The following is a 137,470-nucleotide window of genomic DNA, read 5'->3' as shown; positions in this document are numbered from 1 at the left end:
CATTTGTTAGCGCTATCGGGAGGTTTAGGGTTGGGTTTGGTGTAAGGGATATTTCCAACACAATAGAGCATTGAACTTTAGTGACACTCCCTGGATATTTGAATTCTGAACAGCCGCAATACGTACCTCGAGCAGCATAATAAAAATGTAGCAATATGTGCCTGTACCAACGTAATAAAAATGTGCCACTGGCACTACAACACGTTCAATACGTGCCCCTCTCTAGACATTTCACTTTGAAACTGCCATGAAATGTGCTGTAAGGTATTTAATTACAGTGTTGGAGAAATGTATATAGAGGCATGTATTTTCATGAGCCTGTGCTGCACAATTTTATGTTTAATTTAATGTGTTACTTGCCATTTCTTTGCAATTATTTGTGAAACTGGTCCCACTTTATATTAGGTGGCCTTAACTAATATGTGCTTACATAAAAAAATATATATATACACATGTACAATGTACTTATTGTGTTCATATTGTATTGCAAAACACTTCTGCCGGTATTGAGGTGGGATACGGGTAAGGAACTAAATTATGATTGTAATGTAAAAACTACATACTTATTGTATGTAGACAATAAGTGCATTGTACCAAATGATTGATTTAAATGCAAGTAGTTAAAGGGATAGTTGACCCAAAAATGAAAATTCTGTCATTAATTACTCGCCCTGATATTGTTTCAAAGCCGTATGACCTTCATTCATCTTCGGAACACAATTAAGATATTTTTGCTGAAATCCGAAAGCTTTCTGACCCTGCATAGACAGTAAGTGTCCTACCACAATCAAAGTCCAGAAAGGTACTAAGAAATTATCGGAAATATCTTAATTTGTTAACTAGACGAATTAAGGTCTTACGGGTTTGGAACGACATGGGTGAGTAATCAGTGACAGAATTTTCATTTTTGGGTGAACTATCCCAGACCATCTAATATAAAGTGGGACCGTGAAATTTACTAAGCAATTACTTAGAAAAAAATGTTTATACAAAGGTTTTTTTAGTATACATCAATGGCCAACATCCATTTTGTTTGCGAACTATTATTTTTTTATATTAATTTGTTAAGTATAACATAAATTAAGGTTATTTGTCAGTGATACTCTTTGTGTTCTTGAAACAGGAAGTTGAAAACCATCATAAAATAAAAATAGCCAGTGGTGTTTAGTGTATGATAATGTTGCTAGTTGGAAATAGGTTATCATTCTATAAAGAATCTGATTTCAATCTGCCCCTTAGTGTAGAATGAGTCATCAATATAGACCAATTTGGTGTTTGCAAAGAGTGATGACATTTTTTGTGGGCAGAGCTTATCTGGTGGCAGAAAATCATTTTATATCCCACACTTCTGTCTTTTTTTTTCTCAAAAATGACAAACTTGCTGTTGTTGAGTAAAACCGAGATCCGAACTAGGAGATATAAACTTGCATTTGCAAGAAAAAAAAAGTCAGAAATATGAGTTAAATAGGCAAATGATATGTAAAATGTTTGAAGTTTCATGCTGTAACTTTAGGGCTAATACAATATATGAAATGCAAATGTGAATATTATGTAGGCAAACTGTTTAAATCAAATTTATACTTTAAAAGTAGAGTAATCATAGCAGTTTTCATCTGTAGTCTGTCCGTTCAAACATTTGCATTTTGCTTCAAATGGCACCTTCGACAACATTATTCTATAAAGAAGATTTGCATTCCGATTCTGACATCCAAAGGCACAACAATACATTTTTTTCTTTTATGGCATAGATTTTACCCATTTACCTCCATTTTTTACCAGTGTTTTTCTGCCACAGCTGCAGATGACGTAACTGTGATGTATACTCCAAATTGGTCTATTTTCAGTCTGTTTTACTCTAAGAAAAAGTATATTTGCCATTTTGCCAATAGGAATACAGCTCAGGGTTTCATGAGGGAGCTACTAATTACATAATAAAAAATGTAAAATTAAAATAATAAATTTATTTTATAAAAAAATATTTTTAAAAATTAATTACATAAATGAATAAATAAAGTGCTTACTAAAAGAAAGACTTATTTTTATTTTTTTATTTTATTATGATTATTTTTTAACCTGCAATCAGTATGTCATGTAACCAGTACAAATGTGTTGATAAATTATTGAAATACAATTTAAAAACTCAGGGGGTAGTTCAATTAAATATTTATGTCAAAGGGGTTCAGCTGACCAAAAAGAAGTTTGGGACTCTCTGCACAACAGACTAAAAGCCCCCAAACTCAGAATGTGGTTTGCTTTTTCTGATGAAAAACATCCAGTTTAACAGAGTTACTCACTTTAATTTCATCAAAATGTTCAGGGAGATGGCATTGTGTCTTGAGACGTCAGTGGGTGAATCATGCTTTGTGGAAAAGTACAACAAAATGTTTTGTCGAAATTGAGAAGAGGTGGAGGTAGAAGTGTGCGTGTGTCAGTGTGAATGTTTTTAGATATGCTTACCCCAAGCGTGACTCTCCACCAGTGTAATGGTAGTGCATTAAAAAAAGACTCAGACAAATGTATATCTAATTATAGATATAAGCCTTCCTGTCAGCCTGCTCTCCCCCTAAATGAGGATGTTGTGAGGTTTCACTTTCAGACTTGCTCACATATTCTTTCTGTTGTAGTGTACATTACTCTTGTCACAGTCTAATGAATCTTTCAATTAGATTTGAATTGTTGGTTGTGGGCTGAAAATCTAAAACCATTCACAGCAAATTTAAAGATAATAATGCTTAATACTGAAAATTTACTAGTACTTTAAATGTGTAGTTTTGATTAGGTGATTATTCCGATCTCTAGAAAGGACTTGGGTCCTTTCTCTAATGTATATCCATGGAATTTTTTGCATGTTTTACCACCAACCAGGCAAAAAAAAAAAAAAAAAAAAAAAATCAAATCCTATTACATTATAAATTTAATAAAACACCTCTCTTCAACAAAAATGCATGATTTGAGGCATGATTCATGTCTGTTACATACTTAGTTAGGATGAGTTAAGTTTAATACTTTGTTTAAGACTCAGTATGAGTTGTAATAATACTGATTGGTTGTCTTAGCAAGCGCTGCTAATAGAAGTATGAAGCGGTATGACTGACAGCCACAGTGGCGCCAAATCAGCAGAGTCTGTTCCTGCTGATGTCATAAACAGACCTGTTTATTGCCAGGTGACAAGATGTGCTGAGGTGGAGTGTGGGGAAATGTTATTGTGACATTAAAAAAACGAGTGGAGAGATTGCACCTGACAATTTCCTGAACAGAGCGACCGTGCTCTCATATCTTTGTTTCCATTCTTTTATGTTTTCTTATGACATGTTCTAACTTTGGAGGTGAGATGATATTGACTCCGAATGACAGGAAATGAGAAGAAAAAAAAAACAAGGCATGACAAGACAATAAAAATATTTACATATTATATAATGTGTCTTTAACATTTTTTTTTTGCTCACCCAGGCTGCATTTATATCAAAAATACAATAAAAACTGTAAAAATGTGAAATATTGTTACAATTTAAAATAACTGTTTTGCATTTTAATATATTTTAAAATGTATTTTATTGCTGTGATGTAAAGCTGAATTTTCTGCATCATTATTCCAGTCTTTAGTGTCACACGATCCTTCGAAAATCACTCTAGTATGCTGATTTGCTGCTCAAGAAACATTTATTATCATTATCAGTGTTAAAAACAGTTGTGCTGCTTAAGATTTATGTGGAAACCAAGTTTAAAAGAACAGCATTTATTTGAAATAGAGATCTTTGTAACATTATAAATATATTTACTATCACTTTTGATCCATTTAATGCATCCTTGCTGAATAAAAGTATTAATTTCTTTCTTTTTCTTGAAAAATGTACTGTCCCCAATCTTTTGAATGGTGAACATCGCACATACATAACATTACAACATTTAGTGGACTGTAGGGCCCTATGAAATCCATTTTATTTTTTTCCAAATTCCGTATTTTTTCATTTGAACTTTTCTGAATTCCGTTTTCCATTTTTTTCTCAACTCATTTTTAATAGTTAAATTAAATTGTATTAATCAAAAAACATGTCTAATTTATTTAAATTACAAAATTTTTTTGACAAAACAATTTCATATCAATTTATTAAAAGTTTAACAAAAATCGCATGTTTAGGGTCCTATGAAATGTTTTATTTTTTTCTCACCATATGTTTTATTGTTATCAAATTCTGTTTTAGCATGTCTAATTATTTGAATGTATACTTAATTTATTCAGATTTATTCTTAAAATAGCCTTATGAAATTCTGTGTTGTGTTTTTAACATTTTCTGGTTATCAAATGAAGGCATGAAATGTTAATTTTATTTACACTGACCAAAATTATAAAAGCAACACTTTTGTTTTTGCCCTCATTTTTTATGAGCTGAACTCAAAGATCTGAGACTTTTTCTATGCACACAAAAGGCCTGTTTCTCTCAAATATTGTTTATAAATCTGTCTAAATCTGTGTTAGTGAGCACTTCTCCTTTGCCGAGATAATCCATCCACCTCACAGGTGTGGCATATCAAGATGCTGATTGGACAGTATGATTATTGCACAGGTGTGCCTTAGGCAGGCCACAATAAAAGGCCACTCTAAAATGTGCAGTTTTACTATAATGGGGGGGTCCGAAAACCAGTCAGTATCTGGTGTGACCACCATTTGCCTTACGCAGTGCAACACATCTCCTTCGCATAGAGTTGATCAGGTTGTTGATTGTGGCCTGTGGCCTGTGGCTTTCGTGTACAAAGAAAAAGTTCGAGCTCAGCTCATGAAAAATGGAGGCAAAAACAAAAGTGTTGGTGTTTATAATTTTGGTCAGTGTATCTTTTAATTATTGAAAATTAAGCAAACTTGCTGATTTACTGTTCAAATTAAAGCTTGAAAGAAATGTGTGATTATACCCTAAAAAACAATGTTTGTTTCATTTTAGTAGTAGTAGTAGACTATGTAAATTATACTGAACAATAATAATATATTTCTGGCACAATGTCTTCAAGTTAAACCAGACTTTTATTTTGACGGGTTTCTGTGAATACCTTTACAGTTCTGTGTGTAAATAAACGCTAGTTTTAGTCAAATGGAACAATCAAGTGCTCATGAAGTGACTCTCAGAGCAGTTCTGGGGATGTTGTTCATGCATTTATGTCCTCATTTAGTGACACGATAGACGTTAAAGTCACCGCACGCTTCAGCACAGACAAACGCAGACCATGCAGGATTCACATTTAAATGAATCAAATTATTTTTGCGGCTTAATATTTACAGATAGTAGTCCACCTTGCAGTTTGATTTAAGTGCTTTGACCTACTTTTGATTAATTCATCCAAACTTTGACAAATTCTGTGACATTCTGTGTTACTTAGTAAATTCTGTTTTTATGACTGGATTCTGCGATTCCGTCCGCGGAAGTAATAGGAACCTAGGAGTGTTTTAAACTATCGATTTAAAATAGCTACTCTGACTAGAGTCTATTATAGCACAAATAACTCCATTCCGTTTGTGAGAATCACCCTGAAAATGTCAAATAAACATGTTTATGAAAGAAATGCTTCAAAGGCTTTCAGAATGATACCTTATTTCTGGGGTCGACAACTCGTTACATTCAAACTATTTGCTATTGCATCATCTCTTCATATCTGAAGCATCAGCTGTTTTCTTTCCCCCTTCAACACCCTCTCATTCACTGTCATCCTCTTCTGTTTATTATGCAAATATTAGCCCAGTGACCTAAATCTTCCCATGGAGGGTAAAACTGCCCTAGTGAAGACGGCTGTTTGCCAGCCTGCTTGTTAGTGTTGGTTTGGTAAACACTCACTTCCAGATATGTTGAATCCGAGCGAACAGCTGTATTGAACTCCAAGCACATGCATTGAGATGTATTCGGTGTGTACGTGTGGGAGAGCGTGCATGTCTGCATCGACGTCTGTGTTACAAGATTATCATTTGGCTGAGACAAATTAGTTTGGAGTCCTTTTCTTATGCCTGACAGTTCGAGAATAAATCCGTGCTTGTAATTTGAGGCTGTTGACGGTAATGAATGTGGAAGTGCGACCTGCCGCGTTTACATACGTAGCATAATGTGTTCAGGTCTATGAATGGATGTGATGACTCATGCTAATTAGCATTTAGTCAAGATTGACCTTTGCATGAAATCATAGCGCTCTGGCGTTCACCACTCCAACACCGAATGCTACACAGAGCCACCGTCAGGCCAAAACTGATGCCATTATTATCCTTTAACTAATGGTCCAGTTGAGGCAAGAAGCAATGACAAATAATTGCTGAAATGTTCTGCGTAGGCCTCTACTTAATTCAAGTAAACTTATTTTGAAGTTCTGAAGTATTTAATAGCGGCTAGACTAGAAGTTCAGTGAGTTTGTAGTGGGTAGAACTGTACATTTATCACTTGTAGGTGGACAGTAGTGCTAAGCAGCACAACACTGGCATTTCTTGATAGTACTGTAATACTGATTCCCTTCATGCTATTAAATCCTAAAACAATAACAAGTTCTATGACTTTTTAGACTGTTGTGGTGTTTTGTATCTCTGTGAGCCATGACTTAATTAAGGCTTTTTACATTTTTAATCTTAATTTGAATGCCTTGGAGTGCCATATTTTATGGAATAACAGTTCTTAAAGGATTAGTTCACCCAAAAATTCATTCAAATTCAAAACTTACACTGTTGTTCCAAACCATCAATTTGGTGGAATGGACTTTCAGTGGAAGGACAGAAATCTCTCCTTTTCTGTTTTGAAGATTAACAAAAGGGAATTTGGAACAGCATGAAGCTGACAAGATGAAAACAGAATTATCTTTTTGGAAAAAATATCCCTTTCAAGTAAGGGATCTCCATCCCTGCTCCTGGGGAGCTACTGTACCGCAGACTTCTATTCCATCTCTGCTTCAACACATGTGCCTGTCTTTATTAAGTAATTCTGAACACCTTGATTAGCTGGTTCAGGTGTGTTTGATTGGAGTTAAAGCTGAACTCTGCAGGATGGTAGCTCTCCAAACTTCAACTCCAACCTTGATTAAACACACCTGAATCAGTTAATTAAACGGATTCACTCAAAAATTAAAATTCTGTTATTAATTACTCATGCTCTTGTTCCAAACCCATAACTGACACGTTCAAGGCACAGAAAGGTAGTAAGGACATCGATAAAGTAGTCCATGTGACATCAGTGGTTTAACCGTAATGTTTTGAAGCTCCGAGAATACTTTTAGTGCACAAAGAAAACAAAAATAATGAATTTATTCAACAATTTCTTCTCTTTGGTGTCAGTCATCGACACACGTTCACGACAGTACCACAATGCATGCGTGTGGTGCTGCTGACACTGGAGCTGCCGTTGTGCACAAAAAGTGTTCTCGTAACTTCATAAAGTTATGGTTGAACCACTGATGTCACATGGACTATTTTCAACCCAGGCTCATGAAAATACGTGTCTCTATATACATTTCTGCAACAATATAATTACGTACCTTACTGCACGTTTTGTAGCAGTTTCAAAGTGAAATGTCCAGTGGCACTACAACACACGTTCAGTTTGTGAATGTGGCACGTTTTTATTACGATGCTACAGGCACACATTGCTGCATTTTTATTACATTGCTTGAGGAACGTATTGCGGCTGTACAGAATTCAAATATCCAGAGAGTGTCGCTAAAGTTTAATACTCTATCGTGTTGGAAATATCCCCTACACCAAACCCAACCCTAAACCTCCCTGATAGCTGCTACGTTTGCACTACCCTTCAAATTGCGCAAATCGAAATTGCGAATTGAAAAAAGTCTTAATGGAAACACGTCAATTGTGCAAAAACTCATATATATCGCAAAAAAGTTTTTACACTCGCATGAGGTGGTTTTTAGGCAATTCGAAAAATTTATATTTTGTAGAACTGCAATGGAAACATTTTTTTTGCGCATTTACAGGTCACATGGCATATGTAAAAAGTCATGATCATTCTTCAATGTACTATAACTTTCAAGAAACACTTCATACATGGCCACTCTCAAATATAAGGGGCTTTCCCTGCCATTAATGCTTAGACCACTTACACTGTGTCTATGTTACGGCTCTGACACGGCCACCGGAGCTGATCGCGGCCACTCTAGTCAGTGTTGCTTCTGTAAAGATACATCCATATGCCTCCTTCAAATAAATAGAGCCAAAATCCATGAAAATCCCACCAAATCTGCTGCCATTACTTATCGTGAGAGGAAAAAGTCACATAACATCGGTAAATGGAAACGCCATCATTTCGCAATACTTTTTTTATCGACATTTATAAAATATCGTCAAAGTTTTGTACAAATCTGTAATGGAAACACACCTAGTGATATAAAATGCATTTGTTGATGCAGCCGTGCTATTTTAACTTCCTTATTTGAGCTGTTTTGTCGAACCGTAGTTTCATACCAGGCTTTGTAGTGGAGCTCTTTATCGCTTAAGTGAACCTACTGAATTAAAAAACTCATGCATATGAAGCTGTATATGTGACGACAACATTCAAAAGTATCAGTTTTCAGATCACGCAGAATGTTAAAATTGTTTTGAAGTCATAACATAGTATTCAGCAAGTAATTGTGTGATAATTAGGCTTTATTAATCAAAACTCTGTACCTGTAAATCATACTTTGTGTGAAAAGGAATAAAAGTTGTTGGAGTTTTACTGCCTCTAGTTTTCATTTCAACTGGAAACTGCAGTGATTCGTACCTATAGGTATTTTTTAAGTTTTGCTGAAATGTATATAGAGGCATGTATTTCCAGCGAGCCTGGGTAGACTATTTTAACAATGTCCTTTCTACCTTTCTGGGCCTTGAACGTGTCAGTTGCATTGCTGTCTATGCAGGATCAGAAGGTTCTTGGATTTCATCAAAAATATCTTAATTTGTGTTCCAAAGATGAACAAAGGTCTTACAGGTTTTAAACGACATGAGGGTCAGTAATAGTCAAGATGTTTACCAGGAAATCCTTACTTGTCAACCTTTATAATATTTCTGGTTAAGGTAGTTGAAGTTGAGGTTGAAGGTAGGTCTAGTAGCACACCATTCACCATTCTGGTTGCTCACATTTGTCTATTCATCGAGGGAGGATGGCTTTTTGGTTAGATTGAGGAGCAAGTCCAGCAGAAAAGCCCAACCTCTATTAGCTGAAATATTTATATTTGAGCAACATTTCCATTCAGTTTGAAGCTGAGCCGTCCATAATTCATACTGCATCCATTATTTTTTGGGTCAGTTGTGTCATCCCATACAGTTGCCTACGGCTGCAGACCAAAAGAAACTAGCCCATTGATGTCCAGTCACCCACAAAAAAAGGTCATGCAAGATGCTAGTGCACACTTTAAGGCTTTTCATGCATGTGAAATCATTGCTAGCATTGTACCAGCATTATCAACAGATGAGAACAGAGATGGCAGGGTTTGATTAATGCAGGGTTTTGTGACCTTGGATTCTTCTGGTTTTATCCATGGCAAGGGCTTTTGTGATACCTTTGAGTCTGCACCTGTCCCCATGTGATGTATTTCATCTCTGACGCCTGAGATGGCATTTGGTTTGTGCGTTTGTGGGGGTGGTGAGCGACACAAAGAAAAGTCTTCAAATGATCCCACTCAATGAATGATACTCAGCACAGGACTGACGCCACATTCGTCTGAAAATAACCCTCACAAACATGCTGTAACATGCTGTCATCCCACAGAGAAATCCATAGGCATATTAATCACATCCCTCTCTCTCCCTCCCTGCTACTAAACCTATTTTCGTCCTTTTATTCAGGGCCACTGAAAGAGGTGGCGTTATTCACGCCATCTCCATCACTTGCCCCTCCGCCTCCCCTTACGCTTACAAAGCTCCTCTGATCACCCCCCCTAAAATGTGAGCAGATAGTATGATCCAGCTACACTCTTGCTCGTCCCTCTCGCTGTTCTCACTCTCTCCTTATAAGGGCAAAATGCATTGAGAAAGAGCGGGAGAAGGGGCCGTACCAGCTCTTAGCAGTTGGCAGGGGACCGCCGCTCTGTGGTGAGAGAGAACAAGCAGAGGCGGGGAGGGAATCAATGGTTCTGAAAGGACAGCGCCTTGATGTTCTCTATGAGAACATACAGTACACACTCACAGCTACATCTGAATACGTCAAACGGGAAGGATGCTGTTAATAGTGTGACTGAACGATTAGTGACTATGAACTTTCTGTTTCTTTGATGTTGAAGGTGAGCATCACTTCAGCTATTCTCATGCAAAAAAATGTCTTGGACATGATTGACAGTCTCAAGCGGTATCTAGAGACTTGGAGGTGACTAAGGCCAACCAACACTTTGAACACCTAAGCAACCACCAACACGACCATAACCTAGCATATTCTAAAAACACCCTAGCAACTGCCCAGAACACCCATAGCAACTACCTAGCAATGCCCTCTCAAAACTGCCTAGCAAAATCCTAGCTTAATGTCCTAGCAATATCACTTACCCAGAACAGTCTAAAACTGCCCTAGAAACCATCTAACAATGCCCTATAAATGCCCTAGTAACCAGCCAGAACACCCTAAAAATGCCCTAACAGCCATGCAGAACACCCAGAGTAACCACCTACTGAATACTTCCAGCACCCTTTAAAAACCCTAGCAATGGTCACATAGAACACACTAAAAATGCCCTAGCAACCAGACCTAACACCCTTAACAGTTGTCTAATAATATTCTAGCAATCACACAGAACACTATAAATTCTCTAGCAACCACCTAGCATCGGCCTATAGACGCTTTAGCAACTACTTATCAACCAACCAGAACAACCTAAAAACTGCCTAACGTTATTGTAGCAATCAGCCAGAAAACTCTAAAAATGCCCTAACAACTACCCATCAACTCCCTAGCAACTACCAGCAACACCCTTAAAAATCAATGCAATAGAAAACACCTAGAACCAGTCATTTCACTTGGCGACCATCTTGAAACGCCTCTTGGGCATGCAGTCTCTTTGAATGAGGAAACATCAGATTCTCCAAAACTGTTGACCAAGCTTACGATTAAACTTCATATTTGGCATCAATGAAATCTGACAACTGTACCATAAATGTTGTTTCATTTGCTCAAATAGCATTTAAAAAAAGCTTATTTTTCAAGCTAGACCAGCCAGTGCACAGCGCAGTCCTGAACACACATCTCAGAATGCTAACTGTTGCTATGGCATCCGGGACTTCTAACGGCAGCTACAGTGACACACTGACTTTACAGATTAGCGATTGCCTCATTTTTTTCCAAAGGCGGGGCTTTGCGGCCAAAAACTATACGAGTGACACTTTTTGGGTATGCTATAGTCTTTGCTAGGACACACTACAAATGTCCTAGTAACCACAAAGCAATGCCCTGTAAATATCCTAGCAACTAGCCAGAACACCTCAGCAACCTAACAATATCCTAACAATCACCTAGAACACACTAAAAATACCCTAGCAACTGCCCAGAACACATAGCAACCACATAGCAATGTCCTGTAAATGCCCTAGCAATCATCTCATATCAACAACCTAGCAACCAGCCATCACAGCCTAACAACTGCTGGGCAATATCCTACCAATATCTTACAGCACTCTAATATGCCCTAGCAACTAACTAACAATGCCCTATAATATGCTGACTACTACCTAGCAACTAGCCAGAACACCAACTGCCTAGCAATATTTAAGCAACCATCCAGAACACCCTAAAAAAATGCCCTAACAGCCACCCTGAACACCCTAGCAACTACTTGCAACACCCTTAAAAACCAATACAACAGCAACCACCTAGAACACACAACTTCCCAGAACACCCTATTGCCCTGTAAAAGTCCTAGCAACCAGCCAGAACACCTTAACAGCTGCCTAGCAATATCTTAACAATCACCTAGAACAGTGGTTCTCAACTCCAGTGCTCGGGGCCCACTGCTCTGCACATTTTGTATGTTTCTGAATCTGACACACTTAGTTCAGTTCATGGATCTTTCACCTAACGAGCTGATGATCTGAATCAGGTGCGTTAAATGAGGGACACATATGAAATGTGCAGAGCAGTGGGCCTGAGGACTGGAGTTGAGAAGCACTGACCTAAAACACTATACAAAATACACTTTAGCAACCACATAGCAATGCCTGTAAATGCACTAGCAATCATCTCAAATCAACAATCTAGCAACCAGCCATAACACCCTAACAATATCTTATCAATAACTTACAGCACTCTAAAAATACCCTTGCAACTGCCCACAACATTCTTCCGACCACCTAATTGCACCCTATTATATGCTAGCTACTGCCTAGCAACTAGCTAAAACACCAACTGCCTAGCAATATCCTAGCAACCATCCAGAACAACTTAAAAATGCCCTAACAGCCATGCAGAACACCTGAGCAACCACCAAAAAATACTTACAACACCCTTCAAAATACCCTAGCAATGGTATAGCAACCACATAGAACACACTAAAAATGTCTTAACAACCACCCTGAACACCCTAGCAACCACCTAGCAACTCCCTAGCAACTACCTGCAACACCCTTAAAAATCAATACAATTGCAACCACCTACAACACACAACTTCCCAGAACACTCTAGTAACCATATAGCAATGCCCTGTAAATGTCCTAACAACCAGCCAGAACACCTCAACAACTACCTAGCAATATTCTAACAATCACCTAGAACACACTAAAAATGCCATGGCAACTGCCCAGAACACTCTAGAAACCACATAGCAATGTCCTGTCAATGCCCTAGCAATCATCTCAAATCAATGATCTAGCAACCAGCCATAACACCCTAATAACTGCCTAGCAATATCTTACCAATAACTTACAACACCCTAAAAATACCCAAGCAACTGCCCACAACAGTATTGCAACCACCTAACTATGCTCTTTAATATTCTATAATAATATGTCCAGAACACGCTAAAAATGCCCTAACAGCCATGCAGAACACCTGAGCAACTACCTATCAAATACTTACAACACCCTTCAAAATACCCTGGCAATGTTATAGCAACCACATAGAACACACTAAAATGCCCCAACTACCTCCCCAAACACCCTAGAAAGCACCTAACGCCCTATGAGTACTCTAGCAACTACTTATCAATCAGCCAGAGCAACCTAAATATACCCTAGCAACCACCTATCAACTTCCTAGCAACTACTTGCGACACCCTTAAAAATTAATGCAAAAGCAACCACTTAAAACACAATAAAAATTCCCTAGCAACATCTCAGAATACCCTAGTAACCACATTCAAACCACACAGTGCTCTGTAAATGTCCTAGCAACCATTCAAAACACATTACAAATGCAATATCCTAACAATCACCCACCCAGAACAGTCAAAAAATGCCCTAACAACCACCTAACAATGCCCTGTAAATGCAACAAACAGCCAGAACACCTTAAATATGTCCTAACCACCCTGCAGAATACCTGAGCAACCATCTATCAAATACTTACAATATCATAGCAACCACATAGAACAGACTAAAATGCCCTAGCAACCAGTCGTACCACCCTAGCAACACTCTAAAAATTCCCTAGCAACACCCTATACATACTCTAGCAACTATTAGCAACCAACCAGAACACCCTAAAAACTGCCTAGCGTTATTGTAGCAATCAGCCAAAACACTCTTAAAATGCCCTAACAACCACCCAAAACACCCTAGCAACCACCTTTCAACTCCCTAGAAACTACCTCCAACACCCTTAAAAATCAATTCAATAGCAGCCAACTAGAACACACTACAAAATATCATAATGCCTAGCAACTACCTAGCAACCAGCCATAACACCCTACAACTGCCTGGCAGTATCTTAGCAGTATCTTAGCAATATAAATATTCTAGCAACTACTTAGCAACCAACCAGAACACCCTAGCAAACACCTATCAACTCCCTAGCAATTACTGCAACACTCTCAAATTAATGCATTATCCTACCAATAACCTACAACGCAACCTAAAAATGCCCTAGCAACTGCCCACGTTATTCTTGCAAACACCTACCAACGCTTTATAATATGCTAGCTGCTACCTACCAACTAGCCAGAACACCAACTGCCTCACAATACCCTAGCAACCAGCCAGAACAGCCTAACATTACCTAGCAAAGATCTAGAACACCCTCTCACTTACATAGCAACGCCCTATCAACCCTTTTTTTTTTATTCTGTTCAAAACAACATACTGGTCACATCATCTTCACATATACTGAGACATTGATCCAAAGCATTAGAATAAAGTGCATATTGGTGTTCAGGTTGGGTGAATGTGGACATGCACAGAGTGTGCTGAGTGTGTACAGGTATTCTCACATATGTAATCATAATTGTACTGCTCCAAGGGCAAATGTTTGAAACTGTCTTTGTCTTTGTGTGCGTCACATGCTTTTACAGTTGGCCGGATAAATGCCCGTGTGGCAGTACAGTACATTTTGTTGTGACATTTCAGATTGTCCGTCTCAAATCAGACCTCACTGTACCGCTACGTCTTCCCACGCAACACTGCCGAGATCAGACACACATTAGTGAGGATAATGAGGGCTGCCCTCACTTTAACACCTGTGTGCTGTCAAAATCTGCTCTCAGATCACAAACGACACACATTCAGCCTCACAGAGAACACAAATATTGAGCAGTTCAATTTGGAAGAATGACACAGCATATTGTTACATGCTAGTAAACTCTCATATAATGCTCGAAGGGGTTGTTCATCCAAAAAGGAGTATTCTGTCATTGTTTATTCAGCCTCAAGTAATTTCGAACCTGTATGTTTGTCTTTCTTTTGTCAAACACAAAAGGATTTATTTATAGCAGAATATCCAAGATGAAAGTAAAGCAACATTTTCAGGGCACACAAAGCAAGCATATGAATTCAGATGACTTGGAATATAAAATAGGGTTGTATGGGCACTTTTTTTGATGCTCTATGTTTTTATGTCTTTTATTGAATGTTACAGTTCTTGGTCCCCATCCACGTTCATTTTTTGGAAAATAAAACAAGCAAAAAATAACTCCTTTTTTTTTAATAGTAGACTTAAGTGTACTATATCATTGGAATCACTGGCTTGAAACAAACCCAGTGGTTATCATTGAAAGTCATACAATTCCATCTCCATTATGAAAATGTTTCCGCCATTTTTAATTTTGCGCAAAAACTACTTTTGCAAACTAATCCTATGTTTTTACCCAACTGCAACCAAACCAGTTCAGAAAAGTTCTCTGGGGTCTTTTTAGCAAAAGTTGTCATAACCAAGTTGAAGTTCCATTGTTGGTTGAAACAGGACGCAAAAACATTCAAAGTGGTTGGAAACAGCTATAACTCTTAATTGGAATGAGAAATTTTCACCAAACTTTGAAAACTTTGAATGAGCTCAATCTTTGGCCATATTACAAAAATTGGAGAGTTTGACCACTTGTGGTGGCATTATAACAGGAAAAAAAACATGAAAATGGCTGTAAATATGCACCAATTAGTCGACTTGAAATTCGGCATGCAGTGTTATTGTCCAAGGTGCCATCAATATCTGTGAGGGCTGGTGAATCTTGAAAAACATGGCCGCCATCCACAAATCAAATTTGAGCACCTGTTCGAAGAGGTTAATGGAGGCTGATCGGAACACAACTCAATAGGGCCCATTTGACTCATTGCAGTAGAGGTCTGTGAGAAATTTTAAAGAAATCAGTGAAAGAAAACTACCGTGTTTTACGTCTTTTATCCACCAGTTTCCAAGGGGCACTACTGTAAAAAAGAATGTGGGTACAACTTCCGGTGAGGTGGCGGTAGTAGTATACCAGTGGTATTTTGTGTGCAAATTAGCGAGAGGCTAAGTGTTTTTCGGATCATTGTTTTCTTTGTAAAGTTGCAAACCTTTATGAGGGATGTCGTTACGTTGCTCAGGGACAACATGTGCTGTTTGAAGCTGTCCTCCCACATCGTTAGCAAGTCTGGATCGCTAAATCTTAATCTTGAATGACTGTTATGAGACATTTGAACCGATGCTTTACATCATATAGATATTTGTACTAGCATTTAATGCCACAGATTTTATGGGTAAATGAATTTATCGGAGACAGAAATTCAACAAACACACACACTGTTAGACTTTTATTTGTGCACGTAACCTGAGTCGATCTGTAGAATGTGTGGTGAATGTTTCGTCTGACGGAGTTTCTTTTACAGGCTTTTGGCTGCTTTATTTTTTACTAACCACCAGATCGCGGTGTTTTCGACACACTCTAAGCTTTGAATCTTTTCCCGAAACGGTGAGAGGAAAATGTCAGTGCTTCACAAGGCTTTATTTGCCCATCACTACTTTCAGCTGTTGAATGTATGAGTGTCACATCCCGTTTGTCTACTTTGAACCGGAAAACGCTCACACTTTTGACGCAAGGCCTCATGGGGCATAGGAAACTTGTGGATATCACACAATGTTTTACACATACACACAATATTCATATCATGTTTTAGATCTTTTCATTCTGCTTTTCATTCTGATCTTTTCAACAACTTTGCCTCTAAAACCACTACTGTCAAGCAATTATTATGGAAAAAGCTGCTTTTTCGAACTCGCCCTACACTGTTAGACATTTCAAAGGTTTTTTACAGTAACTTACTGGCAACACTGTTACTGTAATTAGAATTTACAGTAGCAAACCGTATTTAATTTACAGTTGCAAACTGTAGCTGTTTTACAGCCAAATACTATTAAAAAGATCAAATTCAACAGTATACTACTGTAATTCATTCATTTTAATATAGATTTCAGTTGATTTTATAAATTTATATATAATTTATTTAAATTTATTTTATTTTTACTCTACATAGGTACTACTGACATTCAATTAAAGGCAGGCGTACACGGTGCGATTTTTGAGGTTGTACGAGCTCGCATGCGATTTTTTTGGTTATCGGAGGAAATCGTCTCTTCTCGTATGGTCGGGGCTCGTATGGTGTGTGAGAAATTACGAGACGAGCAGAGTGCCTTACGAACACTTCCCGACCTCACAATCATTTTTAAACATGTCAGAAAACTTCGGGAGCTGTCGGATTGAAAGCGTGACGTGTGTGCTGTTGAACGAGCCGATTTGTTGAGCAAACTGGAAATTTAGCTATAGTGGTGTCCAACTAGCCCCCTCGACGTGCATAATACTACGTTAAAACATACATTACAATACTGTACAGTGCTGTAGCATTGCAGTTCCAATGTCTTTAATGCATATGCTTGTTAGCACTGCTGTAGAGGTGAAGTTTTGTCAAGTTTGCAACCAGTGTACACACGCAAGGGTGATCAGACGGTTCCTGCATGTGTATCAAAGAGTCACAGCTCATATTTTTTATATGCAGTTATGAGATAGACAGAGAGCAGTTGAATTTAACAGTACATACACAGTATATTATACACAGCCTTTCTCTCAGATTTCATGGGCAAACAATCTGATCACCCTAAATATACAGAGACACACTGCATGATTTAACATTTTACTGTTAAATTTTACCGAAAAGGATCTCTTTCTCGGAGTCCATGTTTTTGGCGCGGAACTTCGTGAATGTGATTGCCTCGGAAATCAGCAGGTTTTAAAATCGTGCCGTGTACCACTGCGTCCGTAAACAGTCACTCGTGACGTGTGCGTGGCCATACGGTCTTCCAACTGTCCTAATTCGCACCGTGTATGGCCGCCCTAAAACAGACACAATAATCACAAAATATCAAATACTTTATTTAAAACAATGCATGTATAACACTTAAAAATACAGTCTTAAACTGCTCAATGAAGTTGAAAAAACTGCATCTTCACCATTTCCCCTGTCTTAGGACGTTTTGCAGTGCATTATGTTGTATCCTCACAAAGAATATAGGCAACAGAAACATAATGGAGAAAAAGACATGCAACCAAAGAATACACAGCCATCTGCAAAACCCAGGTCTGCTCCAAAACGTGGCCACCACCTTTGCTCACCATCCACTTTGTCAGTGACAGAAATGCCTTCTCTGAAAAACAAGTAGAAGAAATGGCACACTTTTAAAAGGAAAACCCCACACAGAATACACAATCATCTCAAAACCACAGTTGTTCTCTTACCATGAACTATCAGTCTCAGAGTGGTTAGCGTGCTCATGTCTTTCTTGATGCTTCATTGCAGTTGCCTTTAAAACACAAACACAACAAAATGCAGTAAATCTTAAATTCCATTAATAATTATAACAAACTAATTCTAAAACTAGAAAGGCAGCTAACAGTTAGCCATATAACTTGTCTAACCTAGCTAACATAGGATTTTTTTTTTTTTCAATAGGCTACTGGCCAACATTATACAAACACCTGAACAAAATTTCACATTAGTTAACCTAATGTTAATATAGGATAAGTGTTGCTTGTTGAAAATTATTTTAATTCAGTAACTTAATTTAATAAGCTGACAAACGCTGTTTGAAACGACAGCGTAGTTTACTATAGTAAAGTTTGTAACCGCCATGTTGACGAGTAAATATTACTAGGTTAATCTGGTGTGCAAAAATCTGACAAACACTCAGGCAAACGTATATATATATATATATATATATATATATATATATTTTTTTTTTTTTTTTTACCTTACTTGCTGGTCTTAATCTCTCGTAAATTGCATCGACACACAGCGCGGTTGTTCTCCGGAACTCTTCCGCTCTCGCGGGTTCATCCCCGGGCAAACGCCGCGACGCTGCCCGCTGCTTCAGCGTCTTCCTCGGACACGAGTGGAGCAGCGCAGCGCGACTCGACAAAAGAAGACAATATAGAACACATTAAATATACAATATACAGTGGATGCTTACAGTAAAGTAATGCCCCGGTATATTTCTGACTTACAGATGTACGTCAAGCAATGGTGCGGTGTCTGACATGAAGGACAAACGGATTTTCCAGTCATTACAAGCGATGCAACACATCCGGTGTAGTCAGTCCCAAGCTGTTGCGGCGTTGTAGATGCAGTGTAGGGCAAATCTTGTCAATCCAAATATAATAAATGAGGAAAATAAAACGACCTCAATAGAACGCCGCCAATGAGAACGTTACAACAAATACAGTAGTATACAGCAATTTAAAAAAATACAGTAAGTCTCTGTATTTGGGGTCTGACGTCACAGAAAATTCCCATGCAATGGTTATTACAGTTATTTACTGCAAAGGGAATTTGCAGTATTATACTGGGTGATATACAGTTAATAACTGTAGAAATTACATACGTCTAACAGTGTAGACGGTTTGTCCGTTTTTAACCCTTTAACCATTTAGAAAATTATAATAAAAATAGTAGTACATGCTTCTTAGTAATAAATAAATAAATGACTGTAATAATAATGATAAATATATACATATTTTTTCTCTACAGAATGATGTCATACATAATGAAGATTAGTTGTGTAAATATATATTAAGTTATAATTATTAAATAATTATTAAAAAATAATGACATTATACTAAGTACAAGTAAAACATAGCAATATTTTTTCATTCTTTTTGTATTATTATTTTTTTCATTATTACATGTATATTTGTATTGATCAATCTGAACACGCAATTGGAGCATCATATCAACCACCCTTTTACACAAGTGGGACATGTTCCTATTAACCCATCATTGCAAGGTCAAGTTTAAGGTTAGAGATAGAATTATGGCTTTTGATTGATGGAACAAGTGTAAATCCATTTCAGCTCTTAAAACTTCCATTGCGAATCATCTTTAGTATGATTTTCATTATAAATGATTTTATGATTTTAATGATATGGTCACCCAAAGGATTTACCCTTTTGTTGCCCTTTCTTTCACACAGTTTAATTCTTGTAGCACTATTGTGACTGCCTTGTGAATAGTGTATTTAATGATTCTAGTAGTAGATTCTGCTGTCTGCAGCTTAGAGGTATTGAGTTTCTTTGCTGTATTGACTGTACTGAAGCTGGCCTGTGAGAATGCAGCTGGGATTAATGTTACTGCACCAATATCATCTCCTCTCTGCCCACAGCATCTCAGACTGCTGCTGCTGAGGCTTTGTGTGAGAGCCTGTCTGTAGTTAACAGCGAGAGTCTGTCTTTTGTGTCCTAATATGAAGATTAAGTGTTGCATAGTGTATTTGTGTGTTTATCTCATGCTAACACATTCCTAATCCTCTCTGTCTATAACTGAAAATAGAGTTCAGTAATTGTTTACTCTAAGAAGGTTATGATAACTGACAAGCAGGAGTTAGGGGTTGTGGTACATTAAAAAAATGGTGCAGGATTTATTCTGAAACCATTTTCACTCAGTAATGGCTGGTAAATTTAACAGATGTTTACAGAGAAACACCAAGTAACACAATGAATTAAATGTAACATTTAGAACTGCAAATATTTTACTGTAGCAAGTCAGCCCCGGGCCCATGTGCAAAAAATTTTTTGCAACTTGTTGATGTTGCTTAGATACATAATGCTAAGAGAGATTTCACAAGCTGTTTTATTTACGGTATAAGTTAATGCTTGGAAATAATATTTAACGTTTTCAAGTCTATTCATTATTTGTGGCATGCAAGTCTCAGCCTATAAATTTTGTCAATTTTATGATAAAATACAAACAATAAATGTGTTTTATAGTTTGTAGTGAGATAACTATATTCGCCTCAGATCAAGCAGCATGTGAATCAATGATTTTTTCCTCTTTAATATTTGCAGCACGAAATAAACATGAAAAAATATTTGAATGCATGCATAAAAAATCGATCAATCAGAGTTTTTTTTTTTACAAAAGCACAACATTTTGTTGATATTGTAAGTGCACACATATAAAAGTGGACCTTTTGCAGCTCTTAATGATGTATTACTCTTACCTTTATGAGCAAAAATAATGCCATATTTTTGGGTTCCACTGTTATTAAGAAAAAAAAAGCAAGTGATCGACATGTCCTACAAAAGCGAGTTTTAGCTTCCAGTCTTCGCACAAACGATTGGATATATGCGCCTAACCACGCACATTTATCTAGGTAAAATGTTTAAATTAATATTGTGAAATGCATCAAGTGTTTAGATTTTATTTTAGGCAAGTCGTGTTGATTTGAGAAGGCTAAATTGGTCAAACATATGCTCAACTCATTGCCGCTGGCCGCTTGGTCGTTACTTTAAAAAACAAAAGCTTGAATTTAACAAACATAAAATGTTCCAAACGTATTTCTAAATTAACTTCATAATGAAACAAAATGAAATCTAGCCACTTTGCCAGTAAAAACCAAAACTGAACTATTTTAATGGCAGCAACAGCAGCTGTGTGATGAATACCGGCAGTTATCGGACAAGGGCAGGGCTCAATCATTTCAATTAAAAGTTCCCCCTCGACTCGACAGGCCCCCAATCTGCCCAGGCCCATATGCAGCTGCATACCCTGCATACCCAGACTCTACGCCCATGCCTATGACATATACTATCTTACTAAGTAGTTCTTGAAAGCAACAGTCTTTCAGTGTTGCCACCTAGTAGACCTACCAGCTAGTGCAAGCAAACAACACACCCAAACATGTGATGGAAGAAAATTTGGGCTGTGTTGTGTGCGAGACACAGCAGCAAATGGACAAATGAAGTATACGTTCAGCTTTAGAATGCCATTTGTGCCTATGAGTATGTCTGAGACAGTATTAACCCAGTTGGAGAAGATTTTCACACATTTGTTACAGTATGGATAAGAGAAGAATATAAAGAACTTGGGTGAGGCCGGGAGTGAATTGGCGCCGTGGGTGTGACAGTGTTTGCTGGTTTTTAACTTGCTTGCCAAGTGTTTGTTTGTGGGTAGTTGTAAAATGGAGAGCTTGGAAGTTTGTTTGTGCAAGTTGGTTTCTGAGTAATCTTGAACTGAACTGAGTGAGAATGTGTTGGGTGTTTTTATTGTGGTGAGGTAAAGGAACGAAAGCTCTGGGGGATCTCAGCTATAATGATGCACTGCAGATGCAAATCTGTTTAGTCACAGGTTCCACTGAGGAGGCCTGCCAGAGGAGATCTGGGATTTAAACCTCAACCAACTCTATTAATGTGCATTATCTTTTGGTACGGCTCAAAAACGTCGGTGTGTGAGTGTGGGGTGGGGCTGTGAAGACCTGGGAGTTCCTTATCTTGACAAAACATCTGCTCTACTAATCTCTATTAACCTGTGGGCTCTCCAATTTACCCACATCTTTCTGGGCTTGCTTCGAGCCTCCAGTAAGAGTCCTGAATTTTAGTGAGAACCTCTAGGGAGACCAGTCTCAGGGAAGAAGTATCAAGGGGATGAAATAATAGAGCATTTGGAGATAAGCATTGCGTTACCTTCAGGTACTGCCAGGAAGAGGCATAGTCATACACTCATGAAGTAAGTGTGGATTACTGTCAGTACTTGAGAAGTGTGGGTGTCATGGGGGTACTGAGTTAGTGATGCTTGTTTAGGCAAACAGCACTATTGTTACAGTATTTTTCACAGCTGAAGAAATAGTTCACCCAAAAATAAAAATTTGCTGTTTATTTACTCACCCTCCGGCCATTTAAGAAGTAGGTGACTTTTTTTTTCCTCAGTAGAACAGTAAAAAAGATTTTCGACTGTAACTGTGAACCTTGGTGATTCATAAAATGCAAGTCAGCGGCATTTAAAAGGTATATAAAAGAACAGAAAATGCTCTCTAGAATCTCCACCCCACCCACTACATTATAAAGAGACGCTGAAGTTGTGGCTAAAATCGGTCACTTGTTTACAGAGCTAAAGTCATTGCACACTTCCGTCCAAAATTTTCGCACATTAAAAAATAAATACGACCTCACATTGTGTCAATGACTTTTAGACACTGCCTCCGAAACTTTCGTCCATCATAAAAAAATTTGGATCAGGTTCGATTTTCTGCATTTTACGCATCCGTAGCAAGCATTTTGAGAGGTGTTTTGACAGTCCAGAACTGCGTCTGACAAGTTCATCCACTTCGTCTCGTGGCACAAAGCACTGTAAAGCTCCTCGTATACTGAGTTCACAGAAATTAGTGGTCTTATTTATAATATGTGGCTCCAGTAACGCTACCAAAGCATCAGAGTTTACTGACATTCTGAAGTAAACTTTGAATCGCCTGGGATAATTCCGCAACTCCATAAGGAGGTGCACACACAAAAAGTATTCTCTCCTTCTTCTCTGTATTTTATAATTGGATGGACCCAATATGTCCTTTCCTTTGCTCTTTTTAAGAAGAGCATGAACGACAAAATCATCCTCACTGCTTGAAGATTCCATTTTGTATTGTTTTGAGAATTTTTTCACAACGGATGAATTAATACGCATCAGACTCAGTGTGCAAGGTTTCTGTGCGTGATGAATTTTTAGAATGACAAGTACAAAAAACGCATACGAAAATTTTTGTCTCAGTGTGCAGTGACCTTTAGTATTTTCTGTACGGCATATAGCATGTAATGCTCTACATAGAGATAGGGAACAATTCAGACAGTACAAATATGCCGTACATTGGAGCGAAAGAAGTCACGCAAACTGTCGCAGCATGCAAATAGTCTGCTCCGGTCCAAAGACATGATAGCACAGAGCGGATCAAATGCGGTGAAACGGTGCAGACCACAAAACGTATTGGACCCATTTGAATTTGACCCATAATGCTATATTTTCAGAGGTTGCATTAGACTTTAACATTGTCCGTCATTTTGACGGACAGTATAGTAAGAATTTCATCATAATCTACTATTACCCGTCATTTTAATTTTTATATTTTAATTATAATAACACATTTAATTTTTATTTTTGTTCACATTTTCACTTTTAATTATGAACCTACAGGACAATATAGGCTTATGCATTTATTTTGAAGAAAACAGATGAACAGATGAGCCTGCGTAACTTTTCATATATTGTCATTTTTATGAACCAATATCGAGTTGTAAATCCCTCCCATCCAATAAATCGCAATATGGTAAGCTTTGTGTTACTTTTGATATGAAACAAAGTCTCAGACCTCAAATTCTGTCCAATTCATTAGGAAGTGCAAGCAATAAATACCGTTTTGGCGCTCTTTAATGTGGCATGATAGATCGTTTTAGCTTCTGTGTACTCGCCTGTGCGTAATCAAGCGCGTAGCAAAACATTCGTGACAGTTTCATTTTTGTTCTGGGTCTCGTGCTCTGCTGCTAAACTGGAGCGCACTCGCCACCAGCTAGACAGGGGTGGGAATTACAGTTAGAAGTTACAGTAGATCGCCCTCAGTATAATGTGTCAAAGTGACGGATGGCCTTCAGATTTTTCCGTCACTGATAAAAATTTTTTTCGGTATTTCCTCTGTATTTTATATCAATATGGATGAGATTGTGGCTGTCATGCGCTGTCAAATAAGGCTTTACTGAGCTCAACAGCTGTGGCCCAAACTGTGATATAAATGAAATGCTACTGGCTATTTAAAAAGGCTGTGGGGCTGCTTGATATGTCCTGGCCTGACTTCCTGTTTCAGTTAAAATTACATCCATCCATAGAATACTGCTGCATGTTTCAAAGCACTTCAGGGGACCCTTTAAATGAGGTTAGTACAACCATGCACAACACCATAGCAACCACCTGAACACACTAAAATGCCTCATCAACACCCTAGCTACCACCTAGAATACCATAGCAACCATCTAACCAATCACACCACATAACAACAACCTAGCAGCAAAAAGTAAAATTGTTTTTGATCAAATTTCTACTTACTGAAATGATACCGTGTTCTCATGATTAAAGAGTGCTCGTCTACCAACAGCAAGTATTTCAGTTATTTGCAATCTGCAATCATTCAAGATGTTTATTTAGGACATATCTGTCATGGGAGAAACGTGATGGAAAGGCATGATGTTCACAGTCGGAGCTGGCACGGTTTCATTCCCACGCGTGGAGAAAGAGGGGGAGATAGACATTTGTACAGTGACTCATAGTGAGCTTTCATACATCATATCAGCTATAGCTGCCATAGGGTTGAACACCCACCCACTGAACTGTTTCGAATGCAGAAAGCCTGAGTAAACCTCTGATCATCACTGTTATAAAAATATGCACCTTGACACAATGTAAATGAGAGGCGGGGAGATGAAGTTAAAGGGAGGAATATGAAGACAGGCGAATAATAATAAGTGACTCTCTTTTTCTGAATTGTGAGACATTGCTCTGTGTGTACAGCATTTTGTGTTCACTCTCCTTCTTTCTCTAGAGAGAGAAAAATGCAGTCTAACAATGGAAATGTGCCGCACCGCCTACACATTTACACTAGGAAGCAAACTGTGTGTGTGCGCGTATTCAGTTTTGTGTGGATGCACTTCATTGGTCACATCTGCAGAACCCTGCTTGAAGATGGAAGATGAGTTTGATGAGTTCGTTTTATGTTGCTGTAGTACACATGATGTGTATTTATATGTGCATAGGGAATATGTGTATGAAGGTAATTTGTGTGTGCCCATGTGTGTGAATGTATGTTAGTTAACCGGCTGGAAAAGGCCCATGGTGACTTTAGGAAGAGCAGCTGCTCCCATATGGAAACAAACTCAGTTTTGTGCTCCACTTCATCACTGCTGTGATTAGAGCGGGCCTGACCTGAACAGTATAGTTAACTGGAGCACTGGGTCAACAACAATGTGTTTATCTGTTGAATCATTTTGGCTGCTCCTTTCTCCATCTGGCAACACAAAATAAACACCCATGCCTCCTGACAATATCTTGAGGTCTTATGAAGCAAAATAATCGGTCTGCGCAAGAAATATGTATTTATATATTCCATATTTTCGGTCTATCAGTGATTATTATTTATTTATTTTTTTACTCTTTCTACTCTTTCTGCAAGTTACTTTGTTACACCCAGTGAGCCATTAAATAATTTCTATCATGACAACTCTCGAATTGCTACTGCTGTTGGTTATTGCTTTTTTTTATTGCTGCTGCTGCAAATACTGATACAGTGCTATGAGTATTTAAGACATAACAATCCATAGCAGATCTATACAGGTGGAGCTGGGGAGGTGGAGGGTTTCAGAGGAACTCTGAAAGCGTGCTGCGTGCTGCGAAATGCTCTAGTGAATGCTAACCAGCCACTTAAATGTAAAACAGCAAGCTTAATGGCTGCGAACATAAAACCAATCAGCTTGTGCTGAGTAGTTTAACGCTGTGAATATCATCAGTTTGCGTTAAAGGAGAAGTCTACTTCCAAAACAAAGATTCACATATAATGTACTCACCTCCTTGTCATCCAAGATGTTTATGTCTTTCTTTCTTCAGTTGTAGAGATTTATGTTCTTTGAGAAAAACATTTCTGCATTTTTCTCCACATAATGGACTGATATGGTGCCTAACTGTCTTGAGCCAGAATACACAGAGTTCACCAAGAGCAAGGCAAGACGAGCATTTGAAATTAAAAAGAAAACAATGAAATGAAAACAACCAATCTTTTCGCTAGATAAGACTCTTCTTCCTCGGCTGGGATCGTTTGAAGATGCATTTAAACTGCATTTTGGAAGTTTAAAATCGGGGCAACATATCAGTCCATTATATGGAGAAAAATGTAGAAACGTTTTCCTCAAAAAACATAAAAAACGTGAACATGTTGGATGACAAGGGGGTGAGTACATTATACATGTGAATCTTCGGTTTGGAAGTGGACTTTTCCTTTAACGACTCATCAGCGTGCACCATCTAGAGCAGGGGTGCTCAACCCTCGTCCTGGAGATTGACTTTCCTGCAGTGTTCAGCTCCAACCCTGACCAAACACACCTGAACCAGCTAATTAGGATCTCAAGGAGCACTTCATAATTACAGACAGGTGTGTTTGATCAGGGTTGGAACTAAACTCTGCAGGAAAGTCGATCTCCAGGAACAGGGTTGGGCACCCCTGATCTAGAGTTTCATAACAGAACTTGGGATCAATTCAACCAATTCATAAAAAAAAAACACTAATTTAACAAGTGACTGGCTGCATTCCAATATGCAGACTTTCCTAATATATAGGTAAAAAATGGTATGTGAAAGTGTAATTTACAAAACAGTAGACAAAAACTACCTGTAACCAATTCATACTGTACACATTCATACTACATAGAACATACATTATAACAATCATTAAGTAATTGCTTATTCAAAAGAAGTATCTACTTGGAGAGTATGCAATTTCGGACACAGCCGCTGTCTTCATATGTGAATCACTGAATCATTCACTCAACTGATTAGTTAAAGGAGACTTATTATACGCCTTCTTACAAGATGTAATATAAGTCTCAGGTGTCCCCAAAATGTGTCTGTGAAGTTTCAGTTCAAAATACCCCGCAGATCATTTATTATGTAAAGTTGAAAATGCCTATTTTGAGTGGAAGCAGAAACACTCTGTTTTCATGCACGTGTCTTTAAATGCAAACCTCAGATACTCTGCTAAAAAAAACTTCTGTTTGGTTTTGATTATCTTGTCTTTTGTGCTGAAATCTTGCATTTTAAACCATATTAGCTTAAACTTCTGATATACTTTTTCTGAGCGCACACTTCCGAAGCGAACGCACAGAAAGCGGTTGTCACATGCCGTGTGCGTACTAAACTAGGTTCTCTTGTATATCTTATTGCACTTAAACTGTCAAATACACACAAGTTTAAGTTAAAAGCACACAGGAGTTACAAAAACAGTCAGTTATGTCTGTAAAGGTAAACAGCTGGGAAAGAAATCTCGTTTATATTAGATCTGTGTGGCAGCAGCGTAATATACAGTAAATAAATCAATAAATGCACTGCTTTTTTGTCTCCTCAAAGGCTGGGACTCTAAATAGTGTTTTGTGCTTGTCTATGCAGCCAATGACAGAACAGTTAGCATGCTTTGCACAAACTTTCACCATGGCGTCAGAACTGGTACAGCGTTGTCGCTTGTGAAATCTAAATGACGTGAGTGGAGATGTGCAGATTTAGGGGCAGAAATATTATAATAAGATCCCTTTTCTGATTCACAAGGGGAGAGAAATCTGAGTGGCTCATTTACAGGCTTGCAGAGAATGGCTTACAAAAACAAAGTAACGTTTTTTACATATTCTGGGTTGGTAGATGCACCGGGAAACCGTTTATGCACATAAACATGGAAAAAGTCTGATTTTTATGACATGTTATCTTTAAAAAACTCTAATTCAAAAAACAAATCAAATGATAGTCTTTATGAGTGGATCAGTGAATCATTCACTTACTCGATTCATTCAAGAAAAAAACGTATGTGAATATATATGTGAGTGCACAAGGATTTAACGTTACATTATCGGTGTACGTGTTGATTTACATGTAGGATGATGATGTCTGTTTCTTTTATCACTTTTTAGGGCGCCAGCGGCCTGTAATCCTGTCTACATAAATATGTAGTGACATTATATATATAAAAATAATTTTATCTGGAGTTTCATGACACAGTTGCTGTGTGAGAGTGGAGTGCCGTGTGTTTTTCAACACAGTACTCACAACCTCTTTTTTCTCTTTCACTTCTCTCTGGGGAAAAACGGCTCTCCCCTGCCGTGCTAGAATCGGCCCGGCCTATGAAAAACCCGAGTCATGATGACTGTGGGAGGTCTTTTATACAGCTGGAAGCGATGAGAATATTGTGTTTGATGTTGCTTCGCAATAACATACCCATTTGAAGCACGTTAGATGCATCTCTCCATCAGATCTGATGGGTACAGAGAGGTATAAAAACACAGAGGATAAAACGAGGGAACTGAGAAGCGATATCAGGAAGACTGCACACACTCTACGTCCTCTATGTTCTCTCCATTAAGTGTGTTCAACTGTAATGAGAAAACACACAAATATGCAAAAATACATTTCAGAAACCAGTTCCCCTAGGACAATTGTATTGTTCATAACTTAACTCACAGTTACAGAGTGCTTCATTTAGATACCAACTTTGTCTGAGATGTTTCTCCTGAAATTCATGAGGGGAAATAAAAATAGAATTCTTCAAGTAGGGGAACTTATCCTCTGTTCCCCTATGTTTTTAAAGGAAAAAATCATAAGTGTCTAGTTTTAAAGGATTGTCACTCTTTAATTGTTTGAAAATAGGCCAGAATATTACTATTTTGTGCTTGTCTCCCATCAGGGCGTTTAACTTTCCTCTTTATAGAGAATTAAAAAGTACTTTAGAAACCAAGAAGATCCCTCTTGCACTTTACCTCAGAACCTAAACTCATCCTAAAATGAATTTTGTATCCGTAATTTCTTTATCAAATAATCACTGCTCTCAATACTGTTGTCATCACCATCACCATCACAAAAGAGGCACAATTTGAAGATCACAAATGTCATTCATTTATTTTACATGCTGATCTGAGAGTGGTTTATTAGATGTCACTGCCATGTCAATGCCAGACTGGTATTTATACATAAAATCTAAATTTAAATGAATTATCTGTCACATGATGTTTTTGACATGCTGTGATTTCTTCTGACACTACATGAGGAGACGTATGAGATTACAAGGTCGTTTTCTACAGTAAAAGGAGAAACATCCTCTTTTCTTTCATCTGCACATGATAGTTTGACTTTAATTATCTCTACTAATATCACACACAGCACTAAATTCAGCTTCTATTAAATGAGTCCTAATAATACGGTCATTTATATCTATCAAGTTAATTAAGCCTGACTGCATAAAACTGATGTGGAGTTGATATAGACATACACACACCGCTGGTCTGTCCTGAAGGAGGGGGTATACGATTCTTAAAGGTCAGAGCTTAAAAGCCAAGTGTAATGTGTCCTCCTGACCCTGAAGTAGTCAGTTAGTGAATGAGAGTGGATGAATGGAGGGGCGTAGGTCTTTATGGCTTGGTTAGATCAATACTGTCTTTTTTACCTCACTACTCTTGTTTGACCAGCCTGAGTTCCTTTTCACTTGTTTATCTTATCTGTTTCATCAGTCTCTTCTGTCACCTCAGTATTTATTCTCTGGTTGTTGTTAGTGATCACCTCCATTAAGTCCTCTCGGTTGTTGTCGTTCTTTTCTCTGGACAGCTGTCCTTGGCTTACTGGAAGGAGGTGTGGGACAAGGAAAAGAGAGTGAGAAATGACCCCCAACCACAAAATGTTTGTTCATTCATTCATTTATTCATTCATTCATTCATTCATTCATTCATTCATTCAATCAATCACTCACCCACCCACTCACTCACTCACAGCTTGACCTCAATAATACTGTGATATTAAAATCACAAATGTATAATTGCCCCAGATGACCTACAATTAGAAAATTATTTTATTTTAATGTTTTTTTTATGAAATAGTTTTTACTGTACAAAAGCTCGAAAAATATGTACCACAATGAAAAATGTGCATGAATGTCCCAGAATGGGAGATTCAAGAAAAACATTAATAAATAAAATAGAATAACATAAAATAAAAAATAATAAAATAAAATGAATGAAATAGCTGGACACTGCGTAAATTTTATTTTATTTTTCTTTCTTTTTTTTAACTTTTTAATTTTTTTATTATTTTTTTAGTACCACACTTAAAATGTATATGAATGTCCCAGGGTAGGAGACAAAACAAAAGGTTTTACATTGTTCAACACTGTATTTTGTATTGTTTTGCATTGTATAAGTAAATGAATGAATGAAATATGTGCACATTGTATGAATTTTTTATTTTATTTTATTTTATTTTAATAGTTTTTATAAAATAGCTTTTACTGTACAAAAGCTCCATAAATATTTACCACACTGAAAAATGTACATGAATGTCCCAGATAATAAATAATTAAAAAAAAAAAAAATAAAATTAAATTCAATAGAATGAATGAATGAATAAAAATAGAAATAATAAAATTAAATAATAATAAAATTAAATAAAAGAAGAAAGAAATAGCTGCACATTGCATGAATTTAATTTAATTTAATTTAATTTAATTTAATTTTATTTTATTTTATTTTATTTTATTTTATTTTATTTTATTTTATTTTATTTTATTTTTCGTACCACATTTAAAATGTATATACATGTCCCAGAGTGGGAGACAAAACAAAACAAAAAAGGTTTTACATTTGTTTGACCTTGTATTTTGTATTGTTTTGCATAAATAAATTAATAAACAGGATCTGCACATTGTATGCATTTTATTTTATTTTATTTTAATAGTTTTTATAAAAATAGCATTTGCTGTACAATAGCTAAATAAAAATTAAATTAAATTAAATAATGAATGAATGAATGAATGAATAAAATAAATAAATAAAAATATAAATAGTAAAATTAAATTAAAAGAAAGAAGTAACGCATTGTTAGATTTTATTTTTATTTTATTTTATTTTATTTTATTTTATTTTTAGCTGTACACTTTTAAAATATATATGAATATATACGAATGTGGGAGATTCAAGTGAAAATGGTAATTGACCAAAACAAAATAAAAAAGGTTGTATATTGTTTGACATTATATTGTTTTGAATTGTATAATAATAATAATAATAATAATAATAATAAATTTAAAAAATAATAAAATTAAATAAAAAAAGAAATAGTTGCACATTAATTTTTTATGTTATTTTATTTTATTGTATTTTATATATTTTTAGTATTTATTTTTATATTTTTTAGTACCACCACACTGTATTTTTTTTTTTAAGCATACAAAAAATGTGAATGTATGAATTTGAATGTTTTGCAGCACTAAGCATATTCACATTAATTGTGTGGAAGCATAAATCCAGAGTCTTTGTCCCAGATGTCATATGCTCTTTTCTCCTGCCTCAGTGTCTTGTGAAGGCATCTGCATTTAACCCTCTTCAGAGGCTTATTATTCTATTATAATCCGCTGTTTTGCCCTAACAACGCTCTGACACCCCTGAGGCTGTGAATGTAAATGTGAGCGTGTGTGTGTGAAACGAAGGGGTGCAGCCCAGGCCCCCACACACAATGCTCCATATGGAGACCCGATGGAGAGGAGGGAAAAGAAAGACGCAGATGACCAGAGAGTGACACACTCAATGATTCACACAGGGAGCAGCTCCTCAAGGCATGCTATTTTGTGGCGAAGAGGTCTGCTCCGAGATGAAGAAGGCCTGGAATGAGCCCAAACACACAGACACACACACTACTAATAATCCACAGCCTGCTTTTCACTGATAGTGTTTGAAGAGACCTATTACAAAGACACACTCTTCTGCAGGCCGCCGGGCAGCAGTCCTGGCACCGCTCCACCTGTGTGTCTGCATGCCGGGCTCTGAGCTCCAGTCGGGGAGGGAAAGAGGGAGGGTTATAAGACAGCTGCCCCCTCTGCCAGGGCCAGCCTCTTCCTACCGGGTGTCAGTCATGGCAACATCCCTCGCTCACTTTCATTCTGAGCTTCTCCACGTGGCGCATTCACTCTTCAGCATACACGTCACCTAGAGTTATCACCAAGGCAACTGTGGTGTAGTGCACGAGCCTCATTGAGCTGGTTTGTTCTGTGCACGGCCCACGCCCTGAGCCCACACTCAATGCTCACCACAATCAATCAGCCTGTGAGTTTTAGCTCTCACAGTACACTCATAGTTCAGCACAGCTGCAGATTCGGACCATCAGGATCAGCAGAATAGTGTGTGCACTACAGTGATGCCCATTCAGGGTTGAATGAACAACTGAGACTCTATAGAAAGATATTTACCCAGATGTGTTTAATTCTTCCTTCTGTTTGAGTTTTCTAGGCCATGTCATGTGACTGAAAAATTACATCCTGATTGGCTGATGATATCAGAAGCGTGATGTCAAAGGAAAATATAAGAACATTTCATGCTATTAAGAGCCCTTCTGCTATAATACAATAAAATATTTGTGATACTATATAGGGTACAACAGGGCTAAAGGCACAAAATGTGCTTTTCACTGTGTCCAAATGTTTGTAGTGAACATTTATTGAGTAACAGATTTTGTGTGAAAATAAATCATGCATGTTGTTTATTTTGTTAAAAAATCTTATCAAGGTATGAGGTGGCAAGGGGGGGTATTGTATTGATACAGATACTTAAAATGATGTCTAAGTTAATACTTGTTCAAAAAAGGTTGTACTATTTTCTGCTTATTTTGAAAAATAAAATAATTAGGTTAAAAAAATGTTTTTCAAAAAATGTACTGTCATTACAAAATGCTAATATAGAAACAATATTTTATAATACAAAAATAAAATCATTTTAAAAAGTAAAGATTCTGAAAGTATTAAAGGAGATCCCATAATAATTTAATATAGATTTACAGTAGTAACAACAAATGATATTTTTTATTATATGATAAGATTAATATCATGTTTTAAATATGATGGTTTCATTCTGAACATGGTGATTATCTCTAAGATGAACACCCAACATAATATATGATATTCACCATCTGAATCTAACCATGTCATGTCAACAAATGGAAAAGTCAGCCATCTATTAATTATCATGTTAATTGTTGTGTTTTTTTGCCCCAACAGCAGAGGTGTTTTTTACCCCAAATACCATAATTTTACATATTCTTTCGTTATTTAAAATATTTTCGTTATTTAAATATTCAACAATTTTGGCGATTCTCATTTGCTACTTAAAACTACAACATTTAAAAAAAACCCATCAAATATTAGATCAAGTAAGCACAGAATCAACTTTGCGCTGCTGCCTGCGATCGCGTCAAGCATCAGCCAAATTTGCACGTGCATTTTAAAAAGCGGATGTTTTAGAAAGTGCTACACCACATTTTTCTGCCATCCAGTGGTTTAGAGAAAAATAGTATCAAAGGCGGTTTTTACCTCAGGTGGCTTTAGCCCTGTTGTATCCTATTTGTTATTCCTACAAATAGTAGGGTTTGGTAAAAAAAAATTTTTTGATTTCTCATATTTAATAGATTCTCATTTTTACAAAACGATATTGATTCTTAAATCCCATTAATTGATTAGTCTAGCCTGTTTTATGTAAATAAAGGGAACACTGTAGCGCTTCTCCCATCCATTAAATCACGAAAAGCTTTTTTACTTTTGATATAAAACAAAGTCTCAGATTTAAAATTCTGTCCATTTTATTACAATATTTAAACAATAAATACCGTTGTGTAAAAATGGCACTATTTAAAATGGCATGATAGATCGCTGTAGCGCCTCAGTTCAAGGGAAGACGGCAGACGTGAACTGATCTTCCCCTCTGCTTTGACACCGTTTCAGCACGAAATAAACATGGCAAAATCCGTATCCTGCCTCAAGTAATCACTCAATCAATGTTTCAGCCGCGGAAGGAGGTCAGTGTAACAGCTTGCGAACAATGTGTCACGTAACGTCGCATTTACCTCAGAAAAAAACACATTCGGTGACCATAAACTCCATAAGCAGTATGTAACATATTCAATATAATTTAACCCTTCTTTAGTATTTATATTTGAATAAATCTGTCAATTTGTTTTTGAATTTTTTTAAAAATTTAAATGTTTATATGTCAAAAAAACCCGAATTGGAGTAGAAATATAATTGTTATTGTAAAGTTAAAACTTCACTGAGTGTACACCTAATTTAAATGTTCGTATACAAATTAGTTAATTATAACCTTAAGTATTATAGTCATGTAACAGTGACTCTAATATATTTTATAGCTTTAGTTGACAGTTTTTTCTAGAGAAATTTTCCATGTACTCTACCTGATATCCAAAATAATCAATACTGAATCGAATCGGAAGCTTGTGAGTGAAAACTGAATCAAATTGTGAAATTTGTGTCAAAACACAGCCCTAATTTAAAATTCAAATACACTACCAGTCAAAACTTTTTGAACAGTAAGATTTTTAACATTTTTAAAGGATTCTCTTCTGCTCACCAAGCCTGCATTTATTTGATCCAAAGTACAGCAAAAGCAGTAATATTGTGAAATATTTTTACTATTTAAAATAACTGCTTTCTATGTGAATATATTTTAAAATGTAATTTATTCCTGTGATTAAATCTACATTTTCAGCATCATTACTAATGATGTAATGATGCTAAAAAAATCAGCTTTGAAATCACAGGAATAAATTAAATTTTAAAATGTATTCAAATAGAAAAAAATTGTTTTGAAAACTGGAGTAATGATGCTGAAAATTCAGCTTTCCCACAAATAAATTACATTTTAAAATATATTCAAATTTAAAAAAAATATAAAAAATAAAAAATTACTGTATTTTTGATCAAATAAATGCATGAAGCATGAAGACACACCACTTCAGTGACAGCAGTACTTATCAAATTTCATGCTGACCCAATTTTTAATTTATTTGTACAGTAATTATGTATCCCAAGACTTATATTTCAGGTAGGCTATACTACAAAGACAGTTCATGTTTTAATCTGTTTATCTCTCCATTTATTTACCTAGTTTACCTTATTTATTTGTATTATGTACTTGCTTGCTTGCACATCCTGTTTATTTGATCAAGAAATGTCATGCTTGATTTCATCCTAATAAACTCAATAAGCACATAAACTAACATTAATAAACTGATCTTTAGCTCCCTCTAGTGTTCAGTCTCCGAAATATCATCTTTCTCTGCTCCCGTTTTTGATCATGAGCCAAAAAATACATTTGTGCTAACATATGGGTGAACCAACCATAGACAAATATGCCCATGTTGAGTAATTTCATATGTGCTCTTTATAGCTTCTGTATTACTGAGATATTTTAGTCAGACGAGGTATGAAGTGTGGTTCATACAGGCTCGTGCCACTGGATGGCAGTCTATTCAAATCATCTCATTTGATTTGCCCTCAGAGTAAGTGACTTAAACATATCAAGCATGTAAAAGGCAAAAATTAAGCATGAAAATCGAATGTTTGCTGTGCATTCTCATACAGCAGAGCCAGCTAAATCTGTGTTGTTGAGTGTTCATGTATTTGTTTCATGTCGTTAATATATATACGAGTGTGTGTGTGCATGTGTTGCATGTTTGCCCACAGGCTTCTGTGTCATGCTTAATGAAGCCACATAGCGAGTATTCTGTTGCTATGGCAACCCTCAGTCACTAAGGCCAAAGTGTTTTCGTGGAGCCACGGGTGGAGAGACAGCCACTCCATCACTCAGAAGGCAGACACAGTCTATCATCTCCAAACATGATAATGATGATGATGATGTAATCATCATGGGCAGAATATCACTGTCCTACAGTGCTCATGCAGAGCTGATCTGACACATAAGCACACGCATGAAAACACAGTAAAAGTGGAATCGGTGGAGCAGAAACACACAGGTGTGACTATGCTTCAACACCTCACATTTGTGTTACGCCCACTTGGAGAAATGCCAGTCGTAGGACAGGAGATGGTTTAGAGGACACACACAACTGTCCCTCTGCCTTTCTCATTTTTATTTTTATCGCCACATATTTATTTTTGCATTTAGATTTCATCGCGGGTGTGTTTTGCCATATTGCTTCAGCAGAACTGACTTTCAGCTTCCCAGGAATATTTTAGGCCACTGGTACATTGTAGTGCCAGTTTTCATTGGAATAGAGATATGATCTTAGAAATCCTGTTCCCAAACCTGTTCCTTTGGTTGTTAAATTGATTGTAGTGCATCATTAAACTTTAATTGGGTGTTTCAAAAAGTAATTGGGTGTCTTATGTATTACATTTTTGTATATCTTGATATATATGTACGATAATTGAGTGTAAATATTTGATCTTCTAAATTTAGTGTAAATATTTGTTTAAACTAGAGTGGTTATAGTTGCAGTGTTTGTTCACTGTCTCTCACTGTTACTTTATCCCACAGTATCTAAAAGTGTGTCCTTCCTAAATACATTATAATTATATGTGCTTATTTAATTTGTTTTAAGTGCTACTTTTTTATTTTTGGCATTTTGGTTTTGTAGTAGTTTTACCAGTCTACTCTGTTAAAAAATAAAAAATAAATCAATACAATACAATACAATAAAAATACAGGAATGGAAAATGTAGTCTGCTAGTAAGTTTCTGCCAGGACTTTACCTATTAAAGGAGAAGTCCACTTCCAGAACAACAATTCACAAATAATTTACCCCCCTTGTCATCCACGATGTTCATGTCTTTCTGTCTTAAGTCGTGTTTTTGAAGAAAGCATTTCAGGATTTTTCTCCATATAATGGACTTCATTGGTGCCCCGATTTTGAAATTCCAAAATGTAGTTTAAATGCGGCTTCAAACGATCCCAAACTTCAAACTTGATTCGAAGATGTGATTCGCAGTAGTGATGGGAAGTTCGGATCATTTTACCGAATCTGACCTTTGAGTCTCGTTCAGCAAAATGAACGAATGTTTTTTCGAGTCATTTCGTTCATTTTAGCTAAATCAGCATCACGTAACAGCCCCATTAGATGAACGAACGAGTTGAAAACCCCAAAGACTCGAAACAGGTAAACTAATTCCAGTACAGAACCTAATAAGATGTTATGCATGCACAACTGAGCGAATCACACACTGAGACGACTTGTTTCTTCCTGAGTCTCATTTAAGATAAGTTCAAAATGAATGAATCATTCAAGAACGACCTGTGGATGCTTATTCAAGAGCCTGTGCTACACGAGCTTTTGTGCTTAAAAAGAATACAAAAAATGACCAGTCGTTTTGCTAGATAAGACCCTTCTTCCTCGGCTGGGATCGTTTAGAGCCTTTTGATGCTGCATTTAAACTGCATTTTGGAAGTTCAAAATCGGGGCACCAGTGAAGTCCATTATATGGAGAAAAATCCTGAAATTCTTTCCTCAAAAACCATAATTTCTTTTCGACTGAAGACAGAAAGACATGAACATCTTGGATGACAAGGGGGTGAGTAAATTATTTGTAAATTGTTGTTCTGGAAGTGGACTTCTCCTTTAATCATCAGAGCAGCGCTAATAACTAAATAATTAGTGTGTGTGCAAACTGTATGTGTGTGTGTGTGTGTCTGTAAAGGAGAGAGTGTAGGAGAAATTGAGTATGTGCTTTCCGTACATAATAAGGAATTTTTTCAGGAAACAAGATATTTCGCCCTCCAAAGGGCACTTTGGAGTGAAAACAATCATGGCCGCCATATTGAAGGGTCGTTCCAAACCAAACTGCTCTAAACTGGCCACTTCAAAGGGCCCTTCGGAATGAAGGAATTCGAAGGGTACAACTGTTGGACACTTCGGGCCCCCATGATTCTTTGCGCTGATTCTTTCCATGATGACGGTGCCTCCGTGTGGTCAGGGGATGATGATGCAGAAGGGCACTTCAACCCTTCGAAGCTCTCACTCTGGAGGGTAAACCCTTTGAAGGGATTAGGGCACAGGGATGAGCCCTTCCAATAGAACGTAGGGTTAGTCATGGGAAGAACTTGTTGTGTTGTTGGATGTAATGTCCTTTCTTTTTATTGTTTTCCGACCTGAAAACACAATGAAGGGAGTCATGATGTGTCCGATGTAGCCAAGCGGATTGGTTGCGCGCCGCTACTAACGCCTGGAGGAGAGCAGAGCACTATTATCATCAGTTATTAAAAGAGAAGGCATTATTGGTTTCAGTTTTGTCACATACTAACATACAAAGTAATATTGTTTGTGTGCACTGTATAACAAGGCATGATAAGGTTGCGTGATTGTTTTGTACACAATATTAAACATTCCTGAAACTTCCACCATCACAATGATATGAATAATATAAAAAAAAAATAAACTAATCAGTTACACTTGCACAATTACATTTGCAGAAAGCACATACTTTGTGGTCATATGGTCAAATGAGCCTAAAATGCAAAATAATAAGCCTGATTAGGGATAGAAAAGTATAAAATTTGTAAAGGTGCACTCACAGTTGTAAAAATGAGAAAATAACATTAAATACAGTTTTATTTATCATATGTCCTCATATTTTATTTATTTTTTTAATGTGTTTTTGTAAAGTCATAGTCATATTTGAAAAAATTTGAATAGACGTCACAGTGACGTCACTTGCAGCCGTGCGTGCATAGTGGTTGCAGAAAAACACTGGTAGCAAGTGGATGTAAACGGGTAAAATCCATGGAATAAGAGAAAAATATTTCTGTGCCTTTTGATGTCAAAATCGGAATGCAAATAATTTTTTATACAATACTGTAGTCAAAGATGCCATATGAAGCTAAACGCACATGTTTAAACAGACAGGCTATGAATAAAATCTGCTATGATTACTCTACTTTTAAAGCATAAACTTAATTTAAAAAATAAGTTACATAATATTCACATATGATGTTCATAGGGGATGTATTGTATTAGCCCTACAGTTACAGCATGAAATATTTAAATATTTAAACCTATTACTGTTAACATTTTTACATAACATTTTGTTTATTTTATCTCACAATTCTGACTTTTTTTCCTCACAAATGCAAGTTTATATCTCCTAATTTGGACTTTATAACTCCGATGGGTCATCGGATGCTAAGTTCACTTTTACATGTTGTTTGAACATTAATGTGTGTTGGCAGTGTATGTACAAATCTACCCTATAATGATAAAAATCCATGCAGCGGTTTTTAATTAATCTGTAAAAATAATATCCCCTTTTTCAAATCAAGCCATTCTCAGATGCCTGTCGGTGTGGCATCACACCCACAGAGGCCGCTCCCACGATAGTTGATTGACATGAGCATCTTACCTCAGATCAGTTGTAACAGTCAGACCTCCATGTTTTGATGCCGGAGCAGGGATGTAAGTTAGACAAGAACTGAGCGATTGAGGTGTTGTGTTGCTGGATGCAATAATAAACTTAGTGGTCATCATTTACTCCTGACATCTGAGCTGCTGAAGATGCAGTGGATTACATTTGTTTGTGAAGGGAATGCGCCTCCCTATCTACATATATCCGTATTTGTTCACGTGAATTATTCGTGATCCAGCTTCACTTACAGCAGAAGTGAGTATAAGGGTTTTTTATGAATCTTTGTGATCGCCTAATAATGTGCTAGTTAGCAAGTTTAGCAGCTAAACGCAGGTAAATGCGGCTAAAGTAAACAGGTTCGTCACTCCACAGAGAGAAGAGAGGGGTGGGGCGAGCAGAGCTCATTTGCATTTAAAGCAGCCTCGACCAGAATGGGATGATTTCTGCAGAGCTGATTTTTAAAAAGGGTGTTGTTTTACACTACCATTTTAGTATAAGTATATTATAGACTTTTCATTAAGACCCTAAAGAATCATATCAACTTATCAAAAATGGGCATCCGATGACCCCTTTAACAAAACTAGTGAGTTTGTTCATTCCGAGGGAAAAAAGCCAGAAGTGTGGGATATAAACTCTGAGCTGAGGGCAAAAGAGAATGACGAGTTGTTTTTCCTCTAGATTTGTGGGATATAATCTCGGAATTGTGAAAATTAAGTCAGAATTTTAAAATATAAAATCAAGTTTACCTTTTTTTATTCTTTTATTCCATGGCTCCATAGACTGCCACTTAAACCACCCACAAAAAAGCTTCATCCCTGTTTCGGATCTGTAAGACTATCCCACTATCTAACGTTGATTTCGTTGAATAACAGTGCTTAACATCGCTGGGTGACAAGCTCTTGTAATATGCGAATAACATTTTGAAAATTACATCTGATCAATATAATCTGTACTCTTTTTAAATCTAAGTATTTTGTACCGTATCCTTATAATTCTCTAGCCGTAAAGGCTATCTCTCCCAGGTTTTCTGCAACCATGCTGCGTGCGCATCCCGAATGTTTACAAACAGATAATTCGTCTATAAACTCAGATATTCAGTTAACATATATACTCATAAGTTTTCACACACCAAAGTTTCTGTTTGTTAAAAATGTTAGAATTCATTAAAAGCTCCCTGTGCATGTTTTTTTTCTTTTGTCTATTTGACAGTCTTTGTGTGATGTGTGCAGTCTGCAGTGTAGATGTCGAGGGCAGTGTGTGTGTGTGTTGTTGAGAATCATGCATTGTTCACTCAAGTGTAACTGGTGATTCTGGTTGATTTGGGCTCTTTTCCTCCTCCTCTACACATCATCAATCACTCCAACCCTCTAAAACACACACACACACATACACTTGACCATTCAGTCTATAAATAGGACTAGTGAGAATCAGTAATACAGGACATTTCTCTTCCTCCCTCCCATCTGTCTTTTCAGGTCTCTTTTTCCCCATTTTTCTCTTTTCTTCCTCACCCTCTTCTTTTTCATGTCTGTCTGTTTCTATTTTTTACCGCTTTCCCTTCATCCCTCTATACTCCCACCCCCACGGTTTGTCGATCAATAGCTGAGTATTATTGATCCGGATATCGGATAAAAATTCTCTCATGTGGATGGTCCCGGTCACATCACAGCTTTGTGAAGTGGGGTCATAACTACAGCGTGTAACCCTGACAACTCAACCACAATGTTCTCTTTGCTCAGCCGCAGACAAAAAGTCCAAACGTGGTTTCCAAAAAACAAAGAAATACACATTTGAAGAGCATTATTGAGTGTCGTTCACTTCAGAAGTGCTGGTGAATGTGTTTCCAAGCCTACATTCCTCTAAAAGAGGAGAGCATGATGCTTGGGTAATTAATGGATGTTGAGTCACATCCTCAGGAAGGCTTGTGCGTCTGGATGCGTCGTGACATCCGCTCGGCACATCACATATCCCACATATTCCCCTCGACGTAAGATGCACTTCACATCGATCGCTGTACGGGCTGGTCTTTAAAGGTTAAGCATGGGAGAAGGGTGAGAAGATGGGAGCTCTTCTTGAGATTAGAGTTGTTGTGTTCTTCCATCATTTGGATCTGCAGTGCACTTAACCTCAGTATCTGTAATTAGTCTTCTGGAAGTCCCTGTGGATAAAAGTCTGTTCAAAAACAAGGTGGTGAAGTAACCATCAGGATAGTGATAAAGGGAGATGCTGTGTTTCACTGGATATATAAACAACAATGAAAATTACTGTTATGTGTTGTGTTGTCTCAGCAAGTAACAATGTATAATTGAGGACGGAGTATAGAAACACAGTATCTTTGATTTCTTTTTTTTTTTTTTTTTTTGTATGAACTAATAATTTTTATTATATATGCCTTTCATATTATACCATTCAAAAGTTTTGGGACAGTGCAATTTTTTAATGTTTTAAAAGACTGTTTTGCTCACCCAGACTGCATTTATTTGATCAAAAATACAGCAAAAATAGTAATATTGTGAAATATTATTTCAATTTAAAATAGCTCTTTTCTATTTGCATATATTTTAAAATGTAATTTATACCAGTGATGCAAAGCCGAATTTTCAGCATCATTACTTCAGTCTTCAGTGTCTCATGATCCTTCAGAAATTATTGTAATATTTGGTTCTCAAGAAACATTTATTATTATTATCAATGTTAAAAACAGTTGTGCTTCTTATTTTGACTGATTGATTGATTGATTGAACAGTCCTTCTTTCCTCAGGATAATTTTAAAAGAACAGCATTTATTTGAAACAGTTTTTTTTTTGGTAGCTTTTGATTAATTTACATAATTCTTTGCATTTCTTGACCAAAAAAAAAACAAACAAACAAACAAACACACACACACACAACTTACTAACCCTATACTTTTTAATGCTGTTGGAAATATATTTTAAAAATCTGTTTTACAGAAATGTAATTAAAAAAAAAAATAATAATAAATTACACTCTGAAAAAAATAAAAAAAAAACTCTAGAAACATTGTGAAAAAAAAAAATGTAATAAAATATAATAAGTTAATTGTAATAAAAATATCCCAAATTGAAATAAGACCCAAGGTTTGAAAAATACAAGTTCTTATGTTGTTGGGTTTTTTTTTTTTGGATAAAATATAATGTATTATTTCTATTATTTATTTATTTATTTATTTATTTGATTAATTTGATCAATTAACTGCATCCTTGTAATAAAAGTATTAATTAAAAAATAAAATAATAATAATCTTTCAGGCCCTATACTTTTTAATGCTATTGGAAATATAATTTTATTAAAAAAAAAAAATTAAAAAAAATAATAATAATAATAGTAATAATAATAACAATAAACTAATTAAACATTGTTTAAACACTAGAAACATTGTGGTAATGAAAATGTAAAGGAAAATTGTCAAAATAAAAGAAAGAAAAAAAGAAAATGTTGTTAATTGTAATAAAAAATATCCCAAATTGAAAAAATGTTCAAAGGTATGCAAAATATAACTTCTTATGGTTTATTTTGTTGATTTTGGGATCAAATGTAATGTAATTTTTATTTATTTATTTATTTATTTATTTTTTTTATTAAATTTATTTATTTATTTATTTACCTGTGCTACTTTTTTAATAATTTGATGAACAGAAAGTTCAAAAGAAGAAAAAAAGATAGAAAAACATTTATTTAAAACAGATTTTTTTTTGGTCACTTTTGATCAATTTACTGCATCCTTGTATTAAAAGTATTAATTTCTTGACAAATTTTTTTATTTTTTAATATTGTTGAAAATATATTTTCTAAAAAACATAATGATGATGATGATAAAAAAAACAGTAAAAATACTGTGTTGCAGAATTAAAAAAAAATAATAATAAATTAGGAGAAAATGTAAAAAACTACAAACATTGTGGTAAAGGGAACGTAAAAAATGTGAACGTGAAACATGAAACATAACTTACTAACCCTATACTTTTTAATGTTGTTGGAAATATATAAAAAAAAATCTGTTTTACAGAAATGTAATTTTTAAAAATAATAATAATAAATTACACTCTGTGAAAAAAAAAAAAAAAAAACACTAGAAACATTGTGGTAAAGATAATCTAAATGGAAATTATCCAAAAAAAATTAATAAAATATAATAAGTTAATTGTAATAAAAATATCCCAAATTGAAAAAAGTCCCAAGGTATGCAAAATATAATTTTGTTGATTTTGGGATAAAATATAATTTTTTGTCATTTTTTGTTTTCTATTATCATTGTTGTTGTAGTTGTTACTTTGATTTTTGGAGTAATACAACACAGACATGTCTGTGTGAAACAAGCCTATAGGGCTTCATAAAAACAAACAAGAACAGTAACACAAGTGCTGGCTAAAAAATTGTCCTAATTTTTTATCATCAATGCTCATTTCCTTTCATAATCCTACATTTCGTACTCATTTGTCCACATTACCATCAATACTGTACTCCTTACACCACCCCTGACACCCGCACACACAAACACTGTTGTGTGGGACACCTGTGTGTTGTTGGCCGCCTGAGGGGCTTTGATACACGCTGGGCTTTAATCTCCACACTGGGCTCTTGTGCCTTTGAAGTGCTAATCTGAGGCACCTTCCCTTCCTCCTCACAACATGGACACACATCCACGGTCAGCCTGTGGTCAGGCCTGGCCCGAGCCAGCTGGCCTGTGTGCAAACCCACATACATGCACACAAATACAGAAACACACACCTGTTATTGGAGCAATGATGAAAACACCTGTAGCGCCTCTAGAGGGATGCCGGATCCCCTCCTGTGGTTTATTTTGTTTCTGTTATTACTTAGAAAGTAGCATGGTGATACTATGATTTTTGGACATGTACCAAGGTAATGTGTCTTCTTTTAAATACAAAAAAATACACACGCGTACACTTCATAGTGTTTTTGTCCAGAAAGAACAGGAATAAGAAATATTTTACTTTAGTAACAGCAAATGTGAGGTCAGGAAAGATCAGATGCTTAATAGAGCCAGCATGGGAAAATAAGAGAGAGGCGTGGGAATGAGAGTGAGAGAGGCTATTTATAGTAACATGTATATGATAAAAACAGAAAAAGTAGACGTTTAATAGATAGATGACTCTCTGTTTGTTTTGTTCTTTCTCTCTTTCCATCCCTCCCTCTTTATTCTCACCAGCCTCTCTGCAGATGAAAGAAGAGGAGGAACCTGCAAGGTGGTTGTCACAGGCCTTTTCTTTGCCCTGGAGGACCTGTGCGGTTGCTATAGAAACTAGGTCAGGGCTGCCGCATCCAGGGAGGCAGAATGTGTGAGTGTGTGACAGGTGTATGAAGAGGTGCTGAGAAAAGGAGGGGTCGAGGTAAAACGGAAGGAAGACTGACAAGGATGTTGAGATGAAAAAGCAGGTTCCTGTACCGTCACTTAGCTCAACTCAGCCTGTGTGTTTAAAGGAGTAGTTCACTTCCAGAACAAAGATTTACAGAAAATGTAGTCACCCCCTTGTCATCCAAGATGTTCATGTCTTTCTTTCTTCAGTTGTAAAGAAATTGTTTTGGATTTTTTTCCATTTATAGTGGACTTCAATGGTGCCCCGAGTTTGAACTTCCAAAATGTAGTTTAGTAAAATGTAGAAGCGCATGTAGAATGTAGAATGTAGAAGTCTTATCTAGCGAAACGATCGGTTATTTTCATAAAAATAGTAAAATTTATATACTTTTTCATGTCATACGCTCGTCTTGTCTTGCTCTGCCTTAACTTTTTTCCAGTTCATGACAGTTAGGGTATGTCGAAAAACTCCCATCTCATGTTCTCCCTCAACTTCGAAATCGTCCTATATCGCTGTTTTACCTTTTTTGTTAAAGGTGTTTGATCTGCTTTGCATGTTCACTTTGCAAAGACTGGGTCGGTACTTCTGCAGTGATGTAGGATGATTTTGAAATGATTTTTGAAGTTGAGGGAGAAAATACGATTGGAGTTTTTTGACATACCCTAACTGTTTTGAGCCAGAATACACAGTGTTCAGGGAGAGAAAGACAAGACGAGCGTTTAAAAAGTATTTCAGTTGTGTTTTTTTAAAAATAACATTCCTCCTCGGCTGGGATCGTTTACAACCTCATTTGGGATTGTATGAAGCTGCATTTAAACTGCATTTTGGTTCAAACTTGGGGCACCATATCAGTCCATTATATGGAGAAAAATTCTGAAATGTTTTCCTCAAAAAACATAATTTCTTTACGACTGAAGAAAGAAATACATAAACATCTTGGATGACAAGGGGGTGAGTACATTATTTGTAAATTTATGTTCTGGAAGTGGACTTCTCCTGTAAATTAAATCCCACAACCTGCAAACTAAATGTCCAAATTGTTCTGAATAGACAGCAAAGCAACTGACACATTCAGGGCCCAGAAAGGTAGTAAGGACATTATTAAAAAAGTCCATGTGACATTATTGGTTAAACTTTAATTTTAAAACAAGACTTTACATACGTTCACAAGAGTACCACAACGCATGTGTGAAGAAGTTGCGCGATATACAGAAAACAATCTTCGTAAACACAAAAAAGCTGAATCACTGATGTCACATGGACTATTCTACCTTTCAGGGTCTTGAACATGTCAGTTACTTTTGGATTTCATCAAAAATACCTTAACTTGTGTTCGGAAGATGAATGAAGGCCTTACAGGTTTGGAATGATGTGAGGGTGAATAATTAATGACAGAATTTTCGTTTTTCGATGTACTATTCCTTTTAAAAATCTGTAGTCCAACAGCGCTGGTGATTTTCCACTTGTCTGTTTTTGCACGTTTCAGACAGACTGTCAGTTTGTGCATTAGTGATAAGGATTTTTTTTAATTTTTCCTCTTTTGTCATTTATAAGTGAATCATTCGATTGTTTATTTCACTGTAACACTCACAAGTGTTTGTGAGTGAGTCATTGAATGACTTTGAATGACTGAATGTCATTGAATGACTCACTTAACTCTTTTGTTTAAAAATACTGATTCATTAAAGGGCACCCCCAGGTATTAAGACTTCTATGGCTTAATATAATGGAAATTATATCACTTACTAAAATATGTAGTAGAAAACCCATGAAAGATTTATGTTAGTGAAAAATTCACATTTTTGTATATATTTTGGACTGTGTGTGCGCCATTATTTTGATGATGTGAAATGGTTGCACTAGGTAAGTTACTACTGCCACACTCTACAAAAATGCAGGGTTAAAAACAACACAACTTGGGTTACTTGGCAACCCAGCGCTGGGTAAATATTGGACAGAACACATGTTGGGTTATTTTGACCCAGCTGGTTAAGGTGGAGAAATGTTTTACCCAACATGCTGCGTTGTTTTATTTAAGTCAGCTATTGTTTAAAAATGATTATATTGCTGGCTTAAAATGGGCTGGAAATTTAAAAAACACACTCAGAATTATAGAGGCAACAGCAATAATCAAAAGATGAACATTTATTAAGCAAGAACACCCATGGACAAAATATAGAACAAAATGAATTTATTTGGGTAAATACAGCATAGTTTACAATATTTCATATTAACATTATAATAACATAACATAATAACAACTTTGGTTAAAATATCTTAGTGGCAGTGTAAAAAGCACTCTTTTTACCTTGTAAAAATCAGCCCAGTTCAGAGTGAGCCATTCTGTTGCATTTTCCTTTAAATGCTAATGAGCTCTGATCACATTTATCCACGTTTAGCCGCAAAACTTGCTAACTACCTTATTATTAAGAAAGGCGATTTGCAAAGATGCTTATACTCACTTCTGCTGTAGGTGAAGCTGCATCATGAATAATTTGCGTGAACATAGCCACATTTATGTAGATCGCCGGGCACATTTCCTTCTAAAACGAAAGTAACATTAATCCTCTGCCTCTTCAGTGCTCAGATGTTGGGAGTAAATGACGACTGCTATTATCATTATCATATTCATCCAACAACAGAACACCTCAGTCGCTTAGTCAGGGTGGGTCTCTTTTCTTAATACCCGTGGTTCCCTTTAAAGAACACAACAAAGCATTTTTTAGAGTGTACCTGTTGCTATTTTTACACCCACACAACTTGGAAAATAAAATACTGATACAATGACCACATCAATGTGTTTGAAAAGTAAGTTACTTTTCAATTAATTAATTAATTTAAATAATGTATTTTTTTAGTCCATTCCAAGCCAGCAGAGAAAAAAAAAAATACTGTTTTTTTTTCCTTTAAATGCACCACCTATTTATAGAACTGATGGCATGAATAAAACGTAACCTTGCCTAAACTCTGAACAATAAACACAGAAGATATCTGATCATTTGTATAATAACTGATTCCTACTATAGTAGCTGATTCCTACTACTAAGTTGCTTTTCATATATTCCTACTAGATGTGCAGTATCTGACTGGCATTTCTGTTCATAAATAAACTGTCAGTTTAGTAAAACTGGTAAACATTTACATTTAAAGCTTTTAGCAGATGCTCTTATCCAGACCGACTAACAAAACATAATGTGAAATCGCCCTTAATGGTTGTGTGTGTTCAGAGGCTGTTCTTCAGAGTCAAACATCTGAGATATGGTTTGTGTCAGGGTGTAGATTGCTGATGGCAGATGTGCACTGAACAGGCAACGGATGAGCCAACGGCCACCAAAACATCAAACATCAATGTCACTGCCGGAGACTGCCTGTCTACATGACAAACGGAGAAGAACTGCCTTTGTGTCCTTGGATCACGCTGACGCAAATGTTAACAGAAGAGCAGACTGTTTGGACTACACACCTTTACCTCAGGTTTCTCTGTTGTTTTTTAGTCGGCAGAAATGGACTGATACTTTGTGAGTCATGGAGATTTTTCTTGTTAACAACGGAAGGGCCTCAGCAAGACCTCAGACCATTAACCCCAGTGACTCAGACATCAGGTCTTTTCTTAGATACCTTGAGAGATGCTTGAGATGACTAAAAGACTTGTTAACTCTGTGTTAAGTCTGAATGTCAGCACGGACTCTCAGAGCTTGTTCGTCAGTGTGAATCAGGTCATGGGTTTTGGCATATATGCCCCTGGTAACACGTATTATCATCAGACAGACAGCTTACAGGTTGCAGCCGTCCACCTCACACAGTGAACTTCATAAATCTCTCCAGCCAGAGCCGAGGAAGATGTGTTTGCATGGAGCATCAGGAAATGAAACGTGGTGTTCTGGTCCACAACTCAAGACCACATTTGGTGATTCTTTCCAGTATGTTATTTCTAAACACAATTATCCCAAGGCATCTAATTTTCTTATGCGCATAGATTAAGCTGTAACATTGCATGACTATTAGGGATGCGCTATTTTTAAACTTCTGGGTGATATTGATAAGCTGATCATTATTTCCATATTAAGTCTGAATAAGTAAGGGATAATCAACGGTTTGCCGTGCATTAAAGGATTTTAAATGCATGACGTTGAGGCCCGACACGAAGCTGAGGGCGTTTGCCTCCGCAAAGTGCATTTAAAATGCGAGGGAGTCCGTTGATTATACTGCTTATTCCATGATCATTTGCCAAGTTATAGACAAGTTAAAAGTAGTATTGCCTTTTGCAGCACAATATTTGACAGAATGGGTAAAAAGACGGTTATTTTCGTCAGTTATTACACACAGCTCTAGCATTCTGCCCACTTTAAATCAGACACAGAGATGAAATAGTGCAGTAAGATCACATTTATTTGAGTGAATTATAGCATTTGCTTAAGTAAATTATCGATCGACTGAGAGAAAGAGAGAGATGACAGTTGTGTGTTTGTTTGTGTGTGTACCTGCATGCTGTGCATCTGCGCCTCTCTCTACAAACAACGAATTCATTGAAAAACAGCTGTTTTACCACCTCGTTACTGAGGAATATAATGTAGCGATCTACTATCTAGGCAATTTTATTAATGAGAATTGCGGGGAAGCAGTGACAATAAGTTTATGTATATGCGCAGTGCAATGCGATCTGTGTGTGTGTGTGTGTGTGCGCGCGTTTGCGTGCATCAATTAAAGGAGAAGTCCACTTCCAGAACAACAATCTACAAATAATTTACTCACCCCCTTGTCATCCAAGATGTTTATGTCTTTCTGTCTTCAGTCGTAAAGAAATTATGTTTTTTGAGGAAAGAATTTCAGGATTTTTCTCCATATAATGGACTTCATTGGTGCTCCGATTTTGAACTTCCAAAATGTAGTTTAAATGCAGCTTCAAAGGACTCTAAACGATCCCAGCCGAGAAAGAGGGGTCTTATCTAGCGAAACGATCAGTCTTTTTTTTTTTTCGAAAAATAAAAATTTGTGTACTTTTTAAGCACAAATGCTTGTGTAGCACAAGCTCTGGGATGCTTGTTCACGACCCTACATACTATTGAATCACGTCGAAAGGTCAGTCAAACGCTGTTTTCAAATAAAAAGGTACAACAATGTCAGATGATTCTTATGTTGTAGGAGAAAATAAGATGGAGTTTATCGCTATACTGTACCTTTTTGAGCCAGAGTACACAGACGATGAACTTAGACGTGATACGTAGCGTTGTGGACGTGCATCCCAGAGCCATTTGTGCTTAAAAAGTATACAAATTTTTATTTTTCTAAAAAAATGACTGATCGTTTCACTAGATAAGACCCTTCTTCCTTGGCTGGGATCATTTAGAGCCCTTTGAAGCTGCATTTAAACTGCATTCTGAAAGTTTAAAATCAGGGCACCAATGTCCATTATATGGAGAAAAATTCTTTCCTCAGAAACCATAATTTTTTTTACGGATGAAGACAGAAATACATGAACATCGTGGATGACAAGGGGGTGAGTAAATTATTTGTAAATTGTAAATTGGAAGCGGAGTTCTCCTTGAAAGCAGCGCATTAATATAGAACAGTGATTAAACTGACTTGGAACTACCTGTGCTTTAAACGGTTTTACTGCATACCTGCCAGCCAATCAGAATCCAGTATCCAGACATTCCATGGAATAAAATTCTTTATTCTACAGCACTGTTGAATGCTTGAATCTGATTGGCTGACGAACGTTCTAAGATGTGCAATTATTATCATGGAAACAAATGCCAAAAGTAGTTCTGGGCAGGTCTTGACCGCATTACATGTCCATATCAATTCAAATGTCATATCATACCAATGCAAAACCCGCAAAAACAACATTGGCCGAGCAAATAAATATAGTAAACATTAGAAACATAAAAATGGCAAATTATTTCCATGTTTTTGCCACAAAATTACATTTTATTTTGTACAAAAAGCATATTCTATTTTTCCCGCTTTCTCTCCCTTGCAAACACACACACATCGAGGTGCATTATTTTGTAATATTTCAACAGCCCGTCTTCAATAATTCCTTACATCATTTTTTATCCAAATAAACTAAATAAAACAAATCCCTAAAAATAAAACGAAAAGTTGAAAGTAAAAGTAAAATATCTTATCCTATTAGTGTTTATGATAATCATTAGTGTTTAATTCAGTAATCATTAGATGATGGCAAATGTGATGTAAATGTAAAAATAAAAAAAAATTGTAAATATTTATTTTTCGTGTCTGAGGAGGAGGGGGCAGGATAAACAATATTTTGAATTTGGACTGCAGTACCAATTTTAAGTGCGTCAATATTATATACTGTACCTGTAAGAAATCCACCTGGAAAAACAGCATAGCAACTACGTAGTATTGTGGCAGCGTTTTGCACATCAGGCTCACGTCATTCACATATACTTCTGAGAATGTAAAAAACTAGTTCATACTTTTTCAGTAGATTTTGCAAAAGATTTCTTTCCCAGTTTTAGTAAAGGATCCAGCATGAGCCTCTTTAACCATCATGATGCAGACTCATCTTCTGTGTTAACCTTTATGTCACATGATAAACAAAATGGCAAATCATGACCTCAGCAAAGAGGGTCAGAGGCAGACATTTGCCCTAATTTGATTAAAAGGCCTCTGATATAAAAAGGAAATAAAATGTCTCTCTGCTTTAAAGGTCAGGATGTGTGGGGAAGGGGAATTGAGGTCAGGTAATTCTGCAACAGCGCCACGTTAGCCTGATTGGATGCTGTGTAGCTCCACAATACCTTTCCCATTGATCCAGCCACGTCATCCCTCTCTAAATGTACGCGCTGTCCCTTCTTTGCTTAATTATTACCACTGTTGATTAGCTGGCTACAAAGATTTCCAGCTCTACAGACTCTAATTAATTTGTTTTCCCTACAATGGTGGGCTGTTGGCAGATGATGGAGGGAGAGAGGGTGGGGAGGGCGCCCTTTGAGACAAGCGGAAAGGTCGTTTAAACTGTTAAACTGTTTTTTTTTTCCCCATCATGCCAAATAATGGATGAAAATTAAATAGGGCTGTGTGTGAAAAAAACAAAGCTGAGGTGGCAATGTGCTATAGGTTTGGGAATGATGTATTATCAGGTGTTTACATTACAGTGTTTACAGCACTTCCATGAATAGCAGCACCTCGGGACACAGGGACAGACTCCGAACTGCAAAAAGAGGGTGTTTAAAAACAGGGTTTCACTGAACCATTTTCAGTTTCCTAAAGCACTTTTTAGTAAATAGTATTTAAAAAAACATTTTTTCATAATGTCTTAAGAACATTTTAATAATCTAAAGAAACTTTTTTTCCGCTAAAAAGAACCTGCAAAGTTTCCATGGATGTTAAAGGTTCTTCATGGACGTATAGATGCCAGAAACTTGACTTTATTAAATGACATTAGCAAGGCAGTTTAGATACAGTTAAGGTCAAAAGTTTACATCCCCCTTTTAGAATAATTAAAAATGTTAAGTTTTTTACCAAACTAAGAGGGATCATACAAAACCCATGTTATTGTTTATTTAGTACTGACCTGAATAAGATATTTCACATAAAAGATGTCAACATATAGTCCACAAGAGAAAATAATAGTTGAATTTATAAAAATGACCTGGTTCAAAAGTTTGCATCCCCTTGATTTTTAATACCGTGTTGTTACCTGAATGATCCACAGCTGTGTTTTTTTGTTTAGTGATAGTTGTTCATGAGTCCCTTGTTTGTCCTGAACAGTTAAACTGCCCGCTGTTCTTCAGAAAAAATCCTTCAGGTCCCACAAATTCTTTGGTTTTCCAGCATTTTTGTGAAAACTTTTGAACAGAGAATATTTTCTTATTTTGCCTAAATATCATATTTTTTCATTCAGTACTGCCCTTCAGAGGCTACAAAACATAGTTGCACGTTTTCCAGAAGACAAAATAAGTTAAATTTACCCTGATCTTAAAATTCTAAAAGTTTTCACTTCTCTCAATGCATCATGTTCCTTCTGAAGTTTCATTGAGCATTTGAACCTTCTGTAATAGTTGCATATGAGTCCCTCATACAGTCATTGTTGGAAAAGGTTCAAATACACAAAACTGCTGAAAAACCAAAGAATTTGGGGGGCCTGAATGATTTTTTCTGAAATGGACAATGAAAATAAGTCGGCTGTGAATCTCATCAAGAACATAAAATTAATCTGTTTCATGCAAGAATGGAGCTTGCAGTTGACCAGGTCATGGAGGCTAAAGGTCAAGTTCGAGCTCACTTTTCAAATCCATATTTATGGGCATTATTGCCATAAACGTATATTATATTAAAGTTAATGTTGGAGGCGTATATAAACAGAAGCTTACCTCAGTACCATGACAGTTCTTCTTGGCATCCGTCCACAATCTCATCTCATGCCTTATTTCTGTCCGCTCATTACTAATTTCATTTATTAAGTAGTTTGGCGGGACTTTAGTGCTTGAGTCAAGTCTCAAGCTCTTGAACAGCAAGCCAAATCTGTTTACTATCACTCAAGGATTATATGAATATTACAAACTGGAACCGACATCAAATTACTGCTAGCACGGGTTTATAAAGTCTATATTACTTACAACAGTTGCCTAAAATAATATCTAAATAGATATTTAGCTGGCTAACATTAAACACTAGTCTGTGTGGCCTACCCTTATAAAAAAGTAAGTAAAAAAAATCTAAATTCTGTCATTAATTACTCGCCCTCATGTCATTCCAAACCCATTAGACCTTCGGTTAGTTTCAGAATACAAATTAAGATAATTTTGATAAAATCCAAGATCCAAGATCACAACTGACACGTTTAAGGCCCTGAAAGGTTGTAAGGACATCGCTAAAATCAGTAGTTCAACCGTGAAAAGCTTCTAAATCCACAAAAGAAGGATTGGACATCACAGTTCACATTATCATATGTGGTCTTGTAATTCTGATCAGCTTCTGAAATAGCATGTGTTCAGCAGTAGGGTGGATGGCAGGGCAAAACAATGCACTTTCAATTGACTGTGACAGCAGCCCACAGTGAGAACCAACTGTTAACCAAATGCTCCCCATCTCTGGGAAAATGCAAGAGACTGTACTGTAAACCAGATACCTGCTGTTTTCCTCTCAAAATGCCATTTCATACTGACACCTGCCAGCAAAGTGCTGGACGCCCTATTTCCTCATCTGTGGAAGAGAGTCTGGAGTGGGAGGACACTGGGAGGGACGTGCATGACATGTCTGCTGATATTCTTTGAGAGTGACCCAGAATATGCGTGAAGGTGAGTCCAGCAAACAATTACACCCTTCCTGATGTGATGCTAAATGGCCAAGGAGATCCAAAGGCAATGTGACGCACAGGAAGGACAGGACGAGACTATACAAAAAGAAGTAAGGGAAAAATTTAAGGACAGTAATAGATTGTTGTGTCTCAGAAGAAAACTACTTGTCAATCAAGCAGTTGTTCAGGTGTCAATATAGTAATTAGAATTGAACACTGGGTATTGGATTGTAAAACAACACAAGGTTAGGTCACCTAGTATTGTATTAGTTTTTCTCAGTTGCTTTGGCTCAGTTCCTTAGATCTCAGAACACTTTGTTTCTTCTTCACACCAGATTTGAATTTCGTATTCATTTAAAGGAGAAGTTCACTTCCAGAATGTAAATTTCCTGATAATTTACTCACCTCAAGTCTTCCAAGATGTTCATGTCTTTCTTTCTTCATTCGAAAAGAATTTGAGCTTTTTAAGGAAAATATTCCAGGATTTTTCTTTATATAGTGGACTTCAGTGGGGATCAACAAGTTGAAGGTCCAAATTGTAGTTTCAATGCAGCTTCAAAGAGCTCTACACGATCCCAGCCGAAGAATAAGGGTCTTATCTAGTGAAACGATCTGTCGTTTTCTAAGAAAAATACAAATTTATATACTTCTTAACCACAAATGCTCATCTTGCACTAGCTCACACATTACGTAATCACACACACGCGAAGTATCCGGAAGCACCGCCCTAGTGTTTACAAAGTGAACGTGCAAAGAAAGTGAAACACCCTGTACAAAAAAAGATAAAACAACGATATTGGGCGATTTTGAAGTTGGAGGAGAAAATGAGATGGAGTTTTTCACCCTATCCTACCTTTTTGAACGGAACTACACAGACGAAGAACTAACAACGTGTGATTTTCCAACGTGATTACGTAAACGTAAAGACATGGATGTGCATCGCAGAGCTAGTGCGAGATGAGCATTTGTGGTGAAAAAGTATATACATTTTTATGACAGATTGTTTCGCTAGATAACACCCTTATTCCTCGACTGGAAGTGTGTAGAGCCCTTTGAAGCTGCACTGAAAATGCAATTTGCATCTTCAACCCACTAATGCCTATTTAAGTCCACTATATGGAGAAAAATCCTGCAATGTTTTCCTCATAAACCTTAATTTCTTTTTCGAAAGAAAAAAAGAAATCATGAACATCGTGGATGATATGGGGGTGGGTAAATTATCAGGAAATTTTTATTCTGGAAGTGAACTTCTTTAAGCAAATTGCATGTTTTTGGCACATGTGTGCACAAGAGTAAGTACAACTGTCTACAGTTTGTACAATAACTGCACATTTGTACAAAAACTGAAGTTACTACTCTTCACAACTTTGTTAGCCATCAAATGCACATTTATTCACTTATCAAAATCAGTTGTACATACATGCATATTCTATAAATATATGGCATGAAATGTTTGTGATGTCTGCTAAATTTTGAACATGCAAATGTTAATTTTCCGTTTACATGTAACACATTGCTACAAAAATAAATGCACTGTAAATATACAAATGTTTTTTTCTGTGTACCAGTAAACTTTCACCTCCTTCTTAAACGATTTGGTCAAGTTACTATATTTTGCAGGCATGCAATAGAGTTATGATTACAATCTAGAAATTGTTAAGATGGTTTCAAAGTTGACCCAGTGCAATTGAGAAAAACTGTAATAATAGTCTCCAGATCTAAAATTGCATCTCCAGCACATACTTTATCAAATGTTTATGTGGTTTCATTTTTCACCAACAAAAATACTTTTGCCCTTATTTTTTCTTATGCCCACTGCTTAGCAGACAGACAGACAGACAAACGGATGATAGACAGATGATAGACGTGATAGAAAAATCATCTGTCTTTCTTTCACATGTACAGCATGTACACACGTAATGCAAACGATTAAAGCACCTGTTCGAGTAAAGATAAACACGCACATTTCCTCTGCTGGCACGCAGTGTTACACGCAGGAAGGTACAACAAGCGCTGGTTTGTAAGGTATGCGGCAACGAGCTGTTTTGACTGACAGTCGAGACCATCCAGTTAAAAACGAATCATTTTTGACAGTCGCCCTAATCTCTGCAATTGGCCAATCAGAGGATGGATTAGGCGGTCCTTATGCAAATGTGTTGGCAAGGGAAACGAAACCGCTCCATTCATCCTCCTCATCACAGAGAAGAAACAAATAGGTGGCGTTTCTCTGTTGAAGTACAGTTTACTCCTCCAACCGCGAGAGTACAAGTCACTTTGAGCGATAAATAAAACACCGGATATTTCTCTCACGATATTTGGGTGAGTAATATTGTATCTGTATTGAAATAGCCTAGTTATCTACCTGTCTGTCATTTTTATGTCAATTCATAACGTGCGCATTGCTCCTTAAATGTTCGCCGAATACAACATACATATTTTATATTTCAGTTAGTAACATTTGATAAATTGATCCGCATACTAAAACATGCATTTACTTTTTTCTTTGCTATAAAAACAGACAAATGTTTTCCAATAATGTGCCACTACAACTTTTACTTAAAAGCTTTGCCTTGTTGTTTAATTTTACTCATGCATTGATACATCGTGCATTCATGTAGACGTAAATAAAGTAAGATTAAACAAAACGGAATTTACATTCGAGCGCCGCATTTGTATTAAAGCCAATAATAAACTCATAATTGTTCATTTGTACTTATATTCAAATGAGTGTTAAGTTGGCTTGTGGTTTATATACTGACGACTTTGTCTGTTGCATTTATTAGCTTGTGCTGTTGACACAAGCTTGAGGCGTTAAGGTTTGTTTATGAACAGCGCGGTGCCAGAAAAGTTCATGCGTGGATGTGACTCAGTGTTGTGTCTGCGCAACGCATGTATGAGTGGGACAACATGGCTGTGTCTCAAAACCTAGGCATTTTTGGCCATCGGAAGTGCTTCTAGCATTTTGGGCATCATAGGGGACTGCAGCATTTCTGTGAATCATTCATAGGTACATATAGCATTTTTGGGCACCATGGACTTAAACAGCATTTTTGGGCATTATAGGTGCTTGCAGCAGTTTTGGGAATCATGCCTGCAGCATTTTGGACGTTTTTGTTGGTAGCATTTTTTTGGCATTATTGACTTGTGCCAGCATGCTGTGGACATCATATGCGCATACAGCATATTTCATTGCTCTGGGGGTGATGTTTGGGCATCACAGGTTCATACATTATATTTTAGGAATATTCCATAGCTCATTTGTGGGCACCATAGATGCATACAGCATTTTTGGCCATCATTCATAGGTGCACAGAGCATTTTTTTGGGAATCATGGACTTGTGCATAATTTTTGGACATTATATGTGCTTGTAGCATTTTTAGGCATCATATACGTGTGCAACCTTTTTCTTTCGGCAGCATTTTTTGGCATCATTATATGATGGCATCATAGGTGCGTTCAACATTTTTTAGGCATATTTCACAGTTTTAGAGATCATTTTTGGGCATCATGGATGCATGCAGCATTTTTGGGCATCATAGGCACATGCCACATTTTTTGGCATCATAAGATGCATGCAGAATTGTTTAGGCACCATAGGCCACTGCAGCATTTTTGAGCATTATAAGTGCACAGCATAATTTAGGCATATTTCATAGCTCTTTTTTTTCCATCATGGATGCATGGCATCATAAATGGCATTATACACAATAGATGTGTACAGCATATTTTAAGCTTATTTTTAAGAATGATTTTGTGCATATCATGGATGTGTGCAGCTTTTTTTTTTTTTTGAATGAATCATACACGCATGCAAAATTGTTTAGGCATCGTAGGGCGTTGCAGAATTTTTTAGCATCATAAGCTCATGATGCCTTTTAGTCATAATAGGCTTTTAGAGAATTTTTAGGCATCAGTCACCAAAGAAGCTGCCTAGGTAAACAGCTTAAATTTTAAAACAGTTTCATTTCTTTCTTTGTGAATTTGTATATAATATATCAACAATCTGCATATAAATGCTCGACTTTAATAAATAATTGACTGCTCTTTGAGTGCCCTGTTCACTGGTCACCAAGTACTCACCACTGAACTGTCACTAAAATGATCAGCAGCGAGTTGCGAGAGCATTGGCGTGTTGGCACCACGTCTGTTTGCATGCATGGTGCCATTTGGATGGGCCTGCGAGCGGCCATGAGGCTTCAATGAGCTCAGTATGTCTCACGGCCACCGCTCATTAAGCTCAAATAATGAATGGATGCAAAAGTGATTATGTATGCTTAGATGAAACATGGCAGAGGGCAGAGAGATGTGGGATGGTTTCAATGGTGAGAAGGGTGGAGGGCTACGGCCTCATTACTTCATCTGACCATGACACACTTCAATTGCTGAAGTGCAGGGTGATTGTAAAATCTGGACTCAGTTGGAAATGCTTGAAAAGTTGTCCTGATGTGTTGGGGCATAGCAGCAGCTTTGTTCTTTAATCCCCTTTTTTAAAGAGGACATTTTATTGAACCTTTTGACAAATGAGTATATTACATATGTGTTTTTGTTGAGTATCATATTTGATACATCAGGCTTTTATAGTCTACGTAGTATGATATAAGAGAATATGGAGCTCATATTCAAACATATAAAATGTGCAGTAATGCCATGGAAAACCATTTTTAGTTCCCCAAAGAACATTTCAGTCAATGGTTCATAAAATATATTTTTTTTCTAGGTGTGAAGAACATTTTAAAAATTTAAAAAAAACTTTTGAAAACAGTGGAAAGGTTCTATGGATGGTTCTTCATGGAACCATAGATTCCAAAAAAGAACCTTTTTTTTTAAAGGGACAGTTCACCCAAAAATGAAAATTACCCCATGATTTACTTACCCTCAAGCCATCCTAGATGTATGTGACTTTCTTCTTTCAGACAAATACAGTCTGAGTTATACTGAAAAATGTCCTGGCTCTTCCAAGCTTTATAATGGCATTGAATGGCTGTTGAGATTTCCAATAAGTCCAATAAAGTGCATCTGTCCATCATAAAAAGTACTCCACATGGTTAATAGAGGCCTTCTGAAGTGAAATAATTGTATTATCCGTTATATCTAGCTTCCGCTAACTGTTGTGCAACATTTTTAATATAACTCAGATTGTATTTGTCTGAAAGAATAAAGTCATATACACACATGGCTTGAGGTTGAGTAAATCATGAGCAGTTTTCATTTTTGGGTGAACTATTCTTTTAATAGTGAATGTTTTTCAAAAGCCTGATGTACGATACTTTGATACATTTTCAGGATTAAAAAACGATATAAAGATAATCAAGTAAACCTTGCTTAAGTCCAGTAAGTATTCATCTTGAAATATACTAACAATAAAAGTTATTTGTACTTTTACTTATGGGTCATTCCTGGGATTCTGTAATATTTCAGTCCCCTGGAATTTCTAAAGTGGTTCACCAAAATTAATTGTTCAAAAGCTTTTCACAATACTTTGGTATGCCTATTGTAATGAATACAAATGATTATTGCATTTAAAAATTTTAGCATAAAATAATGTCTAATGTATCTTACTTAAACCAAGCATTTTGCATGTCTCTGAGGTACTTCACTGAGTTTGTACATTATTAACAAAATGTGCATAGTGTCTGTGATTTTTGGCAATATTGTAAGCATTTATTTGTGTTCCTTTATTTTGAAATATATTTTCTTATATATATATATATATATATTTATTTATTTATTTTTTTTTTTTTTTTTTTTTTTTTTTGCAAGATATTTTATAAAAACAAACTTTAACATTATGTCACTCAGTCTGAACTCAACCCTGTCATTTACCAGAAATGGCATCATTCAGATCTCTCTCTAATAGTGGTGCAGAAAATGGTTGGTAGTATTAGACTTTTTATTCATAATTTTGAGTCTTTTTTTGAGATTTTTATAGTCAGGAAGGATACTGTCAAGCTTAACAAATCAACCCCGTCACATAAAATTAAGATGGAAAATGATTATTTTTCAACATTTTATTTTAATCCATAAGTTTTTACAATGTACTTGTTTTATAGCTGCCATATATGGTCAACCATAAAACCTTGTTGTAAGGGGGTTGTAAGCTTGCAACAGGGTTCAGTTATTTACTTAATTTAATAATAATTTTAATGAAAAAAAAAAATATTCACCCATATTTTCCAGCAGAAAGACAGTGGACAATATGCGAGAGAAACTAAACCAAAATGAAAACTGAAGGCAATGTATACCTTCAAATGTGTTACAGTCTTCAACCCCGTCACACCTTGTCACATTAATATTTTTGAAAAAAAATATATAGGGAAGACAAATAAAAATGAAAGCATTTCTTTTTGATTACTATCTGACATGTTAAGGACTAAAACAATAAAATAGTGGTTTTATTTAAACTTTTTATTTATTTTATTTTTTTTTTTATTTTTTTTTTTTACAAAAATAAAGAGACCATAGACACATAATTTGTATATTTTAGCTTCAGTCCTGTTAAAATGTGAATAATATGATAAATGTAAAATTTTTTATCTTAAAATTATCAGGGACTTATGAGGTGTTTGTTTTATAACAAGTTCTGTGTAAAATCCTTTTAAACTAATTCAATTTTGTCCGTTACGGGGTTGAGAAAAAAAGGTGTCTCTGAAAAAATCTGAAAATGATAAAAGGTCGTTAATGCCTGAGGTGGGAAATTTTTTTTTTCCTGAGGTTTGACATGTGCCTAATTATGTGGGGTATTTAGAATATGTGTCCTCAGACCACAACGGCAATCTTAAGTAGCATGGGTATATTTGTAGCAGTAGCCAAAAATACATAGTATGGGGCATACATAGTATGGTCGATTTATCCTTTATGCAAAAAGATCATGTTCCATGAAGATATTTTGTAAATTTCCTACCGTAAATATATCAAAACGTAATTTTTGATTAGTAATATGCATTGCTAAGAACTTGATTTTGAATACTTTAAAGGTGATTTTCTCAATATTTTGGTTTTTTTTTGCACCCTCAGATTCCAGATTTTCAAATAGTTGTATCTCGGCCAAATTTTGTCCTATCCTAACAAACGCACATCAGTGAAAACTTGTTTATTCAGCTTTTTGAGATGATGTATAAATCTCAATTTCAAAACATTGACATTTATGACCAGGGCCACATATGTAGTTGAAACAATGTATTTTCCAAGTTAAAATGTTATTGAATCCCAGAAATGACCCTTATAAAAATCAGTTAAGATTTCACATCAAAAAGACACAAAAATTACACTAAAAGTCCTTTTACTTAAAAAAAGCATAAACTATCAATTACAACAGAAGGCTTGTAGAAGATTGTGTAGTTTTCCAAGTTTTGATCATGTTAATAATTTAGAGATCTTAGAAATTTGGAGAAAATCAAGTAGGCTTTACAGGATAATGAACTAAAAGGTAGGGGTACTAGACAGTGGATGGGTCAAAGGGTCAACACACACACGTCCAGCCATCCCCTTGATTTTGTCCCCAACAGGAGCGCTGGGCAGTGTCGCACTACACTCACACGCATGGCCGACTGACTGATTACCCACGCCACATGCTCTGGTTTTCATAGAGATGGATGGCAGATTTAAAATGGCTGAGCTCTGAAAGCCACACACAGTTGTCAGCTTTTTGGTGGGACCGATCTAATGGCCTCCGGGCAGCACGATATGGAAAAACAAAGGAATGCCTGGATGGAAGAACGAATGAGGACTATTGCGTTTTGTTCCCTTCTCCGAAAGGATCCTGTTAATATTGCGCATGTTCGTCATGTCAAACAGAAGCGCTCTGGCTTGTTTCCTTTCTGTTAATCTTTTTTTGCTGGCGTTGTTGTTGCTGTTGTTCTTTGCTCTGCTTCCTGTTCTGAATTTGAATGAGAGGCAAGTACAGTGTCATAACGGGGGGATGCTGTCAGATACATTTAGCAGCTGGAGTTATCGGATGACGCCCCGGGGTGTTAGAAACAAATTGTTCAATGCGCTTACCCAACATGTTACAGCATATAGATAAGGCAGGATATGAAAAAACCATGATAAAGCTGATTTTGAGAAGTAAGACTGACTGTTCTATGGCAAACATAGTGTTGGCATAGAATGACGCCCACTGTGCTTCCAATCTATAGATAGTATGGTGCATCACATCCTTTAGGATCTGCTTGTCAGTTTCCAGCCTATTGATTTGAACACAAATTGATTTTACATTGAACTGACAATAGAAAATAAGCATATACGTAACATTTGCACATCCTAAGAGAAGATTTTTCAATTTTTGAGGTTTACACTTAAAGTTTACAATTGATTTGCACAGTTTTTTCACAGGAACCGTATCTGATGCGAACAAATTTTATTCACCAGCCATTGCAGTGCACTACATCGGCTGTCCAGACTGGTCACCACATTTCATAATCCCATTTATTTCTCCCCCAAGTACCATCCTTGAGAGGGCACAGTTCAAATACAGCCTGCCAAGCCACTTAAATCAAATGCAGCACAATAAAATGAACACAGAAAGACTGTGCACCTGTGTGACACGCCGTTCTGCATACTAAATACTGATTTTGCTCAAGTTGTATTATTCCAGCATCTGGAACAGCCGTTTAATGGTACAATATTTTATTCTGCTTCACAGAGATGGATGGCATGAGCTTATTGAAATCAACTGTTCACAGTGTTGTTGTTTTGTCCTCTAGCATTGGCAGAACCTTTAACCTTTGTATCCTAAAACACAAACATGGTAATGATTTTATAAGATTTTGTTTAGCTGGTTAGATTTCCATCTGACAACCATCTTTTGTATGATTATTAAATAATACAAGGAAAGGAACTTAAAGGGATAGTTAACCCAAAAATAAAAATTCTGTCATTAGTTACTCACCCTCATGTCGTAAGACCTTCGTTCATCTTCAGAACACAAATTAAGATATTTTTGATTAAATCTAAAAGCTTTCTGATCCTGCATAGACAGCAATGCAAATGAAATGTTCAAGGGCCAGAAAGGTAGTAAGGACATTTTTAAAATAGTCCATGTAACATCAGTGGTTCAGTCATAATGTTATGAAGCTACTAGAATAGTTTTTGTGCGCAAAGGAAATAAAAACTTTATTGAACAATTTCTTCGCTGTGTCAGTCTTTGATGCACGTGAACAATTTCCTTGCTACCTTTATGAGCCTTAAACGTGATAGTTGCGTTTCTGTCTATTAGTGGTTATTTCGTTAACAAAAACTATAAGGAAAAATGTTAGTTGATGAGCTTTTCTCTCATGACTAAAACTAGACGATGAAGAGGCGCCAGTAAGGTCAATAAACGATAACTGTGGCAATATCAACATGCAATATTGTTGAGATTAAAAGATGAGTAAAATGTATTTCAAAAAATAAAAACTATAATAAAATTTCTTTTTATTTTCCTTAGAAAAAAAAAAGGAGTCAAAATATTATTGCGGGCTGCTGTACACGCCTCTGTTACGCAAGCTTTCATGTGTGCGGTTGCCAGATATCAAGAGTTCAAATCTCTGTTAAAAAATACAGTTTGAGAAAGTATACCGTTTTGCTTATTTTTTTCATTCTGGCAACCATGCGCACGTGCTCGCTCTTCATTACCAAAGTGCAGATGAAGGTCTGAAAACACCAACAAAGTTTAGTGATCTCCATGTAAGATGCTCAGCTTAAATGAAAGTATCTTTCAGCCAGTCTGTATTCTGTCATGAGATCTTAACTATATTGATTGCTATTGTGGCTGCTGACTAAATGCACTTAACCACTGTATTTTTAATGTAGAAACATTACTGTAATTTGGAATAGTTAGAATTGCTATTAGGAATGTCATTGTTATAATATTTTATAGTGCATGTCTAAGTCTTTGGTTTATATGATTTATATATTTATATATTAATAGCCTATAATAAATTAGCACACTAGCTTAAAGGGATAGTTCACCCAAAAATTAAAATTAGACCATTATTTACTCACCCTCCATGTATCTTAGGTGTATATGACTTCCTTCTTTCAGATGAATCCAGTTGGAGTGATATTAAAAATGATCCTGGCTCTTCCAAGCTCTATCATGGCAATCGGTGGGTGTTTCTCTTCATCAGTCTAAAACAAGTCCAAAAAAGTGTATCCATCCATAATAAAAAGTGCCTCACATGGCTCTAGCAGGTGAATAAAGGCCTCTTGTAGTCAATCTATGCTTTTTTGTAAGAAAAATATCTATATCTAAAACGTAAAAATCACTTTAATCTAGCTTGCGCTAACAGTTGTACACGGAAGCCGCTCCGGGTGAATGACATAATATGTAGTATCTCGTGAAAACCAACGTTTGTTTACAGGAGCAAAGGAAGCAAAGTTTCCTGACTTTAGCAAAGGAAAACCAGTCTCCAATTGGTTTATATCTAAAATCCTCACGCATGCGCATGTCATATTATGTCGTTTCGCCCAGAGCTGCTTCGGTGTACGACCAGTTGAGGCAAGCTAGATTAAAGTGATCATTACATTTTAGATATAGATTTTTTTTTTACAAAAATGCATCGATTCACTACAGGAGGCCTTTATTTACCCCCCGGAGCCACGTGAAGCATGTTTTATTAGGGATGAATGCACTTTATTGGACTTGTTTTGGACTGATAAAGAGAAACACTCACCTATTGCCATTCTAAAGTTTGGAAGTGGCAGGATAATTTTTAATATAACTTTGATTGGATTCGTCTGAAAGAAGGAAGTCATATACACCTAGGATGCCTGGAGGGTGAGTAAATAATGAGCTAATTTTCATTTTTGGGTGAACTATCCCTTTAATGGTGAAAGTGCAATTCCTGTAATGTAAAAATACATTTCTCAAATGACAACAATAATTGTAATTATAATTTGTCAGTTTAACCACTATACAGCATGATGAAAAGTTATTATTGACAACCAGAACTAGACTAAAATGCTCAGACCTTTAGTTGACTAAAACTTGACTAAACAAAAACAGGACAAGGTTGCCTAAATATGATGATAACTAAAAAGTACATTTGACACAGGACTAAGACTAACTTAAAAGACTAAGACTGAGACTAAATTAAAGAATGGCTGACAAAATGAACTACTGTCTATGCACAGTCAGAAAGCTCTTGGATTTCATCAAAAATACCTTGATGGGTTCCTTATGGGTTTGGAACAACATGAGGGTGAGTAATCAATGACAGAATTTTCAATTTGAACTAACCCAACAATGAAAATTTGGTTATCATTTACTCATTTGACGGTAGCCATTTACTTCCGTAGCATTTGTATTAGGGGTTGAAGTCACTCACCCTGCTTGCCTTAGCAATACCACTTATTGGTATTACTTTGGACCCTTTTTTAACTCATTGCACAGAATTATTTCCAAATCAGAACATAATACAGTTTGTTTTTGAGGAAGCATTAGGTAGTTCCACTGTAATCTGTGGAGTGGAACTATAGTGCTTTTAGGTTCCTCAAAACACAGCATTATGCTTCTTTGTATTTCCAGCCATCAGCCACAACAGTGTTGCATTAGCAGATACAAATGACAGTACTTAGTTCATACAATATTTTGAGCGGTAGAGAGCAGGTGCAGTGACCTTCATTGGGTTGCCCTCTTCTCCTGAGAGAGGAGAATATGTTTCTTCAGCACTGGAGTGGGGAAACATCACTATAGAAACACCAAAGGGTCTAATTTAACATGATGCTGTGGGACTCGTTTAAAGCCGGTAAACATGACTAGTTGTTTATCCCGGAGAAAAAAAAAATGTTATTGCTTAGGGGTTGCTCTCTCAGCTCAGGAGACGGGATTCTCAGCTATGTTACATTTTAGTATCAGCTCTGTCTGAGATGTTTCTCTTGAAAGACCTTAATGTAAAAGGAATAAAAATACACAAATTAGACTTTTTTTGGCACTTTGAAGAGCTAAAATTGCTGTGGATATTTTTGGATTTTTTATTAATGAGAAATGCTTGAGGTTATATTGAGATTTCTGAACTTTGTTGCTGAACAGAGTATTTGCTTTTGAAAAAGAAGAAGACATTTTCCCAAAGAGATAGTTCATCAAAAATTAAAAATGAATTTATTCACCCTCCTGTCATTCCAAAGTTGTATGACTTTCTTTTTTTTCTGTAGAACATAAAGCAAGATACTTTGAGGAATGTTTTTGTCTCAAACACAGAAACAAAATATCAAAAATATGCATCTATAAAAATCATTATATTATTGCTGTTTAGGCATTTGATGCTTTTAGAAGATCCTAGTGCCCCAGCTTGAGAGCATAGCTACAGTATTGCAGTTGCTAAGTGATTTGTTTGTCTTTGCCCCATATTCCACATGGGACCCAGCCGCCCCTTGTCTACTGCAACTACCTTAAATTACTGCCCTGAACCATCTGCCACCATGGCCTGTGTTGTGCATTAGTGGCTGTGAGAAAAAAGTACAGTTAGGGGCAGAGAGGTTTGTTGTTACTGACAGATACAAGGGAAAATAAAGGGACTATGTATTTTCCCCACTGATCTGTTCATGTATAATTGAAGAATCTCCTTTATGTTGGCTCTTTTGCTCACAAAAGCTGCTTTGGCAGATGATGATGATGATGACTGACAGTTTTGGATTTGCCCCTTTGACTCCAGATAAGCATGGCTGACCTTTAGCGTGCATATCTCCAAACAACTGCATTATTTATGCCCACTATTGGTTGTTATGCCACATGAGTCAGTGGAGAATTTTATGACTCACCTGTAATTGAACTGCAGTCATGAGAAGGTGGCATAAAAAGCTTCGTGAGTGACGTAAACATCTATAAAACTTTCGTAGATTGAGAGAGTGGTCATAACATTCCCCGCAACTGCTGATCATGATTTGGCATTTTCCAGCAAAAATGAAAAATCTTTCACTAATTACTCACCATCACCGTCGTTCCAAACCTGTAAGACCTTCGTTCGGCTATGTAACACAAATTAAGATATTTTTGATGAAATCTGAGAGATTTCTGACCATGCATAGACTGCAACACAACTACCACATTGTTGTTTTTGTTTTCTTTGCACACAAAAATTATTCTTGTAGCTTCATAACATTGCGGTTGAACCACTGATGTCCCATGGACTATTTTAACGATGTCCTTACTACTTTTCTGGGCCTTGAACATCAATGCAGGCAATTGCAACCCAACCCTGAATAGAAAACAGTCAGTCAAATTTAAGATTAACTGATTTTGCAGAAGAAAGCAAAAATAAACCAAAGAGAACATCCATCCATGGCATAGCTTCTAACCAGTTGTTATTTGCTGAATTTTGTGACACAAGGGTTGTGAAAGCTTCCTGGTCTGTTACCAGGACAACCAATTATTCACCAGTGGTATCATCCCAGGGTTTTGATAAAGCACACTTGTAACATGCCACTTTTGTCTACCATAAAAGGGCCGGAACATTGTTGTGAAAAGGCTAGCGTCCTTACAGGGTACTTAAAACACCCTTTCTATTCAGGTCAGTGACGCTCAATCGGATATGTGTTTGTGTGCTGGACTGGTGCATATGTGTGTGTGTGTGTGTGTGTCCTGTTTCACCTTTATATGCTATTAACACATTTTAGTAATCTCCCTTTAGAATATAGAAATTTTGGTTTTAAGTTGTTTTTACCCATATTAGTTGATAAAACATGGTTTCTATGCAACATAGGCCCATTGGAAATACGTGCCTCTATATACATTTCTGGAAAACTGAAAAAAAAAACGTATAAAAAAACCTATATGTACGAATCACTGCAGTTTCCAGTTGAAATGAACACTAGAGGCAGTAAAACTGCCTCACACAAAGTATGATTTACACACAGATTTGTTTAATAAAGCCATATTATGTTATGACTTCAAAACATATTTGACATCCTGCGTGATTTTAAAATTGATACTTTTGAACACTGTCATCACATACAGTGCTGCTTGAAGTTTGTGAACCCTTTAGAACTTTCTATATTTCTGCACAAGTATGACCAAAAAGTTCATCAGATTTTCACACAAGTTCTGAAAACTGACAAAAAGAACTCAATCAAACAAATGAGATGAAAATATGTACTTTGTCATTTATTTATTATGAAAAATTATCCAGCGTTAAATATTTGTGAGTTGCAAATGTATGAGTCTCTAGGATTAGCAGCTAATTGAAGGTGAAAATTAGAGTCTATCTGTTCAGAAGTGTTTTCAGTCAATAGGATGACAATTAGGTGTCATTTTATGCCTTGTTTTATTTAAAGAACAGGGATCTATTAAAATCTGATCATGTTTGTGAAAGTGAATCATGGCACAAACAAAGAAGATCTCTGAGGACCTCAGAAAAATAGTTGTTGTTACTCATCAGGCTGGAAAAGGCTACAAAACCATCTCTAAAGAGTTTGGACTTCACAAATCCACAGTCAGACAGATTGTGTACAATAGGAGGAAATTCTAGACCACAGTTACCCTCCCCAGAAGTGGTCGACCAACAAAGATCACTCCAAACCGAAATGTATAATAGTTTCCGAGGTTGCAAAGAACCCCAGGATAACTTCTGAGCAACTGAAGGCCTTTCTCACATTAGTTAATGTTGATTAACTAATGAGTCCATCATCAGGAGAACAATGAACAACTATGATGTACATGGCAGAGTTGCAAGGAGAAAGCCACAACTCTCCAAAAAACACTACTGCCTGTCTGCAGTTTAAGAAAGATCATGTGGACAAGTCTGGCGGCTATTGGAGAAATGTTTTGTGGACGGATGAGACCAAAATATAATTTTTGGTTTAAATGAGAAGTGTTATGTTTGGAGAAAGAAAAACACTGCATTCCAGCATAAAAAGAACCTTATCCCATCTGTGAAACATGGTGGTGGTAGTATCATGGTTTGGGCCTGTTTTGCTGCATCTGAGCCAGGACGACTTGCCATCATTGATGGAACAATAAATTCTGAATTATACCAGCAAATTCTAAAGGAAGATATCAGGACATCTGTCCATGAACTAAAATCTAGCAAGACAACAAACAGAAGTGCACAAATCATTCTACCAAAAAATGGTTAAACAAGAACAAAGGTAATGTTTTGGAACGGCTGAGTCAAAGTCCGGACCTTAATCCAGTAAAAATGTTGTGGAAGGGCCTGAAGCAAGCAGTTCTTAGGAGGAAACCCACCAATATCACAAGGTTCAAGTGTTTCTGTACTAAAGAATGGGCTAAAATTTCTACAAGCTGTTGTGCAGGACTCAATCAGCAGTTACAAAAAAATGTTACCTGCAGTTATTGCTTTAAGAAGGGGTCACAACAGATACTGAAAGCAAAGATTCACATACTTTTGCACCTCACAAATATTTAACACTGGATCCTTTTTCTCAATAACTAAATGACAAAGTATATATTTTTGTCTTGTTTGTTTGATTGGATTCTCTTTGTCATATTTAAGGACTTGTGAAAATCAAATGATGTTTTGTGTTATATTTAAGCAGAAATATAGAAAATTCTTTCAAGCAGCACTGTACACAGATAGATATGCATGAGTTTTCTGCATTGCACTTGAGTGATGAAGTGCTTTAAAATTTTTAATCTTTTAATATTAACTTCTTGTTTATTTAATTGTTGTATAAAATCAATATTACATTTGTAGTCATGCTGATTTTTGAAGGAAAAAACAGCACTCTTCGTGTGATATTGATTAACTATATGAAATGATATAAATATATAAATTTTCTGCCCCCATATCTTGAATTTTGTGATCATTCTAAATGTATTTTAATAGATGGAATCATGCAGTGAAAGATTGCACTCTAAATGCATACTTATTAGACTTCATCAGGTAATGTAACATTATGCGTACATTCTCTGTAGGTGTTTTCGTTTGCTTTTTGCACTATACTCGATAGTATCAAAATCGCACATCATTAAAACAACAATCACGATATTATCGTAGACGATATATATCGCACACCCCTATTTCCAACACAATAGAGCAATAAGCTTTAGCGACACTCCCTGGATATTTGAATTCTTAACAACCGCGATATGTACCTCAAGCAGCGTAACGAAAATGCAGCAATACGTACCTGTGCAAATGTTATAAAAACGTACCACGGTCACGCATTGAACGTGTTTTAGTGTCACTCTCTGGAGATTTCACTTTGAAATTGCCACAAAATGTGCAGTAAGGTACGTAATTACGGGTGTTACAGAAATGTATATAGAGGCACGTATTTTCATGAGCCTGGGTTGTTCTCTTTACATTATTATCTTTAATAATGTATGTAAATATACCAGTATAACAATATCAATTTCATGATTTCTGATGCATTCTTGAAAATGTCATTTTTAATCAGTTACCTAAGGAATAATGCGAAGATAAAGGCAATTGGAGCAATGATGGAACGATGCCACAAGAATTATTGCAGGAATGAGGAAAGCAGCCATTTATCCTTGCGTTGAGATTGACAGGATTAGATGAACATGCTCCTCCCCAACCTTCATTTGGAGCTCCATTTGTTTAAATGACAGTTACTTCATTGCGTTTGATCTATTATGTCTGACTATGCAGATAAAACCCAGTTTCTGTCCCTGTGAGGTTCATGGCCCCTGTTACATTGAGCTGTCACAGGGAGTTAAGAGAGAGAGAGTTAAAGCCAATAGTGACTGGAATTGGTGGAAACTCTCAGACAGGCATGAGCTCAGGCAAGAAACTCAGAGAGACGCCATGGTAGTTTTATTGGAACGAAAGGTCAGCGGTCTTGAAAAAACAGTTTATCCAAAAATGACAATTTGCTGAAAATTAACTCATCCTCAGGCCATCCAAGATGTAGATGAGTTTGTTTCTTCATAAGAACAGATCAGTCTAAACAGCTGATAAAAACATCACAATAATAAGTAACCCACATGTGTGTTTAAAGGAGAAGTCCACTTTCAGAACAAAAATGTATCAGTAATGTACTCCCCAACTTTGTCATCCAAGATGTTCATGTCTTTCTTTCTTCAGTCATAAAGAAATTATGTTTTTTGAGCAAAACATTTCAGGATTTTTCTCCATATAATGGACATGGTGCCCCAAGTTTGAACTTCCAAAATGCAGTTTAAATGCTTCAAACGATCACAAATGCGGTTGTAAATGATCCCAGCCGAGCAAGAAGAGTCTTACCGATCTGTTATTTTCATTTAAAAAAATACAATTTAAATACTTTTTTAACTCAAACGCTCGTCTAGTCTTACTCTGCCTGAACTCTGTGTATTCTAGTTCAAGACAGTTAGGGTATATCGAAAAACTCCAGTCGTATTTTCTCCCTCAACTTCAAAATCATCCTACAACGCTGTTGAAGTTCCGACCCAGTCTTTGCAAAGTGAACATGCAAAGAAGATCAAACACCCTCAACAAAAAAGGTAAAACAGCGATATAGGACGATTTTAAAGTTGAGGGAATCATAAGATGGGAGTTTTTCGACATACCCTAACTGTCATGAACCGGAAAAAAACTGTTCAGGCAGAGTGACGATGACGATGGTTTGTATATAAGTTGTATTATTTTTTTGATAATAACCGATCGTTTCGGTAGATAAGACCCTCCTTCCTCGGCTGGGATTGTTTACAACCGCATTTGGGATCATTTGAAGCCGCATTTAAACTGCATTTTGGAAGTTCAAACTCAGGGCTATACACATTATCCAAACATCATTTGCCAAGCCATGTTATTTTTAATTTGCTTCAGGAAATAAAAGACAACTTGGAACCCTCAACTAGGATTCACACAATACCAGGTCAATCAAAACTTCTAGCAAACCTTCATTGTTTGGCCTCTTTTTTTATAATGTACTGTGGCATCTTTATTTCTTTATTCTTTATTTGTGACTACGCTAATTTGCACTGCACTCAGTATATTGCGTTGGTCGATATGTAAATGAGATGCTGAGTGTGTGTTCTTTAATTTGTGCATTGTTAGTAAATCACCCACAGAAATTTACCCTCCCATCTGCGCTGTTTTGGAATTACGCTCCCACGCTAATTTGACTGTGTCGTTTTAACGTTAAACTGTCCCTTCTGAGTTTATGAGTTTATAATTCATAGTAGTTATTATAGTCTCTCACATCAAAATCCACTGACATATTTATTTAGAGCAGTTTTTGTTTGTAAACAGTACTTGATCTGTGCATATTTCTCTCCTGATTCAGATGAGGCAAACTTTTTCACTGGGGAAAACAGTATTAGGGATAGAGATCTGTTACAAAAACACGTCTTTTTTTCTTCACAAGATGTAAATTCATGGACTGAAGTCATTTGGATTACTTGTGGATTATTGTGATGTTTTTATCAGCTATTTGGACGATTCTGCGGCACCAATTTACTGCAGAGGATCCATTGTTGAGCAAGTGATGTAATGCAAAATTTCTCCAAATCTGTTTTGATGAAAAAAACAACCTGATCTTATGATGAAAACGTACCTGTGGAAACTTTTTCGCAAGATGCGAAATACGTGACGCTGTGTACGGTTCGTGACATACTCGATGTTAAATGTCCACTGAATGGCGCTAAAAGAGTGTTCGTTTTTTTTCCCCAGAACAGATGAATGTACATATGGTACGTACATGTGACATTAGTTTTGTACGTGTCCCCGCAGTTCTGACTTGTCCATTGAGTGGCGCTATAACTCTAACGCTTTGTGACGTTTTAAAATAACGTACCATCTGCACCACACCTAAACCTACCTGACAGTATGAATAAGAGCGAATGTGACGTTAAAACGCAATCGCAAGCATGCCATGTTGGCTTGTTTTTCAAGCTCTCATCTTTTAGCTCTTTCATCGTGAGTCATGTTTTTCACCGTATTCATACCCAAGGATTCCAGATCCTAAGTCCAATTCCACGTTGGCTGAGCTACTGAGCAAGCTTGTTGCGCCCAGAAAGTGAAACATATGGAGCTGTAATCATAACTGTGTACAAAAACGATTACAAATGCTCACTGTTTTACCGCCTCTAGTCTTCATTTCTATAGGATACTGCAGTGATATGTACTTATTGGTACGTATTTCGCATCTTGTGAAAAAGTTCCCACAGGTATGTTTCATCATCAGGTAGGACAAAACATCCAAGGTACATCTTGGATGGCCTGAGGGTGAGTAAATTCTCAGCAAATTTTAATTTTGGGTGAGCTATTCCTTTAAGGCGAATGCTAAAAAGGCTAAAAATTTACCAGACTAATGCTAGGTCTAGCAGGTAAACCACTGCTGCCAAACTGGTGAACTACTATCTTGCGAGGCTGGTTGTCTTGTTACCTCCACTGTGATTTGACAAGTTCTATGTGTTTCCCAGGGTTTAAATCTAGAAATCTCTAAACTACTCTTTCATCTCTCAGTTCCTTCTGCTATTTCCGCATGTCAATCTCGAAAGAGTTTTCAGAGGGTCACTGAGGTGAATAAAGTCTGTAAGAGACTCAAATTGAGTCATCTCTTCTTTTCTCGTTCAATCTCTGACCGTTGCCAGTACAATGTCGACGCCTTGAAAAAAAAAATCATTTTCCCACCTGGGATCCATTTAAGTGCCAGACCTGTATGTCTTTGTACGTGTGTGTATTTGTGTTTGTGTCTATGTGTGTGCACTGTGGCGGAATTAATCCACTGCCAATATCCTGGTGTCCGGCACATCTCGGCTCCCAGGGTTCTCATCTCATTTGGTGGCTCTTAAAAGGAACACTCACAGATTGATGTGGCTGGAATATCAAAGACATCAGCAGTGACCACACAGGCAATCACTGTCCATCGATCAATTTGAGTGACAATGGAGAACTGATGAAAGAGAGAAAGTGATTGGAGAGGCCATGAAACAAGGCCACAAAAGACATACGCTCCGTTTTCTTGCTGACGGGAAGGTAACAGCTATACGTGACTCTGTAAAAAATCACTGAAAGAACATGAAGCGGAATTAATGTGCATGACCTCTTGGTCTCGTCACAGGAAGTTTGTGAGAGCAATTAATTTTTTATAGTCTTTAAAGTCAACATAAAGTCAAATTAGACTATATTCACTTTATTAATACACACCTTGCCTTGTGCAAATAATTCTAAAGAAACCAGACACTTTCCCTGATACGTTGATGTATACAGCAAAAGTTTGCATACACCTTGCAGAATGTGCAAAATGTTAATTATTTTACCAAAAAAAAGTGTGATCATACAAAATGCATGTTATTTTTTTATTTATTACTGACCTGAATAAGATATTTCACATAAAAGACATTTACATATAGTCCACAAGAGAAAATAATTGTTGAATTTTTAAAAATGACCCCGTTCAAAAGTTTACATACACTTGGTGGTTGGTGGTTTTTCAGCATTTTTGTGTATTTGAACCCTTTCCAACAATGACTGTATGATTTTGAGATCCATCTTTTCACACTGAGGACAACTGAGGGACTCATATGCAGCTATTACAGAAGGTTCAAACGCTCACTGATGCTTCAGAAGGAAACACAATGCATTAAGAGCCAGGGGTGAAAACTTTTGAACAGAATGAATATGTGTACATTTTTATTATTTTGCCTAAATATAAAATTTTTTTTCATTTAGTACTGCCCTTCAGAAGGTACAGAAGATACTTACATGTTTCCCAAAAGACAAAATAATTTAAATTTACCCTGATCTTCAAATTCAAGAATTTTTTTTTGAAATTGTTGGAAAGGGTTCAAATACACAAAAACACAGAATTTGTGGGACCTGAAGGATTTTTCTGAAGAACAGCAGGCAGTTCAACTGTTCAGGACAAACAAGGGACTCATGAACAACTATCACTAAACAAAAAAAAAAAAAAATAAATAAATAAGGCTGTGGATCATGCAAGGTGTATGTAAACTTTTGACTTCAACTGTATATGAATCTAACATCCTCATGTTTAAGTTAAGTGTGCTTCCAGTTAAATGTTTCCTGAAAGGCGTTTAATGTTTGCTTTGAAAGGGCAGTTGTTACAAAGCTATCAGAGCAATCATCTACCTGTTTGGTAGCCTAAAGCTAACCGTGTAGCCCTGTCTGGCAGCCCTTCAGAAGTTTATTTTTCACTGACAAGCTAGCAACCTCTATGGCCGTTGCATGTGTTCAAGCAACTTAAAACATGAAGCATTAATCTGCAAAGCCTCACAGATAAGCATCGCTTTGCTCAACAGAAGCGGCGTAGTGACGGCAGCACCTTTACAATGTCTCCCACATTTCTTCCTTCAGCACCGCTAGACTAATCCTCAAGCAGCCGTCATAATCCTATAGGAGCCAGAAAAAAGCAAGCATTCGTTGATAAGCAGAAACGTCCTCTCAGGAGGCAAATGAAGCAGGAATTGACTCATCGGACTGAAACTCAGGAGAGATTTTATTCCACAGCAAACTACTGGGAAAAGAAGAGTTTCCATTGTAACTCTAAGAACTAATTAAACCATCAGTTCTCAACACAAGTTAATCAGATGATTAAAGTTTTTTGGTGTACTTTGTATTTTTTCCATTCATTTTTTTAGACTGCCCAAATTTCTTATCAGTTAAGGTGCTTTTGGAAGCTTAGCTTTCTGCAATATTTGCTCTCCTGACAGGAATAAAATTGGGCCTTGTCCATGGCTCAGGATGGGGCTGCTCTGTCCAACCTTCACCTCGGACACCAAACACAGCCGGTCTTTGGCCCTCTTAAAAACCCCCTCCGCTCCTACTTTCTCTTTAACTCTTCCCTCACCTTCCAGACCTCAAAGGCCTTTTTTAAACCTGGAATTGAAATGGGTTTTTGTTGAATTTGTCAAAAGTGTACAATGTTAAATACACGTGTAATCAGAGTCTAACACATTTGAGACCACTTGCAGAGGTAGTCGAAAAAACATTTAACCAGATTGCTTTCATAGTGTACATCAGGGGCTGCCAAACTTGGTTCTGGAGGGCCACTGTCCTGCAGATTTTAGCACCAACTTGCTTCAGCACACCTGCCTAGACGTTTCTAGTGTGCCTTGATTGATTAGCTGGTTCAGGTGTGCTTAATTGGGACTGAACCTGAACTCTGCAGGACAGTGGCCCACCAGGAGCAGGACTGGACACCCCTGGTGTACATGCTCATGTCGAATATGTTTGAACTGCCACATAAGACCACCTAATCACCACCCGCTTATCTAACATCCATGCTACAAAAACAAAAACAATAGAAACATCACAGAATTTGTAATGGTTTTACTGGTTATAATAGGAAATGCATTGGTTTTAATGGAAACTGTAATGGACCCTGTTGGTCTCTACTGGTAATTGGTCACCTTCTATTGGTGGCTTGTTAAAACCACTAAATCCTAATGGAATATGTCCCAAAACACACTGCAGAAAACCATTTTTAATGGCTAAAAGTGGTAAATGGTTTGTAATGTTTTTAATAGTATTTGTAGTGGAAACTATTAGAATTCTATGATGGTTTCACAGCAGGGATGTGAGCATTATGGGATGTATTTTGAGAAAAGTACACCAAAGCAATCAGTTCCAACTCTGCTATATTAAGCCAACTTTAAATCAGTTACCATTCGTATCCTTTCCCAATCACTCGTGAACAGCACAATGGTTTCATCTATTCAGTTGTATTCATGTGCCAAACTCCTGTGAAAGTGTTGTTGTTTGATGAAATTAGAATTGAACTTTCCTTAGCTGTATCATTCTCTTTCATTGGTTGTAAGTCATCACCAATGTCATTTTTAGTCAAAACACATTTGATAACACACACTATGTGATCTCTGCTCCTTACCACCCTCTGCTACATCTCATTCTGTGCCCTTGAGGGCCTCAATGTGTGATGTGAAGACAGATGTTGAATGAGAGACACATGCTGGTAGACCTGATCTGTTGGTCTGAATTGAATTGCAGACATGGGTAAAAAGAAAAGGTCAAGAACATACTACAAAACAAAAAGTCGCCAACCTGCACATATTTAAAGGGATAGTTCACCCAAAAATGAAAATTCTGTGATTAATTACTCACCCTCGTCGTTCCAAACCCGTAAGACCTTCATTCATCTTTGGAACACAAATTAAGATATTTTTGATGAGCTCCGAGAGCTTTTTGATCCTGCATAGACAGTAAGACAACTTGTTCAAGGCCGCATACGTAGCTGAACCACTGATGTCACATGGACTATTTTAATGATGTCCTTACTACCTTTCTGGGCCTTGAACATATCAGCTGTGTTGCTGACAAAAACATCTTAATTTGCGTTCTGAAGATGAACAAAGGTCTTACAGGTTCGGAACGACATAAGTGTGAGTAAATAATGACAGAATTTTCATTTTTGGGTGAACTGTCCCTTTAAAAACTGTCAGTTTCATTTTTTTACAAGTTACAAGATATTTTTTTCTCCCTGACTCTAGTTACGATCCCATAATAAGCTGCAACTTAAACTCACGCACATAGCAATGAAAGATTTGATTCTTGCCAATGTGTCATCAAACTAAATTTTTTGAACCTTTTTTGCAGTGATTTGTAGTGGTCAGGGTTATCTTTAACTAAAACTAACACTAAACCCAAAACCATAACAAAACATCATTAAGTGAAATTAAAAATAACATGAACTGAAATAAAACACAAAAAAGCTAATTTTATTTCAGCTAGTTTAACCTGAATTACTAAAATAACAAAAAGTAAAATTCAGTAATAACTATACAGACATTTTGTAAAAAAAAAAAAAAAAAAAAAAAAAAATGAATAAAAACTAAAAAATAATACTGGACCAGTTTCTACATTTGATTGAATTTAGACTGACAGGTTTAGGTTTGGTTAAATTATACAATATTGGCATAGTTCAAATGAAGATCGTGATTAATTGGAAAATCAATATTTTATCCATTTTTCGTACTGAGTTGAACAATTTATTTTTACAAAGTCTGCAGTTTCTCAAAGTGTGTCTCACACATGTACACACTAGAAGAATTAAATGGGTAGATCCTGCTAAGCGATCCTAAAGACGAAAAGGGAACAAGCTTCAGTCCTGTAGTGTACAATATGTTTTGCTTAAACAACAAGCCAAAATCAGTGGGATAAAGTGTCTTTATATACAGTCAAACCAAAATTTATTCAGACACCTTTAACATTTCTTACATTATAACAGTTTATTCGCTATAGTTTAGAAAATGGTAACAAAACATGACAAGAACTGTGTCAGAACAAATTCATCCTGATAATGTCAGATAACTTTGATAGAAAGTAATGGATTACAATCAACCAAAAATTCAGACAACTGTTATTATGACAGTATTTACACAACTATCGATACTTTGTTGACCAATTACCAAGCAATGCTTAATTTTGTTCAGTCTGTGGTGTAAAAAGGTCGCATTAGCAATTAAAGGTAAAAAACATGGTCAGGTCAAAGTGTCTGAATCATTTTTGGTCCCAAATATTTATCAATTTTACTGGTAGTCCACTGTATGAAGAATATTTGGGTATAATATGTCACAGTTTACTTTATTTTTCTATCCTCACTTACATAAATAAATTGTGATGTCCTGCACCCACTAGTAAAAAAAATAGTAAAAAATTATATCTGGTGTCTGAACAGTTTTTGGTTTGACTGTATATAGTGCCTGAAAAAGGTTTCGTGTGCGTCTGAAAGTTCAAATAAAAATGAGATATGAATCCTTGTAGGATAAATAATCCACAAAGTGTTTTCAACGTGATGTTATAACTCCCAGGTAACCACACAACTCGCTCACAGGTTCCAAAGCAATATGGGTGTAGATTAACTTTCATAAGCCCCTCCACCAGCATTGCTTTCCAATTCGAGCCTTTGCAGTTTCATGGAGGGCTCTGGAGTAATGATTGACAGATTTTGTTTCCTCTTGCACGGCAGCTCTTTGAGCAGTCACTCATTACAAACGAGTTAACAAAGGTCGGCCTGTGGGCATGAGTGCTTGCAGAGTTTGATGGAAGCCTTTCTGATTGAAAACAATAGTGGATTGTCTCAGCAGCCCCAAAGAATCAGCTTTCCAGAGCCTTGAGGCAAATGTTGTCAGTCATACAGTTCATTAACCACTTAGATCTTTAATTAAACCCCCCTGTCTAAAGTTAACTAATCAGAAAGACGCCAAGATTAGCCAAGCCGCCAGACCACAGAATTCCAAAAAAGGTCAGCGACAGAGAGCGAGCGAAATAGAGCAAGAGAAAACGAGAGGAGATGAATGCTCACCTCTGATTAGTCATCATGATCCCACTAAAATGACCTTCCGTCAGGGGGAGAAAATAGCGCCGTGGGCGATCGGCTCTCAGAACGTCTCAGATGAGTTCCTCTGCAGAGCTGCTGCTGCTGTATTCCGTCGTCATGTGCCCCTCGTCAACTATTTAGACCTGTTCAATATTTAATGAACTTTAATAATCCGAGAGCGGAGATAATGACTCATTAACGCAGCGCCTCATTTGTCATTTGCACACCCAAATATATCCATTTTCAAAGCTCAGGGCAATTTGGATTTGGTTTAATATATCTCAGATTCTGCCAGAGGAAGACATGTTATAAGCCATAATGTCATGACAAAGTGTAAAACCCCAAAAGGATAGCAGGCAACAGCTGCTAACAGAAGACAGAGAAATGGAAACTGTGACTAGTTCTAATCACTCTGTACTCTAAACAGCCTTAACCACCTTATTTTGCAATATGGAAGCAAGATATTTTGTGTGAATGTGCAAGACTTCAGATTCAATTGCCACTGTTCGTAAATAATTACAAGAATAATGTCTGATTCATATAACAGAGTGACCACCCACTGTTTCATTGGCCTTGTTTCAAAAGTATTATTTTCCTGTTCATTTGCTCCATAGAGATAAAAAATTTTTTTACGTTTGTTATATACAGTGCACAGCATAAATGAGTACACCCCCTCTAAAACTTAATTTAGAAATAAAAATAAATTTAATGATTACTCTTTACTTAGATGACATGTTAGGGTTCTTTGGAGATATAATGTTCCAACAAGCCTGTTTGTCAGTTACCAAAGAAGAATGTCAAAATTATTCAGGAAAATTTTCTTATCGAAGTGATAAAATGTTGTGTTGCAAAAATGAGTACACCCTCCTTTTTGTGTAGGTTTAAGGCTACTTTTGATCAACTTTTAAAGACAAGTAATTTCCTGACAATTAAAAGTGTTCTATAGCCTACTGAATCATACTCAGACTTAATGCTGTCAGCAATAAAACCACTTGGAAGAGAACTGCCAGCTGACTTATTTCTTAGCATAAAAAGGGACAATGGTACAAGAGGAATACCGAATTATTGTTTCAAGTGTGAAAATATAGCAGAAGTAGCACCGACATTCAAAAACAATGGACTTGTGACAAGACTCCTGAAATAATCAGGTCTTCACTTTAAGTTTTCATTTAGTGATGAGTGAATTTTTGCTACAAAAAGAGCTGGAGAAATACCATGCAAGTGTCTCAGAGCCGGTAAAAGCTATGAAAAGAGTGACACTTTATCTCACGGAGTATGAAGCAGCCTAGCTGCAGATGTGACTTGCATGGTCGTTGTCACCACTACAATGTAGGCAAAGCACAATAAACTCATTTAACCTCTTCCAAGGCCCATATTTACAAAATATAGACAAGTCAATCATTTCCAATCCAAAAGCATACAAAATGTTCTGGTGTTGCTAGAAGAGGAGTACAGTGAGAAGTGCCTGGTACCCACAGTGACGTTCAGTGGTAGTAAAGCTCTTATATAGGGATGTATGAGTACTAAAGGTGTGAGGGAGTTGTACTTTATCAGTGCTGTCATGAATTCATACACCACTGTGTAATCTAATACAAAAAAATGAAGATGCTACCCTCCCCTTATTCTGTGCATTATTGGGCTTTTTTCCAGCATGACAATGAAGATATTTATTCTCCCAAGGTGAAAATCCTTCAGTGGACATGCATTTCACTCAGTCTTGACACTTTTGAGCAGCTGTGGTGGATTCAGTAGAGACGAGATGAGCAAAACTCCCCATGAAAGACCAGGGCATTTAAGGAGGTCGTCCTCCAGGAACTAAACAGGACAGATGTGTCATTTTGTCATGAACATGTACACTCAGTGCCAAGAAGAGTCAGAGCAGTATACTTAAAGTTCTGGAGAACATACTGAGTACTAAAATATTATACATTTGCTGAATTCAGTCTAGGGTGTACTTATTTCTGCAATCCTTCATTTAAACAAAATTGGCTCATTTACTTATTTTACAGAAAATATTGGCATATATTTTGTTGTTTTTTTTAAGTATATGTTTAATACATTTCAATTTTGCCATTTTTCCATGAATTATATTAGTGATCATTAAGAAAATACATCTTTCATATTTATTTAGAGGGGGTGTACTCTTTTATGCTGTGCACTGTACATATTTGTTACACTGAATGATGACGGAATATTGTTTCACCCATATTTTGACCTTTTTTCCCACAAAATTCATGGTCATGTAGTTCTTCACCTGAATTTATTTACAGTTTAACAAAAATGGTGAAATAGGACTGACTGATGGCTTTAACAGAAACATACACCATTGATTATTAACCTCAGAGCTCAATGTTAAGTCTGAGAAAATGAATTGGAGCTCGTCTTTAGAGACCTTGCAATACCATTTTAATTAACAAAAGTCTTTGTTAATGATAATAGTTTCTGTTAGTGATGCAATTTTGCTCTTTACTCTCTGTGTTTCTGATACTTGAGGCAGAAGTAATGAGAAAGGTGTGAAATGGTGCAATTCACAGCTGCAGTTATATTGCATTACTTCTTCAAATTAATTTTGTCAAGAGACCTGCTTTCCAAAATACATTTCTGTTTTTGATTGCTGCTGCTGATCTGTAAAGTGTGAATGTAATTTAATGGCTCTTTGCCCACCTTGTCCACAGAGAGGTGTAGAAAGATGGGGAAACACAACAGCAAGCTCGCTCCTGAGGTGCTAGATGACTTGACCAAGAGTACAGAGTTCAACGAAGCTGAGCTGAAGCAGTGGTATAAAGGATTCCTAAAGGACTGTCCATCTGGCATCCTCAACCTGGAAGAGTTTCAGCAACTCTACGTCAAGGTAAGGGAAGTCAAAGGGATGCTTTGCACATTAGATGTGCCTGCTCTATTAGTGTGACCCTGAGGTACTTGAAGGAAATTAAAAACGTAATGAAAAATAATCTCAAGGCTTTAGTTCACACCAGATATGAAAATTCTGTCGTGATAAAGTCACACTCAAACTGTTCCAAATCAGTATGACTTTCTTTCTTCTAACGTGGAACACAAGAATATTGACTCATGTTTTCCACAAAATTAGATCATACTGAGACTGTAAAAATGCAAAAATTGTGATTATCATTTTTGGGAAAACTATTCCTTAAAGGAGTAGTTTACTTCCAGAGCAAAAATGTACAGATAATGTACTCACCCCGTTGTCATCCAAGATCTTCGTGTCTTTCTTTCTTCAGTCGTAAAGAAATTATATTTTTTGAGGAAAACATTTCAGGATTTCTCTCCATATAGAGAACTTTTATAGTGCCCACAAGTTTGAACTTCCAAAATGCAGCTTCAAAGGGCTTAAAAACTTTGCAGAAGTACCGACTCAGTGTTTACAAAGTGACGTGCAAAGAAGGTGAAAGGCCCTTTACAAAAAAAGGTAAAACAGTGATGTAGGACAATTTTGAAGTTGGTGGAGAAAATGAGATGGGAGATTTTCGACATACCCCAACTGTGTTGACCCGGATTACACAGAGCTAGATGAGCATTTGAGGTTAAAAAGTATATATATATATATATTTTTAGAAAATAGATAATTTTGCTAGATAAGACCCTTATTGTTTGGCTGGGATCTTTTAGATTTCTTTGAAGCTGCATTAAAACTACATTTTGGAAGTTCAAACTTGAAATTTTTTGTTCTGGAAGTGAACTACTCCTTTAAGTAGGGCTATGTTATGGAAGCCTGATTCCGCCACTGAATACAAAATAAAAAAGGTAATTGCACCTTTCTAATCTCACAGTTCTGACTTTTTTCTCAAAACTGAAAGGTATAAACTCGCAATTTTGAGTTAGTAAGTCAGAATTGTGAGATATAAACTTGCAATTCTGAGAATAGTTTTTTCCCCTCAAAAGTGGACTTTATAACTCGCAATTGTGAGTTTATATCTCACAACAGAAAAAAGTCAGAATTGCGAGATATGATGTTTTATTAACAAGGTTCGGGAGGAGCGCATCAGATACCTAGCCTAATTAACACAACAGGATCTCACTCAAATTAATCAACATTATAAATTTAAATACAGCTGACTTACCTCTATCCTTTTGACAGTTTATCAGCATCCCTCCACCACCCCATCTCCTCACTCCGAGTTCTCACCACACCTAGGGGGGTTCTCTGGGTTCGGGCCATTCCCGAGCTCTGAGCTCTTCCCCGGACAGCACGCCAAATATGCATTACTATACTCCGGCTAATTATATGTAGGCGTGAACTCGTGAAACTCACAATTGCGAGAAAAATGCAAATTGCAAGTTATTAAGTCAGAATTGTGAGATATAAATTTGCAGTTCTGATAACATAGGTTTTTTTCCCCCTCAAAATTGGACTTTATGACTCGCAATTGCGAGTTTATATCTCACAAAAGAAAAAAAGAATTGCAAGGAAAATGTGCAAATGATAGTTTGTCTCGCAATTCTGACTTTTTTTTTTCTAACAATTGTGAGTTTATATCTCCAAACAGAAAAAAGTCAGAATTGGGAGATATAAACTTGCAGTTGCGAGAAAGATGTGCAATTCTGACTCTATTTCTTTCAATTGTGAGTTTATATCAAGCAATTTTGAGAAAAACAGAATTGCGAGTTTACAGTCATGTGAAAAAGTTAGGACACCCTATTGAATTCCATGGTTTTCTGTATCAGGACATCATTAAAAAAAAACTGGTCCCTGGCTGGTCTTAAAATTTTGAAAAAAAAAAAAAAAAAAAACCTGAACAACAACACATGACAAATTGCATGTCTCATTATTTACTGAACAAAAATAAAGCCAAAATGGACACCCTTACTGTTAACATTGGAATTAAGTAGGGGAAAAAAAACAGTCAAGCACTGCTAATCAAATACCTTTGCTAATTGGCAGTTTGCTGGTCTGGAGCCTTCAGGTGTGTGTTAACACAATGCCAAGAAGGTAAGACATCAGCAATCATTTTAGAGAAGCAATTGTTGCTGCCATTAATAAAAGAGTAATACGGCCATTTTTCTAAACAATTTGAAGTTTATTCACAAGTGGAAGACATTTAAAACAGACACTTCTCCTTCCAGGAGTGGACGTCCCAGAAAATTCACCCCAAGATCAGACCGTGTAAAGCTCAGAGAAATGGCAGACAACCCAAGAGCTACATCTCAGACTCTACAGGCCTCAGTTAACATGTTAAATGATAAAGTTCATGACAATACCATTAGAAAAATATGGGACAAAAATGGCATGTTTGGAAGGCTTGGCAGAAGCCTTCTATCTTAAAAAAAAAACAAAACATTGCAGCACAGTTTAGGTCTGCAAAGTTGCATCTGAACAAAACACAAGTCTTCTAGAATAATGTTCTTTGAACAGACGAGACCGAAGTGGAGATGTTTGGCCATAATGCACAGCGCCAAGTTTGGTGAAAACCTAAAGAGCATATCAGCACAAACACCTCATACCAAAAGACAAGCATGCTGGAGGAGGGCTAATAGTTTTGGGCACCTCACAGTCATTGAGTTGGCCATGAACTCCTCTGTATATCAAAGTATTCTAGAGTAAAATGAGAGGGCATCTGTCCGACATCTAAAGTTGGGCCAAAATTGGGTCATGCAACAGGATAATGATCCCAAGCACACCAGCAAATCTACAACAGAATGGCTGAAAAGAAAAGAATCAAGGTGTTGCAATAGCCCAGTCCAAGTCCAGAGCTCATCCTGACTCATATGCTGTGGTGAGAGCTGTGCATAAGCAAATGCCCACAAACCTCAATAAACTGGAGCAACGTTGAAAAGAAGAGTGGTCCAAATTCCTCCAGAACGATGTGAGAGACTGATAAAGTCACACAGAAAATGAGTGCTTCAAGTTACTGCTGCTAAAAGTGGATCTACAGGCAAATGACTCATAGGGTGTCCTAACTTTGTCAAACATGGCCTTTCCCTCTTGGCTGTATTTTTCTTAAATAAATAATGACACAGTGTGATATGTCATGTGATGATGCTTATCTGAGGATTTATTTTCCAAATTTTAAGACGTGCAAAGGACCAGATCATTTTTTATTATGTCCTGATACAGAAAACCATTAAAATTCAGTAGGGTGCCCTAACTTTTTCACATGACTGTATATCTTAATAACATGCAATTGTGACTTATTAAGTCAGAATTGTGAGATATAAACTTGCAATTCTGGGAACATTTTTTTCCCTTAAAATTGGACTTTATAACTCGCAATTGTGAGTTTATATCTCACAACAGAAATTGTGCAATATAAAGAGAATTTTTTTATCCTCAAAATTGGACTTTATGGCACGGTTTCACAGATGGGGCTTAGCTTAAGCCAGGACTAGGCCTTAGATAAATTAAGATATTTAAGCAGCTTTTATTAAAAATTTGTCTTGGAAGGAAATGTTTCAGGTTTGCATCTTGAGACAGCACAATGACACTGACATGTTTTCATGATATGTCAGAGCAAAATATTTTAAGTTCATCTCAAACATCCATTTTAGTCTGGGACTAGCCCTCAGCCTGGTCTGTGAAACTGGGGATATAACTTGCAGTTGTAAGTTTATATCTCACAACAGAAAAAGTCAGAATTGCAAGATATAAACTCGCAATTGCTAGAAAAATGCGCAAATGCAAGTTTTTATTTCACAGTTCTGACTTTATTTCGTGCAGTTGTGAGTTTATATCATGCAATTCTGAGAACAAAAAAGTCTAAACTGTGAGATAAAAAGTCGCAATAATTTTTTTTTTAGTGGTAGAAATGGGCTTCCATACAATGTAGTTACTAAACAGTGTACTAAAAGCCAGTTGCTGCGTCTTGTGTCTTTCAGTTCTTTCCTTATGGCGACGCTTCAAAATTCGCCCAGCATGCCTTTCGGACATTTGACAAAAACGGTGATGGTACCATTGACTTCAGAGAGTTCATCTGCGCACTGTCCATCACTTCCAGGGGAAGTTTTGAGCAGAAACTCAACTGGGCCTTCAACATGTACGACCTCGACGGAGATGGCAAGATCACACGCATGGAGATGCTGGAGATCATTGAGGTGAGGGATTTAGAGAAAGCGCTGCATCACAAATATGTTTTTGATTTAAAAGTGTGCTCACCCTATTTTGTCTGGATGTCTCTGATGTCTAGGCAATCTACAAGATGGTTGGTACGGTGATCATGATGCGTATGAACGAGGACGGGCTGACCCCGCAGCAGCGCGTGGACAAAATCTTCAGCAAGATGGACAAGGACCACAATGACGAGATCACGCTGGAGGAGTTCAAAGAGGCGGCCAAGAGCGACCCCTCCATTGTTCTTTTACTGCAGTGTGACATGCAGAAGTAAGGAAGGAGAGGAGGAAGATGAGTAAAGGGGGCTGGGGGGTGTAGGGAGGGGAGGAGAACCATGTACAGACTTCTAGAAAGATGTAGGTAATAGATAATGAGGGAAAATGTACATAGTTAGACTGGGAATGCTAAGGGAATGGTTATGGCTGTTTGGAATGATTAGTGAAAGTAAATGCAAGAGAGTCTTTTCCACCCTGGATCACTTGTTACACATTCTGTCGGCTTTCCAGCCTCTAGAGAGATTTAGAAAGTTTGAATACAAGACATTGCTTTCCTCAAAAAGGTCACTTTTGAGCCAACAGACAGGCATCAAGCTCTCTTTTAGGATTAAAAGCGAATTTTAACAACCTAATAGTTATAAATGATTTAATAATAATGTAATTCTGATCCATTTTAATGAATTTTAAAATTAATCCAAAATGTTGTTACAGATAAAAAAAAAAGGATTTTATTATTTTTAGGTCTGAAATTATATATTAGGGATAAACAATATATTGAAACACAATTTTCACTCAGAAAATTTCTGCACTCTAAAAAATGTCACCCAGCACTGGGTGAAATATGGGAAAAATACAGTGATTGGGTTGTTTTGACTCAGCGGTTGGGTTAAATGTTTAGCTTAACCTTCTGGGTAGTTTAATTTAACTCAACTATTGTTTAAAAATTACTATATGGCTGGCTTAAAATAAACTCAAAATGGGTTGTAAATTACAAATCAAAAACATAATTATTAAAGGCATCAGCAACAATCAAAAGGTGAGTAGTTATTATTAAGCAATTCTGCCTTTTTTTCTTGCAATTGCGATTTTATATCTTACAACAGAAAAAAACTCAGAATTGCAAGATATAAACTCGCAATAGCGAGAAAAATGCGCAAATGTGAGTTTATCTTGCAGTTCTGACTTCATTTCTCGCATTTGTGAGTTTATGTCACGCAGTTCTGAGAAAAACAGTCAGAATTGCGAGTTTATATCTTAATTAGGGCTGGCAAACGATTAATCGCTATTAATCGCATACATAATAAAAGTTTGAGTTTGCCTAATATATGTGTATGTACTGTATGTAATTATTATAAATACGTGTAATTATTAAAAATAAGTGTAAGCATATATAAATACAAGCACATTCATGTATATATTTAAGAAATATATGCAAGTATATATATTATAATTTTTATAGGATTTATATTATATATAAATAAAAATATTTTGCACATAAATAACATATTTCTCTTAAATATATACATTAATTCGTGTGTATTTATATATACATAATAATTACACACAGTACACACACACACACACACATATATTAGGCAAACTCAGACTTTTTTGTGTGTGATTAATCGCGATTAATCGTTTGCCAGCCCTAATCTTAATAACATGCAATTGCGAGTTAAGTCAGAATTGTGAGATATAAACTCACAATTCTGAGAACGTAGTTTTTTCCCCTTAAAATTAGACTTTATAACTCGCAACTGCAAGTTTATATCTCACAACAGAAAAACATTAGAATTGCGAGATGTAAACTCTGACTTTTTTTCTCGCAAATTGCGAATTTATATTTTAATAACACACACTTAAAATTGTTAAGTCAGAATTGTGAGATATAAACTCGCAATTCTGAGAATATAGTTTTTTTACCCCCAAAATTGGACTTTACAACTCGCAATTGCGAGTTTGTATCTTACGACAGGAGAAAAGTCAGAATTGCGAGATATATACTTGCAACTGCAAGAAAAATATGAGTTTGTGTCTCACAATTCTGACTTTTTTTCTCGCAATTGCAAGTTTATGTCTCACAACAGAAAAAAGGTCAGAACTGCGAGACACAAACTCGCAATTGCACACTTTTTTGCAATTGTGAGGTTATATCACGCAATTTTGAGAAAGAAGTCAGAGCTGTAAGATAAATAAAATGGTTCTTCAATTTAAAAAATGGTTCTTATTTATTTATTATTAGTGCTGGGTAACGATTAATTGCATGCAAAATGAAAGTTTTTGTGTACATATTATATATGTGTGTATATGTGTGTACACACATGCATGTATATATTTAAGAAAAATGATATGTTTATATATGTTTATATGTTTAAGCAATAGTTGAGTTAAATAAAACTATCCACAAGGCTGAGTTAAACATTTAACCCAATCGCTGGGACAAAACAACCTAATCACTGAGTGTGTCCATATGTCACCCAGCGCTGGGTTGTTTTTAACCCAACATTTTTTAGAGTGTAGAACATTTACAAATAATTACAAAGAAATGGCAAAAAAAGATGATTAAACCTGAAATTTTGAAGTAGAAAGACTGAAATTGTATTTTCATGTAAAACATACTATAATAATAATCTGGATATTGTATGTATAATTACCCAATATTTGGAGATTTAATAGTTCTGTCATCTAACACTCACTTAATCTTTAATAACAATCTTTGGCAAATCTCAAAATGAATATTCATTTTTCATACTATACATTTTTAAATATTTTTAATTTATATAGACAGAATAGAAATTAATTTATTATTCATTTATCTACAGAAGCAACACAAGAAAAAGGGCTTCCGTAATTTATCGGTTATTGCCCATAACAATAATTATCTGCTTATTAGTCTTGGACAAATGTGTATACCGTGCATCATTTTATTTATGTATTTATTTATTTTGCCCAGATTGAAAATGTCAGAACTGTAACATGCCCGATTACAGACTACAGAATGCATTGTAGAAAACAGAGAGTTCAGAGCAGGACTGAATCCTTTGACATTTGTGAGTGCCTTTATATGCAGCGCTCTACCCTATTAGATTCCACTCTAGCAACTGATCAGTAGAGTTTAAACACATTGCCATAATCTGACGATCCAATCACCAAGCATAGCCTTCTAATTGTGTTTTTGGCCAAGATAAAACTAAAAGTTAAAAGGTGATATTTCGTAACGGGTCATGCCAGAAAATGAGGAATAGCGTTTATTAGCTAGAGAACTGTCAACATATGTACATGATGACATTTTGTACATAATGCCTATACACATGCTTAATATGTACGTATGTATGTAAATGTTTCTCTACCTTAGAACTGCTTTCATAATCTGACACAGCTGCAATGATTTGTGTGCTAACACAAAAAAACCTTACTGTACTTAACGTATGTGGGTCTGTCTGTCGAAGCGGAAACTACGTGTGCATTTTCTTCACTGTAAACCGGTGTGAAAGCTGTGGTGTGTGAGTGTGTGAGTTCACATAAGAGAACACAAATGCCTCAACCTTTGTATTAATTCTTTCTTATGATCTTCACGCCAGTGCTAGGAGTATTACGCCGTCGTGTTTGTTGTTACCTGGTGTGTCCGGTGAGCTGTTTTTTTTTGTCATGAGAGCTTTAGTTCAGTCTTTATTAGTTCATTTCACAAGCTTTGCAGCTGTCACCCAAGAGGATTTTAATTGTGTGAATATTGTCAATGTTAAACTACCTTTCTTTACTCTTGTAATATAAGTGGACACAAATGTAAACCAGACGCAGAATGTGAAGTACTTGTCAATGTTACTATGCCGCAATACTTACTAACATGAGAATACTGTTGCACTATGTAGTGAGTAGAGGCAATACAGCTTTAGTTTTAGACTGCCTCCCTGTGGTGAAAGATGTTAATTAACTTACCCAGTTCACTTCAGCAGCAGATCTTCAAACACTAGGTTTTCATTTAGAACCAGGGGTTTCAGGGGGCGAGGGGATCCAACTAAGTTCTCTATGTGATATAATCTCTTTATAGGGCCAAGGGCCCATCCAAAAAATGAATAGCTCACAATTTGCTAAAAAAAATTGTTTTGGAACAGATTTATAGCAAAAAATGTAGCATTGCGTCATTTGCTCACCAGTGGATACTCTGCAGTGAATGGGTGCCATCAGAATGAGAGTCCAAACAGCTGATAGAAACATCACAATAATCCACAAGTAAGTTTAAGAAACAAATGCATAATTAAGGCATTTTAACTTTCACAGTAATGCTTCATCCAATTCACTGCACAGGATCCATTGGTGAGCAAGTGATGTATTGCTACATTTCTCCAAGTTTCTACTATACAGTGCCTTGCGAAAGTATTCATACCCCTTTATTTTTTTCAGTTTTTATAAGTTGCAACCTTATATTAAACTGGTTTAAATAATTTTTTCCACATCAATCTACACTCCATACACCATAATGACAAAGCACAAAACAGATTTGTGACAACTTTGCAGATGTGTTAAAATTAAAAAAGTGAAATGAGTAAATTGCATAAGTATTCATACCCTTAACACAATACTTAGTTAAAGCACCTTTACAGCCTCAAGTATTTTTTGGTATGGTTATTTGCCATTCTTCTCCTCACCTCTTCACCTGTCAAGCTCTGTCAGCTTAGATGGGGTCTGACTGACATTTTCAGGTTTCTCCAGAAATGTTTGATTGGGTTCAAGCCCAGCCTGTGGCTGGGCCACTCAAGGACATTCACAGAGTTGTCTATAAGCAACTTTTGCTGTGAGCATAGGGTCATTGTCCTGTTGGAAGGTGAACCTTCTGCTCAATCTGAGGTTCTGAATGCTCTGGACTGGGTTTTCATTAAGACTCAATATTTTGGTGCATTGAGTCCCTCAGTACCTGTTGCTGAAAAACAGCCCCACAGCATGAGGCTACCAGCACACTTTTGGGATGGTACTCCGCAGGTGATGAGCAGTGCCTGGTTTCCCCAATCATTATGCTTGGAATTGAGGTTCATCAAACTAAATAATCTTGTTTCTCACAGTCTAAGGGTTCTTTAGTTGTTTTGCTGCAAATTCCAAGTGTGTTTTCATGTGTCTTCACTGAGGAGAGAATTGAGTTTGGCCACAATGCCATAAAGACTGTACTAGTGGAGTGTTGCAGTGATGTTTGTCCTTCTGTAAGTCTGCAAGTAGAATGACAATCAGCTACCAGTTTAACCAAGGCCCTTCTCCATAAATTGCTCAGTTTGTCCAGGAGGCCAGCTCTAGGAAGAGTCCTAGTTGCTCCAACCTTCTTCCATTATGGATAACAGAGGCTACATGCTTCTGTGATCCTGCAGTGCAGCAGAATTTTTTTCTGAACTCTTTCCCAGACCTGTAGCTTGTCCAATCATGTCTCTGAGCTCTACAGACATTTTTTTTTTTTTTTTTTTTTTTTTTTACCCCAGGGCTTGGTTTTTGCTCTGAAATGCATTTCCAGCTGTTAAACCTTTTATTGAGAGGTGTGTGCCTTTCCAAATCATATTTATTCAAATGAATTTGCCACAGGTTAATTTCACTTGAAGTGTAATAATGTCTACAAGGAATATGAGTGCTCCTGAGCTCCTGAGCAGAATACTTATGCAATGGAACAATTTCAGTTTTATATTTCTAATAAATTTGCAAAGCTGTTAGAAACCTGTTTTTGCTTTGTCATCATAGTTTATGGAGTGTAGATAAATAGTGTAGTAAAAAAAAGTTATTTAAAGCAGTTTAACATAAGGCTGCAACATAAAACATGAAAGGGTATGAATACTTTCGCAAGTATACACTTCTAGACCACAACGAGAAGGGCCTTTTTGGGCTACAAAAAAGCAGTGATTATTTGTATTTAGACATCATTTTAGCTTTATCCAATTGCTGTAGCAATACTCAAAAATTACTTTAATCCTGTGATTCATTTTGCAGCGTATCCTGTGATGTTACATCTTCAGTAACAGCAGTTTAAGCAATTTCTTTACTTGCCTATAAGCACATTTTGTCACAACTGCTTTTACACTACTCATAATCTTGTGAAATCCTTGTGGGATGTGTTTCCTGTCACATTCACACACCTCTGCCGCTGTTTTACACTTCTGCTCACGAGCGGAAAGTGTAATCTCTGTCTTATTTTGTCACATAGTAGCTTTCTTTATACTGAACTGTGCTACCCCTTTTGAAAAAGAAGTGTGCTTAAAGGGATAGTTCACCCAAAAATGAAAATCCTGTCATTGATTACTCACCCTCATATCATCTTCTGAACACAAATTAAGATATTTTTAATGAAATCCAAGAGCTTTTTGACCCTGCACAGACAGCAAGTTGTGTTCAGAATATCTTAATTTGTGTTCAGAAGATGAACGAAGATCTTACGGGTTTGGAATGACATGAGGGTGAGTAATTAATGACAGAATTTACATTTTTTGGGTGAACTATCCCTTTAATTGTATTGAATGTGCACTTGTAGGGTACTTAAAATCTTAAAGGCTCATTAAAAAAAAAAGGATAATATAATATTAATGAATTAAAAGGCCATTCAAGTACTCGCTATAAAAGTGTGCTGATGTGTGTTTCTTTTTCAGAAGGAAAAATCATTCAGTTGGTCACTGTCACTGAATTTTAGTTTTGACCGCAATTCAGAACTGTACCAGCGTTGATCAATGTATAGTCTGCAATCTTTCAGACTGACCATCTGACTATCTAATGATCACTGTGATTAGATTACATAAACGCAGTAATGGTCATGGGTAATGATTATGGGAAGTGCAAAATGGGCCTTGTGGATGTTGTGCAATGTGCTGATCTGCCACTAAATTGACTCATGCCACTGCTAACATCCAGTGTGAGAATTTCTGTGCCAAAGACTCTATCAAAGATCAAATTGGATAATAAATAAGATATATATTGAATATATATGTACAAACACACACACATGCACACAAAGATGTTCTGAACTTGCACCCATTTATTGAAAATGTATTTTGATTGCATTAAGTTATAATACAGCTTGAAAATATAATGTAAGTTGGTCATGTGTGCATCCTTCCACTGCAAAATCCGATTATGTCCGAAAATAATAACAGTGAAAAGGGAGTAATTGTGTCCAGTCGTGCAATACAATGCTTTCTGTACTGTACGTGTGCTGTGCATTTCTAAATGTCTGGTTTCTGTTCACTTTTTCAATATCGTAAAGCTCCTTGAACAAAGATGTGTAATTATTTTTGTTACATAGAGAATTAAATATGTGGATGTCTACTGAATCGTCTCCGGCTGTGTGTTGTTTGTCATCCATGCTGATTAGGTAAATGCTGTCAGACAAGCTCATCAGTTTCTACTCTTTTTCTCTCTCTCTCTCATTGTCATGCATACAAATATTTCACTTTTTATGCAGACCTGCGCAGTATGAGTCACTCTGGGGACGTGATGTCATGATAAATGCTGTTGTCATGGCAGCAGGGCTGTAGCACATCTGAAGTGTGATGGGGAGAATTGCATAAATGTAGACGTTCCATCAGGGACACACATTTCACATGCAATTTCCCGACAAATTGATACACTCAAATTTAAGCTAGCTCTGAGCCATTGGTCTCCCTGCCTGCCACATCTTACTCATTACAATGGCTTCAACCAGCCTAAACTAGTTTGCTGGTCTAACAAAGGTTAGTCTGGTCTGGTTTGTGACGATGACGATGTATGAAAGCAAGTACATGTTGTTCACATTAAACTGACCCTAGAGAAGTATATGCTGGTCGTGGTGCTTAAGACATTTTTGGTCATTTAGGGTAAGTAAGTAAGGAATAAATAAATGTGACCCTGGACCACAAAACCAGTCATAGGTAGCATGGGTATATTTGTAGCAGTAGCCAACAATACATAGTATGGGTCAAAATGATCGATTTTTCTTTTATGCCAAAATCATTATAAAGTAAAGATCATGTTCCATGAAGATATTTTGTAAATTTCCATAAATATATCAAAACTTAATTTTTGATTCGTAATATGCATTGCTAAGCACTTCATTTGGACAACTTTAAAGGTGATTTTCTCAATATTTTGATTTTTTTGCACCCTTTGCACCTTTTCAAATAGTTGTATCCCAGCCAAATATTGTCCTTAACTAACAAACAATACAGCAATGGAAAGCTCAATTTCAAAAACTGACCCTTATTACTGGTTTTGTGGTCCAGGGTCACGAATAAAAAAATAAATTAGTTTACTTAAATATAAAATATTTTTATCTGCTGAACAACATCATACACAATAATAAAAAGACAAATTCTCTTAATGATCATGTCTTCACTCAGATTGCTTTTTCAGTGCCTGTGATGTCAGGCTAATTGATATTAATCCTGCATTTGCCCACAGGGATTTGCTGAAATTAAAACGAAAGGTGAGTTTGAGCCAATAGCATTACAACTTGCATGTTAGCCCCGCCCACCGGTAAAAATGCAGCTATCAAGGCTTTTGCTTGTTTTCCCTTGCACTGTATGCAAATAAATCTTAAATGTAATGAATTTTCCTTTAAAAGACAGGGACAAATGAAGAAATCTGTCTCCCTAGCTGTAAAATAGTTAAGTAAGAGAGTAAGTAGATGAAAACGTACACCAGCAATATCTCTCCTTTTATCCACCTAATGTGCGAGACTTCCGGTCCATTAGGATTAGGGAAATAGCAAGAAGAATAACAAAGTGCAGTAAACGGTAAAACAGTTTGCACTACAAACCACTGTCAACATAACTATACATTAAAACATTACAATAATATTATTGTAAATTGTAAATACAATAAAATTATTGTAATTGTATTATAAAATAAATAGTAATACATTAAAATAATATGGTCAGACACACCAGTTTGCAATATCAAGCACCAAAACGATATGTTTTGTACTGCTAAAAATAGCTGGATGTGGATGAAACCAGAAGCCTCGCACATAAAATTTACAATTTGCCGCGCCCGCTGTTACAGGAAAATTAGCTGATACTAATGATAAACTCAATCATGCTTGTCAGTAATTTACATTTACATTTATGCATTTAGCAGACACCTTTATCCAAAGCGACTTACAAGTAAGGAATACATCAAGTGATTTATCCTAAAGAGGCAAAACGACATAGGAAGTGCTCATAATACCATATAACAGGCATTGTTCAAGTACAAGCTAGAAAAGAAAAAATGAAAAGAGCAAAACAAAAAGTGTGTGTGGTTATCAGCAGTCGCTTGAAAGTTGTCAGGGAGTCAGCATTCTGGATAGGGGTAGGAAGATCATTTCACCAGCCAGGAATGGTGAAAGAGAATGTTCTGGAAAGTGATTTTGTGCCTCTTTGTGATGGTACAACGACACGTCGCTCACTAGTGGATCTCAGACTTCTGGAGGGAGTGTAGATTGGTAGCAGTGAGTGGAGGTAGGTGGGCGCTGAGCCTGTGGCTGTTCTATATGCAAGCATCAGTGTCTTGAATTTGATGCGAGCCCCTTTTGGCCTTCTTGAAGACCAGTCGTGCTGCTGCATTCTGAATCATTTGTAGAGGTTTGATTGTGCATAAAGGAAGACCGGCTAGAAGAGCATTGCAGTAGTCCAGCCTAGAAATGACCATGGCCTGGACAAGAAGTTGTGCAGCATGCTCCGTTAGAAAGGGCCTGATCTTTCTGATGTTGTGCAATGCAAACCTGCAAGATCTAACCATTTTAGTTATATGGTTTTTGAAAGTCAACTGGTCATCAAAGATTATACCAAGATTTCTGGCTGAACTTGATGGGGTAATTGTTGATAAACCTAACTAGATGGTGAAGTCATGCTGTAGAGTCGGAGTGGGAGGGAAGAAAAAGAGCTCAGTCTTTGCCAGGTTGAGCTGCAGGTGATGTTCTCTCATCCACACCAAGATGTCCGCCAGACAGCCTGAGATCCGTACAGCTACTGTTGGATCATCTGGTTGAAATGAAAGATAGAGCTGTGTGTCATCAGCATAGCAATGGTAAGAGAAGCCATGTGCCTGTATGGCGGGTCCCAGTGATATAGTGTATATGGAGAAGAGGAGGGGTCCAAGAACTGATCCCTGAGGAACCCCAGTGACCAGATGATGTGCTTTAGATACCTCCTCTCCCCAGGCCACTCTGAAAGACCTACCTGTGAGACAGGATTCAAACCAGCGAAGTGGAATCCCAGTGATGCCCATAGATGAGAGGGTGGACAGGAGCATCTGATGATTTACAGTGTCAAAAGCAGCAGATAGATCCAGCAAAATGAGTACTGATGATCTGGCATCAGCTTTAACTGAAATTTGCGTTTATCTGATGAATTTTGTCAGTTTTGTCAACGTTTAGAAGTAAATTATAACATAGTTTATACATTAATATATTTAAACTAAACATAATAAATGACAACAAACCGGTCTGTAGATTTGACGCCACGATTTCTCGGCAAATCAACTATGAATGCAGTTTTATTTTGAAATCGCAGCTTAGTTGGAGAACGTGACGTCACTTCCTGCCAAAGCACCGCTTGGGATTAGCTAGCTGCTTAGCTAGCATGTAGGTGTTGTGTGGGATAAATTTATTCTAATTAAAAAAACACTAAATCGCCGAATTGCCACAGTTATAAAGTAAGGTGTTTAATCCTATGCGTTTCTAACCTAGATATACTCTGCTGCTCCTCATATGCAATGTTAGTATATTCTAGAATTAACAATCGAATCGCTTTGACTGTTGTTAGCCTGGTATCTAATATAGTAAAGATCTTGAACAATAGCAATAATGTATGACAGCTGATAAAATTGTGTTTTTAATAACAGGCTTTGCTATTTTGCTTATACACTATTTAAAAGTAAAGTACGACATTGTGGCTTGTGTTTATTATATGCGTGTTACAGTGTCCGTTATTTTCACCTCATCTGTACTGCTAGCGTTAACAGTGCTAGTAGCGCCTAACGTTACTATGGCGACATAACAAGACGCCCCTGTTATAATTACTGAAGCTGCACTGCAAGTGTATGATGTTTCTATGGCGACATAATACGCGGTAAACTAGTAGTCAGCTTCTTTGATTATAATGGGTTCTGATTGTTTTGCTAGCAGTGCAGATGATGTGATTCATAGAGGTTAATTGGTGATAGTAGTCCTTGTAATCATTTTCGGAAGCGTTCTTCATCTTCTCGCCTTTTTAAAGAAACTTTGGAGTCATGGAGGAACCTGGGACCATAGAGGTGACCGTGAAAACTCTGGATTCCCAGAGCAGGACATTCACTGTTAGAGGAGAGGTGTGTTTCTGTGTGCTCTTTGATGTTATCATAGATGCAAAATATAAGAGGATTTCTTTTGTGTTTTGAGGTTATTATGTATGCAACACAAATAGCTCATTTAACAAAGTATAAACCACTCTGCTATATTGAAATGCTGTTAATTAAAATTTACGTTTACAATTTGATTGTCATCTCTCTTACTTTCTCTCAGTGGACAGTGAAGCAGTTTAAAGAGCACATCGCTTCCACCGTTGAAATCCCGGTGGATAAGCAGAGGTTGATTTACCAGGGTAAAGTGCTGCAGGATGAGAGGACACTCGCGGAATATAGTGAGTCACTGTTTGGTGTTTGTGTTTTTTTTGCACTGGGACTGTTCATTGTTTGTATTACGTCTCCACTTGTCTGTTCTTGGCGTGTTCCAATCAGTGTATTGCACCAGAAAGTGTCGACAAGGGACAGTTTTTATTAGTGAGTCATTGGATCGTTTACTCAACCGATTTGTTCAAAATACAGATTCATTCAGGAACTGAACAAGTGACAGTTGCTGAATTCAGAACAGCGTTCTGCTCTTATTATTTTTGACTATATTTTTCTGTGGCAGGAATAGTTGAGTTGTGTGTTAGTATCCGAATCTTAAAGGATTAGTTTACTTGCAGAATAAAAATTTCCTGATAATTTACTCACCCCCATGTCATCCAGGATGTTCATGGTTTCTTTCTCCATATAGTGGACTTGTATGGCAGCCAATGGGTTGAAAGTCCAAATTGGAGTTTCAGTCCAGCTTCAAAGAGCTCTACATGATCCCAGGCAATAATGGACTGGTATAGTGCCCTGATTTTGAACTTCCAAAATGCAGTTTAAATGCGGCTTCAAGTGATCCCAAATGCGGTTGTAAACGAGAAATTGCAGTCGAGAAAGAAGGGTCTTATCTATTCGGGTATTTTCATAAAATAATGCAATTTATATACTTTTTAATGTCAAACGCTCATTTTGTCTCGCTCTGCCTGGACTGTTTTTTTTTCCCGGTTCGTGACAGTTAGGGTATGTCGAAAAACTCCCATCTCATGTTCTCCCTCAACTTTAAAATCGTCCTATATCGTTGTTTTACCTTTTTTGTTAAGGGTGTTTGATCTTCTTTGCATGTTCACTTTGCAAAGACTGGGTCGGTACTTCTGCAGCGATGTAGGATGATTTTGAAATGATTTTTGAAGTTGAGGGAGAAAATACGAGTTTTTCGACTGTCGTGAGCCAGAATACACAGAGCTCAGGCAGCGCAAAGCAAGACGAGCATTTGAGATAAAAATTTTTTAAATTGAATTTTTTTCAATGCAAACAACCGATTGTTTCGCTAGATAAGACACTTATTCCTCGTCAGGGATCGTTTACAACCACATTTGGGATCATTTGAAGCTGCATTTAAACTGCATTTTGGAAGTTCAAACTCAGGGCACCATATAAGTCCATTATATGGAGAAAAATCCAGAAATGTTTTCCTCAAAAAACATAATTTCTTTACAACTGAAGAAAGAAAGACGTGAACATCTTGGATGACAATGGGGTGAGTACATTATATTTGAATCTTTGTTTTGGAAGTGGACTTCTCCTTTAATCCTTTAATTCAGTATGTCTAAATGAGTCATTATTTTATTAAAAAAAAAAAAAAAACCTAATTCATTCAAGAATTAAAGTAAATATTTTAATTGGCAAAATCAGTCAAAGTATGGCCAGTAGGGGTTCGAGCTTCAACTGGCTGGCAGGAGCTGCCACTGACAGGTCATGTGACCTGTCAGTGGCTGGTGGCAGCTGCCAGTCTGATTCTGGCAGGTCACGTGACCTGCCAGTGGCGGGCTGGTGGCTGGCAGTCTCAACCGCTTTAGATCTGTGAGTATAACGCGTTCTCTGTCACTCTCGCTGCAAGGAAACACACTATTTTATTGTTATGAATGTATTCTTATGACTCTGTTCTTTAGTATGATTGACGTTTTAGTTTTTTTTTTTTTTCCACAACTAAAGCGGTCAAATGAACGTGATCACGACTGGTTGCTTACTGACGCTTCGCCTAAACTCTGAGCGCTCTCGCGGCTGACTGAGCTGCCAGTGGAAGCGACAATAAGCTGCCAGTTGAAATCACGGCCATTTGAACCATTTATTCGTAAGAAACCTGCATAAAACATCGGCATATAAAAAGACTAGACCCATAAGAATATATTAACGATCATGAAATTATATATTTCCTTGTAGGAAGAGTGGTAGAAAACGCGTTAACCTCGGAGCGCTCTCGCGACTGACTGAACTGGAAGTGGAAGCGACAATAAGCTGCCAGTTGAAACCACGGCCATTTAAACACTTTATTCATAATAAAACGCCATAAAAAGTGGATAAATTAAAAGACTAGACCCATAAGAATATATTAATGATCGTGAAATAATATATTTCCTTGTAGCAAGAGTGGTAGAAAACACGTTAACCTCGGAGCGCTCTCGCGGCTGTCTGACTGAACTGCCAGTGGAAGCGACAATAAGCTGCCAGTTGAAATCACGGCCATTTAAACACTTTATTCATAATAAAACTTCATGAAATGTTGATAAATTAAAAGACTAGACCTATAAGAATATATTAACGATCATAAAAGAATATATTTCCTTGTAGCAAGAGTGGCAGAGAACGCGTTAACCTCGGAGCGCTCTCGCGGCTGACTGACTGAACTGCCAGTGGAAGCGACAATAAGCTGCCAGTTGAAATCACGGCCATTTGAACCATTTATTCGTAAGAAACCTCCATAAAACGTCGGCATATAAAAAGACTAGACCCATAAGAATATATTAACGATCATAAAATTATATATTTCCTTGTAGCAAGAGTGGTAGAAAACGCGTTAACCTCGGAGCGCTCTCGCGGCTGACTGACTGAACTGCCAGTGGAAGCGACAATAAGCTGCCAGTTGAAACCACGGCCATTTAAACACTTTATTCATAATAAAACGCCATAAAAAGTGGATAAATTAAAAGACAAGATCCATAAGAAGATATTAATAATCATGAAATAATATACTTCCTTGTAGTAGGAGTGGTAGAGAACGCGTTGAACTCGGAGCGCTCTCGCCGCTGTCTGACTGAGCGACCAGTAGAAGCGGCATTAACCAACCAGTCGGAATCACCGCCATTTAAACACTTTAATCGCGCTAAAAATAAAGAACTGAACAGGTTCACAATAAGAAATTAAGCACAAAACACAAAATCTGCCGAAAATCTGTTGTTGCTGAAACTTGTTGAGGCATACTGCCAGCTGGCAGCTGCCAGTCAGCCCGCCCAAAATCAGACTGGCAGCTGCCACCGGCCACTGGCAGGTCACCTGACCTGCCAGTGACGGCTCCCGCCAGCCAGTTGAAGATTGAACCCCCTCTCAGTACATGTGAACATGTACTTGTGCAGCCTCTATTCTGCAATACAAAGTCTTTTTGTTCTTTAAAAAGAAAAATGTTGATGGTTGATGTTCTCTTGATTTGTGCATATTTTTGTTCTAATGAATAAAAATAATGAATAAAAAAATATAATACTAATGAATGTGGAAAAAAATGCTCATGCGAATAATCATGATTAATAATTGCAAGTATTTTTTTTTAGCAAATTTTTTGCCTTGATTTACAGTCTGGATGAGTCAACACTAGTTGCAGAAATTCAGAGCCACTTTGCAGATTTGAGATGGCCGATTTCACAAAAAAAAAAACACTTTTTTTTTTTTTTTTTTTTTTTTTGCTTTATGCTATAATTCCATCCAATCGGATACAGTAGTTATTTATTTTTTTTAATATTTTGTGCCAATTTTAGTATATGAGCAGTTAGGCATGCGTTTCTGTGTGAGTTTGTTGTATTCAACCTCAAAATTTGGTAGTGTGTCATTGTTTAGTATAAGATGCCCAATTTTTCCAATGTAACCGTTAACCATTTGTAACCAATCACAAGTGTATGATGCCTAGTGTTTTAAAAAGTCAGAGGTTTTTATTTGTGGATATTAATGATAAAAACATATTGTTTTTCAGATGTTGATGGGAAGGTCATTCATCTCGTGGAGCGAGCACCTCCTCAGAGCAGTCAGTCTGGGGGTGGAGGAGGTGGAGTTTCTGGCTCCTCAGGTACAACGGATGGAGGATCCACCTCGTCTCAGTCGTCCACTTTTCCAGGAACTCCACATGACCGTAATGCCAACAACTACGTCATGCTGGGGACTTTTAATCTGCCTGTGAACATCATAGACCCACAGCAGATACAGGTTACAGTGCTTTCCTTGACTGCTTAACCTCAAACAGCCTCTGTAATACATTTGTTAGCGGTTCTGTTATTAAAATTAATTTACATTTCACCCCCTCTAGATGTCAGTGCAGCAGATGCTGGCTGGTGTTGGAGAAATGGGGCGTAATGTCAGAGTAAGCACCAGTACAGGAGTGAGTCATCCTTGTGTCCTTCTAAGCTCACCTAACCTATAATGATGAACTTTTTAAGTCGTGTGCTGAATAATTATATTAGAAGTACTTCTGCTTTGTCTGGTCACAGTGTGTTGTTTAAAACGAAAGGATATCTCTGGACACATCTACAGTAATTTATTTCCTCTCTCACAGAGCAGTGGCTCTGTGGATGTCCATATCAACGTGGACCAATCAGTGCAGAGCGAGCCCAGGATGAGGCTCCAGTTGGCTGAAAGCTTGTTGCGAGAGACACAGGCTTTAATCCACAGACTTGAGGTGCAATTGGATTTCTTAATTGTATAAAAATTGTATAAAAAGTAATTCAGGGTGATGCTTATTTTCAGGTATAAGTAACTTAAATTTTTTGTTTCAGGGTCAGTCAAGTGAACCATCATCTCAGCAAGAGACACCACCTCCTCAGCCATCATCATCATCATCATTCTCAGCACAACCAATGGACAGCTCCCCACCACCTCCCTCCTCCTCATCCACTGCTTCACAGACAGAAGGAGCAACTCACTCTGGACCCAAGTAAGAGAAGAATATTCTGGTCAAGGATGAACAAGTGTGTCTATGGAAGCCCGTTTTCACCACTGAATAGAAAAGTTTATGTCTCGCAATTCTGACTTTGTAACTCGAAATTGCAAGTTCATATTATGCAATTCTGAGAAAATTATTAGATACACACTACCAGTCAAACGTTTTTGAACAGTAAGAGTTTTAATGTTTTTTTGTTTTTTTTTTAAGGAATTCTCTTTTGCTCACCAAGCCTGCATTTATTTGATCCAAAATACAGCAAAATCAGTAATTTTGTGAAACATCTTTACTATTAAAATAGCTGCTTTCAGTTTGATTATATTTTAAAATGTAATTAATTCCTGTGATCTAAACTAAATTTTCAGCATCATTTAATACATTTATTTCAGGGTTTTTGGATGAATAGAAAGATCCAAGGGTCAGCATTTTCAATGAAATGATGATAACAACAAATGTTTTTAAGCAGCAAATCAGAATGTTAAAATGATTTCAAATTCAGCTTTGAAATCACAGGAATAAATTATATCTTAAAATATATTCAAATAGAACACAGTTATTTTAATTAGTGAAAATATTTCAAAATTGTACTGTTTTTGCTGTACTTTGGATCAAATAATTGCAGGCTTGGTGAGCAGACGAGACTTTTTAAAAAACATTAAAAATCTTACTGTTCAAAAACTCTTCACTGGTAGTGTAAATTCGCAAATGTACTCGCAAGTCTCGCCAGTCTAATTCTAAGGGGAAAAAAGACTGAATTCTATATCTCGCAATTCTGAGAATTTTTTATTTACATTTTTTATTTAGTGGCAGAAATGGGCTTCCAAATGTATCTAATATTAAATAAAAGAAAAAATCTTTTAACAGTCTAGTTAAAACACATCTGCCAGGCTCTTATAATGTACATTTTGTATTTATATTTATTTCAAATAGTTTTTGGAAACTCTTCTACAATTTTCAAGAATATTTTTAATTTAATTGCTCTAAAAATGTAATTTAATGGCTCTAAAAATGTATTATTTGATTTGTCCTTGCTGAATTAAAGTGAAAAAAAAACAACTCTTACTACCCCTTACCATCGAACGGTGGTGCATCTTCAAGTCATTTGCATATTACTTTTTCACATTTGTAAATGTAACTTATTTCCATGTCTCAACAGTCACCCCAGCCCTTTAGAGTTGGTGGAGGTTCTGTCAGAGGTACGAAGGGTGGAGGAGCGCCTACGTCCATTCATGGAAAGAACACATTCCATCCTTGGAGCAGCCAGTTCTGCCGACTACAATAACAATGTATGCCCCTGTTGTGCGCAATTCTGACCCCTGCCAGATTACTACCCCCACTAGTGATGGTAGGTTTAGGTTTAGGTGTGGGGGAGGGGGATAGAGGCAATCAGGTAGCGATTTCAACGAGAGGGGGTAATAATTTAGCAGGGGTCGAAAATGGGCACAACACCCCAAAAAATTTTATGTTACATAATTGTCATATGCACTATAAATATGGCATTGTTCATTTTCTGAAAACATTTCTTGGACAGACTCAAGAACGTGAGGAGGATCAGCGCACTCTCAATTTGATTGGAGAGTCACTACATCTCCTTGGCAACACACTGGTGGCTCTCAGTGACCTCCGATGCAATTTATCAGCTCAGCCACCCCGCCACTTACACGTGGTGCGGCCCATGTCTCATTACACCTCACCTGTTGTGTTGCAGAGTGGACCATCCCATATTCCCATTCCGGTGAGCTAACCAACTTTATGTACAAAACTAAGCTCATACTGTTCAAACAGTCGACCTTACAATATATGTCATCTACCAGATGAACCTGGGCTCTACTGTGACCATGACGGCAAACAGCAGACAGACAAGCGAGGGTCAGGCCCCAAACTCACAGCCCAGCAACCAGTCAGAGCCTCAGGGCCAGGCACCTCCTCCACCGAATGGAGCCAGTCAACAGACGGGTCATGGTCAAGGGACTCCAAGAGTGATCAGAATCACACACCAGACCATGGAGCCAGTGGTCATGATGCAGATGAACCTGGATGGTATGTCATTTACCCACCAAAGTAGACCCCAGTGTTCTTAGCATTGTGTTTCAGCCGTGCTGCCCATTCCTGGTCTGCTACACTTCTGAAGATCCCAAACACTTTTCTTTGTCATTACATGATTTTACAATTTTACATAGTTGCTTTGAGAAAAGGGATTTTGCGACCTGGAATGGGCAGCTGTAGTGTAACTGCCAGCCACTGATCTGTGCATTTCTGTGCAGCAGATTCAGACAGTGGAGCGCAGGGACAAAGGCAACAGAACCCCAGCGCTGCTGGAGAGTCTGGTTAGTTTCCACCTCTCTCTGTAGTCAGTAACCAGCCGTGCAAACGTTAACATGTAATACGTGTCTTAAAGAAAAAAGTTCACTCAAAAATGACACTTTATCATCATTTACACAACCCTCATGTCGTTCTAAACTAGTTTAACTCACTGTTTTCCACTGAGCACTAAACAAGAAATATTTGCAGATTTTTCACAGTGCTTGTTCTCCGTGCAACAAATTCAATTGAGACTGCGGTTGAAGAGATCCAGGCACAATAATCGTAATTAATAATAATAATAATAAAAGGGGTCATCCGATGCCCATTTTCCACAAGTTAATATAAGTCATTAGGGTCTTAATGAGAAGTCTGTAACATACTTTGGTTAAAATTTCTCAGTGGTATTGTAAAAAAACACCCTTGTCAAAATCAGCTCTTTTCAGAGCAAGCTGTTTTTTTGTACTTGTCTTTAAATGCTAATGAGCTCTGCTCTCCCTGCCCTTCTCTTTTGTGGGGTGAAGAGCAGTACTGTTTCGTTAGCCACGTTTAGCCGTGAAACTTGCTAACTAGCACATTATTAGGAAAGGTGATTTGCATAGACGCATAAAAAACCCTTATACTCACTTCTGCTGTAGGTAAAGCTGGATTACAAATGATTCGCACGAACATAGACGCGTTTATGTAGATCGTTGGACGCATTTCCATCAAAAATGAAAGTAGCGTTAATCTTCTGCATCTTCAGAAGCTCAGATGTCAGGAGTACATGACGACTGCTATTTTCATTATAACATCCAACATCAGAACACCTCAATCACTTAGGAGACATTCTTGTCTTACCCTGCACCGGCGTCAGAACAATGGCGGTCGTACTGTTTACAGCTCACTCAGCCTACTTAGGGCAGGTCTAAGGTAAGATGGCCGTGTCAGTTAACTATTGTGAAAGCGGCCTTGGTCACACAGACAAGATGCTGAGAATTTGATTTGAAAAAGGGGATATTACTTGTAAAGATTTTAAATTCACTATATACACTGTAGTTCAGATACTCTGTTAAAAAAAAAACATCTGTTTGGTTTTGATTATGTCTATCATGCTGAAATGCATTTTAAAGCCATTTTAGTTTAAACTTCTGATTTAGGGTTATCTGAGCGCACACATCCGAAGCACATGCACAGAAAGTGTCTGTCACACGGCATGTGAGTACTAAATTCCAGTAGTTTTAGTTAACATTATCAACACTGCTCTGGAAATTCTTCAGAATTCCTCCTTTAGTGTTCAGTGGAGGAAGCAAGTCATACAGGTTTGGAACAACATGAGTGTAAGTAAATGTTGACATAATTGTTTGAGTGGTGTTAATGTACTATGTTTTCAATGGGTTGTAACGCAGCTGTAGTTTGTCCGTGGTCTGTAGTCTTGTGTGGAAAATTCAGACCTCATAGCAGTTTTATTTGCCAGCAATGTGAAGTCACTTTTCACTGAATTCTGTGCATCTGTTTTCTGAAGGCACCACGGCACCCATCCATGTACCAGGTCTGCCTCCGGAGTTCATGCAGGCCATCATGCATCAGATCTCCCAGCAGGCTGTCGCCATGGCAACCGCAGCTTCTGCCGGACACCAGGGGCAGCAGCAGCAGGGCACTGCTGGCTCAGGTGCTCAGAGCACAGACAGTCCGGCCCCTCCGCCGCCTCAGGCCAGGGTGGTCATCACACGGCCCTCCTTATCTCCACGCATCCCCCAACCCATGGGCACCAGAGGGACCACCATCAACCTGCGGGCAACAGTGCCCCCTTCAGGAGGACAGCAGACTAACCAAGTATGAACTGGTCAGCTATTTCAGGCATCTACACTACCAGTCAAAGGTTTTTGGACAGTAAGATTTTTAATGTTTTTCAACCCTTTAACTGTCAGAGTCCCCTCTTTGGGATGCCTAAGTTTACTTCACCATATTACAAATAAATCCTAATCTAATCATGACAAACTATACATTGTTGGAAAGGTCTAAGACTCCTAAATAGATATTTTACCATATTTTTGTGTTACAATTTATGTAGGAAAAGTAAAAGATTAATATATGTCAAGGGTGCCACTTAAAAAAAACTACATCATGACATGAGTTGTCACCTTTGTCACAAAAGACTTTCTTCGTTTCACATTTTAGAGATCATAAGAAATTATATATCAGTTTAAAATTGGTTTCATCCTTTGAAAACAATGTTTTCATTCATGAATTACAAAAATGTCAGTCTGGATAGTGCATTTTTATGTCTGTGTTCAAAAATGGGAGTGACAGTTAAAGGGTTAAAGGAGTCTCTTATGCTCACCAAGCCAAAAGCAGTAATATGCAATATTATACAATATACAATACAATTATAGAAATTAATACTTTTGTTTAGCAAGGCTGCTTTAAATGAACATTTATAATGTTACAAAAGATTTCTGTTTCAAATAAATGCTGTTCTTCTGAACTTTTTATTCATCAAAGAATCCTGAAAAAATTCTACTCTGCTGTTTTCAACATAATAATTTGAAATCACAGTAATAAATTACATTTTAAAATATATTCAAACAGAAAACACTTTTTTTTAAATAGTAAAAATATTTGAAATGTTACTTTAAATTTTACTGTTTTTGCTGTACTTTGGATCAAATAAATGCAGGCTTGATGAGCAGAAGAGACTTCTTAAAAAAAAAGTTAAAATCTTACTGTTCAAAAACGTTTGACTGGTAGTGTAAGTCCTGTCTTCTTGAATAAAAAAATCCTGAAATCTCAAAAACTCAAAATTATATATTTAAAATCAGTCAAAATCTGACATGAACTGTCCCATTAATGTTGTTTCTTATGCTCAAATAGTTAAAAAAAAAAAGCTTATATTTCAGGCTTGGCAATTGGCTATTTTTATCTAGACCGGGCTTATTCCGCCATATTGCATGTTCCATTCAAACTAAAGGTTGGGACACAGCAAGACGACCCACCCAAGGTTTTTGTCGCCGCTAGTTCTTTGAAGTCGGCTTGGTGTGTTCTGGCCTTAATATGCGTGCGTGTCTTGGCATATCTAATCTCTTTTTGTAAAATTTATAGTTCCATTTTTGTCCTTCATTTAAGGGTAACCCTATGACGTCCTCTCCTCTCACCCAGATGGTCAGTGGTTTGGTAGGGCAGCTTTTGATGCCATTGCACACAGGTAAGTCCTTACCAATTCAGTTACTATGTAAGATTCAACAACACACAGCTTATAAATATTAGAACTGTATTTCAAGTCAAATTTATTTATAAAACACAGTGTATCAAAGTGTAATTAAAACAATGATAAAAATGCAGCAAAGCAAGATAAAATACAGAAAAAAATAAACCAATATCCTAATCTGAACCAATAGTGGTCAGCATGACAGTGGTATGAAATACTACGTTTCTCAAAAATAGAACCAATAGAAAGCATATATAATAAAAATAACACTGGTCCCAAAATAGAACCTTGAGGGACCCCACAGGTAAAGAAGCTACTGATGACGTAAAGTTTCCAATTTTAAAAGAAAAGGTTCTGTTTTGAAGATTAGAGGTAAAAAAAAAAAAACTTAGGGCAGTTTCTTGGATGCCCACATGACACTTTAAACGTTCGATTAAGATATTATGGTCAGACGTATCAAATGCTGAGCTCAGATCCTGCAGAACTAAAGAACTGTTACTACCAATTTCAGTTTTTAATAAAACATTCCATGTTTTCCATCATCAGGTGACCAGACATCCACTACCACATCGTCCCATTCCTTCTCTTTCTCTACTTCCACAGCTACCCCTTCCTCCTCCTCTATCTCCTCCTCCTCCACTGCTCCTCCATCCTCTGCCAACACATCCGGTCAGACGTCCACCCACACCACCAGTACGGCATCCGTAGGTCAGTCCCACGAGGGCGGCCCAGGAGATAACCTAGCTCAGCTGCTGGGCTCACTTTTGGGAGGAGTTGCAGGAACTGGTGGAGGTGTGTCTGGAGGTCCTCCCTCCATTACAGTGACTGTTCCAGGTGTCCCTGCATTCATCCAGGGCCTGTCCGAGTTCATTCAGGTTGGTGTTTTTCTCAGGGAACGTGTCTTGTAATTTGATCTTACCAAGTGTGTTTATTTGAACGTTCTGTTTTGTTTTCAGTCTGGCCAGCCTGTGTTTCCTCCACCAAACCAGCAGCCTCCACCCTCACAAGCCACGGCCTCTGCCCCTTCAGGAGCCGCCCACACTACCACCCCTCAGCCTCCCAGTGGAGGTGGAGAGACCCTCAGCCCTGAGCTTTTCACAGGCATCGTGCAGGGTGTCTTGTCCACCATGATGGGCTCTCTGGGTGCTGGTCAAGGCAACACTGAGAGTATCGCCCAATTTATTCAAAGACTTTCCCAGACCAGCAACCTCTTCACGCCTGGAGCTGGAGATGCAGTGGGTCAGTTTCTGTGTTCGGCTGACACAACTTAAAGTTGCATTTGATGTGCTAGTGCTGACTCACTGTCTATGTTTGTTTGGCAGGGTTTTTTGGAGATCTGCTGTCTCTGGTGTGTCAGAGTTTCTCAATGGTGGACATGGTTCTGCTGCTGCATGGTAATCCTCAGCCTCTGAGCCGCATCCAGCCCCAGCTCACAGCCTTCTTCACTGAGCACTATCTGCAGGGCCGAGAGCCCACTGACGCCAACATAGCTGTGAGTCTGAGCTCACACTGCTTTCAAACATGAGTTTCATCTCAGAAGAGTTAAATACTTGAGTGACATACTCAGTAATGTTCATTCAGTGTTTTCATTCACTGATTCTTTCAAACGGACACTTCAGAACCATGAAAAATAATACTTGTATTGTACTAACGTGTGGTAATGATACTAATGGTATTGTTTTTGTTTTAGAGTGCTGCTGAGGATCTGATCAATGGACTAGAGGAGTACATTGCAGAGAGTTTTGTAAGTCTTGTTTGCACCTGATTTATCCTGTCACATTTGTTCAGCAGACACCTTAACTGGTTGTCTCTGTTTCAGTCTACTGTGACTGTTCGAGAGGGAGTGGACATCATCCAAACCAACATGTCCTTCCTGAGACAACAGTTCACTCGCATGGCTACTCACATTCTGCGCTGTACAGGTGACCACCGCACTATCCACAAGAACACAAACCCAAAAACTGCTCTGACCCTAGTATTCAAATTACTTGACATTCTTGTATTTTATTTGATTAGCTTTTGTTTTTTAAAATTCACTTTTACATGGTGTTTGCATATAAATATGGCGATGATAAAAATCTATTCAATCCTTTTTCTACTCCACTAAAAACTTAAACACTTATCAAGCTGTTTTGATTTGAGCAGTATGATGATGTATTGCTCAAGCCCCGCCCACAACCACTGATGAGCTGTCCTGTATTAGCATATTTCCACCCTCAGCCAGTTGTACGTTTTCCGCCATTTTCTCTGCGCTCGAGCAGCTGTAGTGGCAACATCTTGTAAGCAATGCAGGTGTTTTGTAGTTTTGTAAAAGTGAACATAAGAGTCTTTATTTTCTCCCGACATCAGAGCCACTGATGGTTTTTGATGGTAACGCACCACCAATTACACATAAAACAGAAAAGAGGGGTGGAGTGAGCAGTAGCTCATTATCTTTCAAAGTAGGGCTGTCAATTTATCACATCAACTTAATGAATTAGTTATAAAAAAAAAAAACACAGTTAAAATATTTTAACGCAGTTAACGCACTGGCCCCGCTTTCAGACCTGTACATCATCCTGACTGTTGACAAATATGATGCAGGGCAAAAAAATTCCATAAATGCAGTTATGCCCTAAAATTCAAGATATTAGTGCAAAAAAAATGTGAATGCGTTTTGTCTCATATTCATATATCACATATCACACGGGCAGCAAGAGCAATATGACACTAGTGCAGATTTTGTCCCGATCTTTCACAAGCTTAAATGTAACTTTAAACAACAGTTCAGTAAATAAGAAGTTGATATTGTTATATTTTAAGTTTTGCAGAGAACATATTACCTTTGAAGCCACAGCAGAATTGTTGCACATCTCCAACCCACACAGCTGTGTTTAGTTTTTGAATGAATTGCATTTTGAACGAATCGTGTGAATTCGTAGGCCCATCCATAAATAGAGCCGTTTGCTTAATTCCTGAATGAATCAGCTGTTTGAATTAAAGGAGAAGTCCACTTCCAGAACAACAATTTACAGATTGTTGTTCTGGAAGTGGACTTTAGTTTAGTTTATTTAGTTTTTAATTTAGTTTATTATAGAGAGTATCATTTCATTAAAGTAATAATAATTTATAATAATAATAAAAATAAAAACATTAAATGGATAGTTCACCCAAAACAAGTTATAATAAATTCTATCATCATTTACTCACCCTCATGTTGTTTCAAACCTTTCTTTTGTGGAACATAAAAGAAAATATTTTGAAGACACTTGGTAACAATCTGTTTTGGTTACTAATGGCATTCATTGTATGAACAAAAATACTGAGATGTTTCTCAAATGATTTTCTTTTATGTTCCATAGTTTTTGTTAGACTGTTACAGCCTAAATGTTTATGTGTAATGTTTTATGTTGAATCAAATCAAATATTTCTTTCTAAAGCTACAATTTGCAGTGCCTACTTGATACCTTCACATTTAACACGAAAATAGCTTAAAATTTTGTGGGTATTTTTACAGTCAAATTTATTTTGCGATTAATTAGACACATCATTAATCACATCATGAATGAATTAGATTTAAAAAATGAATTGACTGACAGCCCTAATTTAAAAAGACATGCACCGAAATGGGTCGCTGTGAACAGAGCTGTTTTTGACCATGTCTTTTCAATCTGATATGTGATGGGAAAAGGAGAAGAATGTGTTCAGCAAAAGGGGGATTCGAACTCGGATCGATCATGTCAAGCTGTGGTCTGACATTCAATTCCTACGCTACTAATGCTTTTGAAGAACGTACGTCTTGTTAGTTAGTTGGTAGTACATGGCCTCTGCCAACTAGACAGGCTATTTGCACTTAGTGTTAAGATCACATGTTCGCCCATTTTTTATGCGTAGAATGTTTTGTGCGCAACGGTTGTGTTAATTACATGTGGATTGTTTACCTGTTTGAGCTTTCTGTCTTTCCATAGACCATGCACTCGCACAAATGTGACCACATCAAATTTTAACTTGCACGTTTTTTAAAAAAATGGTTGCAGTCCAGAGCCCTGTATTTAGCTTTAATTTATTTAGAATTTTTTTTAAAATAATTTTTGTTTTATTTAAATCCATGAAAACAATTTGTAATAGTTTTAGTTTACACTAACAACACTGTTTCTCATGTCTTTCCAGATAACACATTTGGCCAGCGCTTGCTGTATCTGTGCACCCAGGGTCTGTTTGAGTGTTTGGCCCTCAATCTCTATTGTTTAAGAGGAGAGCAGAGAGCTTTGACCACCGTCATCAACCACCGAATTGTAAGATTCACTAATTCATCCTCATGAAGGTTGTTTGGTGTTGCACTGAATGCATCTTTTGACACATTCATGTTTTTCTCCGCACTTAGAGGAGAATGTCAGCTGAAGTGAACCCCAGTCTGGTGAACTGGTTGACCAGTATGATGTCCATGCGGCTGCATGTGATTTTAGAACACAATCCAGTCACCGAAGACCAGATCCAGCATTATGTTATCTATACACAGGTATTCACCTTCTTATTAGGAGTCACTCCCAAACTGAATCATGGAGTACAGAACTGAATATGCGTCTATTATCTTTTTCACATACAGAGTGAGTCGTCTCAGAGAACAGAGTCAGACGCACAAGCAAGCCAGCAGTCAGATAGCATGAGTGTTGAGGTATGTTTCCAAAGGAGAATGAGTCTAGTTTATTGGTGCATAGACAATGATTGTTCCTAAATGAGCTAATAAAAACATACTAAAGTCTATACACTACAGTTTAAAAGTTTTAGATTGGTGAGATTTTCTAAATGTTTTTAAAAGATGTTTCTTCTGCTCACCAAGGCTGCATTTATTTGATCCAAAATACAGCAAAATCAATAATATTGTAAAAAATTATTACGGTTTTAATTTTTTTTTTTTTTTAAATGTTCTATTTTAATATATTTTAAAATGCAGTTTATTCATGTGTTGGCAAAGCTGAGTTTTGGCATCATTGCTCCAGTCTTAATAATAATAGAAAAAATAATACAAAATTTAAAAGAACTGTTTTTTTTTTTTTGCAGCAGCAGTTCAGCATATTACAATGAAAATTAGCTTTTATATTTTCAATTTAAATTTTAGAAAATTGTTTGCCATCACAGGAATAAATTGCGTTTTAAAATATACTTAAATAGAAAACGGTTATTTTAAATGTAATAATATTTCACAATATTACTGTTTTTCATTCATATTTTAATTGTAATTTATTCCATTACATTTACTGGTTCTTAAAAGGGTCTTTTAAAAGTCTTAAATTTTCACTCATAAAATCTGTAGAAACCCTGGTTATTTTGCGATTATTTATAGACTATTATATTATTAATAAATATTTTGAATTAGCTTTTTTTTATTTTTTTTATTTAAATTTTAGAATATTCTTTGCCATCAGAAACAAATTGCATTTTAAAATCAAATCTATATTTTGAATTAGCTATAAACTCTATATCTATATCTATAAAAAAATTTAATAATATTTCACAATATTGCTGTTTTTGCTGTGTTTTGGATCTTGGTGAGCAGAAAAGACTTTTAAAAATTATTTTACAATTATTTATACACTATTATAGAATTTATGAATATTTTGAATTAGCTTTTATATTTTGTTTTCAGTTTAAATTGTAGAACATTTTTTGCTATCACAACAATAAATTGCATTTTAAAATATGGTTAAATTGAAAGTTATTATTTTAAATGTAATAATATTTTACAATATTACTTTTTGCTGTATTTAGGATCAAATGCAGCCTTTTTAGAGACTTTTTAGAGAAAGACTTTTTAAAAATATATATTTTTTTTTAAATATTTAAAATATCTAACTGATCTAGACTAGTTTATTTTTAAATGTATATTTGTAATTTAAGTTTTAATCCTTTCTTTAATATCTGAGGATCTTTTGTCTTTAATAATGCTAATAATAATAATGCTAATAATAAATAATATTTACAGGTGCATCTCAGTAAATTAGAATGTTGTGGAAAAGTTCATTTATTTCAGTAATTCAACTCAAATTGTGAAACTCGTGTATTAAATAAATTCAGTGCACACAGACTGAAGTAGTTTAAGTCTTTGGTTCTTTTAATTGTGATGATTTTGCATCACATTTAACAAAAACCTACCAATTCACTATCTCAACAAATTAGAATAAGGTGACATGCCAATCAGCTAATCAACTCAAAACACCTGCACAGGTTTCCTGAGCCTTCAAAATGGTCTCTCAGTTTGGTTCACTAGGCTACACAATCATGGGGAAGACTGCTGATCTGACAGTTGTCCAGAAGACAATCATTGACACCCTTCACAAGGAGGGTAAGCCACAAACATTCATTGACAAAGAAGCTGGCTGTTCACAGAGTGCTGTATCCAAGCATGTTAACAGGAAGTTGAGTGGAAGGAAAAAGTTTGGAAGAAAAAGATGTACAACAAACCGAGAGAACTACAGCCTTGAGAGGCTTGTCAAGCAAAATAGATTTAAGAATTTGTGTGAACTTCACAAGGAATGGACTGAGGCTGGGGTCAAGGCATCAAGAGCCACCACACAGAGACGTGTCAAGGAATTTGGCTACAGTTGTCGTATTCCTCTTGTTAAGCCACTCCTGAAACACAGACAACATCAGAGGCGTCTTACCTGGGCTAAGGAGAAGAAATGGACTGTTGCCCAGTGGTCCAAAGTCCTCTTTTCAGATGAGAGCAAGTTTTGTATTTCATTTGGAATCCAAGGTCCTAGAGTCTGGAGGAAGGGTGGAGAAGCTCATTGCCCAAGTTGCTTGAAGTCCAGTGTTAAGTTTCCACAGTCTGTGATGATTTGGGGTGCAATGTCATCTGCTGGTGTTGGTCACTGTGTTTTTTAAAAACCAAAGTCACTGCACCCGTTTACCAAGAAATTTTAGAGCACTTCATGCTTCCTTTTGCTGACCAGCTTTTTAAAGATGCTGATTTTATTTTCCAGCAGGATTTGACACCTGCCCACACTGCCAAAAAGTTGGTGTTGGTGTGCTTGACTGGCCAGCAAACTCACCAGACCTGAACCCCATAGAGAATCTATGGGGTATTGTCAAGAGGAAAATGAAAAACAACAGACCAAAAAGTACAGATGAGCTGAAGTCCACTGTCAAAGAAACCTGGGCTTCCATACCACCTCAGTAGTGCCACAGACTGATCACCTCCATGCCACGCCGAATTGAGGCAGTAATTAAAGCAAAAGGAGCCCCTACCAAGTATTGAGTACATATACAGTATATAAACATACTTTCCAGAAGGCCAACAATTCACTAAAAATGTTTTTTTATTGGTCTTACGAAGTATTCTAATTTGTTGAGATGGGTTTTTGTTAAATGTGAGCCAAAATCATCACAACTAAAAGAACCAAAGACTTAAACTACTTCAGTCTGTGTGCATTGAATTTATTTAATACACGAGTTGCACAATTTGAGTTGAATTACTGAAATAAATGAACTTTTCCATGACATTCTAATTTATTGAGATGCACCTGTAGCTTTATTTCATTTCTGTTTTTTTAGTATTTTTAGTATTTCCATTTAAACTTCAGGTAATTCCCATTAAAGTTTCAAATGATATATTAGTCTAGTTAACAACACCCAAACATATTGTAAGCTGCATCATAAGCAACTGTCCTTTAGGTATTGCCTTAGGCCTTGAACACATCTGGATGTTTGTTTGCACTATAAACTGTATGATAGTAAAATGTGATTATATATTACAGATGGAAGAGGGTCTGTCTCCTGCTCCTGCCACCACTGCAGAGGAAGTCATGGCATCCTCAGGAGACACTGCTGACGCCGATGAACCACCTGGCAGGCCCTTGTTAGAGGACACCCGAGGAGCAGTAGCTATGGCAACCGCAGACAGGGAGGAGTCATCTGGAGAGGCGGAGCCATGGGCAGCAACTGTTCCACCTGTGAGAATATTGATTTAGTGAATCTGTTAAACATTTATTTTGTCACCTTTTTGTAGTTCACTGACATATAAATGAGCTCAATGTAAACAGCAAAAATAAACCAATGTAATTACAGTAATAATGAGTGTTTCAATATATGTTAATCAGGAGTGGGTGCCCATCATAAAACATGACATGTTGACCCAGAGGAAGATGAAAGCACAGCCACCTCTGTCTGATGCTTATCTGCATGGGATGCCGGCCAAAAGGAGGAAGGTCTGTGCGGCAACTGCATTTACTTTAAACTAAAACGCTACCATAGATTACAGATGCAAATGAACAGTTCAAATAGAACTGCTTTCCTCCCTTCATAGACCGCACAGGGGGAGGGTCCTCACCTCTCTCTCGCTGAGGCCGTGAGTCGAGCTGCCAGGACAGCAGGGGTGCGACCTGTTACTACCCCAGACAGCCTACAGGGGGAGCTGGAGGCACCAGAGCTGCAGGAAGCATATGCACGACAGGTAAGAAACTAAAATTACAACTGATCTGTCCTGAGACATCTGTGTTTCTGCGTTTTTTTTTTTTTTTTTTTTAATGGCCTTAAAAAGTCCTCATTTCCCTTTTCACAAATGAAGTCCTTACAAGGTCTTAAATCATAGCAGAAAGTCTTTTGATAAAGCTATGGCATTAAATGTTGCATGGACTGCTAAAATGTTTGTCTTATTTTCCAGTACAAATATCCTAAAATCAAGATTCATTTACTTTAGATGCAAAATTAAAATGTGAAAAATATGAACTGAGAATTTTCTGAGAGCAAAATTAATTGAATTCATTTTTACAACAAATATCTGTTGGTAGTAGTGCTGTCACTAATGATTATTTTGGTAATCGAGTAATGTATTATAATATTAATTAATAGTAATATTATTCTGACGATTAATCTAGTAATCTGATCATTAGAATTTTTGTGTCAATTAAAATAGACCTAAGCGAACAATAGCCTTTAAAATGGCTTAAAATACATATATACACTGACCAAAATTATAAACACAACTCTTTTGTTTTTGCCGCCATTTTCCATGAGCTGAACTCAAAGATCTAAGACTTTTTCTATGTACACAAAATATATTTCTCTCAAATATTGTCTAAATCTGTGTTAGTGAGCACTTCTCCTTTGCCGAGATAATCCGTCCACCTCCCAGGTGTGGCATATCAAGATGCTGATTAGACAGCATGATTATTGCACAGGTGTGCCGTAGGCTGGCCACAATAAAAGGCCACTCTAAAATGTGCAGTTTTACTGTATTGGGTGGGTCCGGACGGGGGTCCGAAAACCAGTCAGTATCTGGTGTGACCACCATTTGCCTTACGCAGTGCAACACATCTCCTTCGCATAGAGTTGATCAGGTTGTTGATTGTGGCCTGTGGAATGTTGGTCCACTCCTCTTCAATGTTGTATACGCCGATCCAGAGCATCCCAAATATGCTCAATGGGTGACATGTCCGGTGAGTATGCTGGCCATGCAAGAACTGGGATGTTTTCAGCTTCCAGAAATTGTGTACAGATCCTTGCAACATGGGGCCGTGCATTATCATGCTGCAACATGAGGTGATGGTCGTGGATGAATGGCACAACAATGGGCCTCAGGATCTTGTCACGGTATCTCTGTGCATTCAAAATATCATCAATAAAATGCACCTGTGTTCGTTGTCCATAACATACGCCTGCCCATACCATAACCCCACTGCCACCATGGGCCACTCGATCCACAAAGTTGATGTCAGCAAACCGCTCACCCACACAACGCCATACATGTTGTCTGCCATCTGCCCTGTACAGTGAAAACCGGGATTCGTCCATGAAGAGAACACCTCTCCAAAGTGCCAGACGCCATCGAATGTGAGCATTTGCCCACTCAAGTCGGTTATGACAACGAACTGCAGTCAGGTCGAGACCCCGATGAGGACGATGGGCATGCAGATGAGCTCTGCTGAGACGGTTTCTGACAGTTTGTGCAGAAATTCTTTGGTTATGCAAACCGATTTGTTGCAGCAGCTGTCCGGGTGGCTGGTCTCAGACGATCTTGGAGGTGAAGATGCTGGATGTGGAGGTCCGGGCTGGTGTGGTTACACGTGATCTGCGGTTGTGAGGCCAGTTGGATGTACTGCCAAATTCTCTGAAACGCCTTTGGAGAAGGCTTATGGTAGAGAAATGAACATTCAATTCACAAGCAACAGCTCTGGTGGACATTCCTGCAGTCAGCATGCCAATTGCACGCTCCCTCAAAACTTGTGACATCTGTGGCATTGTGCTGTGTGATAAAACTGCACATTTTAGAGTGGCCTTTTATTGTGGCCAGCCTAATAATCATGCTGTCTAATCAGCATCTTGATATGCCACACCTGTGAGGTGGATGGATTATCTCTGCAAAGGAGATGTGCTCATTAACACAGATTTAGACAGATTTGTGAACAATATTTGAGAGAAATAGGCCTTTTGTGTACATAGAAAAAGTCTTAGATCTTTGATCTTTGAGTTCAGCTCATGAAAAATGGGGGCATCCCATGCTTATCTGTGTATTCTCACTGTTTGCAAAGATTCGTAAATGATTTTCCTTACAAATCTGATAAAGTAGCAAAAACAAAAGTGTTGCATTTATAATTTTGATCAGTGTAATAGCAATGAGGCAATAATAATTGGTTCAAATAAAGCAACAAAAACAACTTATATGGTTTTATAGAACAAAACTGTTGAATTACATAATGTATTAGAAACAACGTAACTAATGCACATTAGGCTTTACATTATAACAAATGTCTGTACAGGGCACCAACAGCCTTTTTACACTTTACAGCATGATCTAATCCTTGTTTAATATTTACTCAACAAAATTTAATTAAGATGTCCACTTAATCTTTAATATCTGGCCATTTCTTTATGACAGAAATGCAATAGCCACTGTAATTTCTTTAATATGTGAACATCAAAGCGTTTAAACTCAGAGTGAGGGTTTGAGCTTTTATTCTGAAATCGCGATGAACAGTTAGCATATTTAGAAAGATATTGATGTTTTCTCACTGTGTTTGCAAAGATTCATAAATGATTTTCCTTACAAATCTGATAAAATGGCGCACGTTGTATTCCCAGATGAATATATATAAGGGCCATTCCATGTCAAATCAACCAAATTTCAAAACTTCCCCGGCTCAAATTTTTGATTTTGCTAATATTTTTCCTGAGGAAAGATAGATATGTATAGTGATGAAAGCCAAAATATTAAATGTCATGTATGAGTATTTACTGAGTAATCCACTATTTTCTAGAGGGAGGTCAAAATGGCCATTTTTACCTTAGATTAGATTTTTACACAGAGATTGTGTAATCTCTATGTAAAAATAAGATAATGATGCTGCCATCTTTCTGAAGTCATTTTTACCCCTCTGTAACTTGACTCTGAATCTAATAATTGCCATCTTGACCTCCCTCTACAAAATAGTGGTTTACTCAGTAAATATTCAACCATGCCATTTAATATTTTGGCTTTCATCACCATACATGTCTTTCTTTGTTCAGAATAAATATTAGCAAGATCAAACATTTGAGCCGGGACCTCTGGTTGAGTTGACACGGAATGACCCATAAGCAATTCAGACTCCCAACAATGATTCATTGTTCTTTAATATGGGCTTTAAATGGGTTTAATATATCATGCAGCTTTGGAAAATGGTGTAATAATGCGCTTCATGGATTCTCATCCATGGAATGCATCACTCTCAGTATTTTGCCGGTTACTCAACACAAGCAAATTGCAGTCAAGGATTTTTTTTTAAAAATTAAGTACTCGAATTGAATCAAGGAATTGTGACAGCCCTAGTTGGTTGGTTTAATGCGTGTTCTGAACTCATACGTGCTCATATAGGTGATCTCGTTCTGTGTTCACATAGAGCACATTACCTGTAATTCACGGGTAATGTTACAACTTGTCATACCGGTAAATTGCCGGAACAAATTTGCCGGTATTTCTGAAAAGGTCCTGTTCATCTCTTAAAGGCATTTTCCTGGTAATTTACCTGTAAAGACTGTATGTGTGAAAGGGGCTACTGTGTATCTTGCTGAACATTTTGAAATCTTTTTCATCGTTCATTGTGTTCCAGGTGAAGAGTGATATAAAGAAACGACTGAGTGATGATCCAGACTACAACCACCAGCGCTTTCCCAACACACACAGAGCTTTTTCTGAGGACTCCTAACGCAAACAGCTCTGTTTACTCCGTCTTGTCGTCTGTCAAACACGGTCATGACCATGACGTCTCGAAGGAACGGCCAATAGCGCCTCATGCATTCAGAGATCCCAGTTGTTTTGAAATCGCTGACTGACGCATATCTCAGATGTCTGCCATAGTCAAATGTGTGGATAGTGACTAAATATAGAGCCAGTGAACTAGACCGGCCATGGAGGCAGAAAAAAACCTGGCGTCCCATCTATTGGAAAAGCATCTTATATTCTTTGTAGATGTCAAAACAGTCTCTGACAGGATTCATATATGCCCCTGTCCACTGTAAATTAGCTGTACATTGTTGTAATAAGTTGTTTTAATAATTACAATAGTAGCAGTTGTATTACAAGCACATATACATGAAGAAAACCGAACTCATTCCAGCTTGATGTGTAGATAAAGGAGATGCCAAGATTGATGTTTACAAGCTCCAGACATGTTGAACATGATTAGATGTACAGCACTGCACATTTATCACTGAGGACTGGAAGAGTTTGTCATAGTGATGCCATAGAGCTGTTTGTAATTATTTCTTGCATGCCAAAAACATCTTGTTGGCTCCATCATGTTCATGAATGTGGCTGTTACAAAATAAAATGGTCCAAGTCTAGAATTACTTCTAGTTTTAAAGAAACAGTTGTGTCTGTGTCTTACATTAGAGAAACTTTGCTGTGGTTTAGTTTTGAAAACAAACACAATTTCACGTGGATACAAATTGGTAACTCATTACTTTTTTGGATAGGGGTGTAACGGTACACAGATGTCACGGTTCACTACGTACCTCGGTTCGAGGGTCACGGTTCAATACGATTTCGGTACAACAGAAAAAAAAAAAAAAATTCTAGGTTTCTGTTCATTTATTTTAAAAAGACAGTAGTACAAATTACAATTTTTTTCCACCTACATGTGAAAATACTAAATATTATATCAAATTAATGTCATATATAGGCTATAAAATCTGCAGTACATATATTCATACAAGGAATAAATACCTGAAATATATTTCATTTAGTTAGCATTCGCTGTTCTTCTGCCGGCAGTTATCAAACAGCGTTTCATTACTGCCCCCTTCTGGATTGAGGCTGAATTGCCTGTATTCAGGTCAGAAATCAACTTTTCCATTAAGGGGTAATATATTTGCGGCATAATCACCCTATTATTATAATGACTATACTGTGTTGTCTTTAATGTTAAATACTTAAATTTACCCAATTACTTAAACTGTTGTCAATAACAATAAACTGTTTAAAATTGTATCTAAATTATACAAGAACAGCTCATACGGCTGCAATATTATGACAAAATCGTTATTGTATATTATTACTATTAATATTGTAGTAATGGTTATTTATATCAATATAGAAAACAATATGAAAACATTATTTTGTGTCTACGTTTATATATTATATTACACATAATATATTATTATTATTATTATTAAAATTACATTTTGAAAGGTAGTGTACCACAACAAAAAATTGATTTAAACAGTTTTTACTTACAAAATAAATAAGTAAATAAATAAAATTACTTTTTTAAAAGTCCTATTTAAACCTCATGAAAATTGTAAAATTGTACCTCATGAAAAATGCAGAAACTGTGATACATTTTTAATTACAAAGTTCAAACAGACAGCATTTATTTGAAGAAGAGTTTTAAGCCAAATTAATGCATCCCTGTGGAGTGAAAGTATTAACTTTAAAAAAAAAAAATAATAATTATATATATATATATATATATGAAGAGTTCAGATGCAAAACCAGCTAAATCCATCTGACGTCTTTCTTTAAAAAATGCATTTTTATCAGGCTCAGATGTACAGGTTTCTATGTAAGTACCGGTACTTCTGATTTGGCTGAGGCTGGAATTTTGAAGAAAAAGTATTTGATGGACGTATAATATGTGTTGAGAGCATTCACTCAGTATCATTGTCTCATTTTTGACCGAGATGGCTTTTAGCTGGTTTTGCATCTGAACCCTTCATATATATATATATGGGTCAAATTTATCAATTTATTAAGTAATAGGATATTAAGTAAAGATCATGTTTCATGAAGATATTTTGTAAATTTCCTACTGTAAATATATCAAAACTTAATTTCTCATTAGTAATATGCATTGCTATGAACTTCATTTGGGCAACTTTAAAGGCGATTTTCTCAATATTTAGATTTTTTTGCACCATCAGATTCCAGATTTTCAAGTTGTATTTTGGCCAAATATTGTCCTTTAAACCATACATAAATGCAAAGCTTATTTATTCAGCTTTCAGATGATATATAAAGCTCAATTTCGGGAAATTTACACTTGTAAACGACTGGTTTTGTGGTCCAGGGTCACATATATTAACTTAATTGAATCGTAGTGTTTGTGAATTCACAAACGTATTATGCTTTATTATGATTTTAAACGGGTTTAATATATCATGCAGCCTTCATAACACCTAATAATGCATTTCATGGATTCTCATCTGTGGAATGCGCCACTTCCAGTATTTGCCGGTTACTCGACATGAACAAAATGTCAAGTACTTGAATTGAAACGAGGAATCGTGACAGCCCTAAAACAAATGAACATTATTCAGCAAATAATCTAAATATGTACAGGTAAGTGGACAAAACAGAAGAACAGAAATCAAAAATATCGACGTCAGTATGCATTTATTTGTCACACAACATATTCACACAGGTTTTTGGGTAATTAGCGCAGAAATAATCACCAGAACATTAACTCAGCTGTGTTTTATATGGAACTGCTTTAACAGGTTCTGACCTTTCAGCTTGGAATTGCACAGATTGTGGAGTGACAGCGTTTCATGCTTTTATTGTCCATTTAAAAGCGCAAGCACGGATGTGTTCTGACTACTTTGTGACACAGGAAGTCCATTAAAGTGTTTGGTCTATATCTTTACCACAGGAAGCTAAAGCAATTGAAACTGACTGTGGATGGACAGCATGTGCTATCACACCAAATGCACTGAAAGTAATTTATACTATGCTAACTGACCAATTAACCTGGAGAAAAATAAGCAAGAAGCCACCAGACTCCTGAACAGATTTCAATGGGAAAATTTTAAATCGTGAGTCTTTCAAATAAGTGTGGACTTAATTTACATGGACGGCATTGGCAAGACCAGTGCAGATTTGGCAATTATGCAGAGCTGATAACTTAAACATTAAAAACAGTTCAAATATGGAAGGGCAAACAAGAACAATCCAGACTGGAAACTAAACTCTCTATGCTCAAAGGCAGTCCCTGGCATCACTTTCCCTTAAAGGTCATCAAAAAGAGGTTCCTCTAAAACATTTAACTCAGTACAACTGATGAAAACTCTAATTAATACATAAATACAAAAAATATATAATTAATGATTACAATGTAAGCTGATCAAGACTTTAATATCATGACCAATTCCTCTGCTGATTTATTACTGTGAATGTGAGCTGAACCATCACCACCTTTAATCATAGTTTTACAGCCGAGCTGCCTGAATGTATGAATGTACAGATGGCATTGAATTTACCCATACAGTAATGTACTGGGTCATCAAAACCTGTTTGTTAAGAGTTGTGCGTTTGTTAACCTCCTAGTTAGTGATGGCCTCATGTATTAGCTAGGCTTTGAAACCTCTTTGATACCAAACCAGAGCGTAGCAGTTTGGTGATATTCGAACATTGGAAATTAAAGAGTGCATAAAGAAGATTGTTTCAAGTGAGAACACTTTGAACTTGTTCGTTCTTGTTCCTGTGGATTTTCCTCCCAAAAACCGGTTACCGATATCTCATTCGCTCAACCCACACAATACAGCGCTGCGTCTTTTTCAGTCTTTTTAGTGGTGTGACCAAACGCATCCACGCGTCCTGCTCTGCCGCTCAGGCTCGGGTCTGTCGGAGGGAAGACAGCAGGAGTGGGAGCAGGTTGAGGGCGGGCCGGTGCTCCTGAATGCCCAGTGCCACCAAAGCCCCGGCCAGCATCGAGGTCACTTTGGGCAGCAAGGGAGGACGAGCCTCCATAACCTGCCGTCATAGAAAAACACTAAGATTAAACCAGAGACACAAGCACAAGATATTCTTTGGAATGCTGGTACCCAAACAGTTTCTAGTCCCAATTGACTTCCAATGTATTTTTTTTTTTCCATACCATGGAGGTCAATGGCTACTAACATTCTTTTGTGTTTAAAAGAAAAAAGAATCTCACACAAGTTTGAAACAACTTCAGGGTGAGTAAATGATGACAGAATTTTCATTTTTTGTTTTACTATCCACTTAAATGTATTTAAATTAATAAATTACTGCAATATTAAAAATAGCTGCGAGCAGCAGTTAAGAAGCCAAGCACAATCATTTATCACTGTTGAGCAGTAGGTGTTGCTGTTACAAAATTGAAGTGGTGTGGTCATTGTGAGGTGACAATGGCACAAATAAAGTTTGTGGTGTCAATATGTCAAAGCTTTGCAGAGATACAGCCTCAGAGTCATTTTGGCATTACGCCTCACATTTGTTGCGGCACTGTACAAATACAGTTTTGTCTATCGACATGAAATCCATAACTTCTTGTCACCACAGTTTGAAGATGATCTGACTCGATTTTGGAACGGTCTAGGATGAGTTTAAAAAGTAAGTTTTCAGTTTAATAGGCTAATGCAATCAAAAGTTATTAGCATTTTTGAAATTTTATTACTAATGGTTAATGAATGGTTTCTTACTTTGACTAAAAGGTGGCGCTGTTACCAAATTGACATGACAATGACACACACAACGTTGGTGTCGGTATGTCAAAGCTTTGCAGAGATAAATCCTCGGATGCAGTTTGGTATGATTCCAGCAAATTTGTTAAAGGGGTCATCGGATGCTAAGTTCACTTTTACATGTTGTTTGAACATTAATGTGTGTTGGCAGTGTTTGTACTAATCTACCCTATAATGATAAAAAATCCATGCAGTGGTTTTTATTTAATCTGTAAAAATAATATCCCCTTTTTCAAATCGAGCCGTTCTCAGATGCCTGTCGGTGTGGCGTCACACCCACAGAGGCCGCTCCCACGATAATTGATTGACATGAGCATCTTACCTCAGATCAGTTCTAACAGTCCAACATCCTTGTTTTGATGCCGAAGCTAGTTAGACAAGAATTGAGCGATTGAGGTGTTGTGTTGCTGGATGTAATAATGAACATAGTGGTCGTCATTTACTCCTGACATCTGAGCTGCTGAAGATGCAGTAGATTACATTTGTTTGTGAAGGGAATGCGCCTGTCGATCTACATATATCCGTATTTGTTCACGTGAATTATTAGTGATCCAGCTTCACTTACAGCAGAAGTGAGTATAAGGGTTTTTTTATGAATCTTTGCGATCGCCTTTCCTAATAATGTGCTAGTTAGCAAGTTTAGTGGCTAAATGCGACTAAAGTAAACAGGCTCGTCACTCCACAGAGAGAAGAGAGGGGTGGGGCGAGCAGAGCTCATTTGCATTTAAAGCAGCCTCGACCAGAATGGGATGATTTTTGCATAGCTGATTTTGGCAAGGTAAAAAGGGTGTTGTTTTACACTACCATTGAGAATTTTTAAACAAAGTATATTAGAGACTTTTCATTAAGACCCTAAAGAATCATATCAACTTGTGGAAAATGGGCATCCGATGACACCTTTAAAGTGTTAAACGATAACCATTTTGTATATCGACACGAAATCCATGTCAAAATGTATGGCAAAATTGGTATCTATGTTCTCGGCATGACCCAAAGAATATATTGAGACAAGGTTCATTATGATAGGCTAATACATTCAAAAGTTATTAGTATTTTTGTAAATTTCAAAATTTATAAATTTTGACCACAAGGTGGCGCTGTCACAAAACCTCTTGAGTACCATCAGGGCATGATGCCAAAGACACATAGTGAGTTTTGTAAAGATACGGCAATTCGTTCATAAAATATAGCATTTTTGAACAAAATTCAATGGGAACAAAATTGACATGGGAAAATTGGGTATGGGTATTAGACTCGGCATGCTTCACTGAATATAAAAAGACCAGTTTTGTGAGTTTTGGCCAAAACATTTAGAAGTTATTAGCAAAAATATAATCAATAAAAAAAAAAAATAATATTTCCTATCTTCTGACCACAGGGTGGCACTGCTCCAAAACTGTGCAGGTAGCCTCAGGCCATGCTTGTTATAATACACACCAAGTTTGGTCTCAATATACCAAACTAGAGTTGTCAAAAGGTACCGGGTTCGGTACTTTTGGTACTGAAAACGTCCATTTCCCACTCACACTGATTGGCCATAGCGTTCACACGCTCAAACGCGCCGCGTTTATCCATGAAACTTGCTAACTAACACGTTATTAGGAAAGGTGATTTCAGAGATTCATAAAAAAAAAAACCTTATATATTTACTTCTGCTGTAAGTGAAGCTGGATCACGAATGATTCGCACGAACACAGACGGATATATGTAGATCGGGAGGCGCATTCCCTTCACAAACAAATGTAATCTACTGCATCTTCAGTGGCTCAGATGTCGGGAGTAAATGACGACCACTATGTTCATTATTACATCCAGCAACACAACACCTCAATCGCTTAGGAGCCATTCTCGTCTACATCCCTGCTCCAGCATCGAAACAATGGTGATCGGACTGTTACGGCTCATTTAAGGCAGGTTCAAGGTAAGATGCTCATGTCAATCAACTATGGTGGGAGCGGCCTCTGTCAGTGTGTCGTCACACAGACAAGAAGCTAAGAATGGGTTGATTTGAAAAAGGGGAAATTATTTTTACAGATTAAATAAAACCACTGGGTGGATTTTTATCATTAATGTGTAACATTTTTATCATTAATGCATAACATAAATGTGTGTTGGCAGTGTGTGTACACAACCACCCTGGTTGTGTACACACACTGCCAACACACATTTATATTCGAACAACATGTAAAAGTGAACTTTGTATCCGATGACCCCTTTAACATTATGGGCTTGTTAAACGATGAAGTAATGCACCAACAAATGCTGTTTCCAGGTCCAAGACCCAACTCATTTCACTTGAGAATACTATCTCAGCAGCCATTTATGTGAAATGTTTACTCATATTAAACATTTAAGCTAAATGTTTTCAAATTTATGGTGTACACTACAAGTCTCTGTGCTCATAGCGTCCCAAACACAAATAACATTTATTTATATTTTCATTGTCTGACTATCTGGGATTTCGGTATTAAGTTAATGAGTAGGATTGTAATTTTTTGGTAGTATTATATCACAATGTGAGTGTATAATTATGACCATTTGTTGTTTTCTTGTGGCATCTGAGCGTTTGGACACAGAAGCGGTGACACGTGACGTCAGACTTAAGCAAATAAGTAAACCTCAAGGAAAAATTTCACTTCTTTTGCTTTAGATGTGGTGTGGAGGAGGGAACTTTTTTTACATTCCACATGGACCTGCCCTCTAGTTCAGGAATTTTGGCAAGAAGTATGTAACTTTATTTTAGATGTCCATGGAGTCAGTTTTCCAACAGACCCAGAAGAATGTTTTTAGGAAATTACACCAACTCCAATACTACACAAAATTATGCCATAAGACTCGCAGCTAATAATTGCTAAGACGTGCATTGCAATGAACTGGAAATCTGATTCTGTTATTCCCATAAGTCTATGGTTGTCTGAGGTTATTAACTGTGTATCGTTGGAAAAATGTACATACTGGTTAAGAAATAAAAGTAAATAAGTAAACCTCAAGGAACATACTAAAATAATAATAAAAAATCATGTCATGATCCCTTTAATATATTAATAATCTAACTCTAATTTAAAGTAGAGTTGTCAAAAGGTACCGGGTTCGGTACTTTCTGTACTGAAATTAAAAAAACATCTATTTCCCGCTCACATTTGAGTGCTGTTGAGCCGATTTTTAAACATCGCTGATTGGACATTTTTAAAATTTCAGTACCGAAAGTACCGAACCCAGTACCTTTTGACAACTCTAATTTAAAGTGTTAAAAAACATAAAATATGTAAGATGTAAAATGAAATTGTATTTATTTATTTTATTTTTCTTTAATAAGTAGTTTTTACTGGGGAAAAAAAAAACACATACAGTTCTTAAAATTTCTGGAATCACAGAATGAATTTTGTTGAAGTAATTAAAAATATCAATACAGTTAATTAAAAAGTTAAAAAAGAAGCTGTCACAAGTATAAGATGTTCCCACATTTTTACAGCTGTTTATTTGACTGTTTAAATTTTGTGTTGGTGGCCTTTGAAGCAAAAAGGTTGAGAACTACTGCATTTAAGTGACGAGTGTTAAAGGTTATAATACATGTTAATTCGCTTTTTAACCAATCTTGCAAAGTTTTCCCACAGAATTGGGTTACTTATAGCATTGCGGCGGGTTGCAGTGAACTTCATTTTGACCAAGGTGGAAGCCTCTGGAAGTTCTGACCTTTGTCTTTTTGATTGAACATCTTCCATCATTCCTAATTTTTATCTGTCAGATAAATTATATAAAGCTTGCTATTTTAACGTGAAGTTAGTCTTAAAAGAATATCTGTGACAAAATCTCTTTTTAGTCCTCTAGCTGTGTTCTGTTCTACCTGATTATTTTTTTTTTCTTTGAATTTCGCTGCATTAATGAAAAAGACAACAGACACTGCACAGATGTGGTCTGCTGCTATTTTAATCTTTAAATCCTCACTCACATCTCTTTCCTGGTTTTTCACACGCTTTCCAACAAAACTGTCTCCCCTTTTCACTTCTAATCCTCATCAGTTTATTGAAATAAAGCTGGAAAATTCAACTTTTATCTGTTCAAAATAGGACAAAGCACTTTGAAATATCAATCAGTGTTCCAGTTAATAAGGGCAAAAAAACCTAATGTAATTTGTTTTTTTTTAAGTTGGAAAATAATAATGAACTGACTTATGTATTTTATTCCTATAAAAAAAACATTCTGAAAATATGGAGCTGCAAGCAAGCCTCACCTTTTCAACTTTATGCCGATGTATTCGTCCATCAGAGCCAACATAAAAGGTGGAGAATGCATCATACGTTCTGAACAGAAAAAAATATATATATATGATTACATAAAGATGAGCACAGGCCAAGTTCTGATAGGTTGCCATAGCATGTCTCACCTGTAGAGGTGACTCTTGTCTTTCTTGTAGAAGAACACAAGAATGGAGTGGAAGGGCAGGCCTTTGACTCTCCAGCGAGCTTTGATGGAACCGTCTTCTGGATGCTTGGTCAGCTTCAGCACTTCCAGCTGAGCCTCCGCATAGTAACACAGACACATCAGTCGCCAAAGCGTCAGAGTCAGCTGGTACGCTACACGGCCCCTTTAGAGATTTAGAAAAGAACAGGTATTATACCAGTCAGCCGTGCTGTTTCAAATATACAGGTATTTACCAGCCAGTAAAACCAGTTAATCAGTGGTAGTTCTGACTCATTTTGCAACACAAGAGTTATTTCTGTCACTATGTAATAAGCACACAAAACCACCAATTTGTTTTTACTCAAAATTTTTAAATTGAGTCCTGTTTTGTTTGTTTGTTTGTTTTGCCTTTGAAAACATTTTGATGTGACTTTTGACATGCTACATTTTGCAGAAAATTCTTTGCAAGTAAATCATTTTCCAACATAAAAGAAAACAAGTTTTGCGAGCAAATCTTGAGATATCAAAACGTCAAACAAAATCTGATATGGTGCCCCGATTTTGAACTTTCAAAATGCAGTTTAAATGCGGCTTCAAACAATCCCAAATGTGGTTGTAAATGATCCCAACCGAGAAAGAAGGGTCTTCTGTAGCAAAACGATCGGTTATTTTCATTAGAAAATACAATTTAAATACTTTTTGACCTCAAACACTTGTCTTGCCTTACTCTCCTTGAACTCTGTGTATTCTGGCTCAAGACAGTTAGGGTATGTCGAAAAAAACTACATTGCTGCAGAAGCACTTTGCAAAGTCTTTGCAAAGTGAACATGCAATGAAGATCAAAAACCCTTAACAAAAAAGGTAAAACAGTGATATAGAACGATTTCAAAGTTGAGGGAGAACATGAAATGGGAGTTTTTCAACATACCTTAACTATCATAAACTGAAAAAAAAAAAACTGTTCAGTCAGAGCGAGACAAGACGTGCGTTTGACATTAAAAAGTATATAAATTGTATTATTTTTATTAAAATAACCAACTGTTTCACTAGGTAAGACCTTCTTTCTCGGCTGGGATCGTTTACAACCGCATTTGGGATCATTTGAAGCCTAATTTAAACTACATTTTGGAAGTTTAAAAATCGGGGCACCGTATCAGTCCATTATATGGAGAAAAATGCTGAAATGTTTTCCTCAAAAACCTTCTTTCTGGCTGAAGAAAGACATCTTGGAATACATTATCTGTAATTTTTGTTCTGGAAGTGGATTTGTTTCTTTGAGACACCATTAAGGAACAGCACTTTATAGTTTGTCTTGATCAGTCATGGCCTAATGGTTAGAGATTCGGCTCGTAACCCAAAGGTCGCTGGTTCAATTCCCGCACCAGCAGGAACTGAAGGTGGGGACTGTGAATAAACAGCGCTCTTTCCACCTTCAATACCATGACTGAAGTGCCCTTGAGCAAAGCACTGAACCCCCAATTGCTCCCCGGGCGCTGGAGCAATGGCTGCCCACTGCTCCGGGTGTGCACTCGTGATGGGTTAAATGCAGAGGACCAATTTCGAATATGGGTCACCATAGTTGACAATACTTTCACTTTCACTTTCAAAACTTCACACAATGTTTCGAGGCAACAAAAATGATTAGATGATGAATCATTTTTGGATGAATAAAACAAAAAAACAAAAAATATTATTATATCAGTTTTTAAAATAATGTTGGCCTGCCAATCTTGTTGACCTGTTTAAAAGCTGTAAAGACAAGTTGTTATCATTTTCTGAGTTTACTACACCCATTTGTTAGCAATATGTAACCAGTGGAGTTTGAACAACAGTCACAGGGGTTCACTGACAACTAGTATAACTTTGATGCCTAAAATCAGGTATAACATGCACCTAGAAACACTTTACCTTGTTTTGGTGTTCAGAAGACCATTGATGAACTCAACATCATCAGAGTATATGCTGTAGTCATGATTTTTCACAAAGAAACTGGGAAGCTGAAACACAATGTACAACCTTAACTATTGTCAAGATGACCATAAATCAAACATACAATCTGAGAGAAAAGGTATCATAAATGTAATAGCTTTAGCCAATAGTAACTTCTCTTACCTCCACCCTCAGTTTTTCATGCATCAGGGCCAATTTCTCCTCATTCTCCATGTCTCTCTGGCTGGAGCTCTTATCCACTTTCTTAGTCTCAGCATGGCTGTAATGTGTGACGTTGAGGGCCGGATAGAAGCTCTGCTCATCCTGTCTCTTTTTCCTGCTTTGTCCTCAATCTCCGAAACAGACTCTACCCCCGGGCAGTGAAAGCAAAAGAACCGAGATCCTAACATAAATGGCGCAGGGCATCCCTCTGCCTCAAACAGACTCCTGAAGGAGCCTCTCTCCGTCAGCTGGTTTTCCTCAGTCCCTACCTTTCTGGTAATGCTAATATCATCCTCTCTGCTTCCATCAACAGTGGTTAAAGGAAAAAGCAAGTCAAAGGGTCTGTTGGCTCCCAAAGCAAGGAGCTCGCTTAGTTTGGCCGGCCCAAGAAAGGGCACTTCCACCACGGTGTGCTGCTCGTCGGTCTCTCCGGGTTTGAGCAGGACCGGCAAGCTGACGGCCTCCTCCCATTCCTCCTCCTCTAGGCTGGCTGCTCGGTTCGGCTGGCATGCATGGTGGAAGGGATGGGACAGGGATGGCTGTTTAATAGACAGGTAACGTAGACTGTTTGGGGGAGCCAGTGCCCATGATGCACTGCTCAGGGTCCTACAGTTGTCATTCAAGTGAAACTCGGTTGTCTACGAATCAGAAACAGATTAGAGTTTAGACAAAGTCTAATTGGTCAAAGCTTTTGATCAATTTAATGCATTTCTGGGTGTACAGATCTTAAAGGGATAGTTCACCTAAAAATAAAAATTACCCCCATGACCCTCAAGCCATCTTAGGTATATATGACTTTCATCTGTCAGACAAATACACTCAGAGTTATATTTAAAAATGTCCTGGCTCTTTCAAGCTTTATAATGGCAGTGAATGGCTGTTGAGATTTTGAAGTCCAATAAAGTGCATTCATCCATCATAAAAAGTGATCCACACGGCTCCAGTGGGTTAATAAAGGCCTTCTGAAATGATCCCCGATGGGTTTGTTTTTCATTTTTGGACGAACTATCCCTTTAACCCTTATTTTCAAAAATGTTTTAAAAACAATTTTTCATCGTGAATAGTTTTACAACAGGTACCTGACATAAATTCCAGCACTGTTTCGTCATTGGTTGCCTGCCGCCATTGTTCCTGACACACCCCACCCAAAGAGAGACGCCCCCTCTGCACACAGCCATTCAAGTCAGGGTGCTGAGGTGACCTCGATGGAGTCTCAGTAAGATGACATCATCAAGCTACTCAAAGAGGGCGAAACATGGACTCTCCCATCCACCGCTGCCTCTCGTTACTCTCTCATTCACAGAGAAACCGATGTCCTTCGAATTCTAACCTGGGCTGAAAAAAGAAAATTACATTTAAGTGACAATAACAAGACCAGATATTCAGATCTGCTTCATTACATTTATTCATTACATTCAGCAGACATTCTTAACCAACTCACAATGCATTCAAGTTGAATTGCACTACCAATCAAATGTTTGGGGTTGACCCTTTTTTTTTTTTTTTTTTTTTTTTTAAGTTTTTGAAGTCTCTTCACTACATTTATTCAATAAAAAATACAGAAAAATCTGTAAAATTGTGAAATATTGTTACAATTTAACATAACTGATTTCAACTCGAATACATTTTAAAATGTAATTAATTATTGCGATTTAAAGCTGAAATTTCAACATCATTACTACAGTCTTCAGTGTCACATGATCCTTCAGAAATCATTCTAATATGCTGATTTGCTGCTCAAGAACCATTTCTTATTATTATCAATGTTGAAAACAGTTGTGTTCTTTCAAAATAAAATCTTACTGATCACAAAGTTTTGAATGGTAATATTCAGGCACACATTTTTAGTCACAAGAGCAAAACTCTTACAATGCAGACAAATGGAGCACACACACACACATGCACACGCACACAAAATAAGGTCAGTAGATTGTCCTATAAAAAGATGATACATGGGCTAAATTACAATACATTTGCATACATGTCTGTTACTTTTACATCTCAGGTGAGAGATTAACTCTAGTACTGCAGGAGTACATGACCCACATAACTACTATAGGCAAAAAAGTACACAAGCTACACTACCAGTCAAAAGCTGCTGATTTTTGATGGTTTTTTTTTTTTTTAAAGAATTCTCTTCTGCTCACCAAGCCTGCATTTATTTGAGCCAAAATAGAGCAAAACCAGTATTATTGTGAAATATTTTACTATTTAAAATAACTGCTTTCTATTAGAATATATTATCAAATTTACTTTATTCCTGTAATTTCAAAGCTGAAATGTTAGTATCATTACTCCAGTGACATCAGAAATCTTCAGAAATCATCCTAATTTTCTGATTAGCTTTTCAAGAAACACACACACACACATACATACACACACACACACACATATACATATATATACACACACACATGCATATATATATATATATATATATGATTTAAATTGATAAAAAAATAGGATCAAGACATTTGTAATGTTACAAAAGATTTCTATTTCAGAAAGATGCTGTTCTTCAGAACTTCTTCAAAGAAACCTGGAAAAATTCTACTTAGCTCTTTTCAACATAATAATAATAATGTTTTTGCACAGCTAATCAGAATATTAGAATGATTTCTGAAGTGATCATGTGACTGTAGTAATGCTAATAAAACGTCAGCTTTCAAATCAAGAATAAATTACATTTTAAAACATATTCCAAAAAAAGCAGCTATTTTAAATAGTAAAAATATTTTAAAATTTTACTGAAGGAGTTTGGTTAGAGTGGTGGAAGTTTTGCTGTATTTTGGATTAAATAAACGCAGGCTTGGTGAGCAGAAAAGAATTCTTTAAAAAAAAAAAAACATTAAAAATCTTGCTGTTCAGAACCTTTTGACTGGTAGTGTATGAAGTGTCAAACCCAGTGAGGCAGCATTTTTGGCGTCATAGGTGTGTGCGGCACATTCAGATGTCTGAAAATGCTGTCTGAGCAGGCAGCTCACTAAAGAGTGCGTGAGTGGCAGCAGCAAATGTGAGGCAGAAAAGGGGCAAAAGCTGAACACAATGACAGTGTCTTAAAATCCAGTGAACTGCCAACATAAACATAATTTTTAAGCATAATAAATATGCTTTTATTATCGCCGCGCTGCATTTCTGGATGCACAAAAAATGTTGTCTAAGAAGACCTTAATTCAGAAATATATAATAAAAAATAAAGGGTGGAGTGCATACTAATGTTACATTGCTCAGTCATCCGACTGAATTAAATGAAGCGTCGTATCCACTGTAGAACAGACGAATCTATTACATTTACAGTTGCCAGGTATTTACAGGCTAACACATGCACATCACGCTTTGGTCACACTTTACAAATCAACACATTCAACGCAGAGCTGACAACCTCACAAATACAACCAGTTCCTTCTGAAACAAAGTGAACTGTTATAAAGAGGATAGGGCCTCTTCTGGAAGTGACCATGGATCACTGGTTTCCTGTCTAAATGGGTTGGACAGATAATAGTTAGTCTGTTAGTCTTCATATCTATACATACCAGTCAGTTGTTAGCTGTCCTGGTTGTAAACATGAAATGCATACCTGTCCTCCTCCGTGAATCTGATGAAACGCTGTAGAGCGTCAGCTCACCGTACAGAGACGCGAGAGTGTATCCAAATCTGATTCGCGCAAATTTCTGTGTGATTTAGAGAGAATATGAATGTGTTGTCAACGTTAGACAAATGTCACTCTCCTTATGTCCTTGCCCAGCGCCAGTCTGCGCTACTGCGCATGCGCATTGCGTACATCACTTTCTAGAAGCGGAATCTGCCTGTTAGAGCGGCACCCAGCGGCGAACGCGACCTACTGCAAGACGCTCCCGCCTGTTATGAAATATGGCGCCTTTTTCTTTTCAAAATAAAAGTCTTAAACGCAAGGTGTTTGAGCTCAAATTTTAGATTCAGATTTATTTATTTATTTATTTGTTTATTTATTTATTTATTTATTTATGTACTCAGTGGGAATTCATATTATTATATTATATTAAGTTATATTATTATATTACTATATTAAGTACATGTAACATATTATATAACTTATTCTTTGAAATCAATTAATTTACAGAAGTTTTTTATTACTACTATAGTGAGTACATACTAATATAGTGTTACATATATTATATTATATATTATATTATATTATATTACATGAAATAACTTTTTCTTTGAAATCAATTAGTTTACAGTTTTTTATTACTACTATAGTAAGCATGTGTAACATGGACACTAAATTAAAGTGTTACATTAATATTATATTATATTATATTATATTATATTGTATTGTATAAAATAACTTTTTCTTTTAAATCAGGAGTTTTTTATTACTACTATAGTAAGCACATGTAACATGGACACTAAATTAAAGTATTACATTTATATAATATAATATAATATAATATTAGATTATATTATATCATATTATATTATATTATATTATATTATATTGTATTGTATAAAATAACTTTTTCTTTTAAATCAGGAGTTTTTTATTACTACTATAGTAAGCACATGTAACATGGACACTAAATTAAAGTGTTACATTTATATATATAATATAATATAATATAATATTATATTATATTATATTATATTGTATTGTATAAAATAACTTTTTCTTTTAAATCAGGAGTTTTTTATTACTACTATAGTAAGCACACGTAACATGGACACTAAATTAAAGTGTTATCTTTATATAATATTATATTATATAATATTATATTATATTATATAATATTATATTATATTATATTATATTATATTATATTATATTATATGAAATAACTTTTCCTTTTAAATCAGTAAGTGTACTGAAGTTTTTTATTACTACTACAGTATGCACATGTAACATGGACACTAAATTAAAGTGTTACATTTATTATATTATATTATATTATATTATATTATATTATATTATACTATACTATATTATATTATATTATATTATATTATATTATATTATATTATATTATATTATTATATCATATTATAGGAAATAACATTTTCTTTGAAATCAGTTAGTTTACAGAAGTTTTTTTTATTGCTACTATATTAAGCACATGTAACATGGACACTAAATTAAAGTATTACATTTATATAATATTATATTATATTATATTATATTATATTATATTATATTATATTATATTATATTATATCATATTATATTATATTATATTATATTATATTATATTATATTATATTATATTATTATATCATATTATAGAAAATAACATTTTCTTTGAAATCAGTTAGTTTACAGAAGTTTTTTTTATTGCTACTATATTAAGCACATGTAACATGGACACTAAATTAAAGTATTACATTTATATAATATTATATTATATTATATTATATTATATTATATTATATTATATTATATTATATTGTATAAAACAACTTTTTCTTTTAAATCAGGAGTTTTTTATTACTACTATAGTAAGCACATGTAACATGGACACTAAATTAAAGTGTTACATTTATATAATATAATATAATATAATATAATATAATATTATATAATATTATATTATATTATATTATATTATATTATATTATATTATATTATATTATATTATATTATATTATATTATATGAAATAACATTTCCTTTTAAATCAGTAAGTTTACTGAAGTTTTTTATTACTACTACAGTATGCACATGTAACATGGACACTAAATTAAAGTGTTACATTTATTATATTATATTATATTATATTATATTA

General features: G+C 36.5%; 3 protein-coding genes and 1 long non-coding RNA gene across 9 annotated transcripts; 2 read left to right on the top strand and 2 right to left on the bottom strand.

Annotated features, from left to right (window-relative positions):
• Positions 1-17,875: 17,875 nt before the first annotated feature.
• On the bottom strand, positions 17,876-18,721 carry LOC127181664 (uncharacterized). Its single transcript, XR_007829795.1, has 3 exons — positions 18,636-18,721; positions 18,124-18,188; positions 17,876-18,032 (listed from the first exon to the last, which is right to left on the bottom strand). It is a non-coding gene; the product is annotated as an uncharacterized LOC127181664 (long non-coding RNA).
• Positions 18,722-56,423: 37,702 nt separating this feature from the next.
• On the top strand, positions 56,424-93,765 carry hpcal4 (hippocalcin like 4). The gene is made up of 4 exons (XM_051136513.1): positions 56,424-56,549; positions 82,090-82,265; positions 86,246-86,461; positions 86,554-93,765. The coding sequence occupies exons 2-4, from the start codon at positions 82,104-82,106 to the stop codon at positions 86,749-86,751; spliced, it is 576 nt and encodes a 191-aa protein (XP_050992470.1). The 5' UTR covers positions 56,424-56,549; positions 82,090-82,103; the 3' UTR covers positions 86,752-93,765.
• Positions 93,766-96,976: 3,211 nt separating this feature from the next.
• bag6l (BCL2 associated athanogene 6, like) lies at positions 96,977-120,765 on the top strand. 6 transcript variants are annotated; one of them, XM_051136494.1, is made up of 25 exons: positions 96,977-97,105; positions 97,669-97,759; positions 97,953-98,070; positions 101,781-102,010; positions 102,111-102,182; positions 102,357-102,479; positions 102,577-102,734; positions 103,897-104,026; positions 104,272-104,475; positions 104,555-104,780; positions 105,005-105,067; positions 106,546-106,856; positions 108,147-108,225; positions 108,775-109,103; positions 109,185-109,467; positions 109,551-109,720; positions 109,919-109,972; positions 110,048-110,150; positions 112,378-112,502; positions 112,592-112,726; positions 112,814-112,882; positions 115,965-116,159; positions 116,307-116,414; positions 116,513-116,659; positions 120,294-120,765. In XM_051136494.1, the coding sequence occupies exons 2-25, from the start codon at positions 97,682-97,684 to the stop codon at positions 120,387-120,389; spliced, it is 3,606 nt and encodes a 1,201-aa protein (XP_050992451.1). In that variant the 5' UTR covers positions 96,977-97,105; positions 97,669-97,681; the 3' UTR covers positions 120,390-120,765. The 6 variants fall into 6 exon arrangements, with proteins under 6 accessions (XP_050992451.1, XP_050992453.1, XP_050992455.1 ...); XM_051136496.1 differs by having other exon boundaries at positions 96,988-97,034; XM_051136498.1 differs by having other exon boundaries at positions 96,993-97,105; positions 108,832-109,103.
• Positions 120,766-123,059: 2,294 nt separating this feature from the next.
• Positions 123,060-135,466, bottom strand: c19h6orf136 (chromosome 19 C6orf136 homolog). The gene is given in 8 exon segments (XM_051136504.1): positions 123,060-124,432; positions 129,395-129,464; positions 129,548-129,748; positions 131,473-131,561; positions 131,677-131,826; positions 131,829-132,353; positions 132,795-133,050; positions 135,293-135,466. Coding segments are annotated over 7 exon segments (1,278 nt in total). The 5' UTR covers positions 132,894-133,050; positions 135,293-135,466; the 3' UTR covers positions 123,060-124,288.
• Between the last annotated feature and the right edge of the window lie 2,004 nt (positions 135,467-137,470).

The sequence above is a fragment of the Labeo rohita genome, chromosome 19 (assembly GCF_022985175.1).
Source record: "Labeo rohita strain BAU-BD-2019 chromosome 19, IGBB_LRoh.1.0, whole genome shotgun sequence".
In the NCBI taxonomy this organism is placed as follows: Eukaryota; Metazoa; Chordata; class Actinopteri; order Cypriniformes; family Cyprinidae; genus Labeo; species Labeo rohita.
Note: the sequence above shows the minus strand (reverse complement) of the source record. Positions and strands in the feature narration are given on the sequence as shown.

Excerpts from the sequence above, each read along its gene's own strand:
- hpcal4 (XM_051136513.1), top strand. The coding sequence starts at position 82,104 with ATGGGGAAACACAACAGCAAGCTCGCTCCTGAGGTGCTAGATGACTTG. Across the intron at positions 82,266-86,245 it reads TTCAGCAACTCTACGTCAAG|TTCTTTCCTTATGGCGACGC; the intron begins GTAAGGGAAGTC and ends TGTGTCTTTCAG. Across the intron at positions 86,462-86,553 it reads AGATGCTGGAGATCATTGAG|GCAATCTACAAGATGGTTGG; the intron begins GTGAGGGATTTA and ends TCTGATGTCTAG.
- bag6l (XM_051136494.1), top strand. The coding sequence starts at position 97,682 with ATGGAGGAACCTGGGACCATAGAGGTGACCGTGAAAACTCTGGATTCC. Across the intron at positions 102,735-103,896 it reads GCAACTCACTCTGGACCCAA|TCACCCCAGCCCTTTAGAGT; the intron begins GTAAGAGAAGAA and ends ATGTCTCAACAG. Across the intron at positions 116,415-116,512 it reads TGCCGGCCAAAAGGAGGAAG|ACCGCACAGGGGGAGGGTCC; the intron begins GTCTGTGCGGCA and ends CTCCCTTCATAG.